This window comes from Martes martes (assembly GCF_963455335.1).
Source record: "Martes martes genome assembly, chromosome: 12".
NCBI lineage: Eukaryota > Metazoa > Chordata > Mammalia > Carnivora > Mustelidae > Martes > Martes martes.
In genome coordinates, this window is record NC_137900.1 from 36,362,848 (window position 1) to 36,507,026 (window position 144,179).

At 37.5% G+C, this 144,179-nt stretch overlaps 1 protein-coding gene across 1 annotated transcript; it reads right to left on the minus strand.

The window, feature by feature from the left end:
* Positions 1-36,716: 36,716 nt before the first annotated feature.
* DMAC1 (distal membrane arm assembly component 1) lies at positions 36,717-39,982 on the minus strand. Its single transcript, XM_080820586.1, has 2 exons — positions 39,666-39,982; positions 36,717-38,620 (listed from the first exon to the last, which is right to left on the minus strand). Exons 1-2 carry the CDS (start codon positions 39,937-39,939, stop codon positions 38,556-38,558), a joined length of 339 nt encoding a protein of 112 aa, XP_080676712.1. The 5' UTR covers positions 39,940-39,982; the 3' UTR covers positions 36,717-38,555.
* Positions 39,983-144,179: the final 104,197 nt, after the last annotated feature.

Genomic DNA, 144,179 nt, shown 5'->3' on the forward strand with positions numbered 1-144,179 from the left:
TAAATGAAAGTGATAAAAATGCTTTTTCAATCAAAATTACTATAATATGATACAATTACATTTTAAACAAAGCTATCAATTAAAAAAAGATAAACATGCCTCAGAGAGGAGGAAAATTCCATTGGTCTTTTATTTTTATTTTTCTCAATAGGGCTCATTCTTCAGCCAGAAAGCTAGAAATTGCAGTGGTATATTATCCAAGGTTATAATCAATGTATAAACTCAGGAAGGGTTCAACCATTTCACTGCAGTGTAGGAGGCAGACATAGTCTGTTGAAAAGTTCCTGTGAATTTGATGGGATTTGTAGCCCTACTTTACCCATGGGCTTGGCTGTCAAGCAACCAGAGAAAATCAATAAAGTCTCCTTACTTGTACTCTGAATTGCCAGGCATGTTTGATGTGTTATCTGCACCTGGCTTGAACCATATTTTGGCAGATTGTGATCATGTCATTGCTCTGGTTCTAGATCAATCAAATTCTTTTTATTTATTTATTTTTTTGGAGGTAACGTAGTTTGGTGTAGTAATTATTTCTTAAAGTGAGTAATTTGCTGAACACTAATTATAGGGGTTACTTTAAAAAAAATTCTGCCTACTATATTTTTGGGTACTGACAATCAACTTCATCATATTAATGACTCAGAAAAGTCTTATAGTGAAGAGACCTTCTTCATGTTGTTTAATCCAGCATTTACCAACTTATATGATCAAGCAACTTTTAGTTTCCTTGAGACATACTTAATTGACAAACCAAAGGACATTGGAAAACTGAGCATGGTTTTAAGTGAATGTCAGTTATCATTTATGTGATTTTGTAATTTAACTTTCTTAGAGTTTCTTTATAAAATGGGGATAATGATATATGAGGACCAAATTAATTTAATGAAATAATATATGAAGGAAAGAGCTATACAATGGGCAACAAATAGAAGGAGGCACATAGGAACTCAACTGACATTAATTATATTCTTTTCTGCTCTTTTGCACCTACTTATTTCTCTTTGTTATTAGGCAAATTCTTACAGAAAAGATGTGAACATTGCTAAAACTAATCATTAGAAAATGAGAAGACCTTTTTTTTTCTTATATTATGATACACAGTTCCAGTAAGCTAATACACAAAGGGGGCAGATGAAACAGAAGATGAGAGTGTCCTAAAAGCATGAACCACCCCTGTTTATATTGCTTTAATCAGGTTTTCAGGACAAAAACTTATTTAGGTCTATAGAAATTCTTTAAAGTAGGAACTGCTCCCATTTTGCCCACCCTTCCTTCCTTCTTTCTTCCCTCCCTCTCTCCCTCCCCTTTCTTCCCTTTTCTTTTTCTTTTCTTTTCTTTTCTTCCCTTTTCTTTTTCTTTTCTTTTCTTTTCTTTTTTCTTTCTTCTTTCAACTGAGAAGAATCTTACAACTAGAAATCCCTAAACTAAATATAAGAGTATGAACTCTGTGGAGTCCTGGATTCATTCACTTGATCTTAAACATTTTGCAGAAGGTCCACTTGTTAGTATCATGAATAGCCTAGATCCCCAACAATGTTTCCACCCTAAATTACCAACATTGTCTTCCTGTTTGATAGACACCTTTTTCTTTGAAGTGAAGTAATATATGTTTATTTTGGGTTTAAACATGTGTTTAAAAATCTCATGTGGTTTTATTTATTTAAAATTGAATACTTGTCATCAGTTGGGGTCACTGTTCCTTGAGATCTAAATAAAATCAATTAAAACCCCACTCTGCATTCTATGGAAGATCCAGTGCCATCAGAAAATGTTTTTGTAAATTTGTAGTAGGCTTTGCCTTTCATGGTCACCTACAGCCCCAAGGTCTGCTTCTGCTGGAGTAGTTCAGTTACACATTTTCCTGTCTCCCAAACGTGCTGTCCTTAGGACTCACAGTATCAACCCTGATGTAAAACTCAGGCCCTTTACTTGATGTACAGAACACAAGCAACAATAAAAAATTAAAAACAACAAATTCTTTATGAAGACTTTATGGTTAAATATAAAAGAATATTTAGGGAAAAGGAGAGGATTTACATTTCAGAAATGTAAGCTATATAAAAATTAAAGTAAGCATTTTTTTCTTAAAATCTTGTAGCTATTTCTGCAAAATAGGGCTTCAGGTTTCCTCCATATGGCTCATGCTTTACTCTCTCATTTTCTTGGTTATTTCTACCTCAGTAGCAACGGAGAAAAAAAAATCTCTATGTCCCCAAATATCCTAGTAAACATTAGGTGGTGTCCTTATTGTCCAGAATGGTCAATAAATTCCTATTGTCATTTGCTCTACTTAAAAGGGCCCATGTGAGAAATAGCTCCAAGTAGAAGCTAACCTCTGTGATTACAGCATTTGTCCCTTAAGATTTGCATTTTCATCTTGGGGTTCATATTTGAACCCACTGTCTGTGACATGTCAATATGGAAGCTCTGTCTGTAATAAGAAGCAGTTTTAGTTTGGAAGCTAACTATTTAACATGTTCCCCAGAGCCCTTAACATTGAATTTTATATGAGCCACATATTTTTGAGGTTAGAAAATCCCAAGTTTCCAACTTGGTGAAATTTTATCCAAGTATTTTCAGAAGCTGTTGACATAGTTGGAAACTGAGTTATTATATTCATGTTTATATTAATAAATAAGAATAATCGATAGATGTGATAAATACTACCATTTAAACCATGGTTATTTAATTTTGTTGCATAATTTTATATTCATAATTTGTTCATACAAACTTATTTATATGGCATTATAAGGGAATGAGATATCTATTATTGACAAGTAATTAATGTTCCTCATTAATAAGAAATGACAAAATTTTATGTTCAGTAGAAGTATTTCTAAAATATGTGTCTCTCACAAAATACATTAATTATACTGCAGTCTAAGTTGGGATGAAAACAAGGGGAGATGGAGTGGGAGACATACATTTAGAGGAATTGCACAAAGGAGCATTATTCAAAATTGTAGTCAGGAAGTCAGTTTAGTGAGTCTTGACGTAATGAAATAGAATGGAATAGAGTGGAATAGAAAAATCAGAGCATATCACACATAATATGAATAAGTACTCTTCTGAAAAGTTTTGTTTGTTAGGGGTGTGTGGGTGTGTAACCTTGGATGCAGTGTAAAATATAGTTCTTAATGTGGGTCACAAAGGCATTTTAAAGTCACTAGTATAGAGACCAGCCTATGCCGGGGCAGCATGTGATCACCACAAAACAGAGTTGGTCATTACCCTTGCAGGTAAGAAATGAAATTTTCTTTTTGTATTGATTCTCAACTGAATCCTGATTACTTCCTGAATAAAGGTCTTAAGGTCATGCTTAAGTTGGGGACTGCATGAATCAGACCTCTGGGGTCTCACTATAAGAAGACTTTAGAATTGGATCACCATGGTTCAGATTTGGCTTTATCACTTACTAGTCGTGTGACCTTGGAAAAGACATTTAACCTTTTCAAGCCTTTGATTTCTCTCCTGGAAAGTGGAAATAACAATAATTCTCATTTCCAGGAGTTACTATGAGTGATATATGAGATCATTTATTAAGCCTTGAACATAAAATCTTCATATAGTAAACTTTGTTAACTGTGATGATGATTATTTTACTTTCTACAGACATAGTTATAATAAATATGAATGTTGGTCTTTACTCAGTGTGTGTTGGAGGGTAGGGTAGAATGGAGGTCTTACTTATGAGTGAAAAAGTCATAAAATTATATAATTTTAAAATTATAATATCTATCATATAAAATTAGGTTTAAATTTAGTCATTATTCATTGAAGGTCTTGTATAACCAGTGATGAATCTTTCTATAACCAGTGATTTGACCTTGGCTATAGACTCAGGGTCAGTGGGGAAATGCGTGGCTGATTTACATTAATCAAGCTTACAAGAGACAAAATTGTAAATACATATTTCTTAACTATTTATATTAGGTATTACTTTTTAGTGATCAAAATCATTGTGCCCCCTAGAGAGGACATTCCTCATCCATTGTAACAGTGTATGAGATGTCTCAAATCTTAATTGAGAAATTACTTGCTGTATGCAAGAATAACTGCGTGGGGATTATTTTAGCTTAAACTCTAAACCTCCAAAATAACCCTAATGACTTTACTGACTACATTCTAATGGTTGGAAAGGTTTTTCAATATCCACTTAGAAATGCAAAATGGCTCTCATTAGAAGCTCTACACTAGAATGTTAACAGTGTTACATTCTGGATACTAGGAATGTAGGTACTTTCATTTACTAATAATGTCTTTTTGCTTTTTTGTGTTTTCCAAATTATTTAGTTTTTTCCTATATTTATTACTTTACTTGAAATTCATAACATTTATAATGACAATAAATATTTAATTAGGACTAGTACATACCAGGTACTGTGCTAAGTTCCTTCAGGTGGGTTAACTCAGGAATTCTTCACAGTAACCTGCTAAGATCGATGCTATTATCTTCACGTTATTCATGAGGAAATTATGTCTTGAAGTAACCTAACTTGCTAAAAGGTCACGTAGAATATGTGTTAAAGAACTTGAATTCAAACATAGATCTTCGTTAATATTCTCTCTCATTTCCAATCTCTACTAGATTCTTTTGAGAATATCTACTCAGCTTCTAATGACCTCTTTCTGTGAGAACTTCTCCCCACACACGCGCCCATCCTTTTGTCTTCCTAAAGCTATAGTTCATATTGGTTTTCTTTTCCCTTTGGTTTTCCTATTGGTTTTCCTTTTTCCATGGCAAAGATGATTTGATAAAAAGTAGATACCTGTTCAGACCAGGTAAAAAAATTATTCTTTCCTCCTCTGCCTTCTCCTTCTCCTTCACTTTCTTCTCCCTTTCCTCCTTCTTTTTAAATTGGATGTTTGGAACATTTGTCTTCTTACCATATAAATGAAGTTGCAGAGAAAACCACTCTTCTGAGAAAGAGAGGGAGGTGAATAGAGGCAAAAAGCAAAAAACAAACAAACAAACAAAAAACTCAGAAGACAGAGAGAGAGAGAGAAAACATGTGTTGGATTCCCGGCAGCCTTCCAGTGCTGGGTATAGTCCAAGTGGCTTTTGGGTTTCATTGACTCATATGCATTGCTTTAAAGTTGTAATCATTACAGTAATTTCCCCATTTTTGATTAAAACAATTCAAGTTGAATTCAGAATGTGTCTATAATTCACACTGGAGTTATTTTCCTAAAATAAATTATGTTTTTATCATTATTCTGCACTGAACCCCCACCTGTGTCTCAGGTTTCTTTCTGTTCTCAAGATGAAACCCTAACTCCTTAGTATAATTTACCTGGCCCCTCACAAGATTTCCTATTCTGCTTTCCTATTTGAATTACCCACCACAAACCTAGCACCCTGCCCTAGCAAACTACTTGTGTCCTAATTCATCATGCTCTCACAACTTCTGCAGGTTGCTATGCCAGCCCCTGACAACAGATTTCCTCTGGAAATTAGCAGTGCCCTTCTAAATCACTTTCTTAATACCTATTCAGTGGTGTGCTAAGAGTGACTTACACTCCTCCTAAGAGCTGACTTTTAAGTGTTTGGAAATTTTTCAGCTAGTTGATACCATATTGTCTGCTTGAAATCAACAACACTGGGAGTATTTACACCATGTAAATTGGCAAGCACTACAAATCAAACCACCCGCCTCTCCCCAGAGTCAGTTGTTAAACATTTACTAGCAAACCACTGTCTATGGCACTTGTTTTACCATTGCATTTTAATCATCTGTCTTCTGTTCTCAAACACTGGGAGTGGGTGAGACAGAAGGCAGATGGATGCTGGAAAAAGAAGGGAATAAAGGGCTAAAAGTAAGGATTTTAATCTCTTACATCAAATACTCTGTTCATGTAACTTGTGAAATCAAAGGATCATGAAAAACCACCTGCATTTGTGTGTGTGTATGTGTGTGTGTGTGTGTGTGTTTGGAATAGGCCATTTAAGAGATAATTACATATGCTCTTTGAAAGTTGTCTTTCCCATTGCTTATTGCAACTTCGGCATCCAATACAGTCCCTGTTAAAACTAATCTCAGCAAATAGAGAACATTTCCTCTCATGCTGACCAAAGTTAAGATTAAGTTCAGGGGATCTTCATCTTAAAAAAATGAAACAAAACAAAACAAAACAAAAACTCCTTTATTAAAATAAAGATCATTGTTTATTCACTTTTAACCATTTCTAAAATATAATTATTTTGAATTTTCCATAATGAGCTCATTTTCTTCAACTTTCATTAAAATTGTGGCTCCTTCCTCAATTAATATTTTAAAAATGTTAGAGCAGAAATAAATTAAGAACCTTATAGTCATTTTTCATTGAGGAAAAAGTAGGACTCAGAAAAATGGGAAAATTTGCCAATAGTGCATAACTAGCTGTTAATAGAGCTAATACCAATCTCCATGCATCTTGAATACTCAATGTAATGTTATTTCCCCTCTTCTTATATACTTTCATTTTAGGACTGTGGTAGTTAGAAAAATTAAGAAACTATTACTTTAAACCAGTCTTTCTTGCAAAATATTTGCTTTCTGAAAGCCCCATATCTCCTTGTTTTCGAGGCAAAGCTGCTGGGGGCTTCTAGTTTCCCTGAAGTTTTCCCACAGGAATGGTGGTGTCCCAGTGCCTATTTCTGTTTGTTATTTGTCCTGCTGGTTCATTTTGATTTCACCTTCATGTTTTGTGTAGCTTATATGGTTCTGTTCCAGCCAGCAGGGTTCTGCTTTCAACATTCTTGAAATAAGAAAAATGCAGGGATAATTTTAAGTGGGTTGTGCTGGGAGTTAGTAAAAGGAAGGATGAGTTGTTATGGCACAATTAACTGCAGCTGCTGAAAACGCAGCTGGGTGGATAATGCCAGGTCATAGACAGTGCAGAGTGGCTCACACATACACACATACATAGCCTCACTTTTATTGCAGTACAGGGTGTTGGTTCTTTTGTGGCAGGCAGTGTGTGTGTAGAGGACAACTGAGATATGTTGGCATGTGTAACTGGAATAGAGAAAGGTGGAGACCCTGAGGATGGCAGCTGGGGCTCAATCTGTCTGTAGTATTTAAGGCAAAGGTTTGGGAAGTGCAATGACAGAAACGGTAGCAAAGGACAGGGAGAGTAGAGAAGACAACAGATTTGCTTGCACATAGCTGCCTCTGTTATACATATACATACATACCTACATACTTTTCCTCTCATTTATTGTGAATCATTCTTCTGAGTAACCTCTTTTTAAAAATTCCATTATTATTTGTGAGTTAATATATAGGGTGTTTATTAATTTAAATCTTACTGAGCAATGTTACATGTGAGACACTTTGCTTCTACCTCAAAACCTTGTATAAATTATAAAAGATGTCACAGACTTGTACTACAGGAAAAGGAGGCACTTGCTGTGGGTATATTTTCTATAAGTTTGTAAATAAGTATGAAATTACCAATATTAACTATTTAAAATTATAATATTGTTTTCCTTTTGTTTGTCTGGAGTTAGTGAGATATAGACAACACCTGAAGTGGTTGCTAGGTGGGGAGCCATTTAAAAATGACTTTTATTTCTATTGATCCTCTTCCAGGATATGTAGCACAGGCTTTGAAATCTAAAAGGGTTCAAAGGCTTCAGGTTTTGTTGTTGTTGTTGTTTTGATTTTTTAAAATACTTTATTTATTTATTTGAGAGAGAGTGAACAAGAGAGAGAGAGAGCGTGAGTGGGGGGATGACAAAGGGAGATGAAGAAGCAGATTCCTGCTGAGCAGGGAGTCAGGAAGGGGATCCATCTTAGGACCCTTGGATCATGACCTGAGCAGAAGGCAGAAGCTTAACTGACTGAGCCACCCAGGTGTCTGTAAAAGGCTTTAGTTTTAATCCCAGTGCCCTCACTTACTTTCTTTATGATCTTGGGCTTATTTTATAGCCTCTATAAAACTTAATTATTTCACCTTTAAAATGGGGATAGCAGTGGTAACAACTGTATTAGTTCTCTTTTGCTGCATGACAAATTTCCCCAGACCTTAGTGGTGTTAAAAAAAAAAAAAAAAAAAGCAGACAAACATTATTCATAGCTTCTGTGGGTCAGGAATTTGGAAGCAGCTTAACTGGATGGTTCTGGTTCACTTCATCTCATGAGGTTGTGGTCAAGGTGTTGACTGGAGTTTCAGTCATCTTAAGACTAGACTGAAGCTGAAGGATCTGTTCACTTGCATTCATAATGAGTTGGTGCTGGCTATTAGCAGGATGTCTCAACTCTCCCCTGTGTAGACTTCTTTACAGGGTTACATAAGTGCCTGCACAATATGGCAGTCAGCATCCTCCAAAGTGAGTAATCCAAGAAAAGTGAGGGTAGAATCTGCATTGTATTTTATGACTTAGTCTCAGAAGTCCTACATCATCCTTTCCACACTATCCTACTCTTTATGTAAGTCAGTTCTATTCAGTGTGGGTGGTGACTATACAAGAGTGTGAATATCATAAGGCAAGGACCACTGAAGCCATCTTGGTGGCTGGACCACACCAACCTTACTGGTTTATTGTTAGGAATAACTAATGCACATAAGTACTTAGGCTGGCATGTATCAAGCACAGTTTGTTTCAATTAATTGTTATTAATATTAAATTATTAAAATCAATTTAAATGTTAATATATAATTTCTGTTTAAATTTTGGAAAATGCAAAAAAAAAACTAGAGAAATGTTAAATAAATAAAAACACCCATTTCTAACTTGTCTCTAAACCTCTTATCTAGAATAGTACATATAATACAAAACATGCAGCGAGATTTGTCAAAATAAAATATTAGAATCCTTGTAGTTCCATAGATAATTCTAAGGCTATTTGAAAAAAAAATTTATTAACTACAAAGTTTCTTTTTTTATAGTATAATCTCATATTTAGTTACATGGTCCTTTTGAGATTATAAATGAATAAGGAAGAAATTAGGAGCAAGTTCTATTCAGTATTCTAAAGGCTCTTTGGTGGTCTAGATGTTTGTCAATGTCTCCTGTTCTTCTGAATACAATTAACGTTTTATTTAAAAGGTATCTTTTGGCTGTGACAGAAACCAAGTCAATCTATTTTAAGATAAAAGTGAATGCTTAAGCACAAACAACTGATAAACCAGGGGTGGAATGGCATGTGACAGAGATTCCAGGAGTTAATTTCTCATCTTGTTCGGCTTCCCTCTGTGTGGTGAGCAACATGGTCACCAGTATACCCAAACCCCCACATTTATAGCATAGCATTAGAATAGAAAGAAGATGTTCCCTCCCAGAACCTACCTATCAATCCCAAGTCACATGCTCACTCCTGAGCCATGTCACTTACGGAGATGAGTACTTTGATAGGCTAGCTTGGTTGATGTTTGCACCTTTAAATGACAGTATTGATGGTGGTAGTCAGTAGTAGTGGGTGGGGTTGGAGTCAGAGACACCATGAATTTTAGTCCTATCAGCTCATCATAGGAGCCAGAAGCAATCTGGTGGGAAAGTGTGTAAAGAAAAGAAAAATTATAGCTACTATAGCTGATTATGAATAAATAGAATTTATGATAGAAGCACTCTGTAAAATGAATTAAAAATAAATGTTTAGTATAACTTTGTTTCCTATTATATATAGTATTTCATTTTAGATTTTATAAAGGAAGAAAAGACAGGGTGTGTACATCTTATAGTTAGGAGATTTAAATGTTTGTCACCCATGAAGGCAAAAAAAAAAAAAATCTTTGCTGCTTATTGTTGCAAGGATGGACCATGCAAAATTAGCTTTTTAATAACCTATGACACAAAAGTAAAAAATATAGAAGTGCAGAAAGCTGCAGAAGTACCTTGTGAAGATTATACAGATCAAAATGTTAAACTAGGTTAAGAGGAATTGGTTCAGAGACTATTTATTGCTGAGGGATGGTGATGATACAGAAAGGAAGAATCTTAAATTTCAATCTCTCAATTTTGCTTTTGTCTGTCTTATCTGAAGGGATCCTGCATGAGTTTTTATTTGGAAGGAGGGTTCCATTACTAGAAAAATTAGTTTGTAAATCTAATGTCGTGTAAAAGGTGATTATAAAATTCGTTCAATTTCACACATTCATTCATTTATTCAACAAACATTTGTTTATTTGTGAGCAAATAAGCAAAAAGCATTTCTCTTCCCTCCTGGAATTAAGAATTTAGGGTGTATCTGTTGCTATCTTAGAGTTATTATAAGTTCATACCAGAAACTGTGGCCCAAGTCCACTAACATTTGGCAGATATTTAGAAAGTTCCTATTATGTGCAAGGTAGTAGGTGGAGCAATGTCACAGGTGGGTGCTGGGAATGCGAAGATGGATAGCAAATTCTGCTCTCAGAAAATCACAAATCAACACTTTGCTTCTTGGTCTCAAGGATGGTGGGCTTTTGACCTCCTCTTATGCTTCTACGTGTAGTGAGGGAGGAAATATGTATTGAACATTGTCTTCCATATTTCTCATCCCACCCTCCCTCAACAATAACAACTAATTCCTTCTGTAAGGTTTAAGGAACCTCTATGAAGAAAAAAAATAACTGCTATGTAATAGCTCTTGGGTGGCTAAATCACAACTCATGGACTATTTGTGGATCCCAAGAGGACTATTCAGTATCCACCTCATTCCTAACTGTGGAACAATATTTCAAATGCAAAGCCCTCTTGGAGGGGAAACTACATGTTTTTATTTATAACATCTGTACTTTAATGCAGAATTCTTAGAGCAGAATTTCCTAAAGTGTGTTCCACAGATCACCTATATTAGAGACATGTATGGAACCTGTTAAAAATGCAGATTCCTGGGCCTCACCCCAGACCTTCATAATGAGACTTCAGAATTCAGCAGTTCAAATGAGAACACTAGGTGAGACTTAGGTGCACTAATGTTTCAGAAATAATACTTCAGAATTTAAGTTGTGTGAGATCTCAAATGGGTAACCATTCCATTACTTTGGAATGTATTCATTCATTGTGTTATGAGTAGACAACATTAATGAGCTCCATTAAAAAACAGCAAGGACAAACCACCAATATACCATTAATCAGAGTTTGGCCTGGTAAAGGAGGTCTCCCCACACATCAGATTTCTGTTCTAACCCAAATCAAAGTGACTACTGGCTTGATAACAGAGAACTCTTTTTTCCCTGTCACAAAGATCTGGGGATGTAATAAAGTTAACAAAAGAATAGCCCTCTGGCTGGACACCTAGCAACCCCATTCTCAAATGCCTCCCAAGGCATCAAGGAAGTCCCCAGAGGTTATTTCATATATGCTTTCATGTGGTCCCTAGATGGTCTCATCTTCTTATCCTGATCTTAAAGTTTGTATTAATATTGCTCTGAAACTATCCCTGGTGTGTCCTGGCTCTGTACTACTCTGCTACTGATGAAAGCACCTTTGAGGCTGCTGTGGTTTTCTGCTCTCAACTTCCCAAATCCGGGAGTTCAATTTGGCCCCATTTTGTATTTCTAGTTCCAACAGGTTACGCTGCCAGTGAAGAATACTTTCTTCATCTAACTCTATGTTGTCTTCTGCTTCCAAAGTTTTAAATGGATTCAACTTTTAGTTTCTGTGTCTTGCCAGAGAGTGGAGTAATGTGCTTCTTATTTGGTCATATCTTTCTGTGCATATGCACAGAAATTGGTCAGAAATCTCTTATGGTGGAGTTTAGGAGGTTGGGTATTGAGCTAATGACACTTAAATTGATTTTTTTTTTCCACAAAGTTGCTTCAACTTCATATCAAATTTGTTCACCTCAAAATCCTCTCTGGTAGGCTGATTTTATTTTATTTTATTTTATTTTTTTGCCAAAGGAGGTTTAAATAAGATGTTTTCATTGAGTTAACAATGTCATCAAGGACATAGCTTTCAGTCATCCTGCTGTGCCATAAATAGCTTGTTGGCTTGTCCTCACACTGGTTCTCTCCATGGTCACAGGACAGCTACAGCAGTGCCAGGCATCAAATACAGACCCAAAAAAACAAAAGAAGAGGAGGGTCCATCTCATTCTGTATGTCTGTTTTAATACTGAGGAAACCTTTCTCACAAGATTCTCATCAAGCTGACCCCTAATCTCTTGGACAAGAACTGGATCACATGCTCACTCCTAAACCAATCACTGTCAAGGGAAATAAGTTAATCTTGTGAGGTTTTTGATTGTTTGTTGCTAGACTATTCAACATTTCCTCCCTATGGGCTAGACACATGAATAGAGTTATCATGTTATTAGCAGAGAAGAAAGAGGTGGGTTTGGGATAGGCAACCAACTATTAATAGGCAACCAAATACTAAAAGATTCTTGGTCATTCATGATGAAAAGCTCTGGAAAACGAATGGAAGTGTTCATATTCTAATCTCTGGCATGTTTGCAACTCCTAGATTCCCACTGTGGAACCATAGAGTAGCCAGAAGCACATCTTATTTTAGTTTACAGTAATAAGGAGGTTCATTTAATTTAATTAATTATTTTTTTAAAGATTTTATTTATTTGACACTGAGAGAGAGAGAGAGAGAGACAGTGAGAGAGGGAACACAAGCAGGGAGAGTGGGAGAGGAAGAAGCAGTCTTCTCACTGAGCAGAGAACACGATGTGGGGCTCAATCACAGGACCGCAGGATGGTGACCTGAGCCAAAGGCAGCCACTTAACGACTGAGCCACCCAAGTGCCCCTTAATTTAATTTAATAATTTGATTTTCCACTAACTATCCACAAACTACAGCGTCTGATTTTTCAATTCATTTCTAACTAGATTCTGACTTTTTCTTCAGTAAACAAAACAAAACTAAAACTAAACTAAAAAATAATAAAAAAAAAACAAAAAGCAAAGTTAAGAAATTCCAACAGCTTTGCAGGTGGGTATAATTAACATGAAGTTTTAAGAATAAAACAATTGAGATTTAAATAAAATGTTCATGTTTGATATCTTCTAGAGTTTGCCAGTCATTTCAGTTCTGCTGATCAGAACTCTCTAACTCTCTCACTTTTCACAAACAGCCAACAGCTTTAATGCAGCAAGTAACATGAGTCACAGACCTCAGCTTCATTTCAAATGAAAAATACCAAAGTGTACCCTCTGCCTCAATCCTGCGTCAAATGTCTGTGTCAACAAAAACAACAAAAAGGGGAGGGAAAGAAGGAAGGACATAAGAGGAAAGAAAGATCTCCAAATCACTCAAATGAACAACTGCAAGCAACCATTAAAGTTAATTAGAACCAAGTGTCAGAAACAGAACTTTGAAGATTTCATTGATGTTTACTCTAAAACCCATTTTTCCCCAAAGCTTCCATGTGCTTCTTTATTTGGTTTTATTTCTAGGACTTGTGCTCACAGCAGCAGATGTGGGAGCAAAAATGAAATCAGAAGGACTTTGGTATTCTGGAGTAAATTGCTCTCCACTGCATTAGTGAGAGAGAACAGATTGTAGCTAGGATAAGAGCAGTGTAAATAATTTTAAGTGTGCAATAGCACATAGCATCGATTTAAATGACCTGGTAACTCGGCACCATCCCAGGCAATTATTCCCTAAGCAGGATTTATGCCGTGTGTTGTCAAAAAGCAGTCCAAACCTTGGACACAGATATATGTTTAGATACATGTTTGGAAGTTGCTCTTCTCAATTGGAAAAGACCTTTGGATTGCTTTGTTATAAAAAGCAGAAAGGCCATTTTTTCTATCTTTTCTTTTAAATTTAATAATCTTTAATGGTATGAAGGAATAGTTTGCTTTTTTACAGTCATATAAATATTTTTGAAGATGCACATACAGATTTATTTGAAAAGTATCTGAAACAAGGATAGCATTTATCATTAAAAATATATGAATGAAATTACAAAAAGGCTTACACTTCTATTTTTAATGACATCTTTTATATATATCTAAAGCTTTCTGGGCTTTTAGTGAAACTGCAAAAGAAATTAAAATATTTTAGGTTTTCCCCTCTCACATTTCTTTCTGGGGAAACAGCAAAGCTGTTGGATTCACATAAAGAACTGCATGTTAATGTCATAGCCTCAGATTGTCTGGGTAAATGCCAAGGAGCACATCAGAGTTAGTAATGAACCTTCCAGTGACAACTCAGTCAGCCTTTTGACTTCACATTTTATGGCTCCCCACTCCGTCTGACGTTGTATTTCAGGACTATAGTTGGAATGCTGAGCACAATGGTTTGCACATTCTAATCTCAGGTGCCCAGATGTGTTGTGGATTTTTCTTTTCAGTTCATAGCCAATACGCCTCATGAACCCTGGGTTTAAAGTTGGCTGTGATTCTGGCAACAAAGCTGCCAGTCAAGAGCTAATCTAACCATTGCAATTGCTGTTCTCCTCTCTCACTTATAACTTGCCAAAGCAGAACCAGATCTATGGGATATTCTCAGGTGGGATTCTTTTTTTTTTTTTTTTTAAGATTTTATTTATTTATTTGACAGACAGCGTTCACAAGTAGGCAGAGGGGCAGGCAGAGAGAGAAATGGGGAAGCAGGCTCCCTGCTGAGCAGAGAGCCCATGTGGGGCTCGATCCCAGGACCCTGAGATCATGACCTGAGCCGAAGGCAGAGGCTTAACCCCCTGAGCCACCCAGGTGCCCCTCTCAGGTGGGATTCTGAGCAAATGTGTAGTATGTACACAAGTATTATATTGTTTCATAATATAAGAAAAAACATGCTGGGTTTTCAAACCTTGTCTTTAGCTTTTCCAACTTTTTTTATTGTTGTTGCTACTGTTGCTTGACACCCTTGCATTGCTTTTCTCTAGAAAAAAAAATATGTCATGAATAAGTCTCCTCCAAACCCTCCTCTTCTGATTTTGCTAATTGTGATATGATAAACTTATTTCTCTCTCCCATTCTTCCTCCTTTACAGGGAATAGACACATTAAAATCAGGATATCAAAAAGAGGAATTTGGTAGTGCAGATCAAGTGAGGGAAGAAACAGAAACTCTACCTATGCAGAGATTGTTTTGGTAGGATAGAACTATTTTATTGTTTTACTCATTCTCCACTTGCAGCATCCTAAGTACTATCCTCCCCCTACACATCCCCATTCACAAATAATTGTTAACTTATGTCAAATACATGAGAAGAAGAGGAAGGCCTCCAAGAGAAAGGCAGAGGGGCCAAATAGACATCAATCATAGAGAGATGGGTTTGCTTTCTAGAGACTCTGAAGGTAGGTCAGGTAGACAACTCTGAAATATAAGAAGCTACTCTGTCTTCTGGATGATTATGGGGTGAAAGTTGTGTATCAGAGTAAAGAACAATTTTTATATCGTCTGTGTTCTCTGAGCACTTGACTTAAGTAAGTAAGTGTATTTAAAAGTGAATGATGCTACCCTTTTTATTCATTAGTAAAGAACAGTACTGGGATTATTCTAAATTGACTTCAGGGCACCTGGGTGGCTAAGTGGGTTAAAGCCTCTGCCTTCGGCTCAGGTCATGATCCCACAGTCCTGGGATCGAGCCCCGTGTCAGACTCTGCTCCGCAGGGAGCCTGCTTCCCTTCCTCTCTCTCTCTGCCTACCTGTCTGCCTACTTGTGATCTTTGTCCGTCAAATAAATAAATAAAATGTTTTTAAAAATTTAAAAAAATAAATTAACTTCAAAATTCTTTATGTTGAATGGAAGCCAAAAAGAGATGGCTGTCATGAACATTATGAGAGGTCTGTCAGCGTATTTCCCCACCTTAAATACACAGATTCATTTCTGCATGAATCTATTTCATTACAATCCATTCAATAGATAATTTATGATTTGACTACACCTACAGGATATGTTGGAACAGGTAATCAGAATCAGACTGTTCATTTGATTATAATACATTGCTTGGGGAGTACCTGAAAATTAGGAACTCAAACCGAGTGATTTGAGGTTGTCCTTGCCTATGTGGCTACATGTGTAAAACCCTCTGGAAATGGGAAGGTTGGCCCTAAGCCTCCAGACCTCACCAACATTTTGGTTTGCTTAATTGAGGACACTTAGATTATTTGTACCCATGGTATTAGCTATACTAATTTATACTCCATAAACATAAATTCTAAGGAATGAGACATTTAATCAGAAGAAAATTTAAGAGCAAGTTCTTAAGGGTTATTGTAAGATGCTATTTGGCTAGCTCATTGCCTCCTATGCTACTTTTTTTTTTTTAAAGATTTTATTTATATATTTGACAGAGAGAGATCACAAGTAGGCAGAGAGGCAGGCAGAGAGAGAGAGAGAGGGAGGAGGAAGCAGTCTCCCTGCTGAGCAGAAAGCCCAATGCAAGACTCAATCCCAGGACCCTGAGATCATGACCTGAGCCGAAGGCAGAAGCTTAACCCACTGAGCCACTCAGGTGCCTTATGCTACCATTTTTTGACACAGTTGACTTTCTGTGCATAATACAGCAAGATCTAAACCCAAAAATAAGACAAGGAATCCTGGGCTTTTAAGGCTAGTGATATTGTTACAGACCATCTGATTGAAATCCATATTTTACAGAAAAGAAACGGGTCCAAAACTTGCATGCTCTCATTCATTGACAATTATTCATCTTGCTCTTACTGAATACCTGGCACTATTCTAGTTACCAGCAATAAAGTTGTAAACTCAACACTCTAAGTTTCTATCCTCATGACACTTACATTTGACTGAGAAATGAACAAGTGTGGGTATGTGTTTGAGCAGAATGTCAGGCAGTGATGGATATTAGGAAGAGAAAGAGTAGAGAAAAAAGATAGAGTAATAGGAGAAGAAGTGGGAGCTCTTCTGGATTTGACAGAAAGCCCTCTGAGGGAATTAAGCAGATATCTGACTGATGTGAAGGACAATCTATGTGACTATTTGAGGGGAGGAGTTCCAGGCAGAGGGAACAATCAGTGACTCTGAGATGAGATGTTATGTGTGTGTTTGAGAGACAGCAAAGTATATGTTTGGAACTCTGTAAGCAAGAGGGAAAGTGTGAAGTGAGATCACACAACTATCCAGAACTCAATCATATAAGATCTCAAAGGAAAAACCAAAAACAAAAAAAACAAAAAAACTTAGAATCTATTCTAAGTGTGTTAGGAAAAGATCGGTGATTAGCGGCTTTTAAGGAAGAATATGACATGATCCAATTTACATTTGAATTGGTCATTCTGCCTGCTATGTGGGGTGAAAGTGTAGGAATTAGAAGACAAAAAGGAAAATCAGTCAGGAGAGGATTATAATAGGCCAGGTAACAGCTGTGTTGACTTGAAGCAGGATGATGTAGGTGGTGATAGGGGTCAAACTTCAGGAATATTCTGAAGATAGAACTAACAAGATTTGCTGTGGGTTGAGTGTATTAAAAGATAACTTGTGGCCTATTAAAAATTTTAAGAGTTTATTTGAGTAAAAATTTATTTGAATCAGGCAGTGCTAAACCAGAAGTGATTAGGAGCACTCTGGACAGAAGCCAGGGAGAAGACCCATATAATAGAAAGTGTGGGAAGAAAGAGGAAATTATTGATTGGCTATAGCTTAAAGCATATTTGGCTTCTTGTGACTGGTTGTTCTTCATATTTTGATTTCATTACCTTGAACCATTTACAAGTTAGCATGTTCGTTTGTTTATGAAGGCTACCATGACATTAGAGCAACCTCAGTAGAATGATCTCTTTGTTAATTAACTTTTTAAGTAGGTAATAAAAGAGAAAAGGAAGAGTCAGAGATGATCTCTAGGTTTTTGATATCAACACTGAGAGGATGGTGATGCCCTTCTTAAGAAAGGGACAAAGAGATAAAGCAAATTTGAAAAGTAAAAGGAGAAATCGAGAATTTCTTGATTTTGGTTTTGAGAGTGTTAAATTCAAGACACCTATTAGTCATCCAAGCAGCTATGTCAAAAGGCAATTGAATATATGAATCTGGAGCTCAGGAAGACTTTGGGTCAAGAGGTGTAAAGTTGAGAATCATTACCATTGATTTATCTAAGATCACTGAGAATTAAAGTTTAAACTTGTACTTCCTGGTTGGTCAGAAGAAAGATGGTGGTGGAGTAGGAGGACCCACGGCTTGTCTTGTCCCATAAACATAATTATCCTAACATCCTAAATACCCCAGAAGTCAACCTGAAGAAGGACAGAAAAAACTCCACAACTAAAGGGAGAGGAGAGGTCCCATGAAAGAAAGTAGGAAGTGCAAACAGAGTGGTTTAGAGGAGAAAGGGATCACAGGTGCTGTAGAGGGGAGGGAACTGTGATTGTGGAGTAGAGGGAGAGAGAGAGGAGCATACAAGGGAATGCACAAGAACATTTCTCCAAAGCCATTGGCCTGGAAAATGAGAGGGGCTGAATTTTGTGAGTTCTTGCAATCACTGGGGCTTAAAGCCTTGAGTTTTAAAAGTCAGCAGGCTTAGCTGGGATAGAGCCCAGAGGTCACTGCCCTGCTCCTGGGGGCAGGCAGCATGGAAAGAACAATTTGAAGAATGCCTGGAGCACACAGAGGGGAGATTTATTCACCCTTCTCAGAGGGCTTCCCTAAGAGGCTACATTCAAGGAGATGCCTTTCCAGGAACAAAGGAGTTGGCTGACACCATTTCCCTCTTCTACATAAACACAGAGCCACCTGCAGGGAGCAGCACAGAGCTGACACTGCCTGCCTAACTGCTTAGATCAAGCCCAACACCCTTGTGCTCTGTTGGGACTGCCCCTCTCAGTCAAGCTTTTCTCAGTACCAGCATGGCAGCTCCCTCCCCCAGAAGACCAGGACAAACCACTGCCCACACCATGTCTCCTGACCAAAGACTTCTACAGGGCCTCAGTTTTCATGGAAGTAGTATCAGGTCTCACTTACAAAGAAACCAGAATACAGCTAGTTAAAACTTACCACATTCAGGGCAAAGACCAAATACTGCCCACAGCAGGCAAGGAGAACTTTTGCAGATGACTAACCTGAAGGATAAAGGAGCCAAAATACAAGCAAAACACATGAGGGACATGCCAGAGATATTCCCTGAAGTGCCAGGCCCTGAACACTATATGACCTCTTCTTCACAAAGTCGTTACTTTCAGGAACAGGAATCGTAACTGGCTCTCCCAACACAGAGAAGAAGGCAGAGACTTAGACAAAATGCCATAATGGAGGAATTTATCCCAAATGAAAGAAAAAGATAAAGCCATGGTAAGAGATCTAAGCAAAACAGATATAAGTAACATGCCTGATGGAGAATTTAAAGCACCAATCAAGGACAGTCAGTAGGCTTGAGAAAAGAATAGAAAACATCAAGGAGACTCTTACCACAAAGATAAATGAGTTAAAAAAAGAATCAGAGATGAAGAATGCAATAAATGAGATTGGAAGCATGCTTGATACAGTGAACAGCAGGCCAGAAAAACAGGAATGAATCAGTGACCTAGAAGGCAAAGCAAAGGAAATTAATGAAACTGACCAAAGATCTGAGAAAGAAGAATTATGGAACATAGGACTAGACTTAGTGAACCTCAGTGACTCCATCAAATATGATGACATTTTTATCATAGGAGTCCCAGAAGAAAAAGAGAGAGACAAGGGAGCAGAAAATTTATTTAAGGAAATAATAGGTGAAAACTTCCCTAATTCAGGGAAGGAAACAGATATTTAAATCCATGAGGCACAGAGGACTCCCATTAAAATCTACAAAAGCAAGCCAACACCAAGACATACTGTAATTAAACTTACAAAATATAGTGATAAAGAAAAAATCTTGAACAGCGAGACAAGAGAAGTCCTTAACTTATAAGAGAAGACTCATAAGACTAGCTGGAGATTTTTAGACAGAAATTTTGCAGGCTAGAAGCAAGTGACATTATATATTCAATGTGCTGAATGGGAAAAATTTGCAGCCAAGAATACCCTATCCATTAAGTTTATCATTCAAACTGGAAGGAGAAATAAGTTTTCCAGGAAAAAAATAAAAAAAGACAAAACAGGAAACAAAAAACAAAACAAAATTAAAGGAATGTGTGAACACTAAATCAGCCATGCAAGAAATATTAAAGGGAACTCTTTGAGTGGGAAAGAAAGACCAAAAGTGACAAAGACAAGACAGGGTCAGAGAAAATCTCTAGAAACAATGATGAAAGAAGTAATAAGAGGCAATAAATACATAGCTATCAATAATTACTTTGAATGGAAATGAACTAAACGATTCAACCAAAAGACTTAAGGTATCAGAATGAATAAAAAAATGAGACCCATCTATATGCCGCCTATAGATGATTCATTTTAGACCTAAAAACACCTCCAGGGGGTGCCTGGGTGGCTCAGTGGGTTAAGCCACTGCCTTCTGCTCAGGTCATGATCTTAGAGTCTTGGGATCGAGTCCCACATCGGGCTCTCTGCTCAGCAGGGAGCTTGCTTCCCTCTCTCTCTCTCTGCCTGCCTCTCTGTCTACTGTGATCTCTCTCTCTGTCAAATAAATAAATAAAAATATTTAAAAACAAAACAAAACAAAAGAAAAAAAACAAAACAAAACACCTCCAGATTGAAATTGAGGGTGTGGAGAAACATTTGTCATGTAAATGGATGTCACAAGAAAGCCAGAGTAGCAACACCTATGTTGGACAAACTAGACTTTAAAACAGAGACTATCAACAATAGTCAAACTATGGAAAGAGCCCAAATGTCCATCAACTGATGAATGGATAAAGAAGACATGGATATATATATATACACACACACACATACACACACATACACATATACACACACACATATATATATATATCGATCAGCCAACAAAAAGAATAAAATCTTGCCATTTGCAATGACCTGGATAGGGCTAAAGTACGTTAACCTCAGTGAAATAATTCAGTGAGAGAAAGAAAAATACCATCTGATTTCACTTATATGTGGAATTTAAGAAACAAAACAGATGTGGGAAGGAAAAAAAAGAGAAAGGGAAGCAAACCATAAAAGACTCTTATTGATGGAGAACAAACTGAAGGTTGATGAAAGGAGGTGGAGTGGGGGATGGCTAGATGGGTGGGTATTAAAGAGGGCACTTATTATGATGAGCACTGGATGTTATATGTGAGTGACGGATCACTAAATTTGACTCCTGAAATCAATATTACACTATATGTTCACTAGAATTTAAATAAAAATTTGAAAGAAAAATAAAAACTATAACAAGAGATAATGAAAAGCACTATATCATAATGAAGGGGATAATCCAACAAAAAGATATGATAATCGTAATATGCACCAATATGGGAGATCCCAAATATATAAAACAATTAATAACAAACATAAAGGAACTAATTGATAGTAATACAATAATAGTGGGGGACTTTAACACCCCACTTACATCAATGGTCAGATCATCTAAACAGAACATCAGTAAGGGAACAATGGCTTTGAATGACACACTGAACCAGATGTACTTCACATATATATTCAGAACATTCCTTTCAAAAACAGTAAAATACACAGTATTTTCAAGTGCACATTCTCCAGAATGGATCATTCTCCAGAATAGATCACATATTGGGTCACAAATCAGGAACATTCTCCAGAATAGATCACATATTAGGTCACAAATCAGGCCTCAACGGATACGAAAAGAATAAAACCACAGGATACAACTTTTCTGACCATAACGCTATGAAACTAGAAGTTAACCAAAAAGAAAAAATTGGAAAGACCACAAATACATGGAGGTTAGGTGGTATATTATTAAACAATGAATGGGTCATGCAGGAAATCAAAGAAGAAATTAAAAAAAATCATGGAAACAAATGAAAATGAAAACACAATGGTCCAAAACCTTTGGGATACAGTAGAGCAGTCCAAAGAGGGCAATATATAGCAATACAGGTCCACTTCAAGAAGCAAGAAAAATCTCAAATAAACAACCTAACCTTATACCTAAAGGACCTAGAAAAGAAAAGCAAATGAAACCTAAAGACAGCAGAAGGAAGAAAATAATGAAAATCAGAGCAGAAATAAATGATATAAAAACTAAACAAACAAAAGCAATAGAACAGATCAATGAAACCAGGAGCTGTTTCTTTGGAAAGATTCATAATATTTATAGACCTCTAGCCAGACTTATCAAAAAAGAGAGAGAGAGAGAGAGAGAGAGAGAGAGAGGATCCAAACAAATAAAATCCCAGATGAGAGAGGAGAAAAAACAACCATCACTATAGAAATACAAACAAATATAAGAGAATATTATAAAAAACTATAGGCCGACAAATTGGACAACATGGAAGAAATGGACAGATTCCTAGAAACATATAACTACTAAAGTTGAAACAGGAAGAAATAGAAAACTTGAGCAGACTGATAACCAGCAAAGAAACTTAATCAGTAATCAAAAAAACTCCCAACAAACAAAAGTCCAGGGCAGATGGTTTCACAGATGTATTCTATTAAGCATTTTAAGAAGACTTAATACCTATTCCTCTTAAACTATTCTAAAAAATAGAAAGGGAAGGAAAGCTTCCAAACTCATTCTATGAGGCCAGTATCACCTGATACCAAAACCAGATAAAGACTCCACTAAAAAAGGGAACGAACTACGGGCCAATAACCATGATGAATATGGATGCAAAATTTCTCAATAAAATGCTAGCAAACTGAATTCAACAATACATTAAAAAAAATCATTCATCATGATCAAATGGGATTTATTCCTGTGTTACAAGGGTGGCTCAGTATTCACAAACATTATAGACTACATTAATAAAAGAAAGGATACAAATAATATGATCATTTCAATAGATGTAGAAAAAGCATTTGACAAAGTACAACACCCATTCATGATAAAAACCCTCAACAAAGCAGGTTTAGAGAGAACAAATTTCAACATAATAAAGGCCATATATGAAAAACTCACAGCTAATATTATCCTCAATGGGGAAAAATTGAGAGCTTTTCCTCTACTGTCAGGAAGAAGACAAGGATGAACACTCTAGCTACTGTTATTTAACATTGTACTGGAAGTCTTAGCCACAGCAATCAGACAACAAAAAGAAATAAAAGATATCTTATTGGCAACCCCCCCCCACTCTGCCTCTCAAATTCCTCAGGGAGATCATATGATAATTGTCTTTCTCTGATTGACTCATTTCGCTCAGCATAACACCCTCTAGTTCCATCCACATCATTGCAAATGGAAAGACTTAATTTCTTTTGACAGATGCATAGTATTCCATTGTGTGTGTGAGAGTGTGTGTGTGTGTGTGTGTGTGTGTAATTTCACATCTTCTTTATCCATCCATCTGTTGATGGACATTGGGAGGAAGACAAACCGTAAAAGACTCTTAATCTCACAAAACAAACTGAGAGCTGCTGGTGGGTAGGGGGTAGCGAGAGGGTGGTTGGGTTATGGTGGTTGGGTTATGCTATGGTGAGTGCTGTGAAATGTGTAAGCCTGATGATTCACAGACCTGTACCCCTGGGGCAAATAATACATTATATGTTAATAAAAATAATTTTCAAAAAGACATCTTATTGGCAAGGAAGAAATAAATATTTCACTATTTTTCACAGAATTAGAATAAAGAATCCTAAAATTTGTATAAAACAACAAAGGACCCCAAATAGCCAAAGCAACCTTGAAAAAGAAAAGCAAAGCATGAGGTATCACAATTCTGAACTTCAAGTTATATTACAAAGCTGTATTGATCAAAACAGTATGGTACTGGCACAAAAGGAGACATACAAATCAATGGACCAGAATAGAGAACCCCGAAATGAACTCACAAGATATGTTCAATTACTGTCCAACAAAGCAGTAAAGAATATCCAATGGAAGAAAGATAGTCTTTTCAAAACGTGTCGTAGGGAAAACTAGATGGCAACATGCAAATTAATGAAACCAGACCACTTTCTTACACCACACACAAAAATAAATTCAAAATGTATTGAAGACCCAAATATGAGACATGAAACTGTAAAAATCCTAGGGAACACGGGCAGTAATCTATCTGACATCAGCCATAGCAACTTCTTCTTGATATGTCTCCTGAGGCAAGGGAAACATACATAAAAATAAACTATTGAGATTATACCAAAATTAAAAGCTTCTGCACAGTGAAGGAAACAGTCATTAAAAATAAGGGCAACCTACTGAATAGGAGAAGATATATGCAAGTGGCATACCCAATAAAGGGTTAGTATCCAAAATTTATAAAGAACTTATAAAATTCAACACCCCCAAAATGAATAATCCAATTAAAAGTGGACAGAAGACATAAACAGATATTTTTCCAAAGAAGACATCCAGATGGCCAATAGATACATGAAAAGATGCTCAACATCACTGATCATCAGGGAAGTACAAATCAAAACTACAGTGAGATGGGGCACTTGGGTGGCCTAGTAGGTTAAGCATCCAACTCTTGATTTCAGCTCAGGTCATGAATTCAAGCCCCATGATTGGCTTTGTTGCTGGGCATGAAAAAAAAACAAAAACAAAAGCAAAAACAAAACAAAACAAAAAAATACACTATAATGAGATATCACCTCACACCAGTCAGAATGGCTAAAATCAACAACGTAAGAAACAACAGGTGTCGGCATGGATGTGGAGAAAAGAGAATTCTCTTGCACTGTTGGTAGGAATGCAAACTGGCATAGCCACACTGGAAAATAGTATGATAGTATGGAGTTTCCTCAACAAGTTAAAAATAGAACTACCCTACAATCCAGCAATTGCACTGCTAGGTATTTACTCAGAGGATAAACGAATTCAAAGGATACATGCACGTGGATGTTTTTACCAGCATTATATACAATAGCTCAGCATTATATACAATAGCCCAATTATGGAAACATCACAAGTGTCCATGGACTGATGAATGGATAAAGAATAGGTGGTGCACACAATGGACTATTATTACTCAGTCATAAAAAGAATGAAATCTTGCCTTTTGCAACAACATTGATGGAGCTAGAGAGTATGATGCTAAGCAAAATGAGTCAGAGAAAGACAAATACCATACGATTTGAGTCATATGTGGAATTTAAGAAATAAAACAAACAAGCAAAGGAAAAAAAGAGACAGAGGAAGACAAACCAAGAAACAGACTATTTATTTTATTTATTTATTTTTAAAGATTTTATTTCTTTATTTGACAGACAGAGATCACAAGTAGGCAGAGAGGCAGGCAGAGAGAGAGGAAGGGAAGCAGGCTCCCCGCTGAGCAGAGAGCCCGATGCGGGGCTTGGTCCCAGGACCCTGGGATCATGACCTGAGCCGAAGGCAGAGGCTTTAACCCACTGAGCCACCCAGGTGCCCTGAAACAGACTCTTTATTATAGAGCATGTATTTATGGTTACCAGAGGAGAGGGGGTTGGGGGGTGGGTTAAGTAGGTGATGGGGATTAAGGAGTGCACTTATTGTGATGAGAACTGAGTGATGTACGGAAGTGCTGAATTACAGTATTGTACACCTGAAGCTAATATTACACTGTATGTTAACTGGAATCCAAATAAAGAAAATAAACTTGACCTCCTTCTTTGTTCCATACCAGTTATATCTAAATGAAACAAAACAGACTTGTTTTGTTCAGACTTGTCTGAACCACAGTTCTTGGCTATGGAGCTCTCACTTATAAGACCAGAGAAGCTAAATTCTCAGCCTTGGGGCCACAGAGCCTTCTTTGGAAGGAAGATAAGAATGAAAGAAATTACTTCATTCCTCCCATCTTGATTTTTTCCTTCTTTATTGCCCATATGATAATTCAGGCTTGGGAGTCTTCCTCACCCTTTGAATAGCAAAACCAAGCAAAGTTCTGAGGAAGAATGATGAGCAGTTTGGGACTACTCTGTTCTAGACTCTGGGAGGGCCTTTTTCCATCCTGAACTGTGCTATCTTCTAGCAATAAAACATTATTAAGTTCTTGCAATGTGCCAGGCACTCTGCTAAGGCTATGGGTTGGCTACCTTCTTCCCCTGACAAGAACCCTATGAAGTAGGCATCATCACTATCTCCATTAAAAATGAGAAGACTGGGTTACAGAGTATTTTAGCATTTTTTTCCTGGTTTGTGAGAGATCTAGGGTGTTAAGACAGGCAGTGTGAACTTCATAGCCTTCACTTTTAATCACCACACCGTATTTACTTTCAAATTTATATTATGATGTAAACTGATATTTAGAACAGCATCCCTGAAGGCCAGAGTCAAGAGTGCCATATTACATTTGTCCCTATTTTCTTTTTTCAAAAACTTTAATCTATTGTCATTAGAGACAGCATTCACAAATATGTAGAATATTAGATTAACTAGAACACACACTATCTAATCTGTCTTCCATGATGTAACAATTACTGAATATCAGTAAGAGCCATCCCTTTGCATTTTTAGCTTTAGTTCTCGTCCTGAAGCAAAGTCACCTCTTTCAGATCTGGTTTCTCTGCTCATCTGCAGAATGAAGCTTGCCTCTTCTCCCACCTTTTGAACACTAACCATTAGCTTGTCTATCCTCCATGCTGACTTAGATGGCTGAGACCACATCTTATTACTCTCTTCATTTATACCCAGAATCCAATACAATGACTGGTCCAGTAAATATTGACTGAATTAAAGGATGGAGAGCTTCAGTTTTGACTCCTGTTTATAGGATGATAATATTTGCCTTAACTGAAACTTAGGAGAGATGATGAATAGGAAACTGTGCAGAATGAAAATGTGGTACAAAACAAAAGACTCTTTCTTTGAGAATTATTTATAATAATTTTATCTATAGGTAAACTTGACTTGTCTGAGGGTCACACCCAAAGGCAATTATTGGGAAAATTCTCCAAAGCTATTTCAAAAACTAAATCACTTCATTTTTCACTCCAGTAAATCCTGGTCCTTGGTATGAAAGGAAGAAATAAGAAACTTTTGACTGCAGAGGTTCTGGGTAAGGCAGAGTTTGTAGAACCAGAAGAAATAAAACCTCAAAGATGTAATTTTCAAGGAATATTCTCTAGCTACAACTCAGAGTGGGGAATATGGGGCATCTTTTATGCACAAGGCTCCATATAAGGCACATTTATATAAAATTTCACCAAGCCCCATAATTATGTGAGGAAAAAAAAACAGCCCAATTTGATAAGTGGAGGAAATAGAGGCTGAGAGAGGTTTGCAACTCATCCAAGGTCATATATTTAAGAGGTAGAAGCATTAGGATTGAATCCATATCTGTATGGCTCAAAAAGTTTAGCATATACCAAAAGCAAGGGGAACAAAAGCAAAAATAAACAAGAAGGATGACATCAAACTAAAGAGTTCTTCCCAGCAAAGGAAACCATTAACAAAGTGAAAAGACAACTTATAGGATGGGAAAAAAAAATATTTGTAAATCATACATCTAATAGGGGATTAATATCCAAAATACATAAAGAACTTAGACTACTCAATAGCAAAAAAAAAAAAAAAAAAAAAAAAATCCAATTACAAATGGGTATAGGAACTGAATGGCCATTTTTTTCCCCTCAAAAAAAGATATGTAAATGTCAACAGATACAAGAAAAGGTGCTCAATGTGCTAATTGTCAGGGAAAAGCAAATCAAAACCACAATGAGATATAACTTCACACTTTTAAAGTGGCTATCAGCAGAAAGACAATAGGGAAGAGGTGTTGGTGAGGATGTGGAGAAAGGGGAGCCCTTTTGCACTGTGGATATGAAACTAAATTGTATAGCCACTATGGAAAATGGCATGCATATTCTTCAAAAGATCCAGCAATCCCACCTCTGGGCATACAGCCAAAGGAAATGATATCATGGTTCTGAAGAGATATCTGCACCCTTATGGTCATTAAACTATTATTTACAACAGTCAAGACATGGGAATAATCTAGATGTCCACCAATGGACAAATAAAGAGAACACATGAATATTACTTAGGCATGGGAAAGAAGGAATTCCTGCGATTTGCTTAACATAGATGGACCTTGAGAGCATTATGATAAGTAAAAAAGTCAGACATAGAAAGACAAACACTGGGACGCCTGGGTGGCTCATTTGGTTAAGCAGCTGCCTTCGGCTCAAGTCATGATCCCAGCATCCTGGGATCGAGTCCCACATTGGGCTCCTTGCTTGGCAGGGAGCCTGCTTCTCCCTCTGCCTCTGCCTGTGCCCGCTCTCTCTCTCTCCCTCTCTCTCTCTCTGACAAATAAATAAATAAAATCTTTAAAAAAAAAAAAGAAAGACAAACACTGTATGATCTCAATTATATATAGAATCTAAGAAAAATAAACTAATAGACATAGAGAACAGATTGGTGGTTGGCAAGGCTAGTGGATGGGAGATGAGGCAAATGGGTAAAAGGGGTCAGAAGATACAGACTTCCAGTTATAAGATAAATAAGTTCTGGGATACAATGTGAAGCATGGTGACTAAAATTAAAAATACTGTTTTGTATATTTGAAAGTTGCTGACAGAGTAGATCTTAAAAGTTCTTATCAAGGGAAAAAAATGTTACTATGTGAGGTGACGGATTTAGCTAAACTTATGGTGATCATATATGTACATATATACAGCTGTTAGAAATTGGCATCTTATTTGAGTATTATTTTAATTAAAAATATATATCTTATATAAAATATATGTAATATATATTTCTCACACATATATAATCTGCATTCAAGAAAATAAGTGAAAGCCACATTCAGTAAGAGAAAATCCTGAGTACAAAGATCTTATAATAATCTTTAAAGATCAGCAGAGTTTTCTAAACCTCAAAAGAGAAGCCCTCAACTAGACATGATGTTCCAGATAAAGTTCATATATATAGAGAGAGTACAACGTGAAGCTCGTCAGCCAACACCCTAGGAGAGAGTGAGTTCAAGGAATAATATCAGTGTTAACTGGTCTAAATACCACATAAGGCTTTTTAGTAGGTAAAACTTCATGGAAGTGCACTAGTGCACTAGTGGCCCAGGTGGAATGTTCCATTTGACTCCAATTTTTTTTAAGATGAAGTTATTTTAGTAATGAGCTTTAGTTTTTTGTTTGTTTGTTTTTGTTTTTGTTTTTTAAGATCTGTATTTATTTGAGAGAGAGAGAACAAGTGCATGAGTGGGGGGAGGGGCAGAGGGAGAGAATCTTCAAGCAGACTCCCTGCTGAGCATGGAGTCTGACCTGGGGCCCAATCCCACAACCCATGAAATATGACCTGAGCTGAAACCAAGACGCAACCGACTGAGCCACTCAGGTGTCCCTTTACTCCAATTTTTAAGAAGAAGTGGCCATAGCCCTGAACAGCTGGGACTCTGAATGGCATCCTCGTGGAAAGAAATGCCATATTTCACATCAAAAACCAGAGGAAAGGGAAGAGGAATCCTAGGACAGTATGTGAACTATTTGGAGAAGGAAGGAGCAGACATGATGTTTCTTCCTCTAATTTGAGGGATTCAAGCTCCAAGTCTTAGTAAGATTATCTCTTAGAAAGCAAGTTACAAGAAATCATGTTATTTATGCAAGAATCAGTATCAGAGTGATGTTTTTGAACAGCTAAATTGGTTCCAAAGGAGAATAGCTAATATTGCACAGGAACAGGATACCTTGGAAGGTTTTAAATTCAGAATGCCTGGTAGCACCACTCTGTTTCTGAAGAGCTGCACTGCCTATTTTTGAAAAAGTACAACTGAATGAGAGATGTGAGTAGAACTAGTATAGTCCTATGCACAGTTTCAAAGACTTACATATCCCTTTATTTTATTTGATCTATGTGAAAAAGTCATAGGTGGGTAAGATGGGTAGGATCATCCCTATTTTCCAAATGAGGAAGTGAGACTGTCTATAAGTGCTGGAGAAAGAATTCAACCTAGGGATTCATTTAGACCTCATGTCAGTCCCACAAACAACTTGGTGAAATAAGCATCAAGCATTGCGGGAAGCCAAAGCTGCTCTCAGTTGCCCTCCTCCCCCTCAGCCATAGATATATTTAAACCAAGTAATAATAAAACAAACCGGCAGCTGGTATTTTGTAGAGCCAACTCTGGAGCCCCCTCTGAAAAGAACTTTTTCTGGAGAGAATTTGTCGTTTTTCTTTTTTTTTAATTTTAATTTGCTGTTTATTTTAAATTACATTTCTAATTAAATGAAACACTCTAAAGTAAAAATTGGAATGAACTGAGCCAAATTGCAAGTACAAATATGCCTTGAGCAATGTGCAGGTTATCAAGTTTTTTTTTTGTTTGTTTGTTTTGTTTTTTAAATTCTGCCTTTCTGGCATCTGTCTGTGATCCATGATATGACCAAAGACACTCAATTTCACAAACACTAGGAGAGAAGTCTCTTCCCCACATCCAGACCCAGAGTCCTCAATCAACAGGCAAGCGGGGTAGTCATATATTATTTGTATTTTATAAAACTATGATACTGATCTTCATTGACTGTCTGGTGCATCATGTTCATTAAATATTCAGTCCTCACAAAACTTGGTGGGTATGGCTTTTCACATTTCATAAGCTTGTATAAGGGGCAGACAGCTCCCAACTGGCTAACAGCACACCTTCTGCTGTCATCTTTCCAGTCCTTGTGAACCTCAGGCTTCCAAAAACAGTTAATACACTTTGAGGGAGATGAGTTGAATTTCTGTTGCTTTGAAAGATGCAACCTGAACTACTTTCTACCCAGAAGGCTAGAATTCAAGTAGACACATCTTTCTGAATTCTTTGAGAACCGATGTCCTGCAAAGATGCCAAGGACCTGTACTCACACGATCAAATCTGCTTCTTACTGGTGATTGTACAGTCCCTCACTCACCTGAAGCCACCCTCATTTCTTTTTCTATAAAATGAGGACTATAGGAGATGGCCTACCCATTCTCTCAGGTTGTTATAGAGCCAACTGTATACATTCATTAAGGTGTTTGTCAAATGAAAAACTCCCTGCAAATGGTGTTAGCGTGATTTTTCTCATCTCAGAAAGAATGCTGCCAAAATTTTTGGCCAGCTCATATTCAGCCATGGTAAAACCAGCTTGAGTTTTATCATCTCTCCCTCTCATTTCTGATAACTATACAGGAAAGGAAACTTAAATGGGTTTTGTGCAGCAGAACCCAAAGAAAAAGGATCACGTTTTCACTAAATTGTGAGGAGGGGCTGATTCTGATGGTGCTGCCAACATGTGCCAAATGTGTCTCTCAGCTTCCTCTGTTAGTAACAGGTGTTCACAGGCTGGTAAGGAGGGAGAAAAAGCTTCCTCCCCAGTTTGCCTGTCTTTCACTTGTCAAGGGTTTTGACAGGCATTTTGCAGTTCCCGGTCGCACAGTTCTAAGCACGGCTGCACAGCATGCTGCTCAAAGCAACCCCAAGTCAAGGAACTCTGAGAATTTTCCCTTAGAGTAGATGTCGATGACATGCCTAGATAGGAATGTTGGTAGTCCTTCCTCCTGACATGTGTCTGCTTTATTCATCCTCCTGGTGATCCAGAATTTGTCTGACTCTTGATTGGGCTTTGCTCCAGGTAAGATATCAGACTTGATTTCTGTACGTCTTTAGTAAGATCCAAAACATCCTTCTGTCTTGCTCCCATGTACCCAATGTATAATCCTTACTTACATAATAATCACTTTTTAAAGTGTCTGTCTCTCCCACTAGACTCAACTTCTAGGAGCAGGAACCCTGTAATATTTCTAACACACCAAGCAGAGTATCTGGCATATAAGACTAAGAAATGCATAATGGACTGATTCTTAATCTAATGCATCTGAGGTACCTGAAAATGATAATCCCACTGAAGGAAATGAGGACATATTTCTTCTAGTTATTGAAATGTTTTTGATATCTAGCATTTTCACCAGTACTGGCTTCAGGTCCCAGGCCTAAAGGACTATTTTTATAGTTGGCTATTAGAGTGATAAAATCACTTATTGGACTTATTGTGTCCACTTACCTTCACATATAGGTGGACATCATTTAAAACATATATATATATATATGAGATACATATTTACAAAATATATTCCTTTTAATAATTCATATATAGTAGTCAAAATATATATAATATATTTATGAATATATATTTCTTTAAACAATAAACACATATATATGACATTTATGAAATATATATTTCTTTAAATAACATATATATATATATAAAAAAATAAAATCTGGCACCTCTGGTCTCTGGTACAGGGCAGAATATGCATTTTTTATTGATCTGCTTTGCCCACTCACTGACAGAATATTTTTTTTTGCTGAGGCTTATTGTTATTCTAGACACAGCCTGGATAACATAACATGTTTAATTTAATTCACATCACTAAACCAGTATTATGCAGAGTGAAACTGAAGGAGGGATTTTCCTATTTGGGTTCATGGGAAATAGAAAGAGACCACACACACATACACTACCACACCACCACCAATCCCAACTCTTCCTGATTTCCCATATTTTGAATGTCTGAGCACTTACACACAACAGGAGAGGGTAAACACATGTCATGCTTCCAAGAATGATCTGATCATAAGAGGGTCAGAAAAGACCCTGTTCCTCCCCTGTAGAATTGTTTGGTTGGTGGGTGCATTACTTGGCGTGAGGGATTATTACTAAATTCCTGTGAAGCATGAAGCATTTGCTGCTTCAGATTACTAGAGAGTGAACCTGTAGGACCAATGGTCTGAGCTTCTGTGGCAGGTTCACACCATCATGGCAGAGAGTGCTATTTCAGTTTTCTCTGTTCTCCACTGCCATCTCTGTCCTTTAGCATCAGAGAGTACATCTCTTCCACACAAAGAAACTTCATGATGGAAAAGGAATTTAGAGATTGCCTAGTCTTCTGACTTCACAGAGGGAAACATGTTCTAAAAGTTTAAGTGGATTGCTCAAGAGCTGATTAGGAGCTGGTGGCAGATCTGAGATTAGAACCTGGGTCTCATGGCTTCCATCAGATGTTTTGTTTTCATTACATTACATCTGAGATCTGCTCTACACATCAGTCAGGTTCAAATACACCAGGGGTTCTCAAATTTAAACATTCATTTGAATCAGCCTGAGGGCTTGTTAAAATATAGATTGGGAATCCATCCCCAGGGTTTCTGATTGAGTGGTAGATCTGGCATAGAGCTAAGAATGTGCGTTTCTAACGAGATCACGGGTGACACTCATGCTGCTGGGTCTGGAATCATACCTGAGATATACTGAAGTTGTCAAATGGAACAAACATTGCCCTTTTCTTCCTCATTAGTTTTTTCAACCCTTTATTTTTTTATTAATCAATATTTACTGTATATGAACCACGTACCTGACATGTTTGGTGCTGGAGAGCTCCAAAGCTCAATCCTCTTTTTGAGTTCACAGTCAGTGGAGAGGGACAGATGCATAAATAATTACTGAGCAATCTTTTAATTGTAGTGTTAGAAGTTTATACAAAGTATAATGGTTGCACTGTCCTAAAAGTTATGACAAAAAGACTTTTCAGGGACGGCTTTGCCGGAGAGGTGACATTTGGGCTGGGCTTGGAAGGGCAAGTGGGATTTTTCCCGATGGATCAGAGACAAAGGATATCCTTTTCAGCTGAAGGAACAGCAGGTGCACAGGCATGGAGAGTGACATCTTTAGGAAGAGTTGGCTAAGTAAGAGTGGCAGGAACATGGGCCGGAACAAGTCAAGGAGTGGAAGAAGATGAAGGTGGAAAGATATGGAAGGTGAACTAATGAAAGCATTCCTTCTCCTGTGAAGGAGTCTGGATGGAATTCCCCTTGTGTGCAGCAGGGATACTGAAAGGTTTTTAGGTGGGATGTGCTTTAAAGTTACTCTGACTAAAGTGTGAGGGAGGATGAGAGGGGTTTCCTGGAAGCAAGTATGAATTAAGAATCTATTCTAGTAATCTACATTAGTAATGATGATAAGGCATCCAAAACAATAGCAATGGGAATGCCCAGGGAAGAGCATTAAATGGTTTAAATAAGGAGGAGTTGCTAACAGATCAGAGGTGAAGAATGAGCGTAAAGAGAGCCACACATTATTCTATAGTTTCTAGCAAGGATTCTGTAGTTTCTAGCATGGTCAGCTGATGAGGTGGAAATGCCATGAACAGAGAGATAGCAAATAGGAGAAGTAGGTTGGGGTGAGGTAAGTTCATTTGGGTCAAGTTGGGATGCTGGTGTCTGTAGACAGGCAAGTCGATGCCCTACTGTGGCTGGAGAATAGAGTGTGAAGTTCAGGAGAATCGTCCAAAGTCAGGAGAGAGATTAGGGTAAAGTCATGGAAATGTATGAGCCTGCTCAGGGAGATGTGAATTTCTTGTCCTGGATTAATATTCAAATTGCTGTCAGAGTGACAAGTGATAGAATCTCAATTATAAAGAGGAAACTAAGAGATTAATGATCCATGTTAAACTAAGAGATAACCAAGTTAAAAATGGAAAATCAGAGTTCAAAATTTCCAGTTTTGACATCTGAACATTTTGAGAATGAATGCTAAGAAAGTAATTATAACAACATGAATCCCCGGTTCCCAGTTCAGGCTCTTCACCAAGACACTACTGCTTCGTTTCCTGAGGCTTTGGGAAATTTCTTACCTGCTCCAGGCCTTGGTTAGCTCACGTGTAAAACAGGGCTGCTGAGAGGATTTAACAATTCCTACAAAGCACTCAGCATAACGCTTGGCACATAAAAAGGGTGCTGTAATTATATGTGTATGTGTGTGTGTGTGTGTGTGTGTGTGTGTGTGTGTATTCAACAGTGGAACAATTTGGAACAATTTAGCTAGAAAACAGAAGAAAAAAACTATCCAAGAAAGCTGCCAGTAAAAGAACAAGTAAAGACAGTAACTGTAAAGACAAATGCTATTAGATGAATTTTTTTGCTAATTCCTGAATACCCAGAATGGGGGTGCATATTTGGTCTGGCATTCCATCTACTATGACTATGATACCATAAAACACACCTGACTCATTGTATTTGTCTTCTATTGCGGTGTAATAAATTAGACTTTAAATGAAAGAAATGTATTATTTCACAATCTCACAGCATGACCAGATACTCTGCTTGGAGTCTCGTTGGGCTGAAACCAGGGTGGTGTTGGGTCTATTCTTTGGTCTCATAAGACCTTCTTCCCAGCTTACAGTTGTTGGAAGCATTCATTTCCTTGTAGTTGTAGAACTGAGGTCGCAGTTTCCCTTGTAGCTATCACTCTCAACAGCTCCAGGAGGCCTGCACTTCCTAGCCACATGGCCCCCAGCGGCAGCTCACAGGGAAGTTTGCTTTCTTCTAGTCGTGCGGAACTTACCTTCCATTGAATCTTCCTCTTGCTTCTAATCTCTAACTCCTCCCATCTCTGACCTCTCGAACAAGATTTAATGGGTTTATGTGATTAGCCCATCCAGATAATCTCCTTGTCTTAAAATCAGCTGATCTGGGACCTTAATTACATCTACAAATTTCCTTCAGAGCAGCACCTAGAATGGTATTTGAATAACTGGGAGAAAGTGTGTGTGTGTACACCAGGTTTCTAGACCATCTTAACAATCTTGCCTACTACATTGCAGAAGCACATGCAAGTTCAGTCACAAGACTGGGCAGTGATTTTTAGCAGCATTGCTGCATTTAACATTTGCCCTTTGGGTTATTTCTCTACACTCCTAGAAATGAACGACAAGTTGCTGAGTATCTGAAAGGCCAATTTAGAAGAGTAACATATTTCTTCTCCATACTCTTAGGATACTTATAAATGATGTGTAATTATGTCTTTCACCTCTGACTCTGTGCCCCTAACACCTACATAACCATTGGGTCAAGGCAAGGATTTATCTGTCATTGAAAATAAAAGTGGGTTTTCCAAAAAAAAAAGGAAAAGAAAAGTGGCTTTTCGACTCAAAATTGCTTACTATTCCCGACCAAGATTTGAGAAGTGTTGGTTTGATCAATGTAGTCCTGGCAATAAATCAGTTGAGGCGAAGGCTGGTTTGGGGGGGAAGGTACTTGAACATACGCTTGCCCTAAACATATATTTAATTTAGGAGCAATTTATTTTGTTACCCAATCAGCTGGCCTCATTCAAGAGGCCCCTAATTCAGACACAACCATGCTGAGAAGCCACTAATAAAAAGGAACAAGGGGCAAATGCTGAGGCTGAAGTGCAAATCACCGCTGAGATGCTTAACCTTTAAGTATGGTCTCTAGAATTGGTCTCAGTCAGGTGAAACTCTGTAACTTTTTAATGTATTTTTTTTTTTTTTATTTGTCAGAGAGAGTGAGCATAGGCAGACAGAGAGGCAGGCAGAGGCAGAGGGAGAAGCAGGCTCCCCGCTGAGCAAGGAGCCCGATGCGGGACTCGATCCCAGGACCTTGGGATCATGACCTGAGCTGAAGGCAGCCGCCTAACCAACTGAGCCACCCAGGCGTCCCAAAACTCCGTAACTTTTTAGATTGATCTGGACTTAGAACACTGCAGTGCTCCCAGCAATAAGTCTCAGCAACCAGCTTGGGGAGACCCCTCACCTCTCCTTCCCAACATATAGCAAGATCCTGAGGATCAATCTCTATCTGGGTCCTTTCACATGTTCAAGACATATTGGTAGCTGGTCATAGGATTCCAGGCTAGTCAATGCAATACACAAAAGGAACAAGAGGGCACCTGGCTGGCTCAGTTGGTTAAGCATCTGCCTTTGGCTCAGGTCATGATCCTGGGGTCCCAGGATTGAGCCCCACATCAAGATCCCTGCTCAGGAGGGAGCCCGCTTCTTCCTCTCCCCGCTTTCATTCTCATGCTATCTCATGAATGAATAAAACCTAAAAAAAGAAGGAAAGGGAAAAAAAAAAAAGACCAAGAGATGCTGCAATGGTTTTGTTTTGAAGATTTTATTTATTTAGAGAGTAAGAGCATGTGTGAGCTGGGGAAGGGGGAAAGAGAAAGAATCTCAAGTCTCAGGGCTAGTGATCCTGAGATCATGACCTGAGCCAAAATCAAGAGTTGGCCACTTAACCAACTGAGCCACTCAAGTGCCCCAGTGTAATAATTTCTTGCACTGAGGTAGTTAAGTCTGTACTATGTAGACGTTTAGTTAATAGATACCTTGGACATCATGAACATTGTTAGTGTCCACATATATGTTCACATTTTGGTTTGTATTTTAAGGAGAACTGTAAGGTCATTTTAAATTACCCTTATTTGTACTTTATCCCCTCTCCTTTGCTAGAAGTAATTATGAGCCTTTGCAAATTTATTTCCATATCATAAAGAGATTCTGAAGCCCATGAACCATAATTAAAATGTGTTCTTACATTAGTGAGTAATAATCCACTGATTTTTGAGCCTGTTTACCCTACTCACCCCACTTCATCCCCAACAAAAGGGAAGATAATAGGAGTACTGCGTGTACTTCCCATACTGCAGGACTAAAGTGGCATATCCCTTTTGTCTCTGAAGATGAGACTAAATCTCTAAAACAAATTAGATTTCTGACTTTGCACTTGCAGAAATCAAAGCAACTTTTCCAAAGTTTAAAAAAAGAAGAAGAAAGAAAACTGTCAGTTTCAAATTTAACAAACTTATTTTTTTGGGGTGGGGAGGAGTGTTATTCCCACTTAACTTCCCATAGACATAGTAAAGAATTATTTTACTCAAACCTAACTAACAGCCCCAAGTTGGGAAGAACCAAATATATGTTGGCAATATTCTAGTGAGCAAACAAGTATATCTGGAAAAGGCTCTTATTTGCTTACACACTAGTACAAATTCTGAGATGTTAAAATTATATTAAGGATAAAGAGTTTTTCTACTTATCCATTAGGTCAATCAAAGACCAAAAGTGAGGTTTATGTACTTTGTTTTAACCTAAGAAAATGTTGGGAATAGTCACTCAGCATTAGATCCAGGCACTTCTACATACTAGAGAGCAACAGGTCTGATGGGAGTTGCTCAACCAATCTTTCAAAACTTACACACTGTGATTGGCAGCTGAACTTAACTATCTTTCTGCTCTGAAAAAGAGTTAAGTATAATTTTATGGAAAAGCTGGGGTATATATCAGAAGTGAAAAAAACTGGTAGGAAGCACAGACTTCTCTTAGAAATGAACTGTCAAATTTTAAGTCATTATCTCAAAAGCATGTCAATTTCATCACAGAATCACTTCCAGCAGTTGTGGACAAAGAACCAAATATTATTGTTTTTAATGATAAATGTGAATTTCTCTGAAATTTTTTGGTACTTTAAATTATATACTGATTTTTGTTTCATAAAGGTAATTCTTGCCTGTTTGAAATCATCCTAGTTCTGAAAGACTAGAACGAGAACTGAACAATCCTAGATGCACCAATGACTTGCTGAATGACCCTGGGCAAACCACCAGGACTATATTTAAAGTTTCACTTACCACCAATGAAAAAACTATGAGCAGTACATAGATAAAAAGTTTTATGTACTTCTGTACATTGCATGATGCCAATCCAGTGTTAGATTGTTAACAGGCGTTGACCCAATTATAGGAAAAGTAAAGAGAACTATTTAAAATAATAGTTTAGTTCATTTTCCAACTTGGTTTATCATTTCCTTCTTTCTTCAGTCTTGTGGTATCCTCAGGAATAAAGTCTGTCAATGTCCATTTATCCAGTATATCCATAAGTCCCATGCTTGTTCTGGTGTCCTGGGACATGGACCATGGACAGATGAGAGATTCACTGGTAGTACTTTCAATCAACACGGAAGGCCTTCCCTTTGGGGTCTGAAAGGATGACTACACCCCAACAAGCAATGCCTAGGAAAGAAAAAGAAAACAAAAACAAACTGTACCTTACATGCATGTTACACCTCAGTTCACTAGGTGCTTCTGTATATGCCATCTTATTTAATCCTCACAACACTCCAAGATACATTGCCATTACATTTCTCTCTTAAGAGTGAAACTCAGAAAAGGAAAAGTTAGTTCAGAGGGGGGGAAAAAAAAAGTGACTTAAGAATTGATCTGGGAAATCTAATTAAAAAGGTAAGAGATCTTGGGCTACTGGGTGGCTCAGTGGGTTAAAGCCTCTGCCTTCAGCTCGGGTCATGTTCCCAGCGTCCTGGGATCGAGCCCCACATGGGCCTCTCTGCTCGGCAGGGAGCCTGCTTCCTCCTCTCTCTCTTTGCCTGCTTCTCCATCTACTTGTGATCTCTGTCAAATAAATAAGTAAAATTAAAAAAAAAAAAAAAGAAAGGTAAGGGATCTGAAAACCCATTCAACTGGCTTGAAGAGTAAAAAGAATTACTGCATTTTACTGTAAGACAGCTTATCATTTATAATAATAATAATCAATTATTACTGCTACAGATAAGGACTGTGGGCCACTTTACCCATGGTACACAGAGAATGTGTGCTCACAATTCATGTCTAAAATGAGACTTCAAAGCCCTATTTCTTAAACCAAAATTATGTACCCTCACTCAGACTTTCTCCAGGATCTGGAGGGGGGAGGAAAAAAAAAAAATGGGTCTGGTGCCCGCTGTACCACATCCTGATTATCTGACCTTGAACACAGTATTTCTTAGTCTTTGAGCCTTAGTTTGCTCAGCGGTCATAAAAGTATGGCTATAATCATACCTATCTCTAATAGCTATTGTTAGGATTAAAAAGATAGAAGCTAGTAAGAGTTCTCAATACAGCGATTTGTCTTAAATGAGAACAGCGTCCCAACTTCCTCCCCGCCCCCGCTTCTCGGTTGGCGTCCCTCCGCCACGTGACCAGTCCGCAACCCGCCCACGCGGCTGCCGCCCGCTTCTCCCTCTCCCCCTGCCCAAAGGCCCCGCGTTGCCCCGACTCTCACTGATGCCGATGACCATCTGCGTAATAGTCCCTGGGCCCGGGGGGTATCCCAGCTTCATGGGCTTCCGCGCCACCCAGTAGACGTACCCGCCCGCCCCTATCAGCCCCGCCCCTGAAAGCACGCGACAGCTCCAGCAGTTATTAAATAGAGGGGCTTCTGCTGGAGAGATCGGCGCTCCAGGTGCAGCGAGGGGCGGGGGCTCGACGGAGCTGGTGGCCTTAGGAGGCGCAGCGACCTTAATTGGCTCCAGAGGCTGAGTCACTAAAGAACCCATGTTCAGATTCTCGGCTTCAACTGTGGGAGTTCTTCGGCAGAACTGACGTAAAAGATACAGCCGGAAAGCAGAGCGCCGGCGAACTGCACCGGAAGCAGCTTGAGGGTCGCTGGGAAATGTAGTTCCAGCCTGCCTCCAACGGAAAAAGATGGTGGTGAGCCTAATAGGTGGTGCAGGCCGTGTATCCCTACATCCGGCTGCAATCATTTTCAGGATTATGATTCAGTCAGTCCCCTAAATGTCTCAATTCTTAGTGTCCTTAGAGGAATCTGGGTTGGTAAGTTTCTTTCCTAGCACAAAAAGTGAGACCTTGAGCACGTTACTTGATATGTCTGGAGGGGTGTAACTCAAAAGAGTTAAGTTTTATAATGTGCCTAAGTATGCTAAAGCGATTATCTGCAGTATGCCGTTTAATCTTCCCAAACCAATGAGATATTAGTTTCCCAACAAATAATAAAACTTGTTAAGTGGCCTTTCCATAGTTGAAACCAATGCCTGTGTCAATACAAATTTTTTATATGCCACCTATACATACTGTCAGTGCAAAATGAACAAAGTATAGCTTCCCTGGAAGCTCAAGACCAGGAAACATTCAAAGTTGGAAATTTCCTTTATCAATATTGTGAGGGGACTACATAAATATAATCAAGGTATTAAAAATGGGTTTGAATTACCTGGATAAATACTTTTCATTTCTCTTAAGTTTTATTTATTTATTTTTTCCCCTAACATGATGATCTCAATTTTGTCATGCTCATGGTATTGTTTCGACTCTGAGAGCCCGGGAGATAAACTCAGAATCAGGCTAATGGACTCAAAGAGTTAATATAGGATCTGTTCTTGCAGGTTTACATTCTTACCATTCCTAAAGAATAGACTTTTAATTTTGATTGCTTCTTTGCAATTCAACTGCTATAGCATCCATTCCCAAACCATTTCACCTTTCATTTCTTTTGGGTAGAGTTGCATTGGGGTGGGGGTGGGGGGTTGTTGTTCTTAGAAGATTACTGGTAAGAAAAAACCACATAGAGTTCAGATGTCATTTCTGTTAGAGGAGATGGGTGAGAACAAGATTAAGTTCAGATTTTAATTTTTCTCCTTTAGAGTGGCTTTAAAATTAACGTGATAAAAAATAAACTCACCTTTCCATTTTCTACAATGGGCTGTGATTTGGGGAAAGCTTACAAAAAGATAAAAATAAAGGTATGGATAAATAGGTGAAAAGAAAATAATAGGAGAAAATACAATAATGAGAACACAGGTTGGCCTGCTGTTTGATTTCAAAGACCCTTTCCATTTCATTTTCTCTCTCTCTTTCTTTCTATGCTTTGTCCAGTAAAACAGAGGGTTTGAAAATTTGGATTCTATAGCAGGCTCTTTCACCATGAGTCAGCCATATGACATAGAGAACATTATTTATTCTCTCTAGCCTGTATTTATCTCATGCTTTTAATTAAGAGATTTGGAATAGGTGATACCTAACACTTTTTCCTAACTGGAAAGTTCTGTTATTTACTATATATCTCTTTTCAGTTAGCATTGTGCTAATAGTTCTGTACCAAGTGAATTTAATAACATTTCACTTAGAAATTCACAATTTGTAGCTGTTGCTTTTCACTATGCCTGACTCAGCATTCTATAATGCATGTGATTTCTCCTTATTTATGTGAAAAAAAACACATAATTTGACAGTGATTACCAAATATTTTGATTATACACTTTCATGGATAAAAAGGTTGAGCACACACACAAAAAAAGTTTGAGCACACAATAACATTTGTGCATGCCTATTTATTATTTATAAATTGCACATTACTTTATACATTATGAGGATAAGAAAAATGATAAAAATATAAATTTTAATATTTTCTCATATCTTGATATATAGGCTTGTGCATCTATATGGACAGCATGACTATCTAACGTGTGACTTTATTAAGTTATCTTTTATCTAAACACTACCTTCTTTATTGTGCATATTACAGTTAAAGATGCCAGGAGAGGGCATATTTAATTCTCTAAACAAGCATTATTAAAATGGCCCATGACACATTTTCCAAACAATAGGCAAGATTTTAACTACTTTTTTTTAAAGTACCTTCCAAAAGATGTGCTTCTTTGCTTATGATTGCCTGAAGTAAATGATTTCAGGTTTGTTATTGTACATAGCACATGTTGAAACTGAGATGTTGAAATGAGATTGAGATATAACTTTGATTGGAAAATTATTATAAATGTTGACTCATCTTCAATAAATGAAATAGTAGGATCTGAGGATAAGGATAGAGGTTAATAAAAACAGGCAAAACTATAATTGGGGGAAGGCATGTGCATTTAGCTGGAAAGATAGTAGGGGAAGGTTGAAAGATAACTTTATTTCATTCTGTCTACTGTAATTAATTAGTTAATTAATTAATTATTTTTGACTACATATAATCTCTTTAGATCATTTTGGCACTTATGACTCACAAAGCCTTATGACCTCTCTTATTTATTTATAAATTTTAAAAATGCAAAAGTCTTAAAAAGTGTCCCCCAGGCACCTGTCCCCCAGGCACCCAGTTCCCCTTCCCTAACACAGCCAGTTTTATCAACTTTTTTCACAATCAGTTTTATCAAATTTTTTGTCAACTTTTTGTATCTCTTTTCAGAGATGTCCGTGTGTATGTGTATATTCTTTCCTCCAGTGACTTGAAAGATCATTCCATATCAGCCAATAGGTAAAGAGCTTTATGTGTTTCTAGGGCTCTGTAATATTCCATATGACTGTATGTATATATGACTGTATATGACTGTACTATACTGTATTTAAGTGGTCTCATATTCACGAACATTAATAGACATTTAGGCTGCTTCCGGTCTTTTGGCATTACAAGTAGTGCTACAGTAAAAAACCTTGTGTATACGTCATATCTCAAACATATATCTTAGAATATATTTCTGAAAGGCTGTAGTGTTTATCAACTTGATAGACATTACTAAATTTCCCTTCACAGTGTACCAACTTACGCTCTCATCAACAAGCGTGAGATCTGTTTCTCTATCCTATTCCGCCAAACAATGAATTTAATAACTTTGATCTCTGCTAATGTGATAGGTAAAAGTGGTTTAATTTACTTTTTCTTATTATTAGTGATCTTCTTAATATATGCTCAAGGACAATCCTTCTTTTTCTCTGAACTATCCCCATTTTTTTGCCCATTTTTTTCATTGAATTGTCTTTTTCTCATTGACTTCTAAGAATTTTTTATACATTAGAAAGATTAATTTTTAGTCTGTGTTTTAAGTTCATAATTTGGTATTTACCTTTTAACTTAGCTTGCATTTTTTACCACGAACATTTTAAAAACATTGAATTGAACTTAGCTATCTTTCTTTCCATAGCTTCTGAGATTCACATCATGGTTAGAAAGACCTTCTACTTTCATGGCTTCTACTGGTACTTTGATCTTTCTTTAAACACTTAAAATCTTAATATATTTGGAATTTCTCCTATTATTAGATGTTAGAATGGAATCAGCTTTTTCCCCCATTTTCTTTCTCCCAATCCATTTTTCTCAACTGTATTTATTAAATAATCCATCTTTCCCCACCTGTTAGAAATGCCCTGCTTTCTAAAATACCATGTATAGATGCATGTCTATTCCTGGACTTCATGTTCTGCTCCATGATTTGTCTATATATTTATGTGCCAGTATCACAGTATTTTAATTACTAAAGCTTTGTAATGTGTTAATACTTGGAAACAGGTTCCCCCCTGTTCCAGATTTTCTTGGTTATTTTTACATGTTTATTTTTCCACATGAACTTTTGACTTAGCTTGATTATTCTGACAAAATGATGCTGACGTTTTTATTAGACTTGTGTGAAAATTGTAGGTTAATTTAGGGAGAATTGACAGCTTTATGATGTTGAGTCATCCTACGCAAGGACATGGAATGCTTTTTCTTTTGTTCGTGTCTTATTTTGTTTTCCTCTGTAATATTTTTAAGTCTTTTTTATAATGATCTCACACATTTCCTCTCAGACACTTTATCTTTCGTGCTGTTATTGAAAATAAAGAATTTTTCCTTCTGTTGTGTCTTCTAACTTCTTGTTGTTAGAAAAGAAGAAGACTATTAATTTCCATATAGCCTAACATTGAATTATTAGTGCCTTCCGGTGAACTTTTCAAATGTGATTGATAGTTTTCTTTTTGTGCAATTCTTATTGACTTTGGGGATCATTTTTATACCCATTTCATAAACATAATTTGGAAGCATTCCTTCTTTGTATTCTAGAACAGTTAAAATACCTTTGGGATTATCTGTTTTTTAAAAGTTTTGTTAGAATTTCCCTGAGAAATTGTCTAATTCAGGGACTTTATTATTTTGGTGGGGTAAGGAAGGGATGTGGGGAAGGAGGTACTTTGACACATTTCTTTATTTGTATTTTAGAAATATGTTTTCTTCTTCTTCTTCTTCTTCTTCTTCTTCTTCTTCTTCTTCTTCTTCTTCTTCTTTTTCTTCTTCTTTTTTAAGATTTATTTATTCGAGAGAGAGCGCATGCATGTGGGCGTGCACAGTGAGGGGGGTGTGGGCAAAGGAAGAGAGAATCCCGAGCAGATTCTCTGCTGAATATGGAGCCTGACCCAGGGCTTGATCCCATGACCCTGAAATCATGACCTGAGCCAAAATTGAGTCAGATGCTTAACTGACTTAGCTACCCAGACACTCCAGCACGTTTTTTTCTTAAGAAGTTTATGTCCTCCACAATTTTCTGACATTGAATATTGTTGTGGAATATTCTGAGGCCAGGTCAATTTAATCTCTTACATAAGTGGCTAGATCTTTTTGCCTAGATGCCCGAGTGATTTTTCTTCTTCCTTCCCTTCCTTTCCCTTCCAAGTTGTTGAAATCCAATAACATTTTACCAGGATATATATCTTTGTTGACTATTCTAGTTCCGTTTTCCAGGCATAAACAATGATATACGTATTATTATATATTTGTGTTATTGTATATAATTTATTATATATATTATGTAAGACCATATTTTAGAGACAGATATACATATGTGTGCACACACACACACACTTATCTTTGTTTCAAGAATGTTTATCTGAATTATGCCTTTTAAGGTACAGTTAATTATTTTATTGTTTTCTTGCCACCAAATACGGTCAATTAATGTTACTTCCACTCATTCATCATTGAAGACAAAAGGATAATTCATTGCATATTTTCCAAAATAATGCACTACACAACAAACAAAAAAAAGTTAAATTTACCAAGGCATCCTGATTTATTATGTGAACTGATAATTAAGAAAAAAATTAATCATTTGTTTCTTTCTTTATAAAATAGAAATTTAAAGAGTTCTGTTAATCTTAATGTAATCCTTATGGTTAAAGAATCTCAGAGTGGTACATACAGTTTAATCTAGAAAGGTATGTAATTTAAACATCTCACATGAAAGAATGAAATTTGCATAACAAAATGATTACAGATAGCCCTAGGCTTTCATTAAAAATTGGATGTTGAATGACCCTTTATGATATTATAGATTAGTACATAAAATACATTTTAATACATTTTTAACCCTAAGAAAAGAATTTTTTTTTTTTTTTTTTTTTTTTTTTGGTAAAGATCTCCTAGTAGCTATTTGGTTTACAATAGGATAAACTGAACTGCTAAGGCTTTAGTTTTTACCAAATCAGATACACTGAATATATGAATATATTTTCAAATACACTGAAAATATGTGTGAATATAAGGCAGGGGTCTGCTTTTTCTTCTGAAATACTAACACTTCTGGGGAGTATCTTGGCAAGGTGGTTTTCTGTTTGTTGTGTGTGAACTACATTATTTCCCTTCTTTTCCTCCTTTGATGTGCTCTTCTATTTTACTTAAATATAAGTCCTTTCAGAACATCTCAAGAAGAACATTCTTGTGGTGCCTGGGTGGCTCAGTCTGTTAAGCATCTGCCTTTGGCTAGGGTTATGATTCCAGAATCCTGGGATCCAGTGTCATGACCGGCTTCTTGCTCAGTGGGGAGCACTCCCTCTGTCTGCCACTCTGCATTTTTGTGCTCTCTCTCTCTTTGTGTCAAATAAATAAATAAAATCTAAAAAAAAAAAAAAAAAAGAGGAATATTCCTCTAAGGAAGTTTTAGAGATGGAAAATTAAAGAAGACTGGGTATCAGCATGTCCTTGGATAACCCCTATATTTGCTTCACACTTCTGCTAGATTGATGATGTGTTTTTACATGTGATTACAAGCTCCATACCTCTGATTTTTCCCTAGAAAATCAGCATCTACCTGTGGGTCCTTTTTTATTGGGCCTTTTTGAGGACTGACCATTTTTTAGTTTTAACCTCAAGGAATGCCACATGCCTCTTTAGATATACAGTTTTGGTTATCTGCTTATTTATAAGTGTTTGATCATCTTTTGGAACGTTGTTTCTAAAGCTTGCCTCTGCTGGCTTATTCTATTGCTGCATCTAAAAAATAGGTTTGTATAACCACCGTCCCCCTTAGTTTCTGGAAGTATGTCTTTGTGGGGAGCCTCCATTCTATTCCTGAAAAAATGAAAATAAAAATAAAAACAAAAAAGGACCTGGGCTTTTGAATTCCACTGTAGAGAGTTGGAGATGCCTGAGGAATAACATCTTTGTCCATATTCTGCTGGAATTTCATACATTCATGTGCTTCTCTCTTTTCCCTCTCTCTAGAATGAGCAGTAGCTGCTTTGTGCTATAGTCCATTTGCAATTCCAATGATAAATGGGCCTATCTAGGCCATGTCAGCTCATGGATTCAGAAAGCTATGTTTGCCTTTTCATGATAAGAAATAGACTCCACATATTTTCCTGCAGCTAGCAATGGACTCTCTTTATTGCTATTGTCATTACTTCCATAGACCTTGGGAAGGGCAGTGACCAGAGAGCAATGGGCCGTAGCATCGACATGTGGAGAATGACAAGGCAGTGTGACATGCTGCCTGCAACCCCTCACCTGTGCCCTAGGAGTCTGGTGTGGGGTCAGCAAAGTAACCATTACAGGACTTCCTCTTGTGCCATTGCCAATATGGACCTGTTCTATAGTATTTGTTGGTTTTTTCTCAAGGATTCCAAATATATATCCTGTTGAATCTTCCTTAATTTTCTTACAAATTCTTTCCATTTGTTTTCTTATTTATTTTAGCTTTGCTCCTTAATGTATTTATTGCAATGTCTGTTCTCTCTCGTATTCCTCTACTTTTGTACTTATAATTCTTTGATACTCTCGTTTTCTTCTCTCATTGTTTCAGTTGAGTTCTGACAACTTATATTTTATCTTTTCCTGCTGTTTAGTTATCTTTCATGTATATTCTTTTATCTGTGTTTTGAGCTCCTACTTCATGGAATTGACTGGTTTTTAAATTTTTAAAATTTGTCAAGAAATATTTGGTCATGAATTTTATATGCCCCATGATAATATATTTCCAGATGTTATTATGAATGTACCATTTATTTTTCTTGTTTCTTCCATTCTTTCCCTTTTTTTCTTTAGTGTATCTTGAACATCCTATTTTGATTCCCTTGTTTATTAAGCATCTTTGAAAGGGCGGGTTTTCCCATTTATATTAAGATCAGTTTACATCAGGCCCAAGCCAGAACTGAATTATAGACCAGTTGGGATTATCCTCTTAGCTCAAGAAATCTTATAAGACGTTCATGTAGCCTTCTTTTCCTTCAGCAAATGGAATAGGCAACTTTGGGGGTTTCTTTTTTAATTCAGAGTCTTTTTTATCCTATATTGGCACAAAGGCAGTGTGCTTCCTACATACATGGCTTTTTGATGGATTTCTTTATGTCAATTTACCTTCTTTTTTTCATGGAGCAAAATAAGGTCCATAGAATGCAGGGATTTAAGCTGTGCCAACACCATTAAAGAATTGCACTTTGCTGATTCATTCTGACATCTGCACCTGCAATACCCGTACTCCACTCTCCCTTCTCTGCAACATACCCACCCTTGCATGGTCACCACTGTCATAGTTATTGCACATGTACGTATTACAGGAGCCTCATCAGCTTTGGTCCCTGGTCATTATAATGAGCAGAATATTCCTTTTGACCTGCTTTGTATATGCATATGTATATGCAGGATAAAAGAGAAATAAACCTTTGTTTTATAAAGCTTCTGAGACATGAGGCTGTTTGTTACGTAGCAAAACCTAGCCTATTTTTACTGATACAGTTTGTTCACAACTGGGGGTGCTACCCTCCAGGGCATTTGGAAATATAAGGAAGGCACTTCTGGCTGTCATAATGACAGCGTCCAAGGGGCAGGGATACTAAACCTCTGGTAATGCTTGCAACAGTTCTTTGCAATAATGTTTGCTTTGCTGAAATGTCAATAGTTTCCCCTTTGAAAAACTCAGTAAATGGCTTGACAAGTACAGCCAAATTGCCTTCCTGAAATGAGTGCCCATTACTAAAACCTTACCCAAACTGGATATTTTTTGGCTTTTTAAAATCTTCTATTTTTAAGTAATTCAGATAATTTTAAATTTTTATGTATGTACTTATTATCTCCTAAATATAATATCCATGAGTGGACTGTTAGAGCTTATTAATTTTTATACCATTTTCATAAAGTTACTGGTACTCAGTAAGTATCTGTAGATTTCATTTGACTGAAATATCTTCTTGGGCCCAGGACTGATGAAGTGAATTCCATAAATTCCATATTGTGGGTACAGATTAGTGAAATGTGGGTACCCCTTTTGTTTTCTATAGTTTGAACTGACAAGAGGCTTGGAAAATAAACAATTGAAAAAGACATTCCCTAAAGGTAGCCATCAAGTGTAATAAGACTCAAGTCAAATGGCCCAGCTGTCACGGTAAAATACAGCCTATTGACTTCCTTCTCACTAGGGAAAAGCACTGCTTGCCACTTACCACAGGCAGCATGGAGAGAAAGTATCACCCTAAGAACTGCAGGAGGGAATGTCCTGTGTAGCTGAGAAAAAGGCACAAAATAAATCTGGTTGCATGTGTCTGCCTAGTATGTTTTACATACTAACCGTATGTTTTACAGGGAGAAGGGTGGGCTGCATAATTATCTCACTTTAAGGATCAGAAAATAAGTAGCACCATCAGAAAATATAACTGACATAATGAGCAACATTTTTTTTAATCATTAAAAAAATTATTTTTATACCAGCTAGGTGAAAACTCCCAGTATAGAGAAGTAGCTGGGAAGCTTACACAAAGATGAGCAGGATAGGAAATGCCTTCCAGGTTTTATGAGTCTTATATGGGAAGTGAACATATACATAAACAAATCAAATACCTGTAGACTATGGCAAATATTAGAACAGAGGCTGTGATGAGTTTAGAAGGAATGTACGAAAAATAAGATTGCTTCTAACTGGATGGAGGCAAATTAAAATTAGGAGGAAAAATACTTTAAGTTGAGCCTGACAAGAAGCCTAATGTGTGGACCATGGATTGATATGTTAATATCACTGACTCCATTGTCCTAGGGGGTTAAGAAGTATAGTAATTAAGTTGGTAAAATATTTTTCAGTTAAAGAGTGCTGTTACATATGGTGTATTAATAGTCACAGATGGTTTATGTAACTAAAACCTGAATAGTAGTGAGTGTTAAAGGCATTAAAATTGGAGTTTACTAAAAATTTTGACAACAATTTCCCACTGATTCCTTCTTAACTTATGATTGTATACCTATATCTAGGATGTTTATATCATACAAAATGGCAGCTAGTACATCCTCCACATTGCTTCAATCTACTGACATTGACTCCTTGCAGCTTCTCACTTCACCAGAATCAAAAATTAAACATGTCACTCAAAATCTTGTTCAAGTAAATTCTCTTCTTAGAAGATGAATCCACTCTACTACTAATGTTTATGTTTGTCAAGTTCAAGGAGTTGTATATGGCCTATTAAGCAGTATATTTCCTTTGGTCTGGATACTGGTATTGATTAGATGAAGAATAAATAGCTTGGCTTTTCTTCAAGAAATGGCACGCTTTGTAGTGTCTTGAATCTTTTTAACTTAGAAATGTCTAACGTATACACACAGCTGAGGAGGAATAGTTGTTCAAGTACATGTCAGTGAGCCCAGACCTTTAGAACAGTGAGCAAAAAATGATTTAATTATTTCAGTTCTTCCCATAACATTTATTCACTTCAACAGGATGCCTCTCTAACTCCGTTGCTCCTTATTAGTGTCATGAGGAAGGAACTTATATTGTTCCCTCTTGTAATTTTTCTCAGTCCTGGTGGGTATTGCATGGGTGAACATCTGGGAAAGCTGTTCTTTGCTGTCCAGTGAATCATCAGAAGAGGAGATGGGCCCCAGGTGTCTTGCAGCCCAATGTGTCCTAAGGATTGCTGATACTAATCTACCTGGCATCATACTGTCAAGTTAGATAGCTCTGGAGCTGCCGCTGACATAACCCAAGGGAGATAACTTATCTTGGTGATAAAATGTGCAAGTATTCTTGGAATTTTAATTTATTCCAGAATTTCCTTCTTGAAAGCATATACTGGTAGTTTATTGTGGTTAGTATAAAGAATAAATTAATAGAATAAAAAAAAGATGAGGTGATAATATGAATTAAAATAGCTGTCATATTTTCCAGGTTATACATTATCAAATTTCATACAATAATACAGTTACAAGAGTAACATTATTATCCCCATTTCACAGATAAGGAATTTGGAGTCTGCGGGGGTTAGGTAGTTTGCGTAAAGTAATTTGCTAGTAGGTTGGAGAGATGAAAAAATACCACCTAATATTGAGCCAGACACTCTGCATATTGAATTCAATTCAGTTAAAAATAAAACTAATTCAGTTCAATTAAATTCAATTCCTTCAATTAAATTCAGTCTTCACCCTAACTGAGATTAACAGTCCCATTTTGTTTTTTAATGGATGAGAAAGCAGGTGTTAGAAGTCTCTTAGTTAAGAGATAAGGACTAGACTTGAATCTAGGTCTTCGGATGCAGAACTCATTCTATAGTGTAGTGTGGTCCAAATCACGTGCCATTTTCTGACTGCAGCTTGAGGTGTTTACCCGTATACTATGCTAAGATAGTATCTATAGAGTGCTTTACACACTGCTTTGCACATGGAAAATATTCTATAATTAAGAGCTGCTATTAGTACTTGAGTAGAAAGGGTATATTTGCCTATCACCTTTGTTAAAAAAGATCTCTGAAGATTTTGCAAGTATTGTTAGGATAATAGAACGTTGGATTCCATTAAGTCTTTTACATTTATAAAGTGTCTTTTCAGGTTGTGTGTAGAAAAGCTGAAATTCAGGGGCCCCTGGGTGACTCAGTTGGTTGAGCGTCTAATTCTTGGTTTCAGCTCAGATCATGATCTTGGGGTAAAGAGAGGGAGACTTATATCAGGCTCCCTGCTCAGCGGGGAGTCTGCTTGAAGATTCTCTCCCTCTGCCCCTTGCCCTCCTCACGCACTCTCTCTCTCTTTCTAAAATAAATAAATAAATCTTAAAAAAAAAAAAAACTTAAATTCAATGACAAAATGTAATTTTCTAAATTGATAGGTGTAAATGGAAAGTCAGGCTGGCAAGGTGTAGCAGCAAGGCATATTCTTATTGTCCTCTGCTGCATGCTACACTTCACCCACCTTACATAGCCCATGAACTCACAATATCATTTTTAAACTGCTTTGAAGCTTTATAAGTGCTTTCAAATGCATTATTTTATTTGTGTCTCACAACAACATTGTGAGGTGATTATTAACTATCCCTGTTGTACAAACAGGGAAAATGAGAATCAGGGGTTAAGATTCAGTTAACACAACTAGGAAATAGATGAACCAAAGCCCAGCACAGATTCCCTGACTTAAGCTCAATACTTTTCTCTCTACATATTGCTCCCTCATATGTTCATTAAGATTTCTGTCTCTGTATCTTATGAGCTACCAGAATCCGAAAATGCAAATGTGATAAAGTATCACAGTGGGTAGCTTTGTGAAATGTATGTGCAAAAAGGGAAATTTGATGGGCCTAATATTGAAATTTCTTTTAACAAATGTTTATTTAACATATATTTATTTAGTTCCTACTTGGTCCATGACATCATACTAAATTTTGTGAGGTATATAAAGCAGAAGGGGCCAAGAATCCTGGGAAAAATCTTCAGCTCTGCTTAACACACTTAAAAAAAAAAAAAAAAAAAAAAAAAAGTTTTAGGACCCATGCCATGGTAATGTCTTATTTCACCAACTAAACAAAAATCAAGTTGATGATAACTATGTCTTATTTATATTTATATTTCACATAAAGTCTGGCTCAGTACATTTCTTATTGAATAAATGAATGAATGGATGAATGAATGAATGAATAGATAGATAGATAGATAGATAGATAGAAATACATAATAAGGATCCTTGCTCTGCAGGAGCTTATGGACTAAATTGAAAATTAAGGTATGAAACCAAATTAAATAAAATGTAAGAATGTTATATAACCATATGGTTTAAAGAAGAGGCATAATTTCTAGTTGAAATGATTAGGGAAAGCTTTTATTGAAAAGATGCTATTGAATGAGAGGTTAAATAATAAAGATTTTTCCTTTTTTAGAGCAATGTGGATAAACTCGCCTAGTGGAAATAAGAGGTAGGACATTTAAATCTCCTTGTAGGTGCACATAGCAGGCATTCAAAACACTTTTGTTGAAAGACTAAATGAATCTTCCCAACAAAAATATTAATGTACTAACATTTAACAGTAAACTGCTATTGAGATAGTTTGGTGTTAACTGAAATCAGTTAGGTAAGAAATGTCAAAACACTGCGCTCAAGGATCTTGCCATACTCAGTTTGGCTCTTCTAGAATTCACAGAGTATCTTAGAGAGCACTTTACTCCATTGTAGAGATTTACTAAGTCTTTACAATTCAGAGAAGCATCTCGGAAGTATAATCAAACTGAACCAAAGATCTTTGAGAGATTGCATCATTTCCTGGAGAAGGAGAACACCAGGCCAAAGTCTTCTGTTACATCCTCACTCCTCACCCCATTTAATTTTAACATCTTTCAGCAGGCTGGCCATAAAAACTAGGATATGGGAATTCCTGCTTGATTCTATGTCTGTGTTACACTCTAGTGTCCCCATTGATCATTTGGTTTTATTTCTTTTTATAGAAAACCACTTGCAGTGCCTCCTAGGTTACTCTTAGAGCTGATATTTTTATACCAACAATAAAAGCAAGCATTATTTACCTTACGGATTTTTTCTATTTGATTGCAATGGTTCACAGTGTTTTCCTTTACTCAAGAGTAAATAATAATGATTCTACCTGAAATTTGAGGGTTTTAAAAAATGTTTTCTAAATTTTACCTAGATTGTAATCATCAAAAGTATAAATTAGAGCTTAAGGGATTAATTATAGAGGGGGGACTTCAGCTTTTTATTACAATGATAAACAATAAACTCATTCAATAGACCTTCCAAAAATTGTACTTTTATGTACTTTAGAAACATTTTGAAGAATAATATAAAGAAAAATATCAATAATTTTAATATTATTAATATAAATTATTTAATGTTCCCATTTGAACTGGATGACTATATATGTTCAATAAAATCTAAATAGTTTAAAATTTGACTTACAAAACCATTATGAACACTTTTTGAAAAAATGACTTTTTTTTCCATTTTCTTTTCTTTTATTTCCTTTCAGTGTTCCACCATTCACTATTTATGCACCACGCCCAGTGCTCAGTGCAATACGTGCCCTCCATTAATACCTACCAACAGGCTCACCCAACCTCCCAGCCCCCTCCCCTCCAAAACCCTCAGTTTGTTTCTCAGAGTCCACAGTCACTCGTGGTTTGTCTCCCCCTCCAATTTCCCCCAATTCTCTTCTCTGTTCCATTTTCCAATGTCCTCAGTGTTATTCCTTTTGCTTCACAAGTAAGTGAAACCATATATTTGACTCTCTGCTTGACTTATTTCACTCAGTTTAATCTCTTCCAGTCTTGTCAATGTTGATACAAAAGTTGGATATTCATCCTTTCTAGTGGAGGCATAATACTCCACTGTATATATGGACCATATCTTTTTTATCCACTTGTCTGCTGAAGGACATGTTGGTTCTTTCCAGTTTGGCGACTGTGGCCATTGCTGCTATAAACATTGGGGTACAGATGGCCCTTCTTTTCACTACATCTGTATCTTTGGGGTAAATACCCAGTAGTACAATTGCAGGGTCATAAGGAATCTCTATTTTTAATTTCCTAAGGAATCTCCACACTGTTTTCCAAAGTAGCTGCACCAACTTGCATTCCCACCAACAGTGTAAGAGGGTTCCTATTTCTCCACATCCTCTCCAACATTTGTTTCTTATTTTGTTAATTTTGGCCACTTTAACTGGTGTAAGGTGGTATCTCAGAGTGGTTTTGATTTTAATCTCCCTGATGGCTAATGATGATGAACATTTTTTCATGTGTCTGTTAGCCATTTGTATGTCTTTTTTAGAGAAGTGTCTGTTCATGTCTTCTGTCCATTTTTCTGATGTGAGTATCTGTTTTGTGTGTGTTGAGTTTGAGGAGTTCTTCATAGATCTTGGATATCAGCCCTTTGTCTGTACTGTCACTTGCGAATATCTTCTCCCATTCCGTGGGTTGCCTCTTTGTTTTGTTGACTGTTTCTTTTGCTGTGCAGAAGCTTTTGATTTTGATAAGTCCCAAAAGTTCATTTTTGCTTTTGTTTCCTTTGCCTTTGGAGACATATCTTGAAAGAAGTTGCTGTGGCCTATGTCGAAGAGATGCCTATGTTCTCCTCTAGGATTTTGATAGATTCCTGCCTCACACTGAGGTCTTTTATCCACTTCGAGTGGATATGTGTATGGTATAAGAGAATGGTCAAGTTTTATTTTTCTACATATAGCTGTCCAATTTTCCCAGCACCATTTATTGAAGAGACTGTCTTTTTACCACTGTATATTTTTTTCCTGCTTTGTTGAAGATTATTTGACCATGGAGTTGAGGGTCCATATCTGGGCTCTCCACTCTGTTCCACTGCTCTATGTGCCTGCAAAAAAAATGACTTTTTAAATTAATTATTTAGCACCATGAGGTGAATCCTGTCTCTTGAAAATTATAGAATAAATTTTTGGTAACTTTGCATGTAGGAATGATTGAAAATTTCTGTATGTTAAAATGTGAGCCTTTTAGAAACTTCTCAGAACTTTGCAAAGTTCAGAAATTTTTCTTATCTGCCATATTTTCTTAGAACTACACAGCATGATGCTGTGTATTTATAATGATTATGATTATATGGTTACCTTGACTTAGAATTTCAAAAAATAAGAGAGTTATGGGAATAGTTGAACATATACGTATATCATAAATATATAGGAACAATTTTCCCCCCCCAAAAAATACATAAATAAAGAGATGAAAGAGAGAGAGAGAAAAGATGCAATTTCATGGAAAGAAGCTCCAAAGTGAGAATGGTTCCAAGAGGATGTAAAATTCTTTCTCTAAGGCCATGGTTTTCAAGCTTCGGTATGAGGGGGATCAGTTGGGGAGCCAGTTAAAAATAAGCTTTCTAGATCCCGCTCCCAAATGATGTTCATATTCAGTAAATATCCGCAACAGGAAAGGGGTGTGTGAGAACAAGGCAAGATAGAGGGATTTAAAGGGCTGGAAAAAACTTTAGAATATGACAGATATGATCTTTATCTTAATTGTGTTGATGGTTTCTTAGGTGTGTACATAATTTAAAACATCAAATTGTATATTTTTTTCATTTTTTTATTAACATATAATGTATTATTTGCCCCAGGGGTACAGGTCTGTGAATCATCGGGCTTACACATTTCACAGCACTCACCGTAGCACATACCTTCCCCAATGTCCATAATCCAGCCACCCTATCCCTACCCCCACCACCTTCCAGCAACCCTCAGTTTGTTTCATGCCCCCCAAGCCCCCCACCCTGCCTCTCAAATTCCTCATATCAGAGAGATCATATAATCATTGTCTCTCTCTGATTGGCTTATTTCGCTTAGCATAATACCTTCTAGTTCCATCCATGTCACTGCAGATGGCAAGATATCATTTCTTTTGATGGCTGCATAGGATTCCATTATAGATGATACAGATATAGATATAAATATAGATATAAATATAGATATAGATTAGATATAGATGTAGATATAGATCACATCTTCTTTATCCATTCATCTGTTGGTGGACATCTAGGTTCTTTCCGTAGTTTGGCTATTGTGGACATTGCTGCTATAAACATTTGGGTGCACATGCCCCTTTGGATCACTACATTTGTATCTTTTAGTACTGTTTAATGTATGTCAGTTACACATCAAAAAACTTTCAAAATTCAATAAAGAGAGCTCCAGGCAAAGGGAAGGAGGAGATGATTCTGTTTTCTGAGGCACTTAGTTTTAGAGGTTTTTGTGTCTGATATTAAAAGCCCTTCTACCCAACATACTGTTATATGTATGTGGGGGGGTGTGAAGAATTTTCTTAACAGGGAATCATAGCTCTAGGTCTCAAGCTGTTTCTATTGCGTGAACTTGCAAGACCCAGAGAGAAGTATAGATTTCCCTGTTCCTTGAGGAGATATTCACAGTGGGATGGCAGTTGTAAGTCTTGCCTTTGATTTCTAGGCTGCTCTGTGACTGTAGCACCACGTGGAATTTACTGCTTTTTCTCACACTTCCCATATTTTTTGGGATCCCATATTATTTGTGATGGCAGGGGTGTGTAATAATGGTGGGGAACAAAGTCAGCAATCCTAGAGAACTTCCTGCAAAAAAGACTGAGATTTCTAAGCAGATGACCACATATGAGTGAGGGAAATGCCTGACTCATAGTCGATATGAGCATTCTGTCAGTTTCCTAGCAGAAGGCTAGGGCTTCTAGCCTTCTTGGGCTGAAAAATTTCAGGATAGGAGAAAATTGACTTAACTAGAAAAAAGTGGTGGCTTGGAACAATCGACTTGAATATTAAAAGGGATATGACTGGGTGCCTGGGTGTCTCAGTTGGTTAAAGCCTCTGCCTTCGGCTCAGGTCATGATCCCAGGGTCCTGGGATCGAGTCCCGCATTGGGTTCTCTGCTCGGCAGGGAGACTGCTTCTTCCTCTCTCTCTGCCTGCCTCTCTGCCTACTTGTGATCTCTGTCAAATAAATAAAATCTTAAAAAAAAATTAAAAAAATAAAAGGGATATGACTAAACTGGAAAGTGGGAAGTACATTTTCTGAGGACAAACATGGAAGAAGGATCTAAGAGCTGCCTATTCATGACTCTTTATATACATCAGGAAATAGTCAATACTGATTGTGAGCTTTGCCTAAAGTCAGTTACATGGTGGGACTGCCTGAATTAACAAAAACAAAAACAAACAAACAAACAAACAACACACACACACACACACAAACACCCCTCACTTATCCAGTTCTCAACTATATGCTTTTTTAACTACTCTTTTTTAAAATCAAGATTTATTTTAATTCCAGTTAGTTGACATACAGTTCAGGTGTACAATACAGTGATTCAACAATTCTATACATTACTCAATGCTTGTCATCATAAGTTTACTCTTTATTCCCCATTACCTATTTCACCCTTACTCTCACCCACCTCCCTTCTGGTGAGCATCAGTTTATTCTCTACAGTTAAGAGTTTGTTTCTTGGTTTGCATCTCTCTTTTTTATTCCTTTGTTCATTTGTTTTCTTTATTAAATTCTACACATGGGGATACCTGGGTGGCTCGGTTGGTTGAGCGGCTGCCTTCGGCTCAGGTCATGGTCCCGGTGTCCTGGGATCGGGTCCCGCATCGGGCTCCTTGCTCGGCGGGGAGCCTGCTTCTCCGTCTGCCTCTGCCTGCCACTCTGCCTGCCTGTGCTCGCTCGCTCTCTCTCTCTAACAAATAAATGAATTAAAAAAAATTTAAATTCTACATATGAGGGAAGTATTATGGTATTTGTCTTTCTCTGACTGACTTACCTTAGTATTATACTCTCTGGCTCCATCCATGTTGTTGCAAATGGCAAGATTTCATTCTTTTTTATGTCCATTATGTATATATGTCATTTCTCTATCTATTCTTCTGTTGATGAACACTTGAACTGCTTCTATAATTTTGCTATTATAAACAGTGCAATAAACATAGAGGTGTATGTATCCCATTGAATTAGTGTTTTTGTCTTTTGGAAATAAATATTCAGGAGAGATACTACTGGATGGTAGAGTGGTTGTATTTTTAACTTTGTGAGAAAACTCCATACTATTTTCCACAGTGGCTGCACCAGTTTGTATTCCTACCAACACGGTCTGAGATTTCCTTTTTTTCCACATCCTTGCCAACACTTGTTGTTTCTTGAGTTTTTGATTTTAGCCTTTCTGACAGATGTGAGGTGATGTTTCATTGTGGTTTTGATTTGGATTTCCCTGATGATGAGTGATCTGGAGCATCTTTTCATGTATCTGTTGGCCATCTGTATGTCTTCTTTGGAAAAAAAAAAAAAGTCTTCTGCTCATTTTTAGTTGGAATACTTGCTTTTTGTGTGTTAAGTTGTATAAATTCTTTATATATTTTGGATATTAACCCTTTATCCGATATGTCATTTTCAAATATATTTTTCCATTCAGTATACTATCTTTTAGTTTTGTTGCTTGTTTCCCTTGATGTGCAGAAGCTTTTGATTTTGATATAGCCCCAATATCTTATTTTTGCTTTTGTTTTCTTTGACTCAGGAGACACATCTAGAAAGACATTAATGTGATGGGTGTGATAGATATTAATGCTTGTGCTCTCTTCTAGGATTTTATGATTTCAGGTCTCACATTTAGGTCCTTAATCCACTTTGAGTTTATTTTTGTATATAGTGTAAGAAAGTGGTGCAGTTTTATTATTTTTCATGTAGCTGCCCAGTTTTCCCAACACTATTTGTTGAAGAGACTTTTTCCCATTGTATTCTTTCCTACTTTATTGAAGATCAGTTGACCATATAATTGTGGGTTTATTTCTGGGCTTTCTAGTCTGTTCTCTTGATCTATGTGTCTATTTTTGTACCAGTACCATACTGTTTTAATTAATACATATTTGTAATAAAACTTGAAGTCTGGAATTGTTATCCCTCCAGTTTTATTTTTCTTTTTCAAGATTTCAATTTGAAGTCTTCTGTGTTTCCATACAATATTTAGGACTGTTTGTTCTAATTCTGTGAAAAATTCTATTGATATTTTGATGGAAATTGCCTTAAATCTCTAGATCCCTTTGAGAAATATAAAATTTTTAACAATATTTGTTCTTCTGATCCATGAGCATAGAATGTCTTTCCATTACTTTGGGTCATCTTTATTTTCTCTCATCAATGTATTATATTTTTCAGAGTACAGGTCTTTCTCCTCTTTGGTTAAGTTTATTCCTAGGTATTTGTTATCTTGGGTGCAATTGTAAATGGAATTGTTTTCTTAATTTCTCTTTCTGCTGCTTCATTGTTAATATATAGAAATGCAGCAGAGTTTTGTACATTGATTTTGTATCCTGTGACTTTACTGAATTCACTTAACAGTTCTAGTAGTTTTTTGGTGGTCTTTCAGGTTTTCTATATATAGTACTATGTCATCTGCAAATAGTGAAAGATTTATTTCTCCCTGCCAGTTTGAATGGATTTTATTTCTTTTTCTTGTCTGATTGCTGTGTCTAAGACCTCCAGTACTATGTTGAATAAAAGTGGAGAGAGTGGAAATCTTGTCTTGTTCCTGACCTTATGAGAAAAGATCTCAGTTTTTCTCCTTTGAGTTAATGTTAGCAGTGGGTTTTTTATATAAGGACTTTATTATGTTGAGGTATGTTCCCTCTAAACGTACTTTGTTGAGGATTTTTATCATGAATAGATGTTGTACTTTGTGAAATGCATTTTCTGTAGCTATTGAAATGATCATGTTTTTTATCCTTTCTCTCATTTGTATGATGAACAGGTTGATTTATTGATAAATATTGAAACACTCCTGGGAATAAATCCTGCTTGAACATGGTGAATGATTTTTTTTTTTTTTTAATGTATTGTCAGATCCTGTTTGCTAATATTTTGTTGAGGATTTTTGCACCTATGTTCTTCAGCGATAGCTGCCTGTAGTTCCTTTTTGTTGGTCTCTATATCTGGTTTGGGTATTAGGGTAATGCTGGCCTCATAGAATGAACTTGAAAATTTTCCTTATTCTTCTATTTTTTGGACTACTTTGAGAAAAATAAGCATTAATTCGTCTTTAAATACTTCGTAGAATTTGCCTGTGAAGCTGTGTAATCCTGGACTTTGTTTTTTGGGAGGTTTTTGATTACTGATTCAATTTCATTGCTGGTTATTGGTCTGTGCAAATACTATATTTCTTCCTTACTCAGTTTTGGAAGGTTATATGTTTCTAGGAATTTGTGCATTTCTTCTATATTGTCCATTTTGTTGGTGTATATTTTTCATAATATTCTCTTACAATCATTTGTATTTCTGCCATGTTGTTTGTTATTTCTCCTCTCCCATTTGTGATTTTGTTTGTTTGAGTCCTCTCTCTCTCTTTCTCTCTCTTTTTTAATGAGGCTGACTAAAAGTTTATCAACTTTGTTAATGATTTCAAACATCTGCTCTTGGTTTCATTGATCTGTTTTATTGCTTATTTTTTAGTTTCTATATCACTTATTTCTGCTGTAAACTTTATTACAATTTCCTTTCTTCTGCTGGTTTAGAGTTTTGTTTGTTGTTCTTTTTCTAGCTCCTTTAGGTGTAAGGTTAAATTGTTCATTTGAGATTTTTCTTGCTTCTTGAGGTAGGACTGTATTGCTATAAACTTCCCTCTTAGAAACACTTTTGTTGCATCCCAACGATTTTGGATAATTGTGTTTTCATTTTCATTTGTTTCCATAAAGTTTTTGATCTCTTTGTTTTCTTGGTTGACCCATTCATTGTTTAATAGCATGTTATTGAATCTTAATGTATTTGTGCTCTTTTCAGATTTTTCTTGTGGTTGATTTCTAGTTTCATAGCACTGTATTCAGAAAAGATGCATGGTATGAGTTCAAAAATTTTTTTTTAATTTGTTGAGACTTGTTTTGTGGCCTAATCTGTGATTGATTCTGGAGAATGCTCCATGTGCACTTGAAAATAATGAGTATTCTGCTGTTTTAGGAAGGAATGTTCTGAATATACCTTTTATTTTTATTTATTTTTTTAAAGATTTATTTATTTATTTATTTGTTTGTTTGTTTGTTTATTTTTGACAGATAATGAGCAAGTGAGAGATAGCATGAGTGGGAGGAAAGAGCAGAGGGAGAGGAAGAAGCAGACTCCCCGCTAAGCAGGGAGCTCATTGTGAGACTCAATCCTCGGACCCTGGGTTCATGACCTGAGCTGAAGGCAGACAATTAACCAACTGAGCCAGCCATGCACCCTGAACATATCTTTGAAATCCATCTTGTTCAGTGTGCTAAACAAAGCCACTATTTCTTCGTTGGTTCTCTGTTTGGATGATCTTTCTGTTGATGTAAGTGGAGTGTTAAAGTCCCCCACTATTATGGTATTACTGCTGATTAGTTCCTTTATGTTTATTAATAACTATTTATGTATTTGGGTCTTCCCATGTTTGGGTGCATAAATATTTACACTTGTTATATCTTTTTGTTGGACTTTCCCCTTTATTATAATATGGTGCCTTTATTTATCTTTTATTACAGTCTTTGTTTTAAAGTTAATTTTGTTTAATTAAAGTATTGCTACCTTGGTTTTCTTTTAACATCCATTTGCATAATAAATGTTTCTCCATCACATTCAGTCTGTAGATGTCTTTAGGTATTAAATAAATCTCATAAGCATCATAAGCATGGGTCTTTTATCAATCCACTTCTCACCCTATGTCTTTTGATTGGAGCATCTAGTCCATTTACATTCAAAGCAATTATTGATAGATATGTATTTATTGACATTTTGTTACTTGTTTTGTGGTTGTTTTTGTAGTTTTTCTCTGATCCTGTCTTCTCTTTCTCTTTTTCATGGTTTGCTGGCTTTCTTTAGTGATATATTTGGATTTCTTTCTCTTTATTCTTTGCATATCTATTATTTGTTTTTGATTTGTGGTTACCACTAAGTTTGAATACAATATCTTCTGCAGATGGCTGTGTATGTGAAATTGATTGCTGCTTACAACTGATACCAGTCTTTACCCCTCTTCCCTCTTTGTTTTTGGTATATGATGTCATATTAAAAATTCTTTTATTTTTGTGGATTCCTTGACTGATTTTTACAGATATACTTATTTTACTGATTCTGTTTCCTACTTTTCATACTTTCACTTATGGTCTTTCTGTTCCACTCAAAATGTCCCCTTTAATATTTTTGCATGGTTGGTTTAATGGCCATGAACTCCTTTAGTTTTTGTTTGGTGAGAAATTCTTTATCTCTCTTTCTATTTTGAATGATAGCCTTGTTGGTTAGAATATTCTTGGCTGCATATTTTCCCCTTTTTGCACTTTGAATATATCATGGCACTCTCTCTGGCCTGCAAAGTTTCTGCAGAAAAATCTGCTGATAACCTAATGGGGGTTTCCCTCTGATGTAACTGTCTCCTTTTCTTTTAATGTATTTAAATTTTATTTTTATCTCTACTTTTTGCCATTTTATTTACTTTGTGTCTTGGTATGGACCTCCTTGGGTTGATTTTGTTGGCATAGCTCTGTGCCTCCTGGGCTGGATATCTGTTTCCTTCCTTGGATTCAGGAAGTTTTCAGCTATTGTGTGTTCAAATAAGTTTTCTTTCTCTTCTTCTGGATTCCCTATAATGCATTATTTATTTCCCTTGAAGAATCACTGAGTTCCTTAAGTCTATTCTCATTTTGCATAATTTTTTTCTCTCACTTGTTTGGCTTGATTACTTTCCATTACTCTCTCTTCCAGATCACTAATTTGTTTTTCTGCTTTATGTAGCCTGTTATTTATTCCCTCTGCTTTTTTTTTTTTTTTAATTTCAAGTATTCTGTACTTCATCTTTGATTGGTTCTTTTTTATCCCTTTGTTAAGTGTTTCACTGATGTCTTCCCTCCTTTTCTTAGGCCCAGTGAGTATCTTTATGATCATTTCTTTAAATTCTCTATCAGGCATATTATCTATCTCCGTTTCACTTAGGTCTCTTGCTGTGATTTCATCCTATTCTTTCATTTGGGACATATTCCTCTCTTACCTCATCTTTTTTAACTCTGTGCCTATTCTTTCTTTAGGAAAATCCTCTGTTTCTTGCTCTTGAAAATAGTGGGTGGGGTGCATACTTTTAACAAGTTTGTGTTGGTCCTCTTTCACAAGGGACATGCTGCTGCTGCTGAGACTAAGTTGGCTGGCTGCTCTGCAAACCACTCATCAGTGTGGGTGTCATGCTTACAAGCTGTGTCTGTGGATAATACAGCTATTGAGGGGGCTGACAGATGCTGAGGAGACTGTGGCCAGCCAGGGCTGCTTTGCTAAGCTTGTGTGGGTGAGGGGTGCAGTTTTAAGAAAGTGTGCATGTCCTCTGAAGGAGGTCAGGAGATGCAGTATTGGCAAGATTTGAGTCTATCTTCTGGGAGAGATGACCTGTAGTGCTGGGATTGAGACAAGTCCATCTGGGTGGGGTGGGGCACAGTCTAAGAAAGTTAAGTAATGAATAACTATGCCTCGGTGGTTCTCACAGGTGGTTCTTTGATTTTGCTGGGCTCAGGGTGGGGAAATGGCATCTGCCAATGCCTTTGTTCATGGAGAACAAATGCTTTTGTTCATAGAGAACAAGTGCCTTTGTTCATGGAGAGTTCGGTGAACTCTGAGATTAGTAACTAACTCTCCCTCCTGTATGCCTCAGGCATTTTTCAAACTGCAGCGGTTAAGCTGTATCTTCATGGGCTGTTTGTTGTATTATCTCTTTAGGGGCAGGGACTCCACTTCTTATTGTCCTCCAGAGCTGAAACTACTGATTTTTAAAGTTCCAGGCTTCAAGTCCTGCTGGCTGTAAGAACTCACAAAATTTGATTTCCAAAGCCAAATGCTATGGGGATTTATCTTCTCCCTGCAGACTCCCTAGTGTGAGAGTCTTGTTTCTCATCATTCTCGGCCTGCAACTCCTTCTCTCCAGTGGTCAAACCTATAGCTCTTGACACTGTTCAATGTGGCCTCTTCTCTACATTTATTTGTGGAGTTTATTTCACCAGTCTTTCAGTCATTTTCTGGGTTATTTACACAGATGTGAGTGTTATCTAGTTGGATCCATGGGGCAAGGTGAGTTTAGGGTCCTCCTACTCCACCATCTTCCCAAAAGAAGCCTAAAAAAGTTAACTGCTCTTTTAACTAATGGCAGATCCTTTTGTTTCCTTTTTCAACTCTGGAAGGAGTATAACGGACATGGTAAGGGGTATTTGAAGTACAAGAAGATTAGATGTGGGAGAGAACTTAGATGCCACAAATTAGTGTATTTCTTCTGAATTGTAAAAATTACACATCAGGACCTTGAAAGATTTTGCGGATATAAATGCAGAATCACAGTTTGGGATAAGTCTTAATGAGCAACAGTTATTTCAAAAAAGGAAATTGGAAAAGATAAGATTCTGGAAAGCCTGACAAATCTGATAACACACTCCAAAAATGATCATGCTATATTATCTCCCATGTATAAATGGACAAGGTTTAGTTACATAGCTATTTTCAATTCTTAAATAACTTAAGCATAATTCAACATTCCTAGGGTAAGTAAGTGTTGTAGGACATCCAAGTAGGCTCTTTAAAAAATATGAGTGAGAACTGGAGAAGTAAGCTTGAACCTGGAGTAAAGACATTGACTGTAAGTAATTTAATAAGGTTTTATATAAACAGGCTATGTATTTATTCTTCTTAAGACTATACTTCAGGGACACCTGGGTGGCTCAGTGGGTTAAAGCCTCTGCTTTCGGCTCAGGTCATGATCTCAGGGTCCTGGGATCAAGCCCCACATGGGGCTCTCTTCTCAGCAGGGAGCCTGCTTCCCTTCCTCTCTCTTTGCCCGCCTCTCTCCTTACTTGTGATCTCTGTCTGTCAAATAAATAAATTAAAAAAAAAAAGACTATACTTCAGAAAATACATTTAAACTCTGGAATGTGTAAATATGTTTAAAAAGATGTAACCTCTAATTTTTATAGGATTCTAGCTCAAGTTTTACATCTTTCAGGATGATATTTTCTCTGACTTCCATAAGCCACATTTATGTGATCTTTCTCTGAACTTTCATTGTCCTCAGAGTCAATAGCATGCAAGTTATTCCATAATTAGGTAAGTTTTACTTGTGTCAACTACATACAAAGACCAGGTTAGATATACAGGAGATACATATGAGAAAGATAATTGGGTTATCTTCTTGAGGTCATCTGGAAAAGGTTTCATTGTTTTGAAAGTTTAGTTAGAGTTTGTGAAGTAGAGGGGAAATTTCAGTTAGAATTTATGGACTCTAAATAGAAGACCAGAAAGTGAACCATGGCTAGACCATAGAGTTCACCATGGTAAGAGGCAGGAAAATCTGGCACTTAGGTTTGGGTCTGATTGTAGATAAACCACAGAATAGGAGAAAATATTTGCCAATTATATATTTGATAAAGAATATATATCCAAAATCTACAGAGACTTCTTAAAACTCAATTATACAAAGACAAATAACCCAATTATAAAAAAAAAGTTAAGGGATATAAATAGATTTTTATCAGGGAGGATATGAAAATGGTCAATAGGCACATGGAAAGATGATCACCATCATTAGTCACCAATGAAATGCAAATCCAAATGGAAAGCCATTTCACACTCATCAGGATAGATGTAGCAAAAAAGTCAGATAGTAATAAATGTTGTCAAGTACCTCAAACACTGTGGGTAGGAATGTAAATTACTGCAGTTGTTTGGAAAACTATCTGATAGTGCTTCAGAAAGTTAAATATAGAATTACCATTTAATCTAGTAATTGTACTTCTAGGTATATATCTAAGAGAAATGAAAACGTATGTTCGAATAAAACCTGTATATGAATATTCATAGCAACATTATTTCTGATAGTCCAACAGAGGAAATAACACAAATATTCATCAACTGGTGAATAAACAAATTGTAGTATACCCATACAATGGAATGTTATTCAACCATAAAAAGGAATGAGGCACCGATTGTGCTGTAACATGGTTGAACTGTTGAAATTCTGATACTATGTAACAGAATCCAGCCACAGAAGACCACATTATTTATAATTCCACTTATATAAAATATCCAAGATAGACATATATATAGTGACAGAAAGTAGATAAATTGTTGCTTAGAGCTGGCAGGGGAAGGAGAAGTGTGGAGATATGGGAGGTGTACAGGATTTCTTGGGTGGTAATGACAATGTTCTAAAATTATGGTGACAAGGGGCACCTGGGTGGCTCAGTGGGTTAAAGCCTCTGCCTTCGGCTCAGGTCATGATCCCAGGGTCCTGGGATAGAGCCCCGCATCGGGCTCTCTGCTCTGCAGGGAGCCTGCTTCCCTTCCTCTCTGCCTGCCTCTCTGCCTGCTTGTGATCTCGGTCTGTCAAATAAATAAATAAAATCTTTAAAAAAAAAATAAAATAAAATTATGGTGACAATTATGCAACTATGAACACACTAAACAAAACATTGAATTGTACACTTTAAAAGAATAAATTTTATGGATGTGAATTAGATCTTAACAATGCTGTTATTAAAAAAATACAAAACTTTATAAACTGCAGTTTGAATTATAATTATCGATATGAATCAGTGATGTATTTTATCTTTAGAATCTTTTTCCTACCTATGTACACTGCAAATGCTTTAAAATAATGACTAGCCCAATAGCAAAGTCTACCCTTAATGCCCAGATTACTATCTCTTCCACTTACACTAAGAGGATATTGTGTTTTCTTTGAGAAATGGCTGGTTCTAGATATAGGACAAGAAATGTGCAAAGTGAGCTTGAAACATCATTTGGTATTGGAAAAGAAAGTAACTATCAAAGACTTCTGAGCCATGTCAAAAAATACTCAGGAGGGGTGCCTGGGTGGTTCAGTGGGTTAAAGCCTCTGCCTTCGGCTCAGGTCATGATCCCGGGGTCCTGGGATCGATCCCCACATCTGGCTCTCTGCTTGGCAGGAAGCCTGCTTCCCTCTCTCTCTCTCTCTCTCTGCCTGCCTCTCTGCCTACTTGTGATCTCTGTCAGGTAAATAAATAAAATCTTAAAAAAAAAATACTCAGGAGACAACCTGAATAAGAATCCACTGGTGAAAGATGAAATAATTTGAGCATCAGTTAAGACAAAAGCTATAATGGAGTTAATCATATCAAGTATGTTTAATTTCATGAGTTTACAATGATACTAAAAACAAATCATAGAGGACTTTGGTGATATTCATTTATTTGTTTATTTACTTATTTTTGAAAACTCCTAAAGAGAAAGAATTGAGCATTTGTCTTCTATTCTTATATAACTATACCTCAGCAACCAAATAATTAATGTTGTTGAAGCTGGGTGATGAAATGAGTACACTGAGTTTATGTTGCTATTGCTACCACTAGTATTTATGGTTGAAACCTCAATAATAAAAGTTTAAAATAAAATTCACAAAAATGAATGGTGAATGTTTTTAAACCCCATAAGTAAGACATAATTTGAGGAAAAGGAAATAAAGGAACAATCTTTGGCAGCTCTTAATTTTACCTTACAAAACCATCTACTACCATTTCTACTCTGCTGGGCAACAGGTTTAAGTCATTAAGTTCTACTCAGCCTAATCAAGAATGTATCAGAGCTAATGAATTAGTAACTCAAAGTCAGAATGTGTCTAAAGTTAAACTGCTAAAAAAAAAAAAAAAGGTTAAACTGCTTATGTCTATTTGTTTGAAATATTCAATTCATTCATTTCCCATGGGTGGCAAGGATTTTACTTGTAGGTAACAGCAGGCAGTGGGTGTTTCAGCATCAGTGAAATTCTATTTAAAAAATTAACTGAAAAGGGGAAGGGCTGACTTCATTAAAAACCAAAGAAAGGAGAATGGAGAGTACAGATTTAATGAGATGTGGAAGAACAGAAAAAGGAAAAAAAAAGTAAAGAAAAGAAAAAGAAATGCTCCATTGTCAATTGTAGAAGAATGTAAACTAAGAAATAAGCCAGAGGCACCTGGGTGGCTGAGTTGGTTAAGCATCCAACTCTTGATTTTGGCTCAGGTCATGATCTCAGGGTTGTGAGATCAAGACCCACATTGGGCTCCATGCTGAGCACAGAGTCGGCTTAAAATTCCCTCTCTTCCTTTCCCTCTGCTCATGTGTGCTCACTCTCTAACTCTCTCTCCAAAATAGATACATAAATAAAATCTAAAAAAGAAAAAAAAATAGGCCAGAGTTTTCATGGGTATGAAAAAGGCCTATATATTTAGAAAATGAGTAAGTTTATTTAATACTTAGGTAGCATTTTCATAGGAGAATAATTTATAAAGTTTGATGTTGATTTATTTCCCCAAGTCCAGGAGACATTTCATAATTGCAATATTGGTTTTTAGTATTCTGATATTTTGACATGCTGAACTATTTTTAGTAACTAAATGCTGAGACTTATGTTGATATAATAGAAAAATTATTTGACATTTTGAAAAATCTGAATTTTCAACACATAGATGATCATCTTCAAACCAGAAAATGTATTCAAACTTTTCTAACCATATTCCTCCCTTCTTAAAAATCTTTCCAACTTGTAGCCCTGTGGTTCCCATTTCCTACATTGCTAATGAGATGGAGCCTATTAACATGTGTATTTCACCAGAGTCACTTTGAGCTTCTATCTGCTACATTTGTGTGGCAGGAAGAATTCTAAGATGATCCTCAAGATTCCCACAGCCAGGATTTCATGCTTTGTATAAACCCCTTGAATGTGGATGGGAATTGTGAATATGACTGGGCAGTCACTCCTTTGTTTAGGTTACATGATAGGACAAAGATGACGGTCATTCTCACGATTACCTTATGTTACATATTACTGCCATAGTAGGCTAAGAGAGATGTTCCTGTTGACTTTGAAGAAGCATGATTCCATATTGTGGTATGGCCATATGATGTATTGCCATATGGCCATGTGACATATTGCCACATGGCTATAACTTGAGCCTTTTAGAGATTAGCATGATCACTGGCCAACAGCCAACAACAATCCTACAATTACAAGGAACTGAATTCTTCCTACAGTGTGAATAAGCTTGGGTGAAGACTCTAAGATCCAGATGAGAACAAAGCCCTAGCCAATACTTTGATTTCAGTCTAGTGAGACCCTGAGCAAGAAACCCAGCTATGTCAGGCCTAGACTTCTAACCTAAGAACTCTGAAATAATACATGAGTGTTGTTTTAAACCACTGAGTTTGTGACAATGTTAAACAGCAATAAAAAATGAGTACAATTGATGTTTCCTTAGAATGAGGGAAGTGGTGTGGATGGTGGAACATTTTGGAACATGGGTGTGTTTAGGAGGTTATGTGGGGTATAAGAAGAAAAGAAGAGGGGGGTTCCCAGGCCCAATTCCCTGTTGTTCTCTGGAGCCCGAAGACCTGCATTTGCTCATAGCTAGATTCCCTACACTTTATTCCTCTGATTTTTTTTTCCCCTTCATGGAAAATGCATCTTTACCTGACTATTTCTTACTCTAAATAGTTTAACCAGACCCCTCTATTCCAATTGTTCTCTCTGTCATACTGGATCCTGGTTCTCACTCAGGTAGGAATGATATCTGAGGGCTTTGCTTTTAAAGAAAAAGTGACATTTTCACATGATTGATATTTACCTACTTGGTTGAATAATCTTGTGTGTTGAGCATTTTGTATGTATTTACCTTTTTCCACATTAGCACAAAAATGCTTATCATGAACAATGAATGCTGGAACACTGAAAGTAAAATAAAATAAAATGGAAAAAAAATTCTCATCATATTACCAAATTTAGGTATCATATTATAGGAAATAAATAAAAGCCTAGTATTGTGTTTTGGTTTCAATATTGCAATCAATAGAGACATCTACTAATATATCATACCACTAGAGAACAAAAGAGCTTATTTTCTTTCATTAATTTAATAATTATTTAGTACTTATTGTATCACAATGGAGGAACATAGAAATTAATAAGAACATAAGTTGTACCTAGGACAGTAACTAGTAAGAAGGCATCCATATTAACCCACATTAATTTCACTACATATCACTTTGATCTCTGGCATATCCTTTGACTTCTCTCGCTTCCCTTCTATAAAGTGGTAGAGATGGTAGATGATCTCAAATTGACTGTCTTAAATGTGATCATGATGAGTCAAGTTGGGGGGAAGATCAGCAGGAGACCTAGCCTGGAATTAAGATGCAGCATTACTAGAGCTTCACAGAGAAGTAGAATTGAAACTATAATATTGAAATTTATTAACATTTGATGAAATATATGTGAAATAAGATTTTTAAATGCTTATCACAGTACCAAAAAAAAAAAAAAAAGGAGAAGAAAGAAAGAAAGAAAACATTGATTATATCCAGTGTTGGAGAATATGTTGGGAAGAAAATCACCCTCAAGTACAGTGGATGAAAGGGTGCTTTGACAATGTCTGTCAAAATTTTGACTGAGTATACTCTTTGAATCAGAAATTCCACTTCTGGGAATTCATTCTATAAAAATAACAAGTACTCAGATACATACAGGGATATTTACTGAAATGTTGACTATAATAGCTTTCAAACTGGAAAATATTCATCAATAGGAAAGAAATTGGTTAAATATAGTACACTAATATAGTAGAATATACTGTTGGCAAAAAGAATTAGATATAACAATATGTATTGGACAGGTGTCTATGATATATTGCTTACCAAAAAAAGTTAAAAATCTAAGATTCCATTTAACTAAAGATATTATATATGTGAACAATATATTGTAGAGTATGCATAACTATATATACCATACATACATATACAATGTATAATACATATATACGCACATATACAATATACATATTTGCTTACAATTGTATAGATTTTATATACAGAAGCATCTAGAAGGATGCATACTAAATTGTTCATAGTATTCACCTTCAAGAAGTAGAATAGGATCAGGAGGGAGACTTCCATTTTTGTATATGTACAGTTTGAAAAAATCCCAAGAAGTATATATTATTTTTACTGTAAATAATCCTTTAAACAATTGTAATACCTGCAAAAATATGAATATGAACATGCACACAGTTATGGGGGTATCAGGCTGGAGTTTAGATGCTGGATATAAGCATCAGTGAAAATATAGAGCCCAAAGTAAGGGATAGGGTACTAGGATGCCATTAGCATGAGCCATAAGACCACGGTGAAGAGCATCATTTATGTTTAAGAAGCATGAAATGTGTTCAGAGGAGTGACTGGATAGGACAAAGGATTCAACATGCTAATGTTGTGAATGGGAGAAGTAAGTCCACGTTGGACCATTCCTAAGACTCAAGGGCAGAGAGCTAAGGATAAGGGGTTTCCTTGTGGGGTTTGATGCTTTATTGAAGTCATATCTAAGGATAGTTATTATCTCCTATTACCATAGGTACTGTTGATCAACTTCTGCCCCAGGGAACAAAAGTGGCTGCAGAGACCAATAAATAGCCCCTGGCAGAAATGATTACACTTCAAACTTACTCATGATTTTTTTTTTTTTTTAAAGATGGACACTGTACGGTATGTTTGTGGGAAAGCAAGTGGCAGTTTGTGTGTAGCTAGACTGGAGTGTGAAAAGGATCCAGTTCATATCTGTTCCCAGTTATCCAGGAAAGAGTACTGGACCCAGAGCCAGAAGTTATTTCTGGGCTTATATTCCTTGTGCTGTTAATTACTAGTTCTATGGCCTCAAGTAAGATATGTAATTTCTCTGAGCCCAGAGTCCTCATTAGTCAAATAAGACTTTTACTAGTACCTATTTTATTAAATAAGCTATTATATAGTAAAGTGTCTGGCATTGTACCTGGCATGTCACAAGTTTCACGAAGTGGTGACTGGTATTAATCTTTGAATACCTACCTTGTAACAAGAACTATGAAAACACTTTAATATTGTTTTATTTAACCCTTACAAAACCCTTCAAGGTGACATATTATATTTTAAACTTTGCAGATGAGGAGAGTGAGTCTAAATAAACTTAAGTAACTTGCTTCAATCTAATAAGTGGCTGAGTAGAAAGTCAAGTATAGGCTTCTAAGTTATTATAGCATATTCTTTTTTCCTTCCTTCTTTTACATTAGAAAGCAGTGTCCCAGATTACTTTAAATCACGTAGTGTTATCAGTGAGAGGTAAGGAACAGAAGAAGCAATAAAGATGAATTATTCATTCTTAAAATATGGCAATCTGGGTTGAGCTGCTTAATTAAAACATAATAATCTCTCTTGAAAGGTAGAAGTAAAGACATGCTCTTTCTTCAGTACTTACCAATATTTTTTACAGACTATGGGGAGTCTTTGATTTCATTTTTGTAACATTTATCTATACATCTTTAAAAATCTGTTTTACACATGTGTCCAGTTTCTCTAAACTAAAGAATATTGTAGAGGCTGCAAAATTTTATATCCTTTGCTTTTCCTTGAGAGTGAGAGGAAGGGGGAAGCTGTTTCAAATATATTCTTTACTTTTGTGGAAAATGTGTTTTTGAATTGTGCCAAATACAACAGTTATGATCAAACTATGCTTGCATAGAGGGAATTTTTATTTCCTTAAAAAAAAGATTTTGAGAAAGGAAAAGGTTCTTATTTCACTCTAGCTATAAATCTCTTCCCATAGAGATTTGTTTACACTTAAGGTCTCCTTTTAGAAAATGACACCACATTTTATTGGTGGGAATAGTGGGAACCACCATTGCCTTTTTGAACATCTGTCATTCAAATGTGTGCATTAGCTGGAGGAAGGAGTTGCTGAGGAAAATCAAGAGCTATGGGAGAGTAAAAAAAAAAAAAAAATGAATATGTAGCTCTTGGGAAAGTTATGGAGAAATTCAATTTGTCTTGGAAATGATGGTACTCATCTTCCCTATGGCAGGGACATTTGAGTCTTGGAAAAGATGCTGTATTCCTGGTAAGAAACTTTTGTTCCCAGACTGTGTCTTTCCTAGGTAAAGATGGCAAAGATGTTTGGAAAAATACCAACTATGGCAGGACTTTTTGCTGGGATTTGCCAATAATCAGGATCATTGCAATAGCCTCTTTGTGCCTCTCAGACATAGATGACTCTCATAGCACTGCCATCACCAGATGAAGTTGTGGGTACTTGAGTGGTTTATGGTAAGATTACCATGATGGCTGAATCTATAAATAGGAACCAGATGGAGAGTTTACCATGCCAAGAAGACAAATAATATCTGAAGGACTCAACTTGGCTATTTCAAATACCCTATTTTAATTAATTTACTAAGCATCTGTTCTGTACTAGCAGTTGAAGCTTCAAAGATGAGTAAGACAAAGGCCTTTGTCTTTGGGGCACAAAGCCAAGTGAGAGAAAGATATTTATTTGAATAATAACCTTCAATAAGTGTCATAATAGGGTTTGTATAAACATCAAGACTACATAGATGAAAGAAAAATAAAATCTTTTGGGGATCAATTTGAAATTAGGTTGTAAACAAAACTACAGAGAGATGGTTGTCAAGACTGTGAAGGATTTAATTTTACCCTACTGGGAACCCAACAAGTTATCCTGCTTTAGTTTCATGGATACAAGCAGAAAACACAAGATTACTGGGTCAGAAACAAAGAAATTTACTTTCACGGCTATATAAACAATATGAACTTCATGTTGGCATTGGTTCCCCTTTCTATCCAAGTCTCAGAGGGGTTATGCAGAAGGGCCAGAGGAATGCAAAGCAACCAATGGGATTTTGTCACAGCTGAATAACTCCAAGATTAGGAAATCCAAATTTTTTATAACTAGGCTGTGAATAGACCCCCCCAACCTTTGTCCCCGGGGAGAGATTATTTGTATTATTGTGGACAGTAGACAAACCTGTCTTTGCTCTAGAAAGAGAAACTAACTTTATCTTCCAAGGCTCTTTACTATGTAGACACTGTTTAAAAAGATAATCTAAAAAAAACAGAACAAAACAAACAACAAAACAAAACAAAAAACCTGCCAGTGCCTCTGCTTGTAAGTTTTGCAGAAATGTGAGATTCCATGGAGAATTTTCTCCCAAAAATATTCACCCCTTGTTTCTACACTACCTTGGATTCTGGGGAATTTTCCTGTATGTACAGACATTTTGATTAATAGAAAAGCTATTTCTTGACTGATGTTTCTCCTGCCTCCTGAAGTAAAGCCATAGCTTTAAAGGATAGTGGGAAAAGAGAGAGCAAGCCCATTCACCTACCTGCCAGGACACAGCAGAAGTGAGTCATGCCCATAAGGACATTTGGAGGATTCCAGTGTGGAAGAGAAAATCATAGAACAGTGTAGTGTCTGGCCCATTGTTCTGGGTGCATCCATAGAATATGGAGGGGGAGGTTTAATGATTTATTTCACTTATCCTAGGATTGCACATCCGCTGCACTTTCTTTTGTTTGTTGGAGTTTTTCAAATGATAAATGGCCAGATGTCAAGCTTTCTGTCACTTATCAGCCAATACCATTCCTCCTCCCTCAGTGAGATGACAGGGCTGCTGCTGCTGTTTCCCTGATAGGTGTTTTGCCAGCCATGGGTAAGGTTATATGACAGTGAAGTAAGCCCAAGCTAATCACTCCTTCCAGTGCTGAATGCTAGCTGCCTAGCAGATGTCATTTGGAAGAAGAAAGTGATGAGCTGTCTAGTAAAAATCACTAGGTTTTGAATTCTCTCTCATCTTAAGTAACAAACAAACAAACAAAAAAAACAAAAAAAAACCTCTTCTTTAGCTCTCTAATACTTTGACCTTTTTAAACACTCTGATTTACCAAGCTTTCCTACCTTCTTTGCTCCAGTATGTCCTCCCTCATCCTTCCTTTTCTTTTCTTTTGTTTTTCCCAATCCTGCAGATGTTCATAAGCAACTTCAGAAAGTGGCCCAAACCCCTTTGAAATAAAGAGCCACTATGCCTGTCTTCACATTCCAAGTGGCAGGCAGCCCAATACTTCCTTTGCAGGCACCACATATCTCTCTGCTTTCATACATGGTGGCAGACATTTGAAATACAGTGAATAAAAAAAGGTTATAGAAATTAAATTGCACTCGTGAAGTAAAACAACAATAAAAACAACTCCCCGATCTTTCAAATGTCATGCAGCTCAGCTATAGTTTTCAACTCCGTGTTCGCAGCCAGTTCTTCCTTGATTGCAATTACTCTTGTCTTGGCCAAATAACACCTTCTATTTAGAAACTAGTTAATTATAATGACATTACTCCCCACTACCCCCAATAAAACACAAAAATAGATGGAAAGTGTTGTAGGGGACAAGCTGTAGTGAAATAAATGGCTCTCTGTCCCTGGTGGGTAGGTCATGGACATTTTTGACCTTTTGTCAAGATTCACAGCTTTATGAATTCATATGTCTATCATTACTATTAACTATTCTCACATTAAAAAAAGAGGAAGGTGGGTTTTCTTTTTCCGTTTCCCCCCCCCCACCCCACACTGTGCCTGGTACTACAGCCATCTATGTGTTTAGAATGACAAGAAAACAGCATGTAATAGCAGGCTCCTCTCATAGTGCCTGTCTGCACAGGCCCAAGTCAGGTATGTTGTGATTTAAATTCCAGTTCTTCTAGTCAATGACTTCATGTGATCTTGGACCATCTGCTTACCTTCTTTAAGCGTCAGTTACATCATATAGAATGTGATAATCTACCTCATTGATATTTGTGAAGACTAAGAGAAATAAATCGCGTAGTACTAGAGAAGAGACTATTAGTTGTCCACCAAAATCTGTTCTTCTCTTCCTCTTGGGCCTAATACTAGACCTCATTTTCTATCTTCCCTTGTGACTAAGTGTGGCCACATGATTAAATTCTTTCCAATGGAATGTGAATGAAAGCAATGTATGCCACTCTGGGCCTAGACCCTATAGCATTGTGTCTGCTGTCTCCATGTTCTCTTTCTTCTTTCTTCTGGGTGGAACCAGGATATAGAGTTGCTTTTGTGTTTTGACCATGCAGATGGTAATGTCCTAGAACTAGATATTGGGAAGAGAATGGCAGATGTGCCTCTTTAGCTTTGGGTCCCTTGATTTTTGGAGCAGAGGCCAGTTGCCTATCTTGATATATTATTTGAATATCCTTGTTAGAGTACTATAGGCTTTACCCTATCCAGGTACACAGTATGAGATCCAGTCAGTTATAGGTATTCAAAATCCATAGGTATTGTGTCAACTCCCTTCTCAGACTATTGTTTCTTTAAGGGAAGTGTTCATGTTTTAATGTTTTTTGTATCTTCTGCAATGTTTCACACAGAACCTTGTGCATAACAAATTTATTACAGTTCTTTGTTGATATATGTAATTCCTGAAATTAATTGAGAGTTCATGATATTCAGAGTTTAAAGTCCTAGTTGTCACTCATTCTTTTCTTTTTCTCTTCATATCTGAACTTTGCAGTTTCCCTTCCTCCACTATAGGCTACTTGGAGGCTAGAATTGATATATTTTTTTGTGACTCAGTTTTTTGTAAATATAAGGATGTGCTTGGCAGTGGAATATGCCATGATCTGATGTAACAAATTCTTCTTTAAAATCCAATAAGACTTTATGGGAACTAGGGAATCCTTCCTATAAATGAATTGCTTGTGCTATAGGTAACAATGACTATGGTTTTCTGGAGAAATTAAGCAAGTAGTAAAAATGCTTAGAAAAGTTGCCATGAATTTAAAAATAATCACTCATAATTTAGAGTTCATCATCCTTGAGCATTATTTCATGAGATAGGTTTAAGTTATTATTAAGAATGTGCTTCTTCTTGCATTAGAAACTAGATAAAAAGGGACAGTGGTTTATGACTACTATATAGTTGATGAGATATTAAATTTCACACTGCAACAGGAGCTAAAGAGGAAATATCTGAGAGAAACATGTCCTTTTTAGGTACTTCTATGGTATGGATTCTGATCTTGGTTGTAAACTGGCATGAACACATTAACATTTTTACAACCATTTTATGTGCCTGAATGTGCTTCAGATACAATTAACATGGATGATCTTGGGGAAATGGTAGGTAATTGATATTTAAATTTCAAATCACATAGACCATGGATAACCCAATAGTAGAGAACTATTGGAGAACTATGGTTGGCTTTTATTTTCCTTGGGCAAATGTCATCCTCCTGGTTGTTTGCCTTAAGAAAACTTCTTTAGGAACCAATTGAGTTTCAATTCCAACTTTAACACTTGTTAGTATGTGTCCTTGGTAAAGTAACTTAGTTTTTTTTTATTCTTAGCTTTCTAAAACCTTAAATTGGAGATAATAACAATAACTACTTCCTAGCATTATTGTAAAAACTAAATGAGAGGAAACAAGATGGTGGAGGAGTGGGAGACTGAAATATCATCAGGTCCCAGGAGTTCAGCTAGATGGTTATCAAACCATTCTGAACACCTACAAACTCAACAGGAGATAGGAGAGAAGAAGAGCAGCAATTCTAGGACATAAAATTGGCCACTTTCTGGAAGGTAGGACGTGCAGAGAAGTGAATCTGAAGTGCTAGGAAGATAGACTGTGGGGTGAGAGGCCGGCTCCCAGCAAGTGAGAGAGGAACAGAGTACAAAACCAGAACTTTTAGAAGTCTCCTCCACTGAGGGACGTCACTCCAGAGGCTAAGCAGGGGTGGACCCCCTGTGGGGACAGTGTGGTCTCTGGACCTGCGGGATCACAGAAAGACTTGGGGGTGCCTGAGTGTGGCAAAGCTCCCAGGTATTGGAGCAGGGAAGCTGGCTACAGAGATGGAGTCAAGTAGTGCACTCTCAGGTGACCTTAAACCATGATTAGAGGCACAGTCAGGCCACTGCTTTGCAAGCAGGGACCCCACAAGTGGCAGGTCCAGAGAGAATCCCTCTTTGTTCCTCCAAGAGGATTGACATGGGAGCATGTGGCAGAAATTTGCTGGGTTTGGAGACTCCAAATAGGGCTGTGTCCAAGAGATGAAATGCTTGGTCACAAACTGGTTGAGCATGGAGTGCAGCTGGAGACCAGGGAGACAGGAGGGATTGATTGGTTTTCTCTCAGGGTACACTGAGGAGTGGGACCCTGAGGTCTCAGCTCCTTCCAGCTGGAGATTGGAAGGCTGCCATTTTTATTCTCCTCCCCCAAAGATTTATGAAAAGTGTGCTGGGAACAAAAGCTCCCAAGATAAAAACCCAGCAGATTACTTATCCTGGCCCCTGGCAAGGGCAGTGCAATTCTATCTCAGGCAAAGACATTTGAGAATCACTGCAAGAGACCCCTCCCCCAGAAGAGAAGCAAGAACATCCAGGCAATACCAAGTTCACCAATCAATGAGAACTGCAGAACTCCAGAGCTAAGGAAAAGCAAGACACAGAATTCATGGATTTTCTCCCATGACCCCTTAGTCTCTCAAAGTTAAATTTTTAAATTTTTTTCTTACTCAATTTTTTAACTCTTCCTCTTTCCTAATTAACATTTTTAAACTATTTTATCTTATCAATACTTTTAAAAAATAAATTTTCATTGTTATAGTCATATTTTATGTCTTCATTGTATTGAACCTCATTTTTTGTATACATATAGGTTTTTTTTTTCTTTAAAAATTGTGGATACAATTTCTTCTTTTTTTTAAATTTTATTTGATTTTATTTTTTTCAGTTGCAAAATTCATTGTTTATGCACCACACACAGTGCTCCATGCAATACGTACCCTCCATAATACTCACCACCAGGCTCACCCAACCCCCATCCCCCTCTAAAACCCTAAATTTGTTTCTCAGAGTCCATAGTCTCTCATTCTAATAGATCAAAATATATCCTAAATCTAGCACGTGGCTTTGCTCTAGTCTCCAGCCTGATCACATTCTCTCCTCTTTTTTTTCTTTCTTTTCCCAACCAGCTTCTTATCTTATCAATTCCTTTTTTAGAATCTTTTTAAATTTTCATCTGTACAGTCATATTCCATCCATTCATTGTCTTTAAAGTACTTTTGCATATATATAAGTTTTTCTTTCTTTAAAATTTTGGGAGGTAGTTTCTTCTAAGAGACCAGAATACACCCAAAATCAAGTAGGTGGCTCTGTTCTATTCACCAGTCTAATATTATATATATATATATATATATATATATATATATATATATTCCCCCCCCCATTCTTCTCCCCCTGGTTTGAGGTCTCTTCTGATTTGGTTAGCATATATTTATCTGGGGTCTTTTTCACCTTTTTAGTATTTTGCTCTCTCATTCATCTATTCTTATCCATATAAAATGGCAAGGTGGAAAAACTCACCAAAAAAAAAAAAAAAAAAAAAAAAGAAAGAAAGAAAAACAAAAAGAGGCAGTACTGATGGCTAGGGACCTAATCTATATGGACATTATGTCAGAACTAGAGTTCAGAATGATGATTATTAAAGTGCTAGCTGGGCTCAAAAAAAGCATAGAAGATATTAGAGAATCTCTTTCTGGAAAAATAAAATCCCTTTCTGGAAAAATAAAAGAGCTAAAGTCTAACCAAGTTGAAATAAAAAAAAAGCTATTAATGAGATGCAATAAAAAATGGAGGCTCTTACTGCTAGGATTAATGAGGCAGAAGAGAATTACTGATATAGAAGATCAAATGATGGAGAATAAGGAAGCTGAACAAAAGAGAGACAAACAACTACTGGACCAAAAGGAGAGAATTCAAGAGATTAGTGATACCATGAGACAAAATAATATTAGAATAATTGGGATCCCATAAAAAGAAGAAAGAGGGGGCAGAAGGTATATTGGAGAAAATTATAGTAGAGAATTTCTCTAATATGACAAAGGGAACAAAGCATCAAAATCTAGGAGGCACAGAGAACCCTCCTCAAAAATTAATAAAAATAAGTCCATACCACATCATCTAATAGTAAAAGTTAAAAGTCTTAGTGACAAAAAGAAAATCCTGAAAGCAGCATGGGACAAGAGGTATGTAACATACAATGGTAGAAATATTAGATTAGCAGCAGATCTCTCCACAGAGACCTGGCAGGCCAGAAAGGACTGTCATGATATATTAAGGGAACTAAACAAGAAAAATATGCAGCCTAGAATACTATAGCCAGCTAGGCTATCATTGAAAATAGAAGAAGAGATAAAGAGCTTCCAGGACAAACAAAAAACTAAAACGATTTGCAAACACCAAACCAGATCTACAGGAAATATTGAAAGAGGTCCTCTAAGCAAAGAGAGAGCCTAAAAGTAACAGACCAGAAAGGAACAGAGACAATATACAGTAACAGTCACCTTACAGGCAGTACAATGACACTGAATTCATATCTTTCAATAGTTACCCTGAATGTAAATGGGCTAAATGCCCCAATCAAGACACAAAGTATCAGAATGGATTTAAAAAAAAAAAAGTCATTGGTATGCTATCTACAAGAAACTCATTTTAGACCCAAAGACACCTCCAGATTTAAAGTGAGGGGGTGGAAAACATTTTACCATGCTGATGGACATTGAAAGAAAGCTGGGGTGGCTTATGTCAGATCCTTATATCAGATAAATGAGATTTTAAGCCAAAGACTATAATAAGAGATGAGGAAGGACACAATATCATACTTAAAGGGTCTGTCTAACAAGAAGATCTAAAAATTTTAAATATCTAACATGGGAGCAGTCAATTGTATAAACCAATTAGAAACAAATTCAAAGAAATACATTGACAATAATACAATAATAGTAGAAGACTTTAACACCTTCCTCACTGAAATGGACAGATCATCTAAGTAAAAGATCAGCAAGGAAACAAAGGCTTTAAATGCCACACTGGACCAGATGGACATCACAGATATATTCAGAACATTCCATCCAAAGTAACAGAATACACATTCTTCTCTAGTGCACATGGGACATTCTCCAGAATAGATCACATCCTGGGTCACAGATCAGGTTTCAACTGGTACCAAAAGATTGGGATCATTCCCTGAATATTTTCAGACCACAGTGCTTTGAAACTCAAACTCAATCACAAGATGAAAGTCGGAAAGAAAAATACGTGGAGGCTAAAGAGCATTCTACTAAATAATGAATACATCAACCAGGAAATTGAATAATTAAAAAAAAAATCATGGAAACAAATAAAAATGAAAACACAACTGTTCAAAATCTTCAGGACACAGCAGAGACAGTCCTGAGAGGAAAGTATATAGCAATACAAGCCTTTCTCAAGAAACAAGAAAGGTCTCAAGCACATAATCTAACCCTACACCTAAAGGAGCTGGAGAAAGAACAGCAAAGAAAGCCTAAACCCAGCAGGAGAAGAGAAATCATAAAGATCAGAGTAGAAATCAATGAAATAGAAACCAAAAGAACAGTAAAACAAATCAACAGAACTAGGAGCTGGCTCTTTGAAAGAATTAATAAGAATTGATAACCCCCTGGCCAGACTTATCAAAAAGAAAAAAGAAAGGACCCAAATTAATAAAATTGTGAATGAAAGAGGAGAGATTACAACCAACACCAAAAAAATCCCCAAACAATTATAAGAACATATTATGAGCAACTATACACCAGCAAACTTGACAATCTGGAAGAAATGGATGCATTCCTAGAGATCTATAAACTAAACCAGGAAAAAATAGAAAACCTGAACAGATCTATAACCAGTAAGGAGATTGAAACAGTCATCAAAAATCTCCAAATAAACAAAAGCCCAGGGCCAGATGGCTTCCCAGGGGAATTCTACCAAACATTTAAAGAATTAGTACCTATTCTCCTGAAATGGTTCCAAAAAATAGAAATGGAAGGAAAACTCCCAAACTCATTTTATGAGGCCAGAATTACCTTGATCTCAAAACCAGACAAAGACCCAATAAAAAAGGAGAATTACAGACAAATATCCTTGTTGAAGACAGATGCAAAAATTCTCACCAAATATTAACCAATAGAATCCATAAAATAGAATACTTTAAAAGGATTATTCACCACGACCAAGTGGGATTTACTTCTGGGCTGCAAGGTTGGTTCAACACCCACAAATCAATCAATGTGATATAATACATTAATAAAAGAAAGAACAAGAACCATATGATACTCTCAATAGATGCTGAAAAAGCATTTGACTAAGTACAACATCCTTTCTTGACCAAAACTCTTCAAAGTGTAGGGATAGAGGGTACATACCTCAGTATCATCAGAACCATCTATGAAAAACCCACAGTGAATATCATTCTCAATGGGGAAAACTGAGAGCTTTTCCTATAAGGTCAGGAACATGACAGGGATGTCCACTATTGCCACTGCTATTCAACATAATACTAGAAGTTCTAGCCTCAGCAGTTGGATATCAAAAAGAAGTTAAAGGCATCAAAATTGGCAAAGAAGTCAAACTCTCACTCTTTGCAGATGATATGATACTTTATGTGGAAAAAACAAAAGACTGCACTCCCAAACTGCTAGAACTCATACAGGAATTCAGTAAAATGTCAGGATATAAAATTAATGCACAGAAATCAGTTTCACTTCTATACACCAACAGCAGGACAGAAGAAAGAGAAATTAAGGAGTTGATCCCATTTACAATTGTACCCAAAACCATAAGATACATGGATTGGAAGAACTAATGTCGTGAAAATGTCTATGCTACCTAAAGCAATCTACACATTTAACGCAATCCTTACTAAAATACCATCCATTTTTTTTTTTCAAAGAAATGGAACAAATTATCCTAAAATTTATATGGAACCAGAAAAGACCCCAAATAGCCAGAGGAATGGTGAAAAAGAAAGTGAAAGTTGGTGGCATCACAATTCCAGACTTCAAGTTCTATTACAAAGCTGTAATCATCAAGACGGTATAATACTGGCACAAAAACAGACACATAGATCAATGGAACAGAATAGAAAGCCCAGAAATGGACCCTCAACTCTATGGTCAACTAATCTTCGACAAAGCAGGAAAGAATGTCCAATGGAAAAAAGACAGTTTCTTCTACAAATGGTGTTGGGAAAATTGGACAGCCACATGCAAAAGAATGAAACTGGATCATTTCCTTACACCACACTCAAAAATAGACTCAAAATTGATGAAAGACCTCAATGTGAGACAGGAGTCCATCAAAATTCTTGAGGAGAATACAAACAGCAACCTCTTCGACCTCAGTCACAGTAACTTCTTCTTAGAAACATCACCAAAGGCAAGGGAGGGAAATGCAAAAATGAACTCTTGGCACTTCATCAAGATCAAAAGCTTTTTCATAGCAAAGGAAAGAGTCAACAAAACCAAAAGACAACTGAAAGTATGGGAGAAGATATTTGCAAATGATGTACCAGATAAAGGGTCAGTATCCAAAATCTATAAAGAACTTACCAAACTCAACATCTAAAGAACAAATAATACAATCAAGAAATGGGCAGAAGACAGGAATAGACATTTCTGCAAAGAAGCCATTCAGGTGGCCAACAGACACATGAAAATGTTCTCCATATCACTCAGCATCAGGGAAATAGAAATTGAAACCACAATGAGATACCACCTCACGCCAGTCAGAATGGCTAAAATTAGTAAGTCAGGAAATGTTGGTGTGGATGAGGGGAAAAGGGAACCCTCCTACACTATTGGTGGGAATGCAAGCTGGTGCAGCCACTCTAGAAAAGAGTATGAAGGTTCCTCAAAAAGTTGAAAATAGAGATACCTTACAACCTAGCAATTGCACTATTGGGTATTTACCATAAAGATATAAATGTTGTGATCCGAAGGGGCACGTGTACCCCAATATTTGTAGCAGCAATGTCCACAATAGCCAAACTATGGAAAGAACCTAGATGTCCATCAACAGATAAATGGATAAAGTTGATGTGGTATATATATATATACAATGGAATACTATGGAACCATCAAAAGAAATGAAACCTTGCCATTTGCAACAGTGTGGATGGAACTAGAGGGTATTATGCTGAGCGAAATAAGTCAATCAGAGAGATCATATGATCTCTCTGATATGAGGAATTTGAGGGCAGGGCAGGGGGTTTTGGGGGCGTAGGGAAGGAAAAAATGAAACAAGATTGGATCAAGAGGGAGATAAACCATAAGAGACTCTAAATCTTAGGAAACAAATTGAGGGTTGCTGGGGGTGTAGGGATAGGGATAGGGTGGCTGGGTTATGGACATTTGGAAAGGGTATGTGCTATGGTGGGTGCTGTGAAATGTGTAAGCCTGACGATTTACAGACCTGTACCCCTGGGACAAATATTATATTATATATTAAAAATATATAAATAAATAAAAAATATAAAATATTAAAAAATAAGAAGCAATTCAGCTAAAAAAACTAAATGAGCTAATGTATATAAAACTTATAGCAGCTTGGAATTTAGTAATTACTCAAAAGAGTTAACATTTTTTACTTATTTAGAGCAGTAGTATTCCAAGTATGGTTCCTGGGGCACCTGGGTGGCTCAGTCATTTGAAGGTCTGCTTTTTGCTCAGGTCATTGTGTGAGCCCTGCATTGGGCTCTCTGCTCAGCGGGGAGCCTGCTTCTCCCTCTCCCCCTACCTACTTGTGTGCTTGCTCTATGTGTGTGTGTGTGTGTGTGTGTGTGTGTGTGTGTGTGTGTGTTAAATAAATAAATAAATGAATCTTTAAAACCAAACCAAACCAAACCAAATAAAAACAAAGTGTGGTCCCTAGATCAGCATCAGCATCAACTTGGAACATCGATTATTAGAAAAGCAAATTCTTGTGACTCAATCTAGACCTACTAAATCAGAAATTCTAAGGATGATGCCCAATAATCTGTATTTCTATGTATTTTTTATGTTCAACATATAATGCCTAGAAATCGCTCTTCTTTGATGAGAACATTCTAATTTTCCATTATGGAAGCCATTTCTTCCTTACTGTCCACTGATGTGTTGGATGGAGTTGATTCCACCTTCAACTTTAGGATGGGATTATGTTCTAGCACTATGTCAATCACTGTATCTCATCCTCCAGGCCACAGTGATTACTTCAAGTATAGATACCTGGGATGATTAAGGCCAATGGAAGTCATTTCTAGGAGTTTGACTAAAGTTGTTGAGAAGGTAAAAGCTCTCCACTGTTGTAGTTGCTAAGAGGAGAATATAAACCTGGAGTTAATATAAAAATATAAACTCTTTTAGAATGGAGTAAAAACAGAGAACTTCAGAGCCAAAAGGTAGAAACTAATTCTTAATAATATTGATTAAATTCTTACCCAAACATAAATGAACATCTTTCCTTGGACATTGCAAATTAAAAAAAAAAAAAAAAATTGCACTTCTTCTCACTTGACCCCACAACTTGAACATATTTTCTTGTTTAAAAAAAAATAGTTTTGTATGATTTAAAATGAGCCCTAATTAAAAGATACATCATGAGATTCTTATAAAAAGTAGAATAAATCAACATATAAAAAATGTGTAATTCTGGGTCATCTGAGAAGCAAAAACTAAAACAAGGTTTGGTATGCAAGAGCTTTATTAGAAGAATGGCTGTGAGGGAAGACAGATAAGGAGTGAAGGGAAACTGGAGAGCCAGTGGGCTGTTGTACAGATCTGACCCTTGTGAAGGAGAGAGGGAAGGAAGAAAGGAGGATTGTCTAGAAGACTCTTAGACTGCAACATAATTTTAAGAAAGTCCTTAAACTAAAATCACTTATTGGAGGAAATCTCCATCTCCCAAGAATGGACCTACATAGATGCCCAACCATGATCAATTATTGGTTAGGAGCAGCTCAGCCTCCATAGATAACAGGGATAGATTTCAGAGTGCAGAGTTGAGGTCTAGATCAATCATGCTTCTCATAAATGGAGATCTGAGACATGTTTTCATGACCAGGACAAAGTCTAGAGCAGTGTCTAGAATTAGTAGAACTTCAGTAAAGGTTTATGACTCTTCTGCCTAACCTATTTTTCTGAGAGATAACCAAAATTATCAAAAATCCTGCATATGTCTTCTATTCTTTGTTTTAATTATGCATGCATCCTGGGTCTTTCAGTAGTCACATGTTCTAAATATTGCACACTAATAAAGCAAAACAAACTCTATTGACTCAGCAGGGAGCGAAGTGTCCAGCTAATCATTTATTGCAAATGCCACTTAGGTGCTGCTTTTAATGCATAACTGCCAGGCATTCTGATTTTGTACATATTACACTTGGACTAAAGTCAGCATAGGTTAGCTGAGAGCATAGGCTACTTCATCTCTCTCTTATTCTAATAGAGTGTAATTTCCACACACCCTAACCCCAATTTACCTTCTTATTGCTCTGGAGTTAATAGTTGTACATCAAATCAAATAACATTTAGGCCTAGAAAATACAGTTACAAGTTCTTGGAGATCCACATGTAGCAAGATCCATCCCGGCCATTTTCCATTATTATTTCTCTTCTTTCGTTAAAGAGTTGAGGATTAGTCCCAGCCTATTGAGTTGTAAATATTTGAAATTTTACAAGTTACTCCATCAAATTCTGAGGTTACTCAAAGTGCCAAATATAAATGTATTAATATTAGGGAAAGGCTTTCTTAGTGCCCATCCCCCAATAGTGAGAGCCTTTCTCATAGCATATCCTCAGTTCTTAGTTCTTAGTGCCTTGGTTTCGAAACCCCAATTTAAAAATTCTCTATAGTTGTATCAGTTTGGAAATGATGCAGTCCAATCCAGTTACCTTTCCTTAGCTCTCTTTTTAATTTTTTTAAAATCTTTTTACTTATTTTTTAGAGTTTCTGAAAGACTCATTCAGTCTCACTTTGTCATTACTCAGATGCTCCAATTGTGTTCTAAATGACTTGGCTCTGGCAGTGGTGAATGCTAAGAGTTCTTGCACAGTGAAGTGAAATACCAGAATTAAGGCAAAGATGATGTGAGTAACATCTGAATATAGCCTTCGAGGAGAGGGGCTTGGGCATCCTGGGCCAGGACACTAACTAGGGCTGGTAATTTCATTCCAAAGAATAGGGACTAAAGCTGGATTCCAACATGAAATAATACTTGGCTGAGAAAGCCAGAGAGGCAAGCCAAATCTGAATCCATCAGGTTCTGGCAAGCCAAAAAGCAACACCAAAGCCATAGGTCCTCGGGCAAGATGAAATAGTGGTTTCAGAGCCAAGAGTTCATAACAGACTGGAGAAAGAGGAGCGTCAGGTAAAGTATAAGCAAGCAGGATCTAGGAGGATTGCCATGATTGATTTAGGATGTCTGTAGCTTATCACTAACCATCGATAAGTCTGACATCTGCATATGTAATTTTCCTTAAAGGGCCAGTTTGGTATATGACAGAGGTTTAGTTTGGTATATGACAGAGGTTCTGTCCCAACATTAAGTTAAACCTTTAAGTCCAAATGGTGTGGGGATAAATTCAAGTTCCATATCAACTTGTTAATTCCAAGGGATTGAATCTGAGGGAAGTGAAACAAGATGCAGTCCCAACTTCCTGGGCAGATATGGTTTTTGTTTTTATTTGCCATTCTTGCCGTCTCTCAAGGAGGATCATGCAAAAACTATTGGAGAGATTTCCACAAGCAAAACCTGGTATGAAGCTGGCAGGAAGTGCTTATTTTTTTACTTTTTCTAAGTACTATAATGGGGTATTTAAAAACATTAATTCTGGAACTAATGTATCTCATTTTAAATCCCAGTTGTGCCAATTACTAGTTATGTGTGACTTTAAGTAAATTTTCTAATCTCTTTGAGCCCCAGTTTCTGCATCTGAAAAATGAGACTAACAGTAATATCTATCTCATAGGGATGCTATGAGGATTAAATGAATGAATGAATATAAAATTCTTAGATCAGAGCCTAGCACATGGTAAGACCTCATTAATGTTAGCTACTACTATTATTCACTGGTAGGCAGTTGGATATTTTGAGTAGAACATTCAAGGGTTAGATCTGCAGTTTTTAAGAATTTTTAAAACAGTGAAATCTTTTTACAAATTAAAAAGTTTATGGGTAAATTCAATGTATATGATAGATAAATATGATACTTCTCCAGTTAGTACAGGAGATGGGGAACTCGGGATCCTGCCCACTTAGCCCTCCATATGACATCATAGAACACAGAGGTCATGAAGAACACAATTTGAAAACTACTGAGCTAGAATTGTCCAGATCCTACTTTCTAGGAGGGCAGATACTATCATCTATTTGTTTAAGTTCTCACTCATTCAAAGAATGGAACCTAAAATGCCTGAATAGTCCTGATGGACGTTTGGGGGTGGACTGAGGGCAGATTGGGACTTATTTATACATGGTTGTGCTTTCATTCATGCTCCGGTTATGCAGCAGAAATAACTACCTATTGGAGCACTAAGTACTTTTGCCAAAAGTTAGTAAAGGGAGAATTACTTAGGTTTTTAGGTACACACACACACACACACACACACACACACACACAGAGGCATGTCTGGCATGTGGGCAGTTTATCCATGATTAGAACAAACTTTGAGTGTCTTTGTGAGATATTTCCCCAATTCATTCAATCAACAAATATTTACTGTGAGCCGATCACTATTCCGGATACAGTCTTATAGGAGCAAACCTAATCTTTCTCCTCATGGAGCTAACTTTTTGGTAATTGCAACACAATGGTGTCTTTAGCACCTAGAGTTGAGCACTTTTAAGCTCAGGGAAATTTCTTCCAGGTGTGTTTTAGACATTCATAGGCTAAATAGAATCATAGATAGACCAGTGGATTGGAATGAGTCTTCAGGAATATTTCATCAAAATCCTTTATTTCACAAATGGAGAAATAAAGGCCAAGAGAATTGAAATGCTTTGCTTGAAGTCCACACCAAGCTGGTGTAAATCAAAACACAGGTCGCCTGTCCATCTTTGGGGCCATAGTGAAAACGGTCACCCTTTGTCCGGCCTCGTCTCTGTCTCCTCTAGCCAATTTGCTACCCGTGACTATTTCCTTTTGTCATAGTTGGGTCTCAAGGTTGGGTTCAAAATTCCTTTTCTACTTGATGACAGGATGCAGAATGCTTAGATTAATCAAAAACTTGCATACTACCCAGAATTTCACTCTCCCACAAGCTGTTTTTCCTCTCTGAAACTTTTACATAGGCACTTCTCTCATGTCCATTCATTCTGCCTTAAAGCCATGGTCTTTTTCAGCCCTACTGCAATGCCATTTCAGCACATCTCTGGAATGGCCAGTACCTGGCGTGTACTTCTTACAGCCCATCTGCTATATTTTGGCTGATACGTTTACTTGCTAATTTCTTTCTTCCACAAACACATATGTATCTAATGCACACTCCCCAAATACAGTTTATATTTTATAAAATCTGTGCTTTGCCAATGAAATATCAAGGTGTCAGTATTGGATTTATCCTTTTATTCATAAAATATTAATAAAAACCAGGTGCTCTATTGGGCATTGAGAATGCTAAGATGAAGAGGATTATTCTTTTCTTTCAAAGAATTCACAGACTAATAGGGAGAGACATAAATGCATATTTACAGTCTGATGTAGTAAATGCTAAAGGAGCTATGGGAAAACAGAGGAAGGAGAAACTAATGGTATAAGCAGAGAAGTTTTCATGGATGAGGACACTGACTGTGGGTCCTGGAAACTAAGTAGGATTTTCCAGATGGAGGAGACAGGAGCAGGGAGACATTTCACTCAGAAAAAATAGCATGTGCAATCACATATGTGTGTAAAATGGCATGGCATACTTGGAAGGCTGTGAGTCATTTGAAATTTTTTGAGTACAGTTTCCTTGAGTCCCTGCGGTATTAAGGGTTGAGACTGTAGATGAACTTAGTGGAGTTAATCAAAGAATTTGACTTTATTCTGCACAACGGGGAAGCTCTAAGGAATGTAAGCCAGCAAATGATGTGATTAGATCTGAATGTAGTGGAGAAAAATGACAGTTGTACTGGTGTGGAGCAGTAAGGGACTTATAGATCTTCTGGGAAGTTGGATTGGAGTGAAGGGCATGCATTAGATGTAACAGAGCAGAGTTTCCTAGTTGATCACCCATGAGCCACATAGAATTCAAAGTTGTATTTCATGTTTCTTATACAATGGAAACTCATATAATATTTTTAAAATTCAAATTAGCTGCCATGTGATCATATTTTACATAAAAATATGAATTTCTATATATATTTTTTTAAATTAGCAGAAGGTATACAAACGGTTGGGGCTAAATAGTTGTTCCCTATAGAAGAGGCGTGCATTCCTGGTTATCAAAGTCTCCAGTTCTCTCTATCATGTAATTCTAGAACATATTGTCATTAGCTCTATCACATTGGGCATTTTTATCACCCGAGGGCATCCTCACAGAGGGAGCCTCTCCTGAACCCAGAGGAGTTGCTATTATCTCTGGAACTCACTTTTTAGTGAATTAGGGGCATGGATCTTTGATATCCTGATTTTATAGGCATCTTTAAACTCAATTTTCTTAACCATGGCTTGACTTTAATACTAAAGTGGTTTGGTGTTGGATGTAAAAGACCCTCCTTAAAAATAAATTATTGGATTTTCCGATTGTATAACAAATTAAGTACTAGAAGAAGAATGCTTGTGATAAGCCAGTCACAGATCTAGGCACCATGAAGTATACCAACGATTGATTATAAGACCTCTCAGAAACTAACAACCTAATTAGAAGCCATTTCCAATCTAATAGCTAAAGCTGCCTCTTATTTGTAAGTCCTGCCACTCTGGACACTTGATGAAAGCTTTCTAACCAGCAAAGTACCTTTTAGTGGCACTGAAGCAGCTTCCTTCTCAAAGTTACCCTGGGGCCTGAATAAATTTCTACATCGGTCAAAGGAGTGAAAACTGCAAACAGAGAGCAGCATCTGAACTGAGCTGTGCGATCTATTCACACTTGGACGCTGACTATTCACTGCAGGTACCAGAGCATTTGTTGTAATAGGGGAGTCCACTGAATCCAGGGAGGTGTGAACAGCAAGAAGTTAGTATGTCCCTTGGAGCAAGATCAGAACTGCAAAATTTTAAAAATATATACGCTTATTCTCCTTTTAAATTATGGCCTTAGAAGATAATACAATTCAGTTGTTAGTGGCTTGTTTTTCTTAATGTTCTGCGAATTTACACATCTTCTGTGACTGTAAATAGTCTCACTAGTAATAAGGATAAATTATGTCAATAAACATATTACACAGTAACCTAATAGGAAAAATGATAATCTCTTTAAATGTCACATGGTAGCATTTAATTTTATTTAAAAGGCAGTTAGTATGAGTAATTATAAGTTAATTAAATATTGATTATTCTAAGAGCTCTATTGTGATTTAGGACCTATGCACTATAGAATAAATCTAGCTGATTTGAAAAAACTTAAAATGACATTAGTAACTAATGTGTAATTACATTTTATGGTTATTGAATGTGACTTAACAAGCTTCATATTTATGATGAACAAATCAAATATTATGTTAAAATACCAGCATTGGTTTCTGAGCAACTACTCTTATCGTATATCTATTGCCAAGCAGATACTAAATGCTTAAAGTTTCCTAAGTTTTTTTTTTTTTTTTTTTTTTTTAACTATCAGTTTACACTCAGTTTTCTCTGTGGAACATTGAAGTATTTACAAAAGAAACTCTATGTTCTTTTTGTACCTTTTGCATTGTGTCTATCAATATTCTCAAATGCAATCAATATTCTCAAATGCATTGCATTTGCTATATGCAAATGCCATATTGGTATTCTCAAATGCAATCAGTAAGTTTTTATGCAGCAAGGATCCTCCATTTACCTTGGCTAAAAGATTCCTTTGAAACACTTACGTCTTACTTCAAAGTTTATGTCCGTGAACTACACAGTCCAACTAATTTATCTTTCCTCTTTTGCCTCTTACTAGGAGAGTGTCATTAAGCAAACACCAACTAAATCCAAATAAGAATCATTCTTACTGTTCCATTAGGTATCCATTAGAAGAACAAATGCATTTTTGAGAAAGTTTCTAACTTTTGAAGGAAAATACGAAATGTGCTGCATAAAGTAATGTTTCAGAAATTTCTTTTAAAACTTCCTGACTTTGCCATTGTAACTTTCCATTCATATTCATCCTGCCATCTATCTATTTACCTGTCCATTCACCAATCCATTAATCTGAATGGCTGTTTATTGAACAAACTAGTCATGACCAATTCTGCATAAGATTGTGAATAAATTTGATCTTTTGGCTCCTTTCTTAGAAACCTAACAAGAAAGAAGGATAGAAATGAAAGAAAGAAAGAAAGAAAGAAAGAAAGAAAGAAAGAAAGAAAGAAAAAAGAAAAAAAAAAAAGAAAAGAAAAGAAAGGAAGTTAATTCTGTTGATGCTGGAGGCTAGGTAGGTGCATTGCTGGAATTCAGATAAAGGATGCAGTCTACCTACCACAACAAAATATAGTCCCCCAAATTGCCATTGGCTCTTTCCTCTGCTGCAGAAGCAGTAGTTCCAACCTAATGCAATCAGTATCATCAGGGCACTGCCTCTTCCAACCTGCTCCCGCGGGCAATTAAAATGGAGAATTAGAATGGAGAATGTTATAAATGGAGAAGTACTAGAATTAATTATTGTGCATCGGACATTGAAAAATTTTTTAACAACATCTAAAAAATTTCTAACAAAACAGAACATTAATTTTGAACACACACACTCTTAGCCTGTCTCTTCTAGGATTCAGAAGATAAAGATAAATAAGGAATGACTTGTTATTTAATCTTTTATTGAACCTATGTAGTATATGTCTGACACTGTCTACGCTTAATATACTTTATTTCATTTAAATGTGATTCCTTGTCATAAACATATGTTGTAGGGCCTATTATTATTTTTATTTTACAGATGGGTTAATTGAGGTTTAGAGTGGTTAACTTGCCTAAGATGACACAGTTGCAAGTTTCAGAGTCCACTTTCACATCTGGCATTACTGTCCAAACCTTTTTTTCTGTTCTATTATTCTGCCTCCTGTTTTGAAATTCTATACCCATAAACTTTAACGTTCACTTCCTTTCATTTAAAAAGAAATGTTTTTGAAGTTTTACTTGAATCAAATATTAGTAGAAATGATAATATTTTAAATGCACTTTGATGAGGTGGGAGTGCTTAAAGAATCCTAAAATTATACCTGTTGTAAAGCAGGAATTCTTTGGTGAGATGTACAAGCACGCTTTAATTTATGTTTTCTTTTACCCCAAATTTAACAGTCTAAATTTTCTAAAACTGGGATATACTTGTAAAGGTCTTAATATGGCCTGAATTATATTAGCAATATCTAAATTAAAATGTATCTGATGTTTTCATATAATTCATGGGCATTATAGAGTGTGAGAGGAATTAACCCATTAAATTAATAAGTTTTGAGCACTATTTATGATGTGCCAGTATTATGCTAGGCATTTTACATGTTTTTTTTTAATGCTTTAATAGATTATGAAATAGTAGTAATCAATTCCTATTTTCTTTATGCAGAAACTGGAGCTCTGACAAATTAACTAAACTTGTCCCAAAGTCATTGGTTTATTGAGAGATACACTTATGACTTATTCTTATGTCTATCTCAACTGAATCAAGCCTGTTCCCCTACATAAGACTGTTTTCATAATGTAGTTTATAAGGGTTACTAAGAGAAACATATAGACAAATTTATTATGGCTTAATAAACACTAGGTACCTACAGCATCTCATTGATTTTAAAATGTTCACATTTTCATATTTCTAAAATTAAAGTGCATTTTTAAAAGATTTTATTTATTCATTTGATAAAGATAGAGAACAAGCACAAACAAAGAGAGCAGCAGGCAGAGGGAGTGGGAGAAGCAGGCTCCTTCCTCAGCAGGACCTCAATCCCAGGACCTGGGATCCTGATCTGAGCCAAAGGCAGAATCTTAACCAACTGAGCCACCTGGGTGCCCCTAAAGAAAAGAAAAAAAATATTTTAATTAATAGCATCTTAGCACTGTATCTTATTTTAACTAGTAGTACTTTTTCTTTCTTCGGTGATACATTAAGTGATGATACTTCTTATAGTAAGTGATATCGCAATCAATAAAATATAGAAATACATATATATTGACTATAATGCAATTGTTTATAGTAGGGTAGATTTCTTTTCCTATTTTAAGTTCTCTACATTTTGCCAGAACTTACACCAAAACTTGTTTTCCCAAGGCATTTATACTTATGACTCTTCCTCACCTCCCCATGAATATTACCAGATTCTTCTTTTACATGATGGTGCTATACTTGTTGTGGTTGGATTTCTGAAGGAGAATTTGAATATTAAAATCATAAAATGGAATATTAAATGATATGTAAGTACTGTCAGGTCTCTTGAATTTGTCAACTGTTAATGTAAAATTTAATATACAGGGAAAAGGCTGGATATTTGCTGGCTGATCCATTACCATAATCTCTTTTTCTTTATGCATCTCCTTCTCTATTTCATCTTTCCAAAATAACTTCCTAAATTCTTAGTACCACTGAATACTCCGAGTTTTCCAATCATGTCTGCTTTCTTACAACCTTGTCATAGCTACTCTACCTGCTTTCAAAGCCCTCTATAGTCACCTCACCCACAAACCCATTTTTATTTCCCATTACTCCCCAGCACAATCTCAGTAACTCTTCCTTCCTATTTTCCTATCAAAGTCTTTTAAGATTGGGAGTCCAATCTTGGCTCTGTGGACTGAAACAATCCTGCTTATTTATCTAAACTCAAATCAGATATTACCTCCTTTGTCGGACTCTTCTTTGTTTATCTTTTCATTCTTGGCACCTAATACAAGCCAGTGTTCAATACAAGTTGGTTGAAAGAAGGAAAGAATGCATATCTTCTTCTTTGAGAGTTTTTATTAGCCACTAGTTTTATTGAAAATAGTTTCAGCTCTTATTCCATGCACCAATAGAACACCTTTGAAGCCTGAGTTTTTTATCTGGGCATGTAAATACTCCCCTTCAAAGTACATTAATCTCCATAAGCTTTTATTATTATTATTAATATGCCATGAACTCCAATACTTTGTTTTCCCTCAACAGAGTCTCTGCGCCAAGAAGGCACTTGCCCTTGTCTAATCACATCTGCAAGTAAGCAAATATTGGCAAAAACTCATAAAATCTCATTATTCCCTTTAGGTAAACAATGTCAAACTCAGTGGCCACTGTTGCCATTTATAAGTATGAATCACAAATTTACATTGCCTCTGGACATCATAAATGGCCTGTCTCATAAAGTGCTAGTAAAAACCCAGCTTCTACTTCTGTAAGAAGGGTCGGCATGAATAATCAACTGTAAACAAGCCTTTAAAAGCATTTAGATGTTAAAAGTCGCTTATCACAGCTCAAGTCTTAAGAGTAGCATGCGATCTTTACTTACTTAGTTCTATTCCATAGGTTTTGGTGGTTGCTTGTAAAAATCATACTGTGTAGCAAGGAAAGTTAAAATGGCTTCTTTGAAAGCAGGCATATCGGTTATGATTCTTGACTATAAGCAACAGAGACTATGTCAAATAAAAGGAAATTTATTGCCTAGGCATGGAGGATTCACAGGATGCTAGGAAATGGGTCAGTGAGGATCAGCGAGAACCAAAGAAAATCCAGGAAATAGGAGACAGAAGCCCTGTAGCTATGTCGATATCCTGAACTGTCTGATTAGAACACTACTGTCACCATTTTTAAAATGAATGAGTTTAAGAGAATTCCTCAATCCTTGAGGCACCCAATTAAGAGTTCTCCTTTTCCAGTTTCCTTTGTGTAAGAGAGATGCCTAGAATTATACTGTACTGTCTGTAGAATTGTGTACAGTGGGGAAAAGGTAACATCCCATGGTAAATTAGGAAGCTATAATAAAGGGGAATGCATATTGAGTGACCCCAAGTGGCCCCAAAGTAACAAATATCCACCACAGAAAGTGCTAAAAAATACAGGCTTACATTTATACACTGTATCATTTATTCAGTCAGTCAACTAACATAATGCATGTCTACTCTGCTCAGCTACTGAGCAAACTTGGCTCCTGACCTTGAAAGGAACACAGTCAGGTAGGTAAGAGAAGCCTATAAGGGAATAAGTACAGTGCAATCCGATGAGGATCACAATAAGTCGTGAATAAAGTAAAAAGGAAACTCACTGAACCGGAGCCATGAAAGGCAGTGAAGAGAAGGGAGGAGTATTGACTGTGGAGTCATTGGAGGCAGATATGATTATCTGTTCTAGTACTAACAGCTCTGTAACTTAGGCGAAAGTCACAAATCATCTTCAACACTCATCTATAAAATGAAAAGAATAGATGGTCCTTGTAGGATTGGGAGAGATAAATGAGATTGCATATACTTAAGCATTTAGTACTTAGCAGGTATTTGGTAAGTGGTGGTTGATTCATTCATTCATTCAGTCAGTCAGTCAGTCATTTATAACACAGAGAGTAATTGACTACTGGCTGCACAAAGAAGGGATTACTGGAAATAGGTCTTAAGGAAATGAGCAGGTATCCCTCAGGGCAAAGGGAAAGGACATTCTGATCACATGCAAAGACCTTCAAATAAGGGCATGGAGATGTGTGGAAAAATATGGATTGTGAACATTTAGAACAGTGTGAAGCAAAGAAAAGAGAATGATAGGGAAATATTGATTAAGATGTAGTGCAATGTTAAAGAGCTTCAATTTTTCCCAGGAGTCAGTAGTTTTCAAAATATGATCCCTGTGCTTTTTGTATCAAACTCACCAGGATTGTTTTTTAGAAATGCAATCCCCAAGGCCCTGACCCAGGCTTCCCGAATCAGAATCTCTGAGAGTAGGGTGTAGGTAATACATAATTTTTATAATTTACCTGGAATATTTAAAGGTTTCTTACAGTGTGAGAGTCCCTGTTGAAGTAATAGCCAAAGGAAGTGTTTAAGTGAGGTAATCATGAAAAAAAGGAGAGATTAAGACTCCATTCACTGAGTTTCTTTTCCTCTAGGACTTTGGAATATATTCTATCCATCTGGATAGGATTTTTGATATTGTTGAGCTAAACCTAACACATCTGACACAGAATCTCAGCTCAAATAATGGTGTTCTCTTTTTATAGCTAAGAATCAAACTAGACTATGGAATAATTCTGTGGCAAATAAAACAGAGCAAGATGGCTGATAACAAAAATGAACGATTTCTAAAAGCATTTAACACTCAAGGAGATAGAGCCAGGAGAAGTATGCTTTTGGAAAGGGGATAGGGGTGGGAGAAGGGGAAAAAAAAGCAGCATAAATTTTCTGAGTTATGGTAAATGTCACAGAGAATTCAACAATTTTCTTTGCAGAATTTAGAAAATGAGTGCACATAATTCCAAATGGGTGATATCACAGGGAATTTGAAAAGTACCCTGAGGCAATTCAGAGAGCTGCTTTCACATTCAAACTGAATGAAAGAAAACATCCATATTTCAACTAAGCCTGCACACACAGGCACCCAATGGCTGCATGCAAACACATACCTCAAAAGCACTTAGTCACAAAAATATATTGTTAAGTTGAAAGTACAGCAGGTAGGATTGCTTTCTGGATGCCCTCTATCTATCCAGGCCCGAAGTCAGGACTCAGATATTGAGCCGAAATGATAAACCAGCTACAATTCAACCTCAGACTTTTTAGTTGGGAGCTGAATAAGATAAAAAACAATGTTAGTTCCTTGTTGTTCTGATTTAAAGCCTTAAAATTACATAAGCATGGACTTCTGTAGTATTTAGATACTTATTTGCAGAGGACTGCATTGAAGCACAGCCTGTAATTTCTGGCATCCCTGTGAGCAATGCATTAGAGTGTGAACTCCTTCAAACCAGTTCTTCGCCTTCTTTCGCTTACTAAATGTAAATCAGGAAACAAATGGGAGGAAAGGAAAGTAGGCTGGTAGCATGTTTAAAAGATCACAGAGGGTCATGTTAGGCAAACTAGTGGGAAAAAAGCAAACTACCCATCCTCCAGGAAGCAATTTCAATATAATAGCGTGAGGAAAAGGTGTAATATTTCTGAAGCAGAAAGATAAACAAATATAATTTCATGACCATAGTGATCTGGGCAACAGAAGTGAAGAGTATCTTTAGAGAACTCAACAGGAGCTCAGAGTGGTCATTCTTGGTCAGGTTCATCTCTCCAACCATCCATCCACCTACCACATACAGTCTATACATAAATATAGACTGTAAGCACACAAATGGTCACAAGAGCATAAGGAGAAAAACTGAAGAAACATAGTATTTCAGACTGTATATGTATGTAATAAAAAAGACACCAAGGAAAGTCCATAAGAATCCTTAAGGGAAAATTAATATGATGTTTTAGGCAATTCTATTGGAATTTTGTAAACTTGCCTAATATGTTGCCATTTAAATGTCGTTCCCATGATCATGCTGTATTCAGCTGGAATTTGAATTCTGAAGATGATAATAATGCAACTAGAATGACACATGTCCTGTTTGCAGCTCTCAGGGTGAAGTGGGGGAATGAAGGAAAGGAAGTGTGTGGTCAGGATCTCCATTCCTGAGTCAGGAATTTTAAGAGATTCAGATCACTTGCTTAATCGCAGTAAGTTGGTGGTCATATTTTCATTTCTCATAGTCCAAAGGGTAAAGAATGTTAAAGTGGAATCAACTCAAATTAAGTCTTAAACTCTGGATAATGACCTTTTTTTTTTTCTTTTTTTGATGACTCAGAGAACAGTAGATAAGCAGAAGAACCTGGCACCTACTGAGAACCTACTGTGCATGTGGTTCTATGTCTGGAGCTTAAATTTATCTTCTATATTAGTAGTATGTAGGAGGGGATGGAAATGACAATAATACATAGAAATTCTAAACATAGAGATTCCTGAATGCAAATCCCAGTTCCTCTATTTACAAATTGTGATCCTGGGCGAGGTACTTAACCTTTCTGGGCTTCAGGTTTATAAATCTGCAAGATATTTATATTCATAGACCCTACCTCAATGGTTGGTATGACCATTAAATGATTTAATATAAATGAAACACTTGGCGTAATACCTGACTCCAAATGAATATCAATAAGTGTTAGCTACACTTACTGCTCTCAGTACTGCATAATATTTTGCCTTTTATTTAATATTCTGGGGAGAACACTCATTCATATTTAAAAAAAAAAACAGCAAACTAGAAGCAGAGGAATAGAATTTGATAAAGTGTAGTGACAAAGAGCATACAGTAAATATCTCACTTAATGGTAAAATGTGAAAAGTTTTCTTTATGAGACCAAGCCAGCAGACAAGGATGCTGTTTATTACCATTATTATTCAAAACTGTACTGGACATTCTATGGAGAATATTTAGGCAAGAGGGATAAAAGAAAGATACGAGGACCAGAAGAGAAGAAATGAGCTGTCATTATTCACAATAAGATTATGCACATAAAAAATCAAGAAGAATCATTGGAATTAAAAGATGAATTTATCAAGATTATGAGTCACAAGGTCAATATACAAAAGTCAATTGAATTTCCATATTTGAGAAACAAATAGAAAATAAAATGCTAGGGCATCTGGGTGGCTCAGTTGGTTGAGTATCTGTTTTTGGCTCAGTCATGATCCCAGGGACCTGGGATCAGGTCCTGCATTGGGCTCCCCGCTCAGTGGGGAGTCTGCTTTTCTATCTGCTCCTCCCCCCAACTTGTGCTTGTGCACATGCACACACCTCTCTCTCTCTTTCTCACAAAAATAAATAAATGAAGGTAAAAAAAGAAAATGCAACTCAAAAAAGACAACTTTTAGAATAGCATGTCATTCTTCTATAAGAATACTTGACCATTCTCAATCTTCTGTATTTCCATATTAATTTTGAAATAGTATATCAAAAGAAAAAAATGTTGAGATAGCAAAGTATTTCAGACTTATTTGAGAGAGAAATGGGGAAAATTCCCATACATGATCAACTTTCATGTAAAAATTAAAAGGGACATAAACAAACTCATAATAATGAATGTCATTTGTCCTAACCAATAGGATAAGTCACATATAAGAGAATAGTAATAATGGGGATGCCTGGGTGGCTCAGTAGGTTAAGTGTCTGCCTTCAGCTCAGGTCATGATTCCAAAGTCCTGAGATCAAGCCCTTTATCAGGCTCCCTGTTCAGCAGGGAGCCTGCTTCTCCCTCTCTCTCTGCTGCTCCCCTTGCTTTTGCTCTCTCTGTCAAATAAATAAATAAAATTAAGAAAAAGAAAACAGTAATAATGGAGTAAATGGCCAAGGTGTTTAAAACAAACTTGTTTAGAATTCTTAAAGAGATAAATGGGAAATAGCATTATTAAAAAGAATAGTTTTTTAAATTAGAAAAGTCATATATAAAAGTGAACTAAAAATATTAAAAATAAAAACTGAGTAAATGACTTAGTAGATGAAATAAATAGCAAACTATATAAGGTAAATGAGAAAAAGTATATTGGAAGAGGGGCACCTGGGTGGCTCAGTGGGTTAAAGCCTCTGCCTTCGGCTCAGGTTCATGATCCCAGGGTCCTGGGATCGAGCCCCGCATCCGGCTCTCTGCTCTGCAGGGAGCCTGCTTCCTCCTCTCTCTCTGCCTGCCTCTCTGCCTACTTGTGATCTCTGTCAAATAAATAAATAAAACCTTTAAAAAAAAAAAGTATATTGGAAGAGGCACTAAGTAAATGTGGTAGAGGTTGGCTGGATAGTCACTAGTGGCATTCCCTTTTCCTAGGCACAGAAGAAAACCACATTTCCTGGATGCCCTTTGACTAAGACTGGGGCTATGTGATTGCAGTGTAAGTGACATTAAAGGATATCACTTTTAGGCATGGTCACAAAATATGCTGGATGATTCTGGAGAGACTGAAGACCAATAGACTGATGATAGTAGCATCACAAGATAAAGGGTTTTATTTCTAGGTCATAAGTTAGATGAGACCTATTCAAAGAGCTACCCAACACCATCAAAGTATAACACAGGCAAGAAATAAACCATTGTTCTGTTTTCTGAGTTTTTTTTTTTTAATTATGCATCATAGCATTGCCCAAAATGAAATAAACAATAGAAATACACAGAAAAATTAAACAAAGTTACAAAGTACAGGCTGAGCAGCTCCAACATATATATAGTTGGTGTGTCAGTGAGAAAATATCAAAATAGGAGATAAATTATTTTTTTTAAAGATTTTGTTTATTTATTTGACAGACAGAGATCACAAGTAGACAGAGAGGCAGGCAGAGAGAGAGGAGGAAGCAGGCTCCCCGCTGAGCAGAGAGCCCGACACGGGGCTCGATCCCAGGACCCTGGGATCATGACCTGAGCCAAAGGCAGAGGCTTTAACCCACTGAGCCACCCAGGCGCCCCAGGAGATAAATTATTAGAGGTGATAATAAATTTTTTTTCATAATTAAAAGAAAAATTGTAAGTTATTTAAAAATCATTCAGTGTACTAGTTTACTTGCAGTAGTGAGTTTCATAATAATAATTCTAAAAAAAAATTGGCCAAAGCTTAGAAATACATTGTAAAATCTTTTTATAACTTTTCATTTGCATATTCTTTCATTCATACACACAAAAAATATTTTTAAGAACAACCATCTGTCAGATTCCTTGCCTATAGTAATTGCTTACAATCTAGTGGGACATAAGAAAAGTAGCCAGTCATTAGTACAGAGTGTATAGTATATAAAAAGAGGTTTGATTGTATTCTGGATAGGAGGAAAGGGCCTGTAATAGGCAAGAAATGAGAGAGAGATTAAAAAAAAATCAGTTTGACTGGAGTTCATGGGCCATGACTGAAAGAACATGAGAATTAGGAAATATATTTCTTGATTTGAACTCTGATCATGGTGATTAAGGTTTTTCAAAATCACCCATTTACTTCTATTTCTTTAAATATGGAAGATAAGAAATGAAAAGTACATTTTGAGAAAACATGTAGTTGAAGAGAATTCTGCTAGGTTCATGAGATGTATTTGTAAATTGGAACAACCATCCTGCATATTGTCAGTCCATGGGAAGCATAGTAAGGCATTCCAGAAGTTTAAGTTAGTGTGATCTTCTGGGAGTTTAATTAGGGAAAATAAAACATGTCAGTAAGAGAAACCATAGGAAAATGCAAGCAAACTCATCCACAGATTGTGCTTAGCTCTAGTTTGATCATGAAGAATAGATCTGTTAGGATTTGAAATAGAAACTTATGAAAGAAACTGAAGATGGCACAAAGAAATGGAGAAACATTCCATGCTCATGGATTAGGAGAACAAGTATTGCTAAAATGACTATACTACCTGGAACAATCTATGCATTTAATGCAATCCCTATCAAAATGCTACCATCATTTTTCACAAAGCTAGAACAAACGATCCTAAAATTTGTATAGTACCACAAAATACCTTGAATAGCCGAAGGAATCTTGTAAAAGAAAAGCAAAGCTGGAGGCATCACAATATTGTACTTCAAGATATATTACAACGCTGTAATCATCAAGACAGTATGGTACTGACACAAAAAACAGACACGTAGATCAATGGAACAGAATAGGATACCCATAAATGACCCACAACTATTTGGTCAATGAATCTTTGACAAAGCAGGAAATAATATCCAATGGGAAAAAGTCTCTTAAACGAATGGTATTGGGAAAATTGGACAGTAACATGCAGAAGAGTGAAACTGGACCACTTTCTTACACTACACACAAGAATAATTTCAACATGAATGAAAGACCTAAATGTGAGACAGAAAACCATCAAAATCCTAAAGGAAATCACAGGCAGAAACTTCTCTGACCTTGGCCTTAGCAACTTCTTACTAGACATGTTGCAGCGGCAAGGGAAACAAAAGCAAAAATGAATTATGGGCACCTCGTCAAGATAAAAAGCTGCTGTGCAGAGATGAAAACAGTCAATAAAACTAAAAGGAAGGCTATAGGCTGGGAGAAGATATTTGCAAATGACATATCCAATAAAGGGTTAATATCTAAAACCTATATGGAACTTATTAAACTCTACACCCCCCAAAAATAAATAATACAGTTGAGAATTGGGCAAAAGACATGAATAGGTCCTTTCCCAAAGAAGACATCCAGACGGCTAAAAGACACATGAAAAGATTCTAAACATCACTCATCATCAGAGGAATACAAATTAATACCACGATGGGATACCACCTCAAAACTGTCAGAATGGCTAAAATTAACAACACAGGAAACCACAGATATCAGTGAGGATGCAGAGAAAGGGAAATCCTCTTACCTCATTGGTGGGAATGCAAACTGGTGTAGCCACTCTGGAAAATTGTATGGAAGTTCCTCGAAAAATTAAGAATAGAACTACCCTACAATCCAGCAGTTGCACTACCAGGTACCCAAAGGATACAAAATACTGATTTGAAGGGGCACATGCACCCCAGTGTTTAGAGCAGCAATATCAACAATAGCCAAATTATGGAAGGAGCTCAAATGTCCATCAACTGATGAATGGATAAAGAGGACTTCGTGTATATATATACTGCCAGTGACAGAGATAATAAGCTGTGTGTCAAAGCAAAAGCTGGGCCGCCATGTGTGGGCACTGGTGCTTGAGCTGTGCTGCAACGATGAGAGCAGTGAGGACATCGAGATCTACTATGAACCACACACCATCCACTGGCCCCTGGCTGTGCCCTAGGTTGGCCCCAGCCACCCCCCACCCCCAGCCCAGGGCTCCCACTGGACCTCTGGCAGTGGCCCAGCTAGCCACTCCTGGTGTTCCCTCCTCATCCCCCTCCTTTCCCTCCCCTTGCCACTGCTTTCTACCTTGTTTGGAACCTGAATCCTAATAAAGAATTATTACCCCCAAAATTATATAAATACAAATGTAAATGTGTGTGTGTGTTTAGTGGAATATAGTGGAATATTACTCGGCCATCGAAAATGAAATCTCGGCATTTTCAACGACGTGGATGAAACCAGAGTATATTATGTTAAGTGGAATAATTCAGTCAGAGAAAGACAAATATCATATGATTTCATTCACATGTGGGATTTAAGAAACAAAACAGATGAACATTGGGGAAGGGAAGAAAAAAGAGAAAGGGAAGCAAGCCATAAGAGACTCTTAACTATAAAGAACAAACTGAGGGTTGATGGAGTGAGGAGGGTAGGGGATGGGCCAAATAGGTGGTAGGTATAAAGAAGGGCACTTGTAATGAGCACTGGGTATTATATGAATCACTAAGTTCTACTACTGAAGCCAATATTGACTCATATGTCAGCTAACTAAAATTTAAATAAAAATTTGAAACAAACAAATAAAAAATTCAAATAAAGGTCAAAATGGTAAAACAAAAACAAACAAACAAACAAAAAAAAGGGAGAGGAAAGGAAAGGAAAGAGAAAAAAGGCTATCTTCTAAGAAGTTTACCAAGAAGCATTCATAGGAAGTTTATTACAAGGATTTATAGGATGAATTTTCAGGATCCTAAGGACTCTCAGTTTTATGGGGAACTAATTCCATTCATGAAAGTTCACCACGGGGTGCCTGAGTGGCTCAGTGGGTTAAGCCTTTGCCTTTGGCTCAGGTCATGATCTCAGGGTCCTGGGATTGAGCCCCACATCAGGCTGTCTGTTCAGTAGAGAGCCTGTTTTCTCATCTGTCTCTGCCTGCCTCCCTGCCTACTTGTGGTCTCTCTCTCTCTCTCTCTTTCTCTCTCTCTCTCTGTCAAATAAATAAATAAAATCTTTAAAAAAAAAAAAGATAGTAAGTTCTCCTCTCATGACCAAATTACTTCCTGAAGGTATCACTTCTATATACCATCTTATTGGGTTTTAGATTTCAATACATGGATTTTGGGGTGATATATTTAGTCCATAACAACACCATAATGCAAGTATCCTAGTAGAGACAGAACCATGGTCAGGGAGATGAGGATCTCAAAGTTATAGAGTTCTTACTACTGAGAAGTGCGTGCCTGTAAAGGATTGGGGAAGGCCCGTGGAGGAGAGAAGAGTGTTCTTATACCAATAATGTATTCACTATTGCAAAAACTGGAAAGGAAGCTGGAATTTAGAACTTTCAAGGAATGGACTCAACATGGAGCAAAGCTGAGACTGCAAAATATGGCCACAAGTAAAAGAAGACACCAAGGAGAGAAAATTCTCACTCCTTTTTCCAAATGCCAAAGCTAATTTTCTGGATAGCATTGTACTGTTGAAGAGGATGACCAAGATTCTGCAGATCATGATTCTATTCTTTTTCATTTTCCATGACTGTGGACCTTCTTGTGGTAATGATCACTTATCTGAGATTATTTGAATGGGGTTGGCCAATAACCAGCTTGTAGATGTAATATCTCATATTGGGTAAGATAATCTAGGGAAACATTATGAATATATAAACTTCCTTAAAGTGATCAAGTTCCTTTTAGTCATTTTCAGTGAGAACATGTCTAAACTGACCAGTGAAGTGGACCATGATTTCCTTTCCTGACTGTTGCAACTGATCCACCTCCTAAACAAGATGGAGTCCATGCAATATCTTAACTACCTCGAAGACTTGGATGAGCTCCTTTTGGAGTCTTGGCTGCTTGGTGACTTTGCCAAAGTATCCTTCCACCCCATGGCAAAATCTTAACCTTATGGAAAATCCCTTAGTTTCCTTAATTGTTCAGAAAAATATTGCTGGTAATATTGCCTAGCCCCAAATCCTATAGAATTGAGAGTGGCTAGAGCAGTTTCCAAAGATACTAGAAACCTTGGCCTTATAAATTGTCTCTCCTCTGATCCAGAGCCTGTGAAGAGGTATGAAAGTGTTTGCACTTGAAAAGAGAGAAGCAAGCAAACGTCCTCAGGAGAAATTAGCATCTGACTCAAAGGAGAGGTCCAGCTGGCTCAGGAAGCACTTTATCCATTGACTGGAAGAAATTGATAATGTATTATCTAACTGCAGGTAGCAACCTATATGTGGCTCAAAAAGTAACATTAGTGGGTTATAGCTAATATATATTACATATAAATATATATGTATAAATAATATATGTTTAATTTCTGACTTGCTTGAAATTTTGAAAAATTTTACTTTAAAATAATGAGGCATTTGTTATTAGCTGTGTAACATTTTTACTTTGTGCAGTTTTTAGAAAGAATTTATCCAGATCCTGTGGGCTCTCAGCCCTGACTAAGAGTGAACTTCTTCAACTTAGAAGTCCTACTGGCAGTCAGAACGAGGCTTAGGGAGATGATGATCTCAGAAAAAAAAAAAAAATAGGGAGAATAAATATGCTATGAATTAAATCAGCCAAACACAGGAATATTACCTTACAAAGCTTCATTGAAAACTTAGGGAGATGTCCTTGTTATGCCCTTGTTACCATGCTGTGCAGTTCCACACAAAACAAAGGATCACCTTCTCACTTTTGTAAAAGGAGCTTGTTCTCTCAGAGGGGATGTGGGAGAGAACTGATTAACAGGGAACAGTTGGCCTCTCCAGTGAAGTTTTTTAATATTCCCTTTGATTTTTGGAATCTGTGATGTTTCATGCATCTTAACATCATCAGACAAATATCAAAATGGGGAAATAAACATGTACTGAAAGCCTTTTACAAACCAAAAACTTTAATGTCATTGATCTTATCTAATCTATACAGTAGTTTTGTATAGCGTATTTTACTCTCCTTATTTACAAATATGTAGTCAGTAGCTAGATACATGTCATGTGCTGGAGGTCACTTGGCCAATAGGTGATAAGGGCAAGACCTGATACAGGAGGAGCTCCACGGCACAAATAGGACAGGTTTTCCTCTCTATTTCACACTTTTTGTCTAGTCACAAATAGAGCACCCAATTTACTTTCTTTCAATATTATTTATTTCTATGCTTTCTTTGATGTGGGGCCTGATTTGTTCTTTTCCCGTTCATTTGGTTGTGATCTTACCATGGGGTTATTGGTCCCAAAGTTTTTTACAGAGCCACATACTGAGACTGCCAGTACTAAATGACACATATCCATCTAGTAAATCTGTGTTTGTTTGTTTTTTAAGATTTTATTTATCCATTTGACAGAGAGAGATAGTGAGAGAGGGATCACAAGCACAGGGAGCTGGAGAGGGAGAAGGAGGCTCCCTGCCAAGCATGGAGCCTGACATGGGGCTTGATCCCAGGGCACTGGAAACATGACCTGATATGAAGGCAGATGCCCAGTGACTGAGTCACCCAGGGGCTCCTAGTAACTGTTTTGACCTCCTTCTTGAAGCCTTGATTCCACAAAAGATGGAGCTCCCCTCAAGGTATTTTACTGCTACAGTTTTACACAAACCAAAACAAACTTTTGGAATCTTAGTTTGGAGACTGACTACCTTAAATACTGGCATCCTTTATCACTTTGACTAAATTACCTTTCTCCACAAGACATATGCTTTTGTCCAAAAAGAGTAATGTGGTGTGTAGCTCAGCCAATACTTCACTCCATTCAAACAATGTGTTTAAATTCCTCCTCTTTGGGGTGCCTGGGTGGCTCAGTCATTAAGTGTCTGCCTTCAGCTCAGGTCATGATCCCAGGGTCCTGGGATCAGGCCCCAGATTGGGCTCCCTGCTTAGAGGGAAGCCTGCTTCTCTCTCTCCCACTCCCCCTGCTTGTGTTCCCGTTCTTGCTCTCTTTCTTTCTCTCTCTGTCAAATAAAAAAAAAAATTAAATAAATAAATAAATTCCTTCTCCTTCCATTATTCAGAACTAGAATGTTCTCTTGGTAGACTTTCCAAACTTCCTTGTTTCCTTTTAGCTTTCTAATATTTGTCCATTTTACTCCTTTTGCTGCATTTGGGATTGTTTGAGTATTAGGTGAACTGAACAAGTTCCTTAGGCAGCAGTGAGGTCAGTTTGGATCTGTCTGGCACTCAGTGTTCTTCATCCCAGTCATGGGACACTCTTCAGTACATTGCAACTGTTTTCAACGTTCACCAGCCTGAGACTTTTGTCCCTTTCTAGAAGGGAGGTATGACCCTAAGACACGTGGTTAAGGAGATTGGACAACATCTTTGGCTGTGCCTTTATTGCTTCAGCAAACTCCCACGTTGCTTCCTAATCTAGCAAGTGTACACTCTGGATAGAGAGCCCTTCCCAGAGCAGACTATTTCACAGGCATCTAGCAGAATATCCCAGAGGCCCTCACAGGCTCTTTTGAAAGGATAACAGTGTTTTGGAGATCTCCGCGTGAAAAAAGCTCAAATGTTTTGTGCATTAGGAAATGGAGCTGCTGGTCCATATGAAATGGGATCTCAAAGGCACTTTTGCTGGCCAGTGCTTTCATGCTGTAGAGGTAATTGTTAAAGTATTGATTTCTCTGCATCTCCTGCTGTAGCAAACTGCCATCCTAATCTTCAAGAGCTTGGGTTAATACTTGACATCCTGTTTCCTGGAAAGCTGAGTGTCAATTTCCTTCTTCAGGACCTTGGGGTATTGCCTCCCACAGTGCATGGTGTTCTTTTAAAGATTTCATTTCAAGTGCTTAATATTCTTTGTCATAAACTAATACATTTAAACATCAGCCCTTGCAGATCATCACTAATATGGACGCCACCTTAGTCAACCAGTGTACCCCAGCACCTGCCTCCTTAACCCTGCCCTAGCCAAGGCAGGGGTCCCTAGGCTCCTCTGCCATTATTTTAAGAAGGATATCTGGGATGGGACTTGTGTGAAAGCATAAAGTGTGGGGAAATGATAGGGTAGAGGGCCTAAGAGAAGGAGAATATATGTTTCTGCTTTTTTCTGACAAGAGACAATCACAGGTAATGAAAACAAGAATGTGAGGGAGTTGACTTCCTCCATGATGGTCAGTGTTCTGTTTCCCTTCCGCTTTGGTGTGGTTGTGGTTTGGCTGGCTGACACCCATTCTAGCTTTTTCACCTGATTTCTCCAGAATAAGTCAGTATAGCAGGATTTGTGTTTCTTAGTTTAATTTCTCAATGAAAGAAATCTGATATGTTCAGTTCAGCCTTGGAACAGGTTTCCAATGAGTCAAGAATTTTTTTTTTTTTTTTTTTTTTGAGGTCACAGAGGGACAGAGGAAAAGTGAGAGAGAGAGAGAAAATCTTAAGCCAGCCACACACCCAGCACAGAGCATGACGAGGGGCTGATCTCACAACCCTGTGTTCATGACCTGAGCTGAAATCAAGTGTAAGAAATTTAAATGACTGAACCACCCAGGCACCCCTGGATAAGGAACTTCTTTAGTGTAATCAAAGGGAAATTCCAACAGTGGGAAAAAGGGTTGGGAAGGGGCACCAAAATTGTCTACATTAATTAATTTTCTCTGATAGAAATTACCAAGATATAAAAAAGGCAAAACCCATATCTCCTATATTAGTGAGTCCACTGATTTATTAGTTATGTAAATATGCTGACCGTGCCATATAGCACCCGACCCAGAGAAAATAGCCTTTTCAGGTTTGCTTTGACTGGTTTGCATCATGGTAAAGCATGTGATAGGTTCTAGGAAACTTAAAAAAGGCACATGATTGAGAACATTGTGCACTTTGTCACACAGGGTCCCTTAATGCAAATCTAGGGACAAAATCTCTTTAATGGTCTCAGTTCCAGGAAACGCAGTATTTCTTCTGATTAACTATGTTGACTTTATAATACAGATATTTTGAGTCTTATAAGTGTTTGGCTACTAGGAAGCTCAGAACCAAATTTGTGGACCACTTCCTGCAAGTGTATAATATTGTGTGTTCCTGTTTGTTCATCTTCTATGTGGCTTTATTTTATACTCTTCCCATTGTCCTTATTTTCCCCTGTCTTCCCTTGCTGACTCACTTGGTCCCTGCCACATCCCCAACAATGCTAATTCCAAAGGGGCTCTAGAAGTCTTACTACATTCTCAGAGAAATGGGGTTCAGAAATAGTTCAAAGTTAAAATGGAATTCCCAGCTTAACTAAGTTAGACTACCATATCAGGGAAGAAAGTAGAGATCTTAGTGTGAGGACTATCTAGTCATAGACAAAACAAAATTAGAGATATCAGTTTTATTTCCTCATTTTCTCTCTCTCTCTCTTTCTTTCTCTCTCTCTCTCTCTCTTTTTTTTTTTTTTTTTTTGGTCTTGCCTCCTGAGAGACAAGGTTAAGGACTAGACATGTCTTCTGCTTGGGAGGTGTTCTGTCTTGGAAGGCCAAGTGGGCATCTGAAAAGGGTTCAGAGATAAGGAAGGTCAAATAAGCTGATCATGTAGGTTTCTAGACTCATCTTTAAAAGGAATTGGGTGGGAATATAAATTGGTACAGCCACAATAGAAAACAATGAGGTTTGAAAGTTTTCTCAAAAAATTAAAAATGAAAAAATAAAAAAAAAGTAAACCAACAAACAAATACCATCCTATAGTTCTACTTCTGGACATATATTCAAAGGAAACAAAACTACTATCACAAAAAGATATCTGCACCACACAATGTTTATTGAAGTATTATTGACAATTACCAAGATATGAAACAACTTAAGAGTTCATCAACAGATAAATATTGATAATGTATATATCCACACACACACATATACATATTGTGTATACACAATGGAATATTAATCAGGTATAAAAAAGGAAATGTCGGTGTTGGTGAAAACATGTGGACCTTGAGGGCATCATGCTAAATGAAACAAGATAGAGAAAAAAAGATATATATGATTTCATTTATATGAGGAATCTAAAAATAAAGTAAAAATGAACTTACAGATACAGAGAACAGATTGTTGGTTGCTAGAGGTGGGGGTTAGGGTGGGAAAAAAGGGTGAAGGTAATTAAAAGGTGAAAATTTCTACTTATAAGATAACTGGAATTTAATATATACCAGGTTGACTATAGTTAATAATACTGTATTGAATATTTTAAATTTTTTGAGAGAGTAGATGTTAAAAGTTTTCATCACAAAAAAAAAAATATTAAGTATGTGAGGTGATTAGTGTTACCTAGACTTACTATAGTGATTATTTCAATGTGTGTGTGTGTGTGTGTGTGTGTTTTTGACATATATATCAAATTGTCATGTTGTATATCATGGGCTAATACATAATGTAGTACTATATATCAATTACATCTCAATAAAACTAGAAAAAATTGAAAAATAAATAAAGAATCATTTAGGTTACTCAGTACACAGCACAGTTGCTTCTGTTTACCGGGTCAACTGAAACAAAGCCCTAATTAGAGAAGGAGAGTATATGTGGAATTTGTACCTCTGTTTTTCAGGCCATCATGGCCAGGTTAGGCAACTGGAATAGGGATTTAGATTCTTGCGACAGAGAACATGAATAACAGCTACAAAGAACATGAATAACAACTACAGTTTCCTTACCTATTTATTTAATCCTAATAGATCATATTTATTTTTGAAAACTGCCTCAAATCCTTTTCTGAGCAAAGCAGGATATATACTCATGAATGAAAAAATAAAGCACTATCATAAAAATTCAGAGAAAATTAACAATGTTCCCAGTGATGTCAGTGCTTTCCCACTCAGTGATTTGACACAATGACTGAAATCCCACCATTAGAAATATTTCTTTGAAGTGAGTCTGTTTCTTCAAAACATCAGGATCAAAATGGACATATATTCTCCTCTAACACATTGGTAATTTAAAATTGTACCTTCAAGTACTTTATAAATGGAAAACCCTTTACAAATGTAAGAAATTATATTATTTAGTATGATCAGTGTCATAATTTAGATTAATCTGGATTAGAGTATTCTTATCTTGGAAATCAGAAAGAAAGACCATGGCACAATGAGGCAGAGGACAGATGAATCATACAATCAAGAGAAAGGGAAAATCTGGGAATGACTGAAACATGCTAGTGTTCATTCTTGTCTGTGTAGAGCAAATCCAGAGTAATGAGATCATCAGGGAGGAAGACACTTCTCCCATGAGAGGTTAAACAAGTAATAAAGAGATTAGTTGGTTAAAATCCTGGTTCTGCCATTTACCAGTAGCATGATATTTGACAGTGACAACTTTTCTGTATTACTTTTCCATCAGTGAGATGGGGACAATAGTAGGCATTTCTCATAAGGGAGCTATGAAGACCCAATGAGCTGATGTTGGGAAAGTGGTGAGAGCAGTGCTGAGCACATAGTGAACACCATATTGGTTAAATAAAATATGAAAAAAAATCGGTGGTCTAAGCAGGGACTGGGTATCATAGAGGTAATGGATTTCTTTGGATCTTAAGTCTAATATGCTTTTATTTTTCCATTTTAAGAGACATATTCATAAGACATAGGTATAAGACAAATAGAAGTGAGGAGTTTGTTGAGACAAAAAGTACACAAACCTGGTAGAAGAGCAAGTAAAAAGAGAAGATTTGGAAAATATTTCAAAGAAAACCCAGGAGAATTTGATGACAGTTGGAGTAGTAAGTATGTTTTTGTTTTGTTTTGTTTTAAGAACAGATAAAACAGTTCTTGAGTTTGAGAATGGCACCTATTTAAGTGCACATTCCTGATGTGTTTTCAGAAAAGTGTCCTGGGCCTGTTGCGAGCACAGGTGTTGATTAGATGGTGAAGGACACTTCTAATGAGTGAACAGTGGCTCACTCATTGCATTGCATACCAACACTGTCCAATAGACACAATGAGAGTCACATACATAATTTAAAATTGGCTGGCAGTCCTATTAAAAAGTAGAAAAGAAAGAAAGAAAATCAACCTTAATATTATATTGTATTTAGGGATGCCTGGGTGGCTCAGTCAGTTGAGCAGCCAGCTCTTGATTTCACCACAGGTCATGATCCCAGGGTCCTGTGTCAGGCTCTGTGTTCCACAGGGAGTCTGCTTCAGGATTCTTGCTCTCCCTCTGCCCTTCCCTCCTCACTCTCTCTCAAATAAATAAATCTTTAAAAAATATTATATTGTATTTAAATTGATATATCCAAATATTATAAAAATGATTTATTTTACTTCTTTTTATTAAGTCTTTGGAATCTGATGTGTATTTTACATGTTAATTCAGATTAACCACAATTCAAGACACATGTAGCTAATGGCTATGGTATTGGACAGAACAGTTTCTGTACTTTCAGTGAGAAGACCCTTGTCATTAGCCCCTGTCATGGGGTGCACAATGCCCATGTCCACCAGATTCGTGTTCAGTTTTTCCATTTTGGTCATCTATGGTTGTAACAATATATATTAGGTTCCTACTCTGGGTTTGGATCTCAGATACTGAGAATTCAAAGATGTCTATAAAAAATATAATTTTATATCCCAGGGGAAGTTTTGACTGGATTCAATTAGTTCTTTTTCTATTTTACTGGAATTCAATGAAATCAAACTATTTCAAAAATGACCAGGAGAAAACTGGTCCAAACTGTTTTAAGCCAGCAAGCCAGTGTGAACCTGTCTTAACAAGAACAAAGATTTCTGGCTAGTTCCTTTGGGTTACAGCTTAATTATGTTATTGAAAAGTAGTTCTGATTTCAAGTGCTTCTTATGTGTTTTAATTATTTAGTTTTACCTAGACTGTGTATATTCTAGCCATTTCAAAATAGATCATATTGGATCCAATAATATTTGCCAATTCAAACTTGAACAATCTATTCTAATAATATTAAATATTTTAAACTACTTATGAACAGGTAGATGTTGCCAGATCCAGGACACCATGAGAAAGAAGGCAGGACCCAGGCTGTAAGAATTGGGTCTACGGTCATAGCTACTCAGGCAATGAATCTGAACTAGTGTATTATTGTACTAGGTTTCTCCAAACCTCCCAGATAAGGGAATGCTTGTTCCCAGAAAGAGATACAAACACAAAACATAAACTTAAGATCAAGTAGCCTTAATTGTGAGTTGATGTCAGATTTGGGAATGATAGGGTGTTAAGAGTTTTCTGGCCCTTAGGACATTGCTGAACAAGTTAGTGGTGAGAGGTCCAGGATTGGACCTCAATTCACGCTTGATCAGTATGATGGCCATGGTAACTGTACCAGAGAAGAGGCAACAAGAAGAAGGAAGTAGAGGGGGGGAGAAGTTAGTGAATACCTGTCCTTCACCTAACAAGACAACCAGCTTGAGTCTGGGTGAAGCATGTCTGTGGGAAGAGTCTCAACAATCCTCTAAGATGTGAAAAAGGAGCTCACAATGAATTGTTGCAAGGAAAATCTGGTGGGAGATAAGCTAGTTTTGACCTCAGTCTAGGTTTATTACCACTCAATCCATATTGCCTAGCCCCTAGCCCTGTCAGGTTAACTTGTTGTTGTGAACTAACTTCTCATTCTCATTCTCATCTTAAAAACATTCAGTGACTCTCATTTGGCTACCAAGCCAAATTTAAAACTTTTTTTTTTTTTTAAACATCTGCCTCATCTTTCCTACCAGATTAATTTTCTTGCCACTTTCTGGCACTTCTAACCTCCACAGTCAGAACTGCTGTTTTCTTTCTTTCTTCCCTTCCTTTCCTCCCTTCCTTCCTTCTTTTCTTATTTCTCTATCTCTTTCTTTCTTTCTTTCTTTGATTTTATTTATATATTTGTCAGAGAGTGAGAGAGAGAGAGAGAGAGAGAGAGAGCAAGAGCACAAGCAGGGGGAGTGGCTGAGCAAGGAGTCAGATGCGGAACTTGATGCCAGAACCCTGAGATCATGACCTGAGCTGAAGGCAAATGCTTAACTGACTGAGCCACCCAGGTGTCCCAAAATTACTGTTTTCAGTCTCACGTTAATTTATCCTTCATGTTTGACTCCCTGTCTTCGTTCACTGTCTTCTATGCTCATTAATGTTCTGCCCATCCAACAAGGCCAACATAGAGTTTTGCTTTCTGTCTGATGTCTCTGGCCTGATAGATCTAATTTTCCTCTGAAGCTTCTAGCCCTGGTCTGCATCAAACAATTTATCACCTATATTGCCTTACCTTATTCCTTAAGAATTTCGTCAGTGCTAACCTCAATACCACAAGCAGTTTGCAAGGTATTCAATGGTAAGATTTGCACTTTTATAGTTACTTCCTATCAGCGTTATATAGTTATGAACACATAAATTCTTTGTGCGTTCACTCAAAATGGGTCTTGTTGTTAACTATGCCACTATCTACTTGGGATGCAACAAAGAATAATTGTCTTGGCTTCATGGAGTTTATAATCCAATGGGAGAAAAAAAAGATGTAAATGAAGAAATAAATTAGTTTATTTCTAACTTGATAAATTCAATAATGAAAATTAATTAGGCCGAAATGGAGTTATTAGTAAATTTTAGTTAGAAAGAGAGAGATGCTTATTTTAAAGAATTGGCTCACATAATTGTAGAGGTTGGCAAATCCAAAATCTATAGGGTAAGCCAGCACACTGGAGACCTAGGAAAGAGTAACAATTTGAGTCCAAAGGCTGTCTGCTGGTAGAATTCCTTCTTCCTCCAGGGATGTCAGTCTTTTTTTCTATTAAGGTCTTCAACTAACTAGATGAGGCCCACTCACATTAGGGAGGACAAACTGCTTTACTCAAAATTCACTGATTTAAATTTTAATCTCATCTAAAAATATCTCCTAGGACATCTGGAATGGTGTTTGACTAAATATGTGAATACTATGTCCTAGCTGAGTTGACATATAAAATGAGCCCCACAAGACCTGAGCTTGAAAGAAGTGTTTGAGTTGGTTAAAAGAGGAAAGGTGGAAAGGGTGATCCTGAAAGAAGGAACAGGTACAGAGGTGTGAAACACTACATGTGTATAGAGATCTATAAGCAGACCATTATTACAAGGCATAAAATATAAACTGGAAAATGGTGGAAAAAATTTTGAGGAGCTCTGTGAGAGCCTACTCATGGAGGGTCTTGTGTGGCATATTCAGAAGCTTTAACTTTGTTCTGTAGATGGTAGGGAGTTAGATTTTCATATTATACAGATTACTTCAGCTGCAGTATGGAGAGGGGATTTATGGAAGCAAAACTGGGGGCAGAGACGCCAGTTATAGAAACATTATAGTAGTCCCCAGGAGCCATGATTAATGTGGGAACTGTGGAAATTGCTATAATGTTAGGAGGTTAGAGAGTTACATTCAAGAAATATCTGCAAGGTATAATAAGCAGAACTAAATGATTGGATGTTTAATGAGGGAAGGAAGACTCTAAATTGACTTCCAGTTACTTAAGTTGGGTGCTCATGTATATTTAAGTTCATAATTTGAGATCAGAATACAGGGGAGCAGCAAGTTTGTGGAGGATATAGAGGGAGGAGGGATATAGAGGGAGAGTATTGATGCACATAATGAATTCAGATTTGAATATACTAAGTTTGAAAAGTCAGTGAAACTTCAAAAGGAGATGTGTAAAAGACTCCATAAGTTTAAATTAAAAGGAGTTATGTGAACTTAAGACAAAATCGTGGGGCTCTTCAGCATATAGATAGTCATTTTCTACTAAGACTTTAATGAAACTGACCAAATAGAGCCTACAGGGAAAAAGATCAGCAAATCAAGTCTGGGAGGTAGGTAGGGTGTGATGGGAGAGGTGTTATGTGGTTCGCAAAGAGAACTATGAAGGACTATTCAGAGAGATAGAAAGGAACCAGAAACATCAAGAATCAAAGAAGCCAAGACAAGAGAAGGAACTAAAGGGAGCAAGGATCAACAATGCCAATGCAGCAGAGAGTTTAAGATACCCATTTGTGCAGGTCTATGGCATTTAGCAACAAAGAGGCCAACAGCAGCTTCAGCAATCACAGCTGCAATGAAGTTAAGGGAAGAAAAGCCAGATTGCTATGGGTTGAAGAGTTGAGCGGGAAGAGAGGGAATGATAACATGGCCGTCCTCCAACCAAATGCCTCATTGGGAAGTGAAGGAGAAAGGAAAACTTGTAATTTTTAGTAGGGGGGAGATAAGAGCATGCTTATAAGCTGTGGGAAATGAGCCAGATTAACGGATGGATAAATGTTATAGGATGGAGAGGTAATCACTGATGGAGCACAGTGGGTTCCAGAGGAGATGGGAATGAACTAGCCTTGAACTGCTGTCCTCTTATCTGTGGCTTGAGGAAAGAGAGAGCTAGATTACAGAAACAAGCACATGTATAGATTGGGAAACCCAAAACTGAAAAATATTAGTATATTGGTAGCTTCCATTCTTCAAAGTAATAGGAGCTGAGATCATCATCAGAATATGAGTGGGATAGAAATTAGATAGTATGGATTGAGGCAACTGCTGAAGGTTTGGGATGACAAATAAAGGTTATAGAAGAAGAAACTGTCAAAGGGCTTAACTTTATAGGGTTAAAGACCATGAATTTATAGGGCATCCATAGTTAACTATTATGTGATATTTGGGACTCATAGCACTGAAAGGGAAAGGACAATAGAATAAGAGTGTTGGTAAAGAAGGACTTTCAATGAGCAATCACTTTAATTCTTCAGTCCTTATTTCTTTTACTTTAGAACGGCGTTACAGACAAATCTCAAAATGACCTGTGTCATATCTTGTAAAATGTCCACTATCTGAGCCTTTTTAATTTTGTATATCCTTAATTATTTTAGCTTAATGTGAAAAGGAAGAATACTTAAAATTTTCTAATAGTAGAGAATTGTCCTCTCCAAATCCACAGGTCCCAAAATATTACATAAATAATAGAATCTTAGTGCATTTAAAGAGTGCCTTTCCTTCCAGCAAACCTCCAAAAATCTGAATACCGAATTTTGAAGATATGCATATGTATACGGGTGCATATATTTGACACAGTACAGACCTTTCATTGGAAAACTAAATAGTATTCATGCTGTGTAGTTTTCAGAATTGTTTTCTTTTTGTATTATTGAAAGAGAAGCAAATCTACTTACTCTGTATTCACAGGAAGGGAAATTAGTATTGGAAATAAGCAATTAAAATCCCCCAAAAAACTACATTAAAGATTAAATAGAATATTTTAAAAATACCATATAGAGAGGACAAAATCTGATATTGAGCCAGGAAGAAAATGGTCATAAAGGTCCAGGATTCAAGGACAAGTTTTTCCTGCTTCTTCACTCTCTGCAAGGTACAGGATTTCTACACATATGGTGTTAAAATCTTTCACTGTTCTACAACCCCTGGTGCAGGACCATATGTGCTGCAATCCACAAGCACAACAGGATGAGATGGGAATTATCTGCCAGTTTTTCCTTGGAGTTCCATTGTGTTAAGGAGTTTTATACCTTGCCCCTATTATCATAATTCATTGAATTAATTACAGAAACTTTTAAATACTTGAAATCTCCCCATTGCCCCAGCCTCATATATGACTGATAGTTGTTCAAGCCTGTGCCCAAGATCACCACTGTAATCCATTTGGGCCTCCGACCTAATCTCATGGAAAATTCAATCAGCTAGTTGATTAGGCACTAAATTATACTTTTCTCTGGCTGGCTTTGCTCTTGCTTCCAATTCAAAAGTGCTGTAATTACTGACTCCTCTCCCCAACGCTTCTCCATTTTGATTAGTTTTGAAACGTTGAGAGTAGCATCTTGATATGATGAATTTCCAGGTCTGAGTTTTTCTTTTTTGTTTAGCTTAGGGTTTTTTGTTTTGCTTTTAGTTTTGTTTTTTGTTTTTTTTGTTTGTTTGTTTGTTTTGTTTTGTTTTGTTTTGTTTTAATACAGCAAGAATAAATAAGAGGTTAGAGATAGCTCCCACAGTATTGCTTTAGTTTGGCCAACTTTATGAGTTATTGACATGTAGAGCAAGATTTCTCAACCCTGGTACTATTGACATTTGGGGTCAGATAATTCTTTGTTGTGGGAGGTTGTCCTGTGCCTTATAGAATGTTTTCTAGCATCCCTTGCTCTATTGCCTAGATGCCAGTGGTCATCCCCCTGTAGAATGGGCAATCAAGCTGTCCCTAGATATTGCTAAATATTCCTTAGATGGGAAAATTGTCTTTGTTTTAAAACCACTGATCTATGAGCCTCATAATGTGCACTCACATTAACAAACCCATTCTTCTTTGAAGAGCAAATAGCATTAGGGGGAGCAAAATATTAATCCTTATTGCAGTATTTTACAAGTGAGTATAAAAGACTTAAAATTTTGAGAAAATGTGTGTGTGTGTGTGTGTGTGTGTGTGTGTGTGTGTGTGTCTGCCTGTCTGTCCAAAGAAACTGAAGAATTCCAGAAGTTAGAAACTTAGGTGGAAATTGCCACTGAGCAGAAACAAATGTTAGAAAGAAGTGACTGAGGGCATTGAAAACAAAATTTTCTATCCATATTTTTCTCAGTTTTGCCTCATGAGAACTAATCAGTAAAAATTGATCAACACTTATGTCTCTTCTCATCCCAACACCTAGTCCATTACCAAATCCTACTGACTTTATCTCTCATGTATCTCTTAACCTCACCAACTGGGTTTCATTTCCATTTCTACTTCCCTAGTCCAAATTATCACCATACCTTGTCTAGATCACTCCAATATCACCTAATTATCCTCTGGATTCCAATCTGGCCCTGCTCCAATTCCTTCTCTATGCTGCAGTCAACAGAATATTTTCAAAAATCCTAATCCAGCATGGTCTCTCACTCTTTTACATTCCTCAATGTGTCCCATTGTCTTTAAGGTTAAAAGTAAACTCCTCAATGTAGCCAACAAATTCCTAGATGGTCTCTCACCTGCATTCCTCTTCAGTTTGATATCCTAACATATTCCCATGTCATTCATTAAGCTCCCTTTTTTCCTGCATGTTTGAACATTCTATTCTCTATCTTCTGATTGTACATCTCCTTTTCTTATTCATTCTTCAAATCTCAGTTGTAACTTGAGTATAAATTTCATTATTATTGGTCTCCTCTCATTAGATGCTTGCTCCATGACAGCAGGGACACATCTGGTCTGTTCGGGCTACCTTATACTCCAAAGACCAGAAGCAAAATGTAAGATATAGTATCCAATAAATATTTGTTTCATCACTGAATGACAAAATAGATAAATTCTCTTGCAGAGAAATCTATTAAAAGCTTTGATGGGGCTGCACCTCCTTAATGTATCATCTTATTCCACTAAATAAACAAATGTTAATCATTCAGTATGATTGCATCATGATCAGTTCATATGGGATCATATGGCAACTGAGCCAAGAGCTCTTGGTGGGTAAGCACTCTATTCTAAATACTTTTGGTTTTTCCCTAAGGGTCTCACTAAGTGCCAAGAACTGACTAAATGCATGTGAGAAATGAAAAAAATGAATGGGTAAATGAAAATTCTATACAATTAATTTTAAAAAAAAGAAAATTCTATATGATAAACTCCACAGATGCGAGAGGTCCAGATCTAGACTTTCATTTTTATCTTAGCACCAGAGAGTTCTAAGGTCTTTCAACATTTATTAAGCTTTTTTTTTTTTATTTCTTTATGTTCTCCTTATTGTGCATATCTCAAACACTTGTTCCTGAGCAAAAGTTGGTTTCAAGGTAAGGAGAACCTAGCTGAGGTTTGAATGAGCTGATAAATTAGAGGGGATTTATTGAAAGCTGCTTCCCACAGGTAGAATTTTGTAGTGTTTGATAGACCTTAACTTGGCAAGAACAATGCAAATTTCATCTCTGTTGGCCTACTGTATAGGCTCAGATGCCTAGTAAAAAATAAACAAAGGAAATCCCAAGATGGACTGAAGCTGAGAGCAGCCTATGGCAAAGATTTGCAGATGCAATGGAATTTAGGCTCTAGTCCAGGGAACCTTTCTTATCCTTGCATCTTCATGATACTAATGATGATGAAGATAATGATGACAACTGACATTTTAGTACACACTTAACTGAGTTCTAAACTTGTCAGGTTCCCACTTTTATGTACATTATCTTACTTAATCTTCATGACTACTCTACAAGATATAATTATTAAGGTTCAGGACATGAGTTTCAGAAAGATTAATTCATGGTCCAGAAACATATTCTATTTCTGTCTCCCTACATCTGAGCATGACAGAAAAGAGGGTGATCAAAGAAGCATAGTTGTCAATTTTATGCAGTATGGTTTTGAGATTATACCAAAACTATAGTTCATTTTGATTAGATACAACCATTGCCAGTATCTGTTGGCAGTTGTGTGTGCAAGTTAGTACTAATGCTGTACAAAGATGAAAAGTATTTCACTTTTACACTTCAGTTTTATATGCATTATTTCATTTGATCCTTTAATCTGTCTCTATTCTCTATCTGTTAGTGTATCCTCATTTTACAGTTGAGGATGCAAATACTCATTTCAAGGTTTGTAGCCACCCCTTCAACAAAAGTCTTGGGACTGTGAGTTCAGTGATCTATTTATGACAGTCTTTGGGAAGTTCCTTTAGCAAGATGAAGAAAGAAGAAAGCAAGTGCTACCCAGGTCAGGGGAGGGACCTATTATGGAGAAAGCCATTAGCCGTATGTGAGATTTGGGGGGTTTAGGGATAGGATATGTTGGGTGAAGAGGACATTGGCTTGGAGATGGGAATTCATGAAGAGCTGAAGACAAGCTAATGACTGAGATAGGGAAGCATCTTATTCGCATGAATGGTTTCCTGAGAAAGTTTTGGACTCAGGGAAGGTATTTTTAAACCAGCTATGGCTTGGAGACTTGGATTAGAAAGTTAGGATTGAGGTGGAAAAGTTAGATAAGAATGTATTAACATGTATGAAGAAAAGGAGTAAACACTACATAATATAACAATATATATATTTTTTTCTTTCCAGTGTATATCTATTAAACAGTTTTAAAGTAGAATACACCTATAAAAATAATAGGTAACATTTAAGTTTTTAGAATGTTCCAGTCACAATTCTAAACATGACATAAATATTAATTCATTTAATCCTTTCAACACCTGCATAATGTTTGCTGTGGTGGTTAAGAAGAGGTATTGCTTGGGTACAACCTCTGACTCTGCCTCTCATTAGCTACATGACCTTGGACAAGTTACTAGATATCTCAGTTACTTGATTTTCACATCAGATAGTAATAGAAACTATCTTAGAATGTTGTTTTGATCAATAAAGACCAAATATATGTAAAAGGATTTAAAACAGTGCCTGATACACAATAAGTGCTATATAAGTATTTACTCTTCTTACTCTCATTTTCCTTATTTACAGATGAGGAAATAGAGGCACAGAGAAGTAATTGGCTCAAGGTTACAATGTTAAAAAGCACCAGAGCTGGGACTTGAATCCAGCATGTAGCTCTAGGGACTTCACTTTCAATCAAAGTGCTCTTCTGCAATGTTCTATGCTATTGTCACACCTAGTGATGTGGTTATATCTCTAAGAGTTGATCAAAGAACTCTGAGATCCAGGCTTTTCCCTTGAAGAGAAGTGAAAGGAGAAAAATGGCCCCCCAAAGAGGTTTGCTTCTTAATCCCTGGAACCTATGAATATGTTGTGTTACATGACAAAGGGAATTAAGGTTGCTAATCAGCTGGCTTTAAAATAAAGACATTAACACCTTGTCCTTCACAATGCAACCAAGTCCTGACAATGACCCCAGTGGTCCGGCCCCCATTACTTTCTGCCATCAATTTCTATCATTCTTCTCCTGCTTTCTCTTTACTTGACTCCAGCCACCTTGCTGTTCCCATTCCCTAATGCTCTCTTCCCCAGTTAAACACATGACCAACTCTTTCACTTCATTTGCTGTGGCAGTCACTATTCTATGAGTTCACAAAAACCCATTTCCTTTTTCATATGGGTACATGGCTAGACTACACTTTGCAACATCCCTTGCAGTTAGGAGTGAACATGTGACTGAGTTTTGACCAATGGGCTGAATAGATGCATATTTCTTCCAGACTGGTCCATAAAAATCTCCCCACAAGATCTTTCTTTTTTTAATCATCCTCCAGATGAATGGAAAGTAATCTGAAGGCCTTGAAGAGGGCAAAGCCAGAAGATAGAAGGAAGGTGGGCCTCTCAATAACCACAAGGAAGAAGCAGTCACACAGGGATTATTTTGTTAAGAAATAAAATCTTGGGTTGAAAAAAAAAAATAAGAATCTTATCCTGTGCTATCCTCATGGCATGATTGTAATCACAAGGGTCCTTAAATATGGAAGAAGGAGGTGAAAGAGTCAGTGTCAGAATGATAAGATGTGACCAAGCTCAATCAGATATTCCTGACTTTGAAGATGAAGGAAGGAGCCATCAGCCGAGGAATGTGGGTAGCCTCTAGAAGCTGGAAAGATTGTCACCTAAGGCTTTCAGAAAGCAGCATGGCCCTGCCAATACCTTGATTTTAGCCCAGTGAAACCTAATTGGACTTCTGACCTCCAGAACATTAAAACAAAAAATCTGTGTTATCTTAAGCAGCTAAGTTGTAGCAATTTGTTATAGCAGCAATAGGAAACTGATATAGAAGGCTGCATTGAAAAGAAAAGAATGCAGGGACTTGAAGAAGACTAACCACCACCATCTCATGGTATGGAAGACAAAAAGATGAATGAAAGGTAAGTGAGCAAATCTAAAATTTGTATTTTAGGATTGTTTTGTTTTATTTTGCTTTGGTATTTTGTATTTTTGCATAATAGGTAATTTTTTATGAATAGAACTGTCAGTCCTCAGTCTTGGTAAGACTGTAATCTATAAAGTATTCTCTCTTCCACTACTGCATTTCATATTTGTGGCTCTATGTCATCAAGGTAGATAGATACACTGTGGAAGAGTGAGAGATGATTATTTGAGAGTTAATATACCTAGGGTAAAATCTTATCTCCACCCCATCATAGCTGCTACCCAGCATGCAGAGAGACCTCTCTGAGCTGCAGTTTCTAAATCAGTAACATAATAGGGCTACTCCTTTGAAAGGGAAAATGGGGATCCCACCTCTGAGGGTACCTGCCACTCAGTAAGATATCTTTTAATTAAATTTTTTTTTCTATCTGTATTTTACAAGTGGGGAGATTGACATCAAAGAGAGGAATAACTTGAAAGAATTAATCAACTAGTTGATGACAAAGCTTGGTCTATGTCTATATAACCCCTCTCATTAAATCTGATTATTTCCCTTAAAAGACTTTAAAATATTCTGTTATAATCCATAACTTGTTAAACTAATCTAATTGCATTAATTGATTTATTTATAATTTATACCCTGCCTGCTTCCAACAAGAATTAGAAATGATTTGATCAAATTTAGTGCCTCCAGAAGATACCTTGGTCAGATTCTTAACTGTGTTGCCAATAGGCTTACCATCCTGGCAAAGGCACAATAGTCCTGTTTTCTGATGGGTCATTCCTAAACCCAGTAAATGCTGGCCACTCAATCTGGGGGTAAATTCATGAATCCTCTTACTTTACCATCCAGCATTTGTGTTATTTGCTGAAAGAACATATTTTGGAGAATATGCTAGCAGTAATTCAATAAGGAGAGTTATCTATTTTTACAATCCAAGATAAGTTCAAAACAGGGCCATAAATAGAGGAACAAATGAAAGAATGGCAATGACTGTAAGGTTATGCATATCCTTCACACGTTATGCCTACCTGGTTCAGGAAATGTATTTTGAAAAATATTTTGCAGACCATCCTTAAAATCCTGTTAAATTTAATAATACCAAAGTATTCACAGGCTTGGAAAAATAAATGTTCAAGCCAGTAGCTTAACAAGCTACTTCTCAGAGTGAGTTCAGATGGAGCAGGGCCTATTTTTGGCCAAATTAAGGAATTAAGAGTTGGGGAACTTGTTCAATTCTAATATTATAGCTATAAACTTGTTTAGTTCAGATTGTAACCTGAAGTGGTCTGAAATGCATATGTAAACACATTCATTTGTTTAGTTTTTTAATAATTATATTTTGAGTGGTAGCCGTTGTATTAGACACAAAGCAGTACACAACCTCATAGGTCCATTATAAGATACATGCTATGTCTATGCATAACTGTAATGAAAGTGGGAAGTCACTAGTATATTAAGAATGGCACAGAAAAGCACATGGAAGTTCAAGGATATAGCACATTTAGTTAGAAAAATAAGGAAAGGAACGTTGGAAGAGTTGAGTTAAACTTTGAGGAATAAATAAGAATTAACATTTGAAGTGATTGGCTAGTGGAAGAGCCAAATGTGAGTATATTGTGAGTTAAAGACTAAGGTGGCACTTTTTAAGTGAGAAAAGCATGAAAGAAATACTAATTTGTTTATTCAATCAAAAATATTTATGACGTTGCTTCTGTGTGTTCTGCTCATTGTGGGGACACATGGATGAGTAGGACAAATGAAATCTCTACCTTCACAGTAGGTAGTAAAAGTTGCCCATGGATATGCTCCATTAAAAGAAAAAGCCACGAAATATATTAGTACCTGAAAAAAGCATAAATGGACTCTTGAATGAAATAATCATTCTTTTAAGTTTACTTCACTATTTGAAAAGGCTGCGTTTATGGTTGACTGTTCCAAGTAAACACATCACTTCTAGGTGGATTCCACTACTACAGGTGAGGTTTGTAATTTGTCTAAATTCTTGGGAAGAAACCAAGGGAGCATTTCATCCCCTGCTTTTACTAAATAGAATAAGAAAAAGACGATAAAAAGTCCTCAGTAACAGCTAGGATAAATGCCTTCATTCCATAAAAGACAGGCATATATAATAATCACATTGAACTTATGTGTTTTGCATATATTAACTTATTTAATACATGCAAAATATAAAGTGGTCACCATTGTTATTATGCCCATTTTGCAGATAAAAAATTAAGGCATCAAGGACTTAGGTGAGTCATCCAAGGTCAAGTGGTTTTATATCTAATTAGCAGCAGCAGAACCAAGAGATAGGAAGATCTGGTGTGGACGAGCTCCAGAATCCATGTTCTCAACTAATCTAAGCTGCCTCTGGTATCATGTTACTCATTTCTAGAAATTTTCTGAATGAGCTGAGAATTGAGATGGTATTAGAAGTTGCTTGCTTGTGCTTCTCTCTGCCCAACATTTCTCCTGAAATTCCCTTAAGTGACAGGATTCATTTCTGGATGAATTTCAAGGGGCCAGCACAGATGCATCTAAGAATGTGGTACTCATATCTGAAGACAGAGATGCAGGTCCTTACAATATTGCAAGGCTTCTGAATTTAGCATGCAGTGGTTGGCTATCTAGGGCTTTGTGATTTCTTTAGTGGGAGTTCAGCAGGTCAAATCTCTACCACCAAGCAAGGCCTATACACTCCAAAAGTATATACTCAGCCCTTCCATGGGATGCAAATAGAAATCCCCTGCTGGGTGTAACATTCTTTCTTTGATCTCTAATCAGCAAAAATTCTCTATTCGACAAGTCAGTATTTGTTCATGCATTTCCAGAGAACTAGGAGGAAGGATATTATGCAGAGAACATGCCCAAGCATATAACTGGATAGATTAAAAGATCCAAATGGACACTCAGTGTACTCACATAAATACATAAAAAGCCAAACTAGAGCACTAAGTGTGGCACTTATTGTAAAATGGCACTGAATACTGCCATTTCTTCTATTTCTAAACCAATTTAGATTTCAGGGCTCATTTGCAGCACTGGTTCTATTGCCATCCATAACCCAGGAGACTTTTGCATTCTCTTCTTCATCTATATTAGCCTTTTTCCTGTTCATTTAAAGGCATAAAACTTTTTAACTAACTTACTCTCTAATCTTTCCTACACTGAGCCACTCCCTGAGTCTCTCATTGCAAACCCAGAGGAAAGGAAAAAGCACCAAACTGATTCTAATCGATCCTGAAACATAACCTTGGGGAATGTGTTCGTGAACACCTGGAGATGTTTGGATGTTGTTAGCCTCACTCGGGGAAGCTGCCCCACAGGTCAAGGCAAATAGCAAAAGTAATGGAGAGAAGAAAAAGAAACTGGAGTGTTCACTGACCACCAGCTGTGAGCCAGATATCTTTACACAGAGTGATGACAAGCTGGGTGAGCTTTTGATACGTGTTCTTTCCACAGAATTAGAGCATTTGAAGAACATCACTAATAATTATTTCAGCAATGAACAAAAGATTTTTAACTAAGTGCCAATTCTTGTTATGAGCTAAGACAAAAGATTCTGAGATTCAGTCCTGAAACTTGAGACCTCTGATCACCATGCTTGCATGAAAGCCTATGGGGAGCAGTTCTTTGAGTACATGGTACAGAAGGGATAGGGAGATTTTATATAGAAATATACTTTTAAATATTTTTATGCTTTTTATACTTACAAATATTTTTGAATGAAAAAGACAAATGTATTTTTACAAGAAATCATTAATTTATTCCTAATAATTTATGTTAAATTATTCCACATATGTTTTAAGATTGGATGGTGGAGAGGTTGAATGGAAGGGGGGAACACCACTGTGTCCATCATTGAATAAAAAGATGAAAATTACCAGCACCCCAAGATGAATTGGAATGTAATACTGTAATTGGAATGTTATTCAAGTGTTTGACATGATTAAATTTGAAACTAACACACAAGGAAAGTCTGTCGTGTTTGTGTTCACAGATGCCTTGATATCTCCAGAGAGTATCTCGCAAACAGTAGTCACTGAATAAATGCTTTCTAAATGCTCATTGAGTTAAAATCAAACAACAAAACAAAGATTGGCAAAATTTTACACATTTCCAAGCACACTAAGAACCATTTGGATGTGCAAACAGGCTGCAAATATGAGCAGGTATCAGTTGTGATGAAGTAGAGAGGAGGTCACTGGGCTTGAACCAGGAAGCCTATCTTTGAGTCTCTGCCTACATTTTCTATGTCACCTTAGATGAGACAACTAGTTATGCCAATATCCTCATCAGTAATTGGGGTCACTTCTTCAAGACAACAACTGTTTAAAAAGTTGTTGAGGTTAGAATAATGTGTGCCATAATTCTTTATAAAATTTTTTGTCCTAAACAGATATACTGGATATACATTACTGGTTAAACAATTGTTTTTGGAAGTTTTGGTTTTTGTTTTAATTATTCCATAGAGCCCTATTCTTTTGAAGAAAACTTTAAAGAAAACCAGATTAGGCAGAAGGAAAGATGGGGAAGAACTTGATATGGAAGTCTGCCTCTCCAAGTCCCATCCTTTCATGTAGAATAGGCTTACTTTTATGTATTTTATACAGTTTGGATTTCCACATAGGTTTTAAAAGAAAAAAATAGTTTTACTGACTAAAAATAAAATTGAAGACCACTAAATTCATTCCATTTATTTGGCTTGGAATTGTGAAAACAGGAAAGATCTCAAATGTCCATAAACAGAAGAATGGATAAAAAATTTGTAGTGGATGGCTCAGTCAGTTAAGCATTGACTCTTGATTTCCACTCAGGTCATGATCTCAGGGTTGAGATTGAGCCTTATTGAGCCTTATGTAAGGCTCTGGGTTGGGTGTGAAGCCTGCTTAAGATTTTCTTTCTCCCTTTCCCTTTACCCACCACCCCCAGCCCATGCCCACACTCTCATTCTTTTCTCTCTTAAAAAAAAAAAAAATGTAGTGTATTCTTACAATGGGTTACTACTTATCCATAAAAAGAAATGAACTATTTATACACACAACACTTGGGTAAATCTTAAAAACATTATGTTGAACTAAAAGAAGTCAGACACAAAAGAGAACACCTTTTATAATTTAATTTATATAATGTTAATTATATGTTTAGGCATCTTTCTACAAGATGCTGTTGACTGAAAGGAGCACAAGGGAACTTTCTGGAATTACAGAAATGTTATTTATCTTGACCTGGCAGCTGGTGACCCAGATACACACACACACACACACACACACACACACACACACACACACACACGTGTGTGTGTGTGTGTGTGTGTGTGTAATTTTTTTTTAAAGTCTGAGCTATATATTTAAGATTTGTGCAATTCACTCTATGCAAATAATAGCATGATTTTAAAAAGTAGGCACAACAAACTGTTTTTCTGGTTATTGTCATGCAGAAGGGAAATGGAATCAGATGAGTTCCAGAGATAGATAGAGGAAACAGTAAAAATGTATCCTTTTCTCTATGAAATAGTATGTGTTCTCACTTTCAGCCCCTAAACTCATACACTCACACACATAATGTACATACCTGTAAAGCTTTGCAGGCAAGGTAAACACAACACCAGGCAAGGTAGGCACAAAGCAAGATTTATTAAAGGCACTCTCCTGCGAAGTTTCAGGGCTCAGGAGACGGGGAGCCAGGAAAGTCGTGCCAGGAGGAGGTGGGCACTCTCAGGCAAGGTTCCCCAACTCCAGAGAGGGGAGTCGGGGAAGTTGCACTGGGAGGGAGTCGGCAGTGTCTTTTATCTGGCCAAGGCAGGGCATGGGTTCACATCCATACATGGTAAGGTATTTGGTGATTGGAGGGTATGGGGGAGGGGGGTCCTGATACTCCTGTTTCCTGTATAGGTATCAGGTTACCTATGGAGATGTGACCTGGGTGTACATCCTTTTGGCGGAAGAGTCAAAGGTTAAGGAAGGAGGGGGGCTGGAAGATGGCGGCCCCAGCGGTCATTTCTATTGTTCCTCCTGCATTCCCGGAGCCACCGACCCAACATTCTGACCTTTTTGGTGTAATAGAGGTGGCAATTCAGATCTGGCTACTTCCTGCTGGCAAAGGGACGTCGTTATAGGGTCCTTCGGATGTGGGTAGTCAGGTATAGGGATGCAGGAGGAGTTGGTTGACAGTGACCCTGGAAACCTCGCGGATGTAATCCTGAGGATTGGGGGTGATAGGGGATATGGAGTTTCCAGGTGATGTTGAGGCTCTCAGAGATTTGTTGTGTGATGCTGGAGATGAAGGCCAGTCTGTTGTCTGATTGTAGGGTTCGAGGGAGTCCAAATCTCAGGATGATGTGTTCAATGAGAACTGTGGCAACCATGTCTGCTGTTTCCCTAGCGGTGGGGAATGCCTCGATCCAGCCTGTGAAGGTGTCCATGAGAGTTAGCAGGTATCTGAAGGTTTTGCATCAATGCATGTGAGTGAAGTCAAGTTGCCAGTTCTCGCCTGGCTGACGCCCTCGGAGCTGGTGGGTGGGTGCCGGTCTGCGGAGGCCGTCCTGGGCATTGACCACAGAACAGGTTCTGCAGGCCTGGTGTACCTCCTTAATGGTCTTTTGGAGGAGGGGGTGGTGAAAAAGAGGTCGGAGAAATTGGTATAGGGCCTTTGGACTGATGTGGAGAGACTGGTGGATGTCAGTAATGAGGGTGTGGATTAGGCTATTCAGGAGGGCAATTTTGTCCTGGACAAAATACCATCCCTTGTCACCCAACCTGCCACCTAATGTTTTGAGGGTCCGAGTCTCCTCGTCAGTGTATGAGGGACTGTGGGGAGTGTTGAGAAACAGGAGAGGGGCTGGGGAGGAGTTTAAGGCCGTCTGTCGGGCAGTAGAGTCGGCCTTGTTGTTCCCCAAAGAGATGGGGTCCTTGGAGGCCTGATGGCCGTGGCAGTGGACAATAGCCACCTCAGTTAGGGTAATTGAGAGCCTCGAGGAGTTTGGCAATAAGAGGCCCGTTGACTATGGGGGTTCCCTTGGTCGTGAGAAATCCCCTTTCTCGCCAGAGGACAGAGTGAGTGTGGGTAATAAAGAAAGCATATTTGGAGTCAGCATAAATAGTGACCCGTTGGCCCTCAGATAAGTGAAGGGCCCTGGTGAGAGCCACGAGTTCTGCCTTTTGAGAAGTAGTCCCAATGGGAAGGGGGGCTGCTTCTATGACAGCATCCAGGATGACCACTGCGTAGGCCTCGTGTTGCCCTCCATCTGGCGCTAGGAAGGAGCTCCCATCCACGAACAGAGTGTGATTGGGGTCAGGCAGTGGCTGGTCCAAAAGTCCTGGATGGGAGGGAGAGAGTTCTTCCAGGAGTTGAGAGCAGGAGTGGGAAGGAATGGGGGTAAATGAAGGTGTCAGCAAGATAGTGGTGGGATTTAGGTGAGGGGAGACAGAGAGTGTGACCTGGGGGTTTTCTATGAATAGCAGGTGGTAGAGTTGGAGATGGGAAGGAGTGAGTTGTGCCAAGGATTTGTGGCTGAATAAGTCCATCAGTCGATGGAGAGAGAACACCGTGAGAGGCTGTCCTAAGGTAAGTTTGAGGACCTCTTTTTAAGAGAAGTGGCTTCCGCTAGGGCCCTGAGGCAGGGCTGCCATCTCTGGGCAGTGATGTCTAGTTGCTTGGAGAGTTAATGGGGATAAGGAGACCCTGCCGCTGGAGGCTGTCGATGATGGGCTTAAGTCCTCGTGGGTGGGTCATCGAGATAGGGAACTGTGGGCGGGATGGAAATGTAGACTTGTCCTTGAGTCTAATCCTGACTAGGGTGTGGTGGGTTGCTACTATAGGTCTGGAAATGTCCCATACCTGCAGGTCTATGGAGGAGAGACAGTCGGGGACAGGGGACGAGTCAGAGGGGAGTTGAGGGAGGATGAAGTGAGCAGAAGTTGAGGGAGAGGGAGAAAGACGAGTGGTGGCCTGAAGTTTGTGGAGGATGTCCCTGCCTAGTAGGGGAACAGGGCAGGAAGGGATAATGAGGAAGGAGTGTGAGAAGGGGAATCCATCCAGGCTGCACATAAGGGGTGGGGTGGCCTTTAGAGTGGAGGAAGTACCATCAACTCCCATAACTGCAACTGGGGAGGGATGAGTAGGACCCGAGTAGGAAGGCAGGACAGAATACGTAGCCCCCGTGTCCAAAAGAAAGGAAATGGACTTACCCGCTACCTGGAATGTGACCCTGGGCTCGGCATGGGTAAGAGGGGTGTCCGAGTCTGGGCTCCGTCAGTCATCCTCCAATCCGAGAAGTGGAAGGCAGGACTTACCGTCTCAGGGTCTCCCTGGACCCTGGGAATCCCCTGGGGTGCCCCCAGGAGGCACCGGAAATCCCCTGAGGCTGGGGCAGTCCGATTTCCAGTGGCCCGTCATGCGGCATTGAGGGCATGGCCTAGTAGGCGCTTTTGGATTGGGGCATTTACAGGCCCAGTGTTCCTCGGCTCCGCACTTGAAACAGGCCCCCAGAGGATGTGGTTAGGTGCTCCCTTCTGTTGACCCCTAGAACCTGCCGGCTTCAGGGCTGCTACCAGGGCTTGGGTCTGCAGTTGGATCTTCTGTTGGAGTCTGGCTTGGCACTTAAGTTCTGCTGCCTCCTCTCGGGAGTTAAAGACTTTAAATGCCATTTTCACCAGATCAGAAATAGGAGTTTGAGGGCCCTCTTCCACTTTCTTTAATTTTTTCCAAATGTCAGCGGCTGACTGAGACATAAAGTGGGTAGCTAAAACAGTCACCCCTGCTGGAGAGGCCGGGTCTAGGCGAGTGTATTGAGTCAGCACCTCAGTAAGTTTCTATGTTTCTATGGCCGGGTTCTTGTTTGGTTCCTAAATGACCTCCCTAAGTTTATCATAGTTGACTGCCTTATTAGAGGCTGCCCGCGTGCTGGCTATAAGGCACTGGACCATGCGGTCACGGCGCCGGCGGCCATCTTGGCCATGTTGGTGGTCCCATTCAGGCTCCACAGCTGGGACTGCCTGAGTGCCAACGGGCATGGTGGCGTCAGTAAGATGGACCTGATCAGCGTGTTCTCGCACTGCAGCCTGAATCCACTCCCTCTCCTCTGCAGTGAGGGTGGTAGTTTGGACCACATGTAGGTCATGCAAGGTGAGGTCATAGGCCTGGGCCAGATATTGGAATTCGTTTATGTAGTTATCAGAAAAAGAGCCCAAACGTTTCTCAATTTGGGAAAGGTCTTGTAGAGAGAAGGGCACATGAACCCAAACAACTCCCTCAACTCTGGCAACCTCCCTTAGGGGGCAGACTAAATCAGAGGAGGGTTTTCGAGCCCTCATGTGGGTGGAGATGGGAGGGGAGGTGGGAGGAGATGGGAGGGGGAGTTCGGTGGGGGCCACACCAGGAGCAGACTCAGGTTTTGGGGGTTTAGGGGATGAGACGGGGGTAGGGGTGGAAGGGACCAAAATGGGGGTTGTAGGAGCAGGGGGGTTAGGGGGCATAGGGAGAGAGGGACCTTGGAGTATGGGATCATGGTAAGGAGGAGGAGGAGGAGGAACCTGGGGCCCTCTTGTCGGTAGGTGGGTGAAGCTCTCCGGGGGTTCAGAGAGGGGAGACGGGGAGGAGAGGTCTGGGTCTTTGGGAGCAGTGGGTGGCAGGGTACAGGGAAGGGAGCAGGCCAAGAGGACCTGTGAAGTGGAACAGTGAGAGCAGAGGGAGGGGCGAGAGTGTAGAGTCCAGAAAGCCTGGACATAAGGGACCTCGGCCCATTTGCCTTAGTGTCTGCCTAGGTTATTTAGGTCCATGAGAATCTGATAATTAAACGTGCTTTCTGGAGACCATTGGGACTGATTGTCTAATCAGTACTGTGGCCAAGTAACAGTACAGTAATGTCACTTTCACAGGTCCTGGTCCAGTTCCAGGGTTTTAAGACTGGCCAGCAGGCACCCCAGGGGTGTTTTAGGGTCGAATTTGGATTGGGAGGTCCCCATGATTTGTTGCCGGGCAACCTGAGGGCTGGAGGAAGGCATCCCCTTGTCCACCACTGGGTTGCGGAAAAACTGTGTCGAGTGCGGTAGAGGTTAGGACGTCTCCCAGCCTCTCGGAGTCATGGAGGTCACCTGGTGACCAGCGGGGTCCACCCTGACGCGGCCGCAATTAGGGCAGGGCTTTCCTGAGGGAGGTGCGGAATCAGGGGGAACTCACCACAGCTTCGAAAGTGGCATTGGGAAAGACAGGTCCAGGTCGGGCTAGGGAGAGGAGAGAGCCTCCTCACCAGGGTGGGGGCTCAATCTCCTCCCGGGTTTCGCCACCAAATGTAAAGTTTTGCAGGTGAGGTAAACACAACACCCGGTGAGGTAGGCGCAAGGCAAGATTTATTAAAGGCACTCTCCTGCGAAGTTTCAGGGCTCAGGAGAAGGGGAGCCAGGAAAGTCGTGCCAGGAGGAGGTGGGCACTCTCAGGCAAGGTTCTGCGACTGACTCCGGAGAAGGGAGTTGGGGAAGTTGCGCTGGGAGGGAGTCGCGGGGTCTTTTATCTGGCCAAGGCAGGGCATGGGTTCACATCCATACATGGTAAGGTATTTGGTGATCGGAGGGTATGGGGAGGGGGGTCCTGATACTCCTGTTTCCTGTATAGGTATCAGGTTACCTATGGAGACGTGACGTGGGCGTACATCCTTTTGGCAGGAGAGTCAAGGGTTAAGGAAGGAGGCGAGGCTGGAAGATGGCGGCCCCAGTGGTCATTTTTATTGTTTCTTCTGCATTCCCGGAGCTGCCAACCCAACAATACCCACACATACACTTTTCTATCAATCTTATCTGCTTTCTTATACCCTTTTGTGCTTTTGTCTTTCCAGAATCTAAAGTTGCTGTTATAAAAGTCTTTCACTGAATAATAATCTTTATCTTTCAAGTAGTTTTATGTTTCTGACCCATCCCATAACAATTTCTGTTTCTAGAAAGATGCACTAGCATACCAAAAAAAAAAAAAAAAAGATACCTAGTTCTAGAAAAGAATCCTTTCCTAGAAAATTATTTTCCTTATAACCCTGATACAGAAATCTATGTCTAATCTTAGATGCTCAGATACAAATTAATAATTAACACTTGTGAAGCCCTAGTTATGGACAAGGTACTATTCTAAGCAATCTATATGGATTATTTAATTTTTTTAAACAAATCTATGAGGTAAATACAGATGAAAAAAAAAGCCCGAGACACAAAGAAGTTACATAACTTGCCTAAGTTTACAACAGTTAACTTAGTTGGGGAGCTAGAATAGGAACTCTGGCAGCCTGTCTCCCTCTTCTTAGTGGCCATGGTGGTCAAGGCAAACTCCAGAACTAAGCAGACGGAGTGTATTCTCTTTTAGCTATAAATTCCCTCTGAGACGCCCAGCGAACAGGTAGGTACCCTACTATTATGTCCTTTCTGGTGCTTTTTTCAAAGACTTATCAAACCGATTATCTCAATTGGACAGGAGTTCCCAATAATGCGATCAGGCAAGAGGCCAGTGAATTGTCCTGAAAGGCAAGGTAGTGATCAACAAAGATGTAGAAAACATTCATGGGCCTGCGTAGGCTGATAGAAGTGACACCAGTGTGCTTTAGCTTTTAGAGCAAAGCAAAAGCATCATGATCCCTTAACCAGCTTCAGAGTAGTGAACCTAATATCAGGCACAGACTGGCAAGTGCTTGGTAAATATGTGATATACAGAGATCTAAGTCCCAGCAAATACCATCATGCCTTGATTGGTTTCCTAGGGCTGTCAGGCAAAGTGCCATAAACTGGGTGACTTAAAACAACAGAAAGCTATTGTCTTGCTGTTCTAGAGGCTAGAAGTCTGAAGTTAAGGTTATCTGTAGGGCTCTGCCCTTTCAGAAGCCTCTAGGAGAAGATCCTTCCTTGACTCTTCAAGTTTCCTTGGTTTGTAGATGCACCAAGTCACTGCTTCTGCTGTCACAAAGTGTTTCCCTGTGTACATAAATCTTCATGTAACCCTCCCCAAACCCTCCTTTAAGGATTCTGGGTGTATTAAAGTAAGGTCTTACCCTAATAATCTTAACTTGATTAGATCTGCAAAATTTTTGTTTCTAAAAAGGTCACATTCCCAGGTACCAGGGATCAGGATTTCAACACTTCTTTCTGGAGGAAACAATTCAGCCCTTAAGATGCCTGAGCCATCCTGGTTCCACTGTTCTCCCAGATGCCATTCCTTGGTTATAGCTGACTTTTCCACATCTGTCTTCTTCTTCCCATCCTCTTTGCTCCAATTTGCAAAGGCTTTTGAGCCTGTGATATTGTGATTTATAGGAAATACATATTTAGTCATTCAGATGTAGATCTTTTTTTTTTTTTTTAAGATTTATTATTTTAGAGAGTGAGAGCGTGCTCACTCGCATGAGCACTTGAATGGGGGAGGGGAAGAGAGAGAGAATCTCTAGCAGACTCCCCAGTAAGCATGGAGCCTGATGTGGGGCTTGATCTCACAAATCTAAGATCACGACCTGAGCTGAAACCAAGCATCGGATGCTCAACTGATTGAGCCACCCAGGCATCCCTCAAATGTATATTTCTCATATTTGGTCTTCATCCAGTTTGTGGTTCAAAACTCCTAAAACCCTTGGAATTACCAAAGTGAAGAGAGTGACAAATGTGTCTTTTGCTGTGTTAATCACATGATTTTAGAGCCCATGGGAGGATGAGAGTTGGTTGCCTGTGGAGCAAACCATGTGATTAGAGGGTTGGAATGCCCCCTCACCTCTGGGGAGGGCAGAGAACCTGGATATTGACTCAGTCACCAATGGCCACAGATGCAGTCAACCATGCCTATGTAATGAAGCTTTCGTAAAAATCCAAAGGACCTGGTTCAGAGAGGTTCCCAGTTGACGAATGCATGGAAATTTGAGGAGAGTGGCTGCTTGGAGGGAGCATAGAAGCTCCTTGTCCTTTACCTACACTTTGCTCTATGCATTTCTTCCATCTGTATTCCTGAATTATAACCGGTGATCTACTAAATATAATGTTTGTCTGAGTTCTATGAATCATGCTAGCAAATTAATTGAACCCAAGGAAGGGGTCATGGGAACCTTTGATTTATCGAGCCAGTAGGTGAGAAGCTCAGTTAACAATCTGGGCTTGTGACTAGCATCCGTTGAGGGTGACAGTCTGATAGGACTGATCCCTTAACCTATGGAAGCTGACACTATCTCTGGGTAGACAGAATCAGAATTGAGCTGAATTGTAGAACAACCCGCTGATGTCAGAGAATTGCTTGTTGGTGTGGGGAACCCCCTCAAAAGATTGAAATTGTTGTGGGATGCTCCAACTGAATGGGGGCTGGTGGCCCTGGTGGTGAAAGAATTCACCCAAGGCAGAAAAAGAGAGATAGAAGTTTACTAACTACACCAGAAGGGAGATGTAGACAGGACAGCAAAGGAGAGACTATGTGAGACCAGGTGGTGATTAGGGGCCACAATTATAGAGCAGAGGGAGGAAGTATAGGAACATATGGAATTTTCCTTCTTGGTAATCTTAGGAACTGTACTAAGTTGTAATTGGTTAAGGCTTATGGCTATTTCCAGGTGGGTTGCTTAATGATCCTGTTTGCATTCAGCATGATGGTTGCTGTGGGCCCTTTTACCTTACTCAGGTTTCCATTGTTGAAGCTTGTTGCCTAAAAGAGGGGCCTCTACAACTAGGTCCAGAACCTCTTTGTGGTTCATGCCCCACAAACACTGTCTGCTCACTCATAACACTGTCATTGTTTCATGTCTCTCTTGAGTAATCGTCTCTGGGAAAGGACTTTTGATGAGACCTCTTTCTCCGCTCTGACACTGCATTCACTCTGCTTTTAAAATTCCAGACTACACAGTCTTTGATAGCAATTTTGCATTAGTTTATCTTCATAAATGAATATTCCACAACACAATATTGAATGTCACTGGGCTGTCTTCTACCATGCAGTTGCCAGCAAATTCCTACCAAGTCGGTATCAGAATGTGGAATTCGTGACTAATAAAATGAAATAGACAAAAGGAAAATGCTGAGTTATAGGAGGGATGGGCATGATTTATGAATATCATTAGCTGTTCCTAAAAGAGCATTTATGTGATTACATGAATACAGAAATGCAATGCAGTATTTTAGAATTTCACTCGTCACTGGGACACTATGAAGCAGATGGACTGTGTGACTGATGATTCAATAATTGCCCTCATTAAAAGTGTTCACACTTTTAATTTCTTTATAGCCCCCATCCCCACCTCATTCTGTGAAGGGCTGAGGGATGAAATGGTTTTGTCCTTGTCAATAAATAGATAATAATTGAATTTGCTTTGATTTCCTGGGGTGCCCCTTCCCTACCTCTGAGTTCCTGATTGACAGCTCAGAAGCCTGGTAAATTGTTGGAGCCAGCCTCCTCTGTCTCAAAGGCTAGAGATATCACAGGATGATCTTCCTTTTGTCTTCATGATCTCACACAACAGCTTCCCTGACACACAGAGTGTGTGCTCGTGTCTCCCCAGTTGCTACACCACAAATATCAGGCATGGAAAGATGAGCTGACAACTTTCAATTCAAGTTTTGGAAGTCCATTCACCCCTAGATATAGCCAAGAACAAACCAGAGCATATGGGATGTGGAATGTGAATGGTAGGAGTCAACAGCTACAGCAGTGATGGCAAGAGGGACACTGGAGCTTAAACCCAATAACTTAGTTATTATTGTGTGTCTGTCGAAATCACAGCATCTGCAGATCAGTAGGATGGTTTCTGGCTGGAAAGGGTTTAGCACTGGATAGACCAACTAAAAATGAACAAATTTTTTTTCTCTTTATATTTATTTATTTGTTGCATTTATTCATCAGGAAAAAAGCATTATCCACTAGCAAGATATCTAGGTTCTAGTCTGAATCATGCCACTAAGTAGCTGTGTAATCTTGGGTGGTAGCTTTACCTCTCTGGACTTCATTATCCTCAGTGCCCAGCTCTACAGCTTTATAATTATATGAACTATTGATTGTACAATAAGTGAAAGGTGTAATGGGACAAGAAAACACTGACCGCAGGACTAGACCTTCTTAAGAAGTCCATGGTCTCAACTAGAGGACATTATGCTAAGTGAAATAAGTCAATCAGAGAAAGACAAGTATCATATGATCTCACTGATATGAGGAATTTGAGAAACGAGACAGAGGATCATAAGGCAAGAGAGGGAAAGTGAAACAAGATGAAACCAGAGAAGGAGAGAAACAATAAGAGACTCTTAATCTCAGGAAACAAACCGAGGGCTGGAGTAGAAGGGGGTGGGAGAGATAGGGTGGCTGGGTGATGGATATTGGGGAGGGTATATGCTATGGTGAGTGCTGTGAATTGTGTAAGACTGATGAATCACAGACCTGTACCCCTGAAACAAATAGTACATTATATGTTAATTTTAAAAAAAGAAAAAGCCCATGGTATCTGTGGGATAAAACACAGATGCATGTAGAGAAAAACAACATCATAGAAGCCATTTGGCTTCCCTCACCCCAAAGGCTAGGTGTGACAATGACTGTTTTGACTTCAGGGAAAGAAGAGAAAGCCCTTGGGATTAACTATGGTTCAGAGTGGTCCTCTTTGGGGCAGGGGTTTGAGAAATAGAGAAGGGGAAAAATGGCATACTGTGGGGGAAAATAGTATGAACAAATATTCAGGCATTAGAATGTGTTAGATATCTTTTGATAGATAATGAATGAGCATGTCGGCTTTTACAAAAAGTTTCTTGAGGCTAATTTGACTTGCTATAGAGCATTGACAAGCTCCCAATGTTGGGGGGAACATAAGCTTCTTCCTCAATTTCCCCAAGATCTCTATCCAGAATTGAATGGACTTGCATTCACAAGTAGGAAAGTCCTAAATGCTACATAAAAGAACAGAATGTGTAAGGATGAGAGTGTTACTGAGAATTGGTAAGGGATAGGCAGAGATATGAGATATTTAACAAGGGAGTAGCCTGAAGGGCAGATCAGAGGAAGCCAAACTAAAGCCAAAGAGGCTGCCTGAGGAAGTCAGGTATAATAAAAGTTGTAACCAGGGCAAGGCAGAGGGGGTGGGGGGAAAGGAGGGAGGGATTTGATTCCCCAGCAACATAGTCCAATTTGAAATGTTTGCTTCCCCTTTTATATTGAGCATTATATTTGTAATCACATGCTCAGTGTCTATTTTTCCTACTACAATATGAGCTCCTCACAGGGCATGATTATGTCTGCCTTTTTAGAAAGGCAGTATATCCAGTACCCAATATGGTGGCTGCCCCAGTAGAAGTACTCAAAAAAAGTTTTGGGAACAAATGAATGCACGAAAGACACACTGAGAAGGAAAGAACAAAATTTGGAGTCAAAACTTCTGTTTGGTAAAGGGAAGCATGATGACAGAAACCGGGAGAAGTAGAAACAGCAATGCTGGAAGAAAAATTATGCTTCTAGATGAATTTGAAGTGATCCTGGGATATCCATGTAGAAATGTTCAGAAGATCATTGGAAATATTGGATTATATGCTGAGAAAACTGCCAGTGTGTCCTCCTTTAATACAGAAAATTGAGCTGGTTGGCTGAAGTCCTTTGATTTCTAAATTCCATTTGGCAGAGAATACATTGAGGTCATGTATCCAAATTAAAAAATAAAAATAAAAAAAAATGCACAAAACTAAGAAGCACAGTTACCTTTTTCCTCCCCATTCTAGTCCTATGTCAGAAATTTAAATATCTGCTTTTATGCCATTTTTACTTTTAATAGACACTTTTTGGTAAATTAAAAACTTGTGTGTTTCTTTTTTTCCTTTTTAATATACTCAATTGAATTGGAAAAAATCATTGTATGAATTAAAAGAAAATGTATTAGATTAGAGGATGGTTTTTATTTATTAGTGGTATTAATATCTCCTTTTAGTTGGGGTAGTTTTGTGCCCATCTCTGGATGCCAAAGGAATGTCAATGGTGAAAGATCTTAAGCTCTGATATCACACTGATCTAAACTTGAATTCTGAGTCCACCATTTTTTACGAGTTGCTTAATTGCTTTGGGCCTCACTTTTCTCGTCTATAAATTGGGGTTCTATCACCCACCTAACAGATTTGGGTTGAGCAGTAACCTTCCAAACATTTTTCCATCTCTTAGAACCTGTGAACACGACCTGATTTGGAAAAAGGGTCTTGCAGATATAAGATATAAGGATCTCAAGATGAGATCGTCCTGAATTTTTTGGAGGACCCTAAATCCAATAACAAATGTCCTTATAATAATAGACAGACACAGAGAAAGCCATGTAGAAAGGGAGGCAGAGACTGGTATGATGTTGTCAGCCCCCAGAAGCCAGACAGAGCAAGGAAAGATTCTTCTGTAGAGTCTCCAGAGGGAGTAAGGCCCTGCCAACACCTTGATTTCAGACTTGGGCTCCAGAACTGTGAGAGAAAAATCTGTTGTTTTAAGCCACCAGTTTGTGGCAATTTGTTACAGCAGTCCTGGGAAACTAATACACACACACTTATATACTCACTTACTCACTCACACTCCCTAACTGTTAGTTCTTGTCCCTCATTCTTATTGAAACCACCACACCCCAAGCCTTCTTATAATATAAAAGTAAAACAAAATGACTGCTGGGAACATTTCACTGGAGGAATTAAGAGAATATCTGCGTGACACACTGGTATCAAGTGCGAGCGTGTAATTATGAGACACACAAGGAGAACAAATAAGGGAGTGATAGCAGAGGAAGAAGAAAATGAAGACATAATGAAGAAATGGGAGGGAAAAAAGAAGGAAAAACAAAACACCCTCTGCTCCCTCCATCAGATCTTAGAGTCCCTCATGGTGGGCATTCAGTGGAAACCAGAAGGAAATAAGAGGAGACATATTAAAGTGAGGAGAGCCACAGATATTTCAACTGTGCCCTTGTGGCATTTCAGAACTGCTACACCATCAATCTTACCAGGTTGGAGGGACTGAGATATGGGGCTATTGTCAAGTGCAACTTTCATTAAAACCAAAGCCTTTTGGCTCCTAATTTTCAATCCATTAAATGTACAGTTTTTGCTTGAGATCCAACAAACATCACTCATTCTCCCCTGTTTTGCTCAGCTGTCAGATAGAAAGTTAAAAGAAATATTAGGTATAATATAAGAAACTACAATAATCACAGCAGTCATAATCTGTAACACTATATTTTTCTGAGTACATTAGTGACTTGTCATTTCTAAAAAGCATTTATTTAACAGTAAAGTTATTTTCTCTGCATCAGTGGCCCACATTCAAAAATAAAAATAAAAAAACTGAAGTTCCCAAGTATAAGCTATTTTAAAAAATATTAGTATAAATAATCATATGGCATGAGGAGCATATTAGGAATAGAAAGCAAAACCTCTTCTTTCAGTCCAAACAAATATATAATGCAACTGGAATAATGAAATCTACCAAATACCAGGTGATTGTAGGCACTCCTATAATTTCTCCAGGAAAAAAAAAAAAAAATTCCTGATGCCCTTGATAATCACAGGCTTTCTTGGTCACTCATCTCCCCAGTCCCCGTAGTGGTACAATAGCTCTAGGACAATTATATTAAGTCCTGAGAGAAAGGCTGTGGTCACTTGCCATATGGTCAGTAGTCATCCTGATAAAGTGACATAAAAAAGTGGCTATACACATCTGTGATTTATTGAAATAATTGAATCAGGGTCTTATTTTCATTTGTTTGCTACCGTAGTTAGGCTGGGAATCCAGAAATTCTTCTCTTCCCTGTACCCTTTGCCTCTACCTCTGGAAAAAGAGACCAACGCTATGTTTCTAAAGATAGTGGTTAAACATGATTAAACACTAAGCCCTAGGACCTCAGAAGCACTGAGTACAGATCCATTGACCTTCCTGAATTTGAATGAAATACGTAAATTTCTGCAGGGACCACAACAGCCTTAAGCAAGGACTGTCTCCAATATCTTGGGACATAAAAGCTCCTGGGCTTTTCTACAACCTAATTCAATGGGAGATGTCTTTGAAAACAAGACTCTGATGATCTTGGCAAAGGAGGAGTTGAAATGGAATTCTCTGGAACTAGAAAAATAAAGAACTGTGAAAGATCTCACAATTGTAAAACAAAATTTGTTAACTTTAACACTGGCCTCAAGGGTGGAAGTAAGTGAAAATTTGCCCAGTGCTATTCATTACTTTGCTATTTACTTATACCGGATTCTATTTGTGAGAAATTTCCCATTACATTAACACATTGTTCTCCATGGAATAGATGGCCTGGACAATTGTCATCCCATCCCATGATATCTCAAGGAAATGCCCTGCCAGTTCCACCTTCTTCCTGACATTCTGATAACTAGAATTAATCCCCTCTGGTACGGGACACATGGAATAACACAGTTGAAAGGGCAATCAAAGCTTACCATGCATCTGAGCAGATTGCCAGGACTTTGGGAGAAGATGACAGCCTCAGCCCTCTGATAAGGGAGCTAAGCAGGGAAGGCCAGATAACCCTGAGGTAGTCAGAGATCAAAGTGGTCCAGGTCCTCCACCCTCACTGACATGTTTTTCCTGAAGAGAAAACTTTAAAACATTTAAAAAAAGAAAAGGAAAGAAAAGACCATATACATTTCCATCAGAGAGCAGAAGAGAGGAGTGACTTTCTTTTCGCTAATGTCTTTCCCATGCAGGGGTCTGTAAGCTTCCTTTCAAGCACTATGGAGGGTTTCTTAGAGTCCATGGAAACTAAACTGTGGGCAAAAGTTTGTGCATTTTTGTCAGAAAAGGATTTATAAACTTATGACTCAAAAGAGTTTAGGAACTACTGAGGTAGTGGAGGGAGATTCATTATTTCCCCTCACTATGCAGTATTTATTAACATAAGCCATAAAAGGAATAGCTTTCAGTAATGTAATTCCAGTTCTGTGCCTCTATGTAAAAAGAGGTGAAAGCAGGGGTCCTAGACTACCTGTTAAAGTTGTCATGTTTTGTGACTCTGTGCCTGCCAGGAGCCATGCACAATGAAAACTTACTCTTTGTGAAAATGGCCTCACTATAAAAACTCACCTCATTTTATCTTCATGACCATCCTGTGAGGGAACTATTTGTACTCTCTGGAAAAAAAAACTCAGAAACAGGTTTGGTAACTTACCTGAGGTCACACAGTTAGGGATACATAAATTCAACATTTGAATCCATGTTTGTGGATTCTAAAGCCTGTACTAGTTCTTAGAACTCTTATATGTTGGTTTCATAGGTCTTGCATTCCTGCTCAAGTGGATTTCAGATTCCTCCTATGGAGGTGTTCATAGGTATACATTGAATATTTCCATATTTTTAATATATTCTGGTGATTTCAAATCCAGAAAGGTATTTTGGTTAGTGACAGTAGGAGTGACTGTGCCTATTCTAACAAGTAATGTTGCTCATTTCAGCTGAGCTTCAAAGGGTGATAATTGTAGCTAGATGGCACAGAGTGTGGATTCCTGTAACATCTCAGGGTAGCTGAGCTACAGCTTTGTCACTATCTTGTGCTATGTTTTGGACATGTCATCTTTCTTGAAACTATGTCATCATCTGTCAAATGAGGGCAAAGGCTCGCCTCCCAAGACTGTGGTAAGGGTCAGATGAGATCATTAATTTAAGAAATAATCTTAAGGCTAAAAATAAAAATACCCTACAACCTAGCAATTGCACTACTAGTTATTTAGTCAAAGAATACAAAAGTACCAATTCAAAGAGATAAATACACCCCAATGTATAGCAACATT

Coding starts and splice junctions, on each gene's coding strand:
- DMAC1 (XM_080820586.1), bottom strand. CDS start 39,939: ATGGGTTCTTTAGTGACTCAGCCTCTGGAGCCAATTAAGGTCGCTGCG. Junction 38,621..39,665: donor GCAGATGGTCATCGGCATCA/GTGAGAGTCGGG, acceptor TTTCTTTCCTAG/GCATTGCTTGTTGGGGTGTA.